General features: G+C 37.5%; 1 protein-coding gene across 4 annotated transcripts; it reads left to right on the forward strand.

Annotated features, from left to right (window-relative positions):
• The first annotated feature begins 7,723 nt into the window (after positions 1–7,723).
• TRPC3 (transient receptor potential cation channel subfamily C member 3) lies at positions 7,724–110,743 on the forward strand. Of its 4 annotated transcripts, none has more exons than XM_031941314.1 (12): positions 7,724–8,007; positions 33,248–34,019; positions 48,425–48,613; positions 64,186–64,350; positions 70,319–70,535; positions 80,668–80,901; positions 85,925–86,189; positions 92,519–92,714; positions 95,305–95,514; positions 101,018–101,101; positions 105,005–105,080; positions 109,346–110,743. In XM_031941314.1, the coding sequence occupies exons 1-12, from the start codon at positions 7,988–7,990 to the stop codon at positions 109,486–109,488; spliced, it is 2,571 nt and encodes an 856-aa protein (XP_031797174.1). In that variant the 5' UTR covers positions 7,724–7,987; the 3' UTR covers positions 109,489–110,743. The 4 variants fall into 4 exon arrangements, with proteins under 4 accessions (XP_031797174.1, XP_031797175.1, XP_012407347.2 ...); XM_012551893.3 differs by lacking the exon at positions 7,724–8,007 and adding an exon at positions 19,740–20,214; XM_031941315.1 differs by lacking the exons at positions 7,724–8,007; positions 80,668–80,901 and adding an exon at positions 19,602–20,214.
• Positions 110,744–119,494: the final 8,751 nt, after the last annotated feature.

The following is a 119,494-nucleotide window of genomic DNA, read 5'->3' on the forward strand; positions in this document are numbered from 1 at the left end:
AGGGAAGATCAGAACACAAACAGAGAACAGGCAAAATGCCTTCAGGAGAAACCTCAGTGGGGGATATGAACCAGTCTCCATCGGAAGAATTAAAAAAGGATCTTAAAAAAGAAATAGGAGAAAAATGGGGAAAAGAAATGAAAGCTATACAGGAAAGTTATGAAAGTTTGGGGAAAAAAGCCAACAGCTTGGAAAAGGAAGCACAGAAATTGATTGATTGAAGCAAACAAGAAATAAATTTGGCAAAATGGAAAAAGAAAACTCCTTAAAAATATAGGCAAATTCTTTCTAAATCCAATTTTTCTTGCGTAGCAAGAAAACAATATAAATATGTATACATATATTGTATTTAACATACACTTTAACATATTTAATATGTATGGGACTACCTGCCATCTAGGGGAGGGGGTGGAAGGAAGGAGGGGAAAAGTTGGAGCAGAAGTTTTTGCAAGGGTCAATGTTAAAAATTACCCATGCATATGTTTTGTCAATAAAAAGCTATAATAAAAAAAATTTGGCAAAAATGTAAATAAAAAAAAATCCACTGAACAAAACAAACCCAACTTTGCTATGTCATCATTCTTGCTCAACAATTAAATGAGAAGAAAACTACACAGAATAAATGATTTTGCTGTAGAAAGAAAAAAAAATGTTCCATGATTCACACACACACACACACACACACACACACACACAAGATTTAGTCCAAGAATTTGCAAGCTGGGGTACATGTAATGCCATAGAATGTAATTAGAAGCTTATCAAGGGGTACAGGGAATATTTGACAGGTAACTAATATTATCCCATTCAGATTAGTCTTTTTAATTTTATTTCTTACATGCATATGCATATTAAATTATAGAATCTATATTTTTTCAGAATGAATTAGAGGTACAAGAAGATTTACTGAAAGCCTAAGAGTATAGAGACTGAAAAGGGTTGCAAATTCCTGATCTGGTCCAAACCCTACTTTGAACAGATAGGGAAAATGGAGAAAGAAATGGCAAACCACTCCAGTATCCTTGTCAAGAAAACCATTGATGAGTGATGGATCATAAGCTCACAAAGAATCAGACGTGACTGAGTGACTGAACAACAAAAGGAAAAATGAGGGTCTGGAGGAGAGGGCATATAGGGAGCAATAGCTGAATCAGGATTCAAATGTAGTCTTGAGAAAACACCATGCTTTCTCTAATGCCCAATTCCCATATGTTCTGAATAAACATAGTCTCTAATTGGGGCAGTTGTACCTGTTTGCATATCTAAGTAAACATGTCATTTCTGATCCCCTGATCATGATATCAAGGGCTTGGAGGTGTCCATATATGGGGAGAGGGTGGGTGAGAGTCACAGGCCATGGTCTGTGGGAGTGCTGCAAGCTTGTAAGACAGAAAATATAAATACTAAAAATCCACTGATCTGGACAGCAGAACTCATGGCAGATGACTTTGCGGAACTACTTCAGCAAGATTTATCTTTTATTTTTATCACTATAGTCATTAATAATTACCCATTCTTTCCTAACCCCTGTGGTGGGTGACTCAGATTTTCTACTGCCAATTATGAAGTGATTGAATCCTTCATGGACCATAATCCTTATAGGGGTGAGAAGAAGAATGATTATATATATCTAACATCTATGTGCTCAGTAGATGTCCACTCATACAGTCAGAGCCTAAAGCACACTGCAATTTATAGATTTCTTATGTTGTTAATACTGACATCAATTGAAGACTTTTTTTCTTTTTTTTTTATTTAATAGCCTTTTATTTACAGGATATATACATGGGTAACTTTACAGCATTAACAATTGCCAAACCTCTTGTTCCAATTTTTCACCTCTTACCCCCCCCCTCCCTAGATGGCAGGATGACCAGTAGATGTTAAATATATTAAAATATAAATTAGATACACAATAAGTATACATGACCAAAACGTTATTTTGCTGTAGAAAAAGAATCAGACTCTGAAATATTGTACAATTAGCTTGTGAAGGAAATCAAAAATGCAGGTGTGCATAAATATAGGGATTGGGAATTCAATGTAATGGTTTTTAGTCATCTCCCAGAGTTCTTTTTCTGGGCATAGCTAGTTCAGTTCATTACTGCTCCATTAGAAATGATTTGGTTGATCTCGTTGCTGAGGATGGCCTGGTCCATCAGAGCTGGTCATCATATATTATTGTTGTTGAAGTATATAATGATCTCCTGGTCCTGCTCATTTCACTCAGCATCAGTTCATGTAAGTCTCTCCAGGCCTTTCTGAAATCATCCTGTTGGTCATTTCTTACAGAACAGTAATATTCCATAATTTTCATATACCACAATTTATTCAACCATTCTCCAACTGATGGACATCCATTCAGTTTCCAGTTTCTAGCCACTACAAAAAGGGCTGCCACAAACATTCGTGCACATACAGGTCCCTTTCCCTTCTTTATAATCTCTTTGGGATATAATCCCAGTAGTAACACTGCTGGATCAAAGGGTATGCACAGTTTGATAACTTTTTGAGCATAGTTCCAAACTACTCTCCAAAATGGTTGGATTCGTTCACAACTCCACCAACAATGCATCAATGTCCCAGTTTTCCCATCCCTCCAACAATCATCATTATTTTTCCTGTCATCTTAGCCAATCTGACAGGTGTGTAGTGGTATCTTAGAGTTGTCTTAATTTGCATTTCTCTGATTAATAATGACTTGGAGCATCTTTTCATATGACTAGAAATAGTTTCAATTTCTTCATCTGAGAATTGTCTGTTCATATCCTTTGACCATTTTTAATTGAAGACTTTTTACTGGAAAACCCAGAAACTTCAGACAACCTCATCTTTCTCTCCTAAATATAGAAATCAGAATAAAATGTCTTTTGCATACTTTTATTGTGTTCTATATGACCATGGTCTCTATCTGGGGTAGTACTACCTGTTCCAATGAATGACAAATTGCTTACAGAATTTCTATGGACATTTGAGGGAGTCTGTGCAACTCATTCATTCATTCTTTAAATGAACATTTATTAAGTGCTTACTGTGTATAACATGAATGCTCAGTTTCAAAATCAGGCAAGCTACATCATGTTTTAGGATTCTGTCAATATTTTCTCTAATTTATGCCCTCACTAGCTATTTTTCCTAATTTATTAGAGGATCAGTAAGTAGCACTTCAGTTTCATTTAATTTAATACTGAATAGCTTCTAAAAAGAGATATTTATTTCATACATAGCAAGAACAAACATGCTAAAAATTTCTTCAAAACTCTGGGGATCATAATCTCTTTTTTTCCTCACTTAATATTTTTTTCCAATTACATGCAAAGATAGTTTTCAACATTCATTTGGTAAGATTTTGAGTTCCAAATTTTTCCCCCCTCTTTTCCTTACCTTTCCCCTCCCCAAGACAGCAAGCAATCTGATATATGTTATGTTATATATGCATAATCACTTAAAACATATTTTCATGTTAGTCATGTGAAAGAAAGATCAGAGTGAAAGGGGGAAGGAGAAGGAAAAAAAAAGTAAAATACTATGATTCTATCCACATTCAGTCTCCACAGTTCTTTCTCTGGTTGTGAATAACATTTTCCATCCCAAGTCTATTGTAATTATCTTGGATCAGTGTAACACTGAGAAGTACTAAGTCTATAATAATTGATCATCACACAATCTTGTTACTATATACAATATTCCCTTGGTTCTACTCACATCACTCATAATCAGTTCATTTAAGTCTTTTCAGGTTTTTCTGAAATCAGTCTACTTATTATTATTATTGTTATTGTTGTTGTTGTTGTTGTTTTTGCTGAGTGACTTGCCCAGGGTCACAGAGCCAGGAAGTGTTAAGTATCTGAGACTAGATTTGAACTCAGGTCCTCCTGACTTCAGGGTTAGTGCTCTATCCATTGCACCACCTCGCTGCCCCCTTCTCATTATTTCTTAGACAACATTACAATCATATATCACAACTTATCCAGCTATTCCCCAACTTTTGGGCATGTACTCAATTTCCAATTCTCTGTCACTATAAAAAGAGCTGCTACAAACATTTTTACACATGTGGGCCTTTTTTCCTGTAATATCTCTTTGGGATATAGACCCAAATCTAGCTGGATCAAAGGGTAAGCACAGTTTTATAGCCTCTTGGGCATAGTTCCAAATTGCTCTAGAGAATGATTGGATCAGTTCACAACTTCACCAATAATTCTTTAGGAGATAAAATCTCTTGAGGGAATTAGATTCATAATTCAATTACTATATAGCATTGATCCCTACTGTATCCATGTCCAGATACTGAATGACCACTACATGAAGCCTCTCAATGGTGTGGAGTCCCAAAGGTCACTCCCTTGCTCCTCAGGGCATCCATACTTACAATAAGTAGTTAAGGATTCTGACTTCTGCATTTCTATGGCTCCCTTTCTAAACAAAGGAAGAGACTCCACTCCTGGTTTAGAATGGGAAAGAACAAAGGAAAACATTAAAGACTCATACCTATTTCTCAGGGGTCCTGTGGCCTGACTCCTGCCTACATTTCCAGTCTTTTTCACCTTACTCTTTTTTCCACAGTTTACAATCCAGTTCCATTGACTTTCTTGCTATTTCTTACATATGATATTTCATTTCTTGACTTTACTTTTGCATTGGTTGTCCCCAATGTCTGGAATACCCTCCTTCCTCTTTTCCTTTAAGATGGCTTCAATCCTACTATAGCTATTTACATGTCATCTCCCCCCATGAGAAAGAGAGCCCCCAGAGGGCAGAAACTGTGTTTTTGCTTTTATTTTTTGACTAGGACATGAGCAGGTACCACTGCTGTCCAGGGAGTAGGAAAAGACAAAGAACTGGGAAAGAAAAGTGTGAGAAAAAAAGCTTGGTCTTGATCATAGAAAAAGTGACCAAGGAAACATCAAAAGTTACCTTGTATGCTTAGTTTCCCATATATATATATATATACACACACCCCCAGACTTTATAAGAATCTTTATTGTATATTTCTTTCAGTTGTGTCCATTCTTTGTGATCCCATTTGGGGTTTCTTGGCAAAGATACTGGAGTGGTTTGCCATTTCTTTCTCTAGCTCATTTTACAGATGAGAAAACAGAGGCAAACATGGTTAAGTGATTTGCCCAGGGTCACACAACTAGTAAATGTCTGAGGCCATATTTGAACTCAGGAAAATTAGTCTTCCTTATTTCAAGTCCAGCACTCTTTCCAAATTAAGAATATCTTTAATGAGGGTATTAATTAAGAAGACGCATAACTTTTGCAAATTCCACCATGGTGCACATGAAAGATATAGAGACTATAAAAGCTCATTGATTACCCGCCACCCCCATACAAAAAAATTAATTTGGTAAAACAAAATATTATATTACATATTCTTTTATAACATGGTACCTGACTTCACATAGTAATACTGCTCAGGATTCCTTGGCAGATGTAATAATAAAAAATAACCCTTTGAAATTGTTTTCTGAAGACAAACATTTTCAACTTAAAATAGACATTTACTCACCCAAAATAATCACTTCTGTGATGGAAGAGATCCTGTGCAAAGTCTAGGTCTAGAAGGAATTCCTTTGGATATTAAGATTCTCCTTTTTTGCAGATGGCTTTATGTTGATTATATCAAGTCCCAAGATATTCCAAATTCTCCTGGGAAGAAACCTGTCACTATTCAAAATGGCTTGCCCATACACAAGAAAGGCCAAATGGATGAAAAAATCTCTCTTACCCATATTTCAACATGTGTTGGAATAGACACTCTAAGATTTGTCCAGCAATATGGATATCTGGGACAGACAGCACAGGTAGTCAGCTGGGAGATCAGAATAGAAAAAGAGGAGGAGAAAAAAATGAATTGTTTATGGTTAAGTGCACTCCCTTCAAGCTTCTCATAAAAGCAGAGTCCCATCTATTCAATACAAATATTTTTTACCAATGTTGTTGTATGGCAACAAGACTTGGGATGCTCTTCCCTCTGAAGAACTTAATTTAAGCATCAGATAGCCAGCAATGGAGTGTACATGGTAGGTGTTTGCAGGCTAGAGCACATAACCAAGAATAAAGAAAAAGAACAAGAATAAAGGATGTTATCAAAGAATCATATGATGGAAAAAAGAATATGGGCTGTTTATGTGCCAGAATAAAGAATGACAGCCAGGGTTATCTGCTGATATTCTCAAGATATTACAGGAAATTGAGGAAGGTCCTTCAAATATTGAAGAGATCCCATGTGGTAAACTTTTGGGAGAACATGGACAAGTCCAGCACAAATTGGGCAGATTTAGAGGGGATGTGTTTGGTGTCCTCGAAAGGAAATCAAAACTCAATGAGATCACCCATCAAATTTGACTATTGAGAGTTCTATAATATAGTGACTTGCTTAGAGTCACACAGCTAATATATGTCACAGATGAAATTTAAATCCAGGTTGTCCTAACTCCAATTTCATCCCTCTATGAATTTGGAATAAAGGAAACAAATATGCATTAAGCACCTAGTATGTGTCAGGCTTTACAAATATTATTTTATTTTATTATTCTCCACAACCCTGGGATATAGGTTCTATCCAGCAGCTGCTCTAGAATTTCCAAAGGAAGGGGAAAATCTTAAAATGACCTAGTGAGCACTTATTTTGACATTCTTAAATTAGTTTCTGTGGTCTTCTTCCATGGAATTTATGTAAAAGTGGGGGCAGACTTCTTTCAAAGCATGACTAATATGGAAACATCTATTAAGTAGAGAATGACTGAACAAGTTATATGATTGTAGAAAACTATTGTATAGTAAGAAATGATTAAGGGAGAAACATGCAAAGACATATATAAACTGATGCAGAGTGAAGTAAGCAGAGCCAAGTAAAAAATATACATAGAAATAATAGTATTGTAAAAATAATTAACTGAGAAAGATCTACTAACTGATCAATGCAAATAATCACCATAATTCCAAAGTACTCATAATGATAAGTACTATCTATCTCCAGAGAGAGATCTGATGGATTCAGAGTACAGATTGAAATGCATTTTTTTCCTTTTTTCTTTTTCTCCCCCACCCTACCCCAGAGCATGACTTCTATAGACATTTGTTTAATATAAGTTCAACATTATTATAGATTTTGATTTCTTGCCTTCTTAGTGGAGGAGAAAAGAATTTGGAATTGAAAGTAAAACAGAATTGAAAATAAAATAATAAAGTATTTTTAAAAGAATATTATTCCAGATGGATAGTTCCAAGAGGCTGTGGAAGAATGTTGGTGTGAATCCTCCTCAAGATCCTAGGATTTATTATATGATTAAGACTTTCTTCAGTTAGTGGCTTAAATTGGCTGCCCCAGAGTCTTTCTTTTTATTCTTTAAAACTTATTTTCATTAGACCTGAAAGATCATGAAGAAGATGTGAGATTTATTCCAAAGAGTCTGTTGTTTCTTCTTTTGAAAAATCATGCTTGATCTTTCCACTGGGAAGTAGAAATGTAAACATTTTTATTTTTTTTTAATCAAGAAAAGATACTTGCTAATGCCTTTGAGAGTTGTTTTGGGCTTCCCCTAGAGGCCACAGAAAGCTAATGTCTAAAGCTTGGATGCAATTTCTTGAAGGGAAAAAAATCTAGGTGGGGCTTGGAAGGCTGCGGGAAGGAGGGGGGAAAGGAACAAGAGCATCAATGTTAAGAAGAGAAAATGCATCATCATTTTCATTGGCTAAGCATATTTCATAAGAGCTGTAGAAAATGTTCATTCCTGAATCGTGCATTAGCAAGCTTAAGTGAATCTCTTTAAGACTCTCAGGGTGCAACAAAATGCACTGTCCTTTCTGTTTCAGGCTATTCTAAAAGACATTCGTTTGAAAGGATCTGGAAAACTATCTAAACAAACAGAATCTGGTCATTCTGGGAGTCTCTGTCTCATGCAACACAAGTATCTGCTTCTCTAATTCTTTGGACTAACTTCCTCATCAGTGCTACCAGGAAAACACAAGCCAGTGGATGCCATCTGAAATTATGAGGTATGAAGAGTAAGCTTCTGTATACTAAGAAAAATATTGTTTTGTCAAGAAATAAGCTTTATCACCTGAAGGGAATACCTGGGTTGGGTTTTTTTTTAACTTCTTTTTATTTGAATCTATCTAACTAGTCCTCACACAAATAACTTGTCTACTTGACCATTTTACTGAGTAACAGTCTGTCTTTTGCACCCTAAATATTAGCTGTTTGTACAATTTTTGTGGATGTCCTGCATGTACTTGTTGACTTTATGACAATGGAGACATCAGAAATGTGTGCCTGAATATGATTTTCACCTCTGATTCTTGAAATATGTGATGGAGAAAGGAAAGAAAAAAAAATTAGCCAGGCAGGCAGTCAGCATTTCCAATAATTAGCAGGAATACTTAAGATAAGGGCAGGGAATGGGATTCTTAAGTGCCTTACTGTAAAATCATAATGTGATTTGTAGACTCAAGATAGGAGGTGCTAGAATTATGTCCTCAGCCCACAGTGCAGAGAAATAGCTAAGCTAATGAAATCTTCAGCAGCGTTAAGATAAGTGTGTTGGTAGAACTAGGGAGTCATGACATGCTCATTCCTGCTCAAACCATAGCTATGGAATACTGTGCTCATTTATGGGTTCCACAATTTTATACTGGCCCTTCGAAGATAACCAGGGTTGCAAGGATGCTCAATCACATGAGTGGGTCGAAGCTTCAGAAAGGTAGGTTTATATGTGATATAAAGAAAAGCTTAAATTAGAGCTGTATCAAAGTTCAATGGGCTGTCCTAGAGAGAGAACAGATTTCTCTTCATTAAAAGTCTGCAAGCAAAATTTTGAGGGTCACTTGTTAAGAATGTTGGGGGAAGAAAGGTGCATTTTGTCCAGAGATAGGTTATAAGATGATTTTGAGGTCCTTCCCAATTCTGAGATTCTGTATTTCCATTTATGCCTACAATCAGGGAACACTAAGCAAGACAATAGACAGACAATTAGATCATCAGTAAAACACTTAAAATGAAAAGGCAAATAATTAATGAAGAAGAATCACAATATTATGCATTATATCTGGGCAGATCATAGTCAACTTTCAACATTATACTTTTTATTGCTTAATTTCAGGAGGGTCTCCTCTCTCCTCTCAAGTCAACCATACTGAGACCATGATATTTTCAACTATTATTTAAAACTTTTACTGTTAAATATGTTATGAGTCTTATCTTTTCATCATTACCACCACCATTTGAAAAACAGTGGATAAAGGATTGAATAAGGATCAAATTCAGGATTCAAGGGGAAAAAAAGCTTCAGGCTACCTTTCTGACATAAGCTAGTCTTGTGACCATGGACATCACTTAACCTCTGAGGGTCTTAGACAATTACAGATAAGTTACAGATTTGAATTGGAGGAAAAAGTTTCCCATACCAAGAGTTCCCACACAGATAAAATTACATGTATAGAAAAAAAAAGAAAGAAAGAAGACTTCTATCACCTAGAGTATATGCTCCTGGAGGTAGACATCATCTTTGGATACCTTTTAATGGATATTTAATATCTATTGGATGGTATTTCGTATAAACAAAATTCAGGAAAAAATGAATTTTTAAATTGAGACAGAATTGAAATTAGATCACCTTGGAATCATAGATTTCAAGTTCTAAGGAACTTTAGCAGTCAAGTACAACTGCCTCATTTTCCAGATGAAAAAATTATGACCAATATAAGTTGAATGACCTATCCAAATTCTTACAATAAGTTAGCTAGCAAAGCCAGGATTCAAATTCTTTGATTCCCATAATTCTTTCTAATATATTGTATTACCCGACTGGGCTCAATTACCTATAAGAGTTGGTGTTTGAATAAGACTATTTCCCTTGATAGGTTTTTTTTTTTCAGTTCAAGACTAGAATTATATGCAAGGACAGCCCTTTCCAATAAACAGAAAACCAGCCTATAATACTTTTGATAGGAAATGACTGATTATTTTCATTCCAGGTTATGCTGGAAAAAAGGAGACTGTCTTAAGTGATATAGCAACTCTAGATCCTACATTTCCTTGATGAAATTGCCTTGATAATACCATTCTCTCATTCATAGAAGGAAAGGATTATTGAAAATCAAAACACTAAATCATTCACAATGATACCGTTCAAAGACTTGGCATTTGTCTTCCTGCATCATTTATTTAGCTTAGGAAATTACCATGGTGTCTTAGTCTGCTAATAAAACAGCAGGATGTATCACTGGCCATCAGGCAGGGAAAGCATTTACCCCTCCCTGTGTATCTTAATATCAGCGGTGTCCTCAAAATTCTGGAAATCCATCAGTCATTGCCAGGGGGAAAGGGAGGTGGGAATGCTACTGTGAGAATCAAATGAGATAATATATGTACAGTGCTTTGGAAACCTTAAAATACTATATAACTGTGAGTGCTGCAAACACTAATAGCAAATAGCTAGTGCTGCTGCTGCTTCTGGTAATAATAATGATGAGGAAAAGGAGGAGGATGAAAATGCTGCTGCTGTTGCTGATAAAGATGAGAATAAATAATGGGAAAGACACATGTAAAAAACTATATAGGCTCAGCTCAAGAGATGCCTCCTACAAGTGACTTTTCCTGCTTCCCTCTAGTGGCTAGTGTTCTTGCCAGGTTATTTTTCATTTATTGTGTTTATTTTGTTTTTATTTACAGTGTATTACTGTCTGTGTCTTTCCCCATCCCTATCCCCTTCAGAATATTAACATCTACAAAGAAGGTTTTTGTCTCTGTGCCCCCACTACTTAATACAGTCCTGGAATAATAGGGACAAAATATACAACTTGAGTGGGACAATGGAAAGAGCATGGGACCTATATAGTCATGAAAAACCAGAGTTCAAGTTTGACTTCAGACACCTCCTAGCTGTGTGACCCTGTGCAAATCACTTGACCTCTGTCTGCCTTAACTTTCTCAACTGTAAAATGGGAATCATAACAGTACCTACCTCAAAGAGTTGATGAGAGAGTTAAATGAGATCATATTTGTTAATTGCTTAGCAAAATGTCTGGTATATAGTAGGTGCTTAATAAGTACTTGTTCCTGGAACTACAATACTTAGTACATTATAATAAAGCACAGCAAGTGCTTAATAAATGCTGCTTGTATAAATGTTTGAAACAATGAATGAAACTATTAAAACAAACAAAAAGACAAGCCCTCACTTTCTCAACAATGATAAAATAGGTAATATGACCAGAGTAATGAGAGAATGTCAAAGTTCACAACCTAAGTGATAAAATCTGTTTCTGTTTTTCTGCCACGCCTCATAGATCGTCCATGAACAAACAACTTGGGCTCTCTTAAAAAGCAGACTCCACTCATCAACATCAGCATCATCATTTTCATCCTCCTCATCCTCATTATTATCAGTAGTAGCAGCAGTAGCTATTTGCCATTAATGTCAGCAGCACTCACATGTATAGTGTTTTAAGGTTTCCAAAGCACTGTACATAAATTTAAAGCTACAAGGAACTTTTCTCCTCCTTCTGCACTTTACAAATGAAGAAACCGAGGCTTGAATAGATGAAGACTTGCCCAAAACCTTGTAATAAATGGTAGAGCTTGAGATTTAAGATTTAAGCCCAAGTCTGCCTCCATTTCTTCTTATGAAATAGGAAGGCTGTTCACTTTCTAATATCTGACAGTTTTACAGAAGACAATGTGCCTAAATATTAGAGGGAAAGGGCTTTGGGGAAAAGTTTATTATTGGGATAAAAGAGGCAGCAGAGTACAAGAGAAGGGTAAGGATTGAGAAACTGTGAATTCTGATTCTTCTACCTTTCCTGTGTGACTCCAGACAAATCAATTAACCTTTCCCAGCCTCATCTGGAAAATAAATTTGGACTAGCACCTTCAAGGTCTCTCCCAGCCCTAAGTCTATGATCTAAATAACATGTGCTTTTCTACTTCCACTCTTGCTTCCTTGAACCAAGATTCCAATGAGAGCATGAATACAGACAAAATTGAGAGGAGTGGATGAGATCAATTTGGACTATAAGAATGAGCAGTTTTCTAAAGGTTATCATATTAAAGGGAGGAGACTGGGTTTGGGGCACTGACAAAGCAAGCACTTTCAGGCAGGACTTGTATAGTTCATGAACAATATTAGAGGCTGGAGAGATGTCCTGGTCAGATTAGTAAGTCAGGAGGACCTGAGTTCAAATCCAACCTCAGATACTTTCTAGCTAATCAATCCTGGTCAAATCACGTAACCTCAATTGTCTTAAGAAAAAATTGTTTAAAAAAAAAAGAGGAAGAAGAGGAAGGAGAAGCAGCAGAAGCAAATGATCTAGTTTTAGGAATATGAGCTGCTTACCCATTTTCCCAATGTTTGAACAGTCCCTTCCAAAACACTGCTGGGGGCCTGGAAGTGGAGAGGGTAGTGTGTATAGATTATTGGGGGGAAAAAAGAAAAGATAGATTATTAGACTTGGAATCAGGAAGAACTGACTTTGAATCCAACTTCAGATACTTACTAGCTGTGTAACCCTGAGAAAATTATTTAAACTCTCTGTGCTTCAATTTCCTCATTTACAAAATGGTGATAAATATGGCAAGTACCTCCTGTGGTTGTTGTGAAGTAATGAGATAATATATGTAAAATACAATTTTCATTTAGCTATTATAAAATATTCCCATTCCTCCATACTAAGCAGCAAGAATCATGGGCTTTAAAAGAGTGAAGACCCTTAGAAATTGAATTTACTCATTCATTAGTCTTCTTAATCTCCCTTTCCTGCCTTTTCCTCACCACTTTGAGAAAGAAATAAAAACAAAATCCCTCTTACAAGCATGTATATAGTCAAGCTAAACAGAATTTCTCATTGTCTATGACTAAAAAAATTATGTTTCTACTTACACTTTCTGTGTCTATCATTTCTCTGTCAGGAAATGAGCAGCAGGTATCATCATGGGTCCTCAGCAATTGTGATTGGTCAATGTCTTATCAGAGTTCCCAAGTTTATATATGTATGTAGTATGTATATGTATATATATGTATGTATTTATATATAGTTTAAATGTACATAATGTATATCTACATACAGAATATAATACAGTACATAACATATCAAAACAAATTCCCACTTTGGTCATATCCTAAAAAATAGTTTAATTCTACATTGAGTTCTTCATCTTTCAATCAGGAGGTAGGTAGCATCATTAATTCTCTGGAATCCTGGTTGGTCATCAGAATGATAAGTTCAGTATAATGGGATCCTACCACATCCAACCTGCTCGACAATTGCTCAATTTATTGTCACTTCCTCAGATTCTAATTCTGTGCCACATAAAAAAAAAAGATATAGCATTTTTTTATATCCTTAGAATTTGTTTTGCTTAGGACCAGTCCTTTCTTTGATCTACCCTCAATTTAGTTCTCCTTCCCAACTTCTTTCTTTTCCTTTCTATCTTACTATTGAGTAAAATTATTTCTGTACCCAAGTCTCTGTAGGTATATTATTCTTTCTTTCAACCATTTAAGATGAAAATAAGGGTCAAGTGTCAGCTACCTCCACCCCCTTCTCCCTGCTTGTATAAATCTCTAATTTTGCATTCTCATTATGTGAGATAATTTCCCCCAGTTTCCTTTTCCCATCCTCTTCAATGTATTCTTCTTTCCCTTTCTATTCTCTCTCTTTTAAGAACATCAAGCTATAAAAGAATCATTCCAAAATCTAGTCTAATTGAACTTCTTCCATGAACCCTCATGATGATAGGAATCAGTAGAAACATATATCTCACATTTCATATTTGAATTTAAGCCATTTATCTATGTTAAATCCTTTATCCATGTATTTGTACTTCAAAATTTCTCCATAGGTTTGGTCTTTTCATCAGTAATGCTTGAATGTCTTCTATTTCATTAAAAATTCATTTCCCCCCAGAGCAATATATTTATTTTCCTGAGTAAGTTATTTTTTGGCTATAAGTCCATATCCTTTGCCTACTGGAATATCATATTCCAAATTCTCTGATCCTTAATAGTGTGGCTACTAAATCCTGTGTGATCTGACGGTAGCTCTTCAGTACTTGAATGCTTTCTTTCTGGCTTCTCCTAATGTTCTTGGTCTGGAAACTTGATTTTAGCTACAATATTTCTGGGAATTTTTATTTTGGGGTTTCTTTCCTACAATGAATAGTACATTCTTTCTAAATCCATTTCTTCTGTTTCTAGGAGATCTGGAAAGCTTTCTTTTAATAACTTTTGAAAGATGTCTAGGCTCCTTTTTATCATCATGCCTTTCAGATAGTTCAATGATTTTTTTAACTTCTTCTATTCAATTGGTTTTAAAATCAGTTATTTTTGTAATTATATACTTTATATTTTCTTCTATATTTCAGCCTTTTAAGATTATTTTTAATATATCTTATTGTTTAATGAAATAATTGACTTCTATTTGATCCACTCATATTTTCATGGAGTTTGTTGCTTGGGCTAGAGTGCTGACTTTGCTACTTGCTCTTTGTATGACCCTGGGCATATACCTCCATTTTCCCATATCGCCTTTTCAGAATAGAGAGACAGATAGGGAGGGCTTGGGACACTAGGGAAGGTTGGGGCAGCAGCACATTGTCCAATGTCCTGGAATAGACTATGAATCAACTCAAGAAATGGTCTCAAATGCATACTATGGCATTACCAGACCCACACTCAAGATTTGAAGATCCAGGGCGCAGTGGTCAGGAGGCCCTGAGTGGTACACAGAGAATGGAGGAAATTCAGAAGCTAGCAACACTGGTGTGGCTCAGACTTCAGATTTATTTGTGTTTTTGCCTTTTATAGCATAAATGTTGTGATTTTCTGACTTTTGACATATTATTTAGGAAATAGTTCATGTTTAAGCATATGTGATGTCGTTCTGATTGCTTTTGTATAAATGGGATGCGCACAGATGGTGAATTCAGGAGCAAAAATATCAAGTCAGAAGAAATCCCCTTCCCTCTAGACCATTACCTTTAATAGCCAGAAAGAGAATTTGAGTGGTGATTGTATATCAGGGATGTGACCAGCTCATCCATCCTGAAAATCTCCCAGAACTGCCAACACAGGTGCAGAAAGAAGTGAGTGAAATAGCCGGAAAAGAGAGAAAGGAGAAACAGGTACTAGGAAAAAGGAGAAAGAGGGAAATAGTTGGGTGTCACATAGGTAGTTACACTGAGTGAACTGGTGCTACATCTAGGCTAGAGATCTAGAATGGGAAAATATCTTAGAGGTTATATAGTCCAAACCTTTCATTTTATAGTTGAGGAAACTGAGGCCCAGGAAGGTTAAAGTCTCTACTTGTTGCTGTAGTCCCCCAGCACTGAAATGTAGAGTTAATAAAATGTTCCAGAGTTTATCCCTATGTAATATAAATTGTCACAAATCTAGCATGTACAGCAGTAGGAGGACATATATAGTCTTGGGTCCTATTAAGCCCCTTCTCCTTCACTTTGTTATATCTCTGTCCCTTTTGCTTTGGAACAAAGTCCAAAGGAAAATGGCTGTTGTTTGCTATTGAAGTCCCTTCAAAAGCAAAAAGGAAGTAGCTCAATCACTACTGTTTCCCCCTCTCAGAATTTCCTTGAATATATCATGTGTTCTAGAAAGTCTTTTGCATAGGCATACACCACCTGGTATATAATCCTCTGGCTGGGAGACAGCATAACTATTCCCAGTTCAATTCAATTCAAAAAACATTAAGTGTCTACTATGTGCCAAACACTGTGCTAAGTGCTGGGGATACAAATTAAAAAACAACAAAAATAACAACAACAACAAAAAAAACCTGACCTCAATGAACTTGCTCCCTATTGAGTGAATACAGCACACAAAACCAGGCTGGGGAGTAAGGAACTAAGAAGTACAGATGTGGGAGCAGAGTAACTGATGGAAAATGGAAGAGTGATTATCTGAAAAGTTCTGAGCCCTCTATAAAGGAAGACTGTGGGAGGAATTAATTGCTTCATCCTCCATCCTTCTAGTCAGAAGGGAGAGCCGACTGAGAGAGTTGAGAAGGTGCTAACTATTCAAAACTGAATCAATCAACATATGAGGATGAGATTTCAGGTCCCATATCCACTCTGCCACTCTCCCATATCAATGTTTTCTCATTTGAAGCTCATCATTTCATGCATATATTTTATTCCTTTCTAGGCCGTCTCCCTCCAAAACCTCTTTAGTTCTTAATCCATCCTTTGTTTCCATTTCTTTGTTCCAGTCTCAGAGAATAAAATCACTCTGATTCTTGTCACATCAATGTCTCTTCTTGTACAAGGGCTCGAACCTATCCTCTCTTTAGGTATTGACTGCAAAGATCATCTTCTCTCTCCCTAATCCTTGATCATTCTATTTCTTCTGGATTCTCCTTTGCTTTATACAAACATGCCCTTTTCCTTCCTTGACTTTGTACTCTCTTAAGCAAATAAATCTCTCTTTTCTTGGGAAGAAAATGTCTCTCTTCCCATTCACTTTTTTATGAAATTTTAAAAGTTCCATGAAGTAATTATATGCAAACTCTTATTGTTGAGTCATTTTCAGTCATGTTCAATTCTTTGTGACCCCATTTGGATTTTTCTTGGCAAAGAGATTGGAGTGGTTTGCCATTTCCTTCTTTAGCATATTTTACAGCTGAGGAAACAGAGGCAAATAGGGATATACAACTAGTAGACATCTGAGTCCAGATTTAAACCTAAAATGAGTGTTTTTGATTCCGGTCCCAGTGCTCTATGCACTATGGTGCCACCTAGCTGCCTTAGTTCAAATATTTAACACTATTTTTTTTTTTTCAGATGGTAAAACTGAGGTTAAACGACTTTCCAAGAATTCACACAGCTAGGAATCAATCATAAGATCAGGGATTTGAATTCAGGACCTCTGACTCCATTTCAGAATTATTTCCATTCCTCCAAATTTGAACAGCCAAGGTGACCTGGAATTTCAATAGCTCTGCTTGCTATCTAATAGTTCAACAAGCATCAATGAGAAACTGTAAAGCTATTCTTTATTTTCCTTATTTTGCAGCATTTTGAATGATCCCAAGCTGTTCCCGGCCAGAAAAGCTGAACTTTTTAATATCCAAAGTTCTCCAGTCATGCTCTGTCTGTGAATCTCAGAAGAATCATAATCACAGGTGACCCTAAAGGCACAGATATTAGTTGTGCTAAGGAAGAATGGAAATAATTTTGAAATGGAGTCACAGTCCTAAATTCAAATCCCTGCTCTTCCTAGTTATGTGACCCTTGGCAAATCACTCAGTGAATTACCTAAAATGCAGTTCTGACCATGTCACCCCTCCTATTCAAGAAATTTCAATGACTTCCTGTCATCTTCAGGATCAAATAAAAAGTTCCTTTGCTTGGTGTTCAAAACTCCCCTTTCAAGTCTTCTTATGCCTATCAAACTCCCTTTCCCCATGTACTCTTTTGAGGCAGATAGAGGTTAAGAGATTTGCCTAAAGTCACAGAACAAGTAAGTAAGTATCTGAGGGTGGATTTGAACTCAGACCTTCCTGACTCCAGTCCCAGCAGCACTCTATACACCATGATTTATTTTATTTTTGTTTTGTTTTATAATCAACAAAACTAAATTCAGCAAAAATGTTAATCTTTTTATGATTGTCATTTTTTATTTTGGGAAGTAAACTGTCATGGAGCTAGCAGAAGGTAGGTTTCAGAGCTAGGAAGCCAAGTTCCAATCCCACCTTTGCCACTTTTTGGCTGCAGAGAAGATGTTGGTCTGGATTAGTTTCCTGATTGGGAATTTCTTATATTATTTAAGCCACAGGTCCAATTCCCAATCCTCATGTGCAAGGTACTTTACTAAGCTCTAGGGTTACAAAGACAAAAGTGAATCAGATTCTATCCTCTGCAAGCTTACATTCTATGGGTGGGAAAGGAAGAGATGACATATACAGATAAACAAACACAAAGTAAATTTAAGGAGGGGAAGGGTATTAACAATTGCAGGGCTCAAGAAAGGCCTTGTATAGGAGTTGAGGACAGGGTTGAGATAGGGCAGAGCTTCAACCCCCACTAAGAAAAGAACCCAGTCTGATTAGATATACTGTTGAAATGAAGACCTTATTTTAGCTCTCATTAGAACATATCAGGTATTCTTGTGAAAATAGCTGTCCTTTCAATTTATAACTTGAAGGAAGCCTATTCAGAACAAAATTTCCCCTGTTGAAATCATTGGGGAGGTGGCTGTTGTGGATTTTAAAAATAGGTTATTTTAAAATTATGTTCTAGATAGCTTTCTTAGGATTCAGTTAAAGGGGTATAGACAGCAAGGAAGGTTGGATGAGACAGACACAAGAGCTGGACTTCGCTCTTGCCTCAGCTATCTGTGACCCAAATAACCTTGGACAAGTCTTTGACCTGGGCTTCTATTTCTAAATCTGTAAAAGGAGATAGATAAACTGTAGGATTTCACTAGCAGGAAATCCTGTGATTTTTATGACTTTTGTGGTCTTTTTGTGGAAAGGGGATTGGACTTGGAAACATATGTCTCCCATGGTTTTTTCATCTGTTAAAGAAGGGAGTTGGACTAGATTCTTGTAGGATTCTTCTAGTCAGTCAACAAACACAAAGTGCCAGGAACTGTACTAAGGATGAGGGATACAAAGAAAGTGTTCCTAAGAAGCTCACAATCTAAAGCAAATTAAATCCAAATGAGATGATATCTGTAAAGAATTCTGTACTACTTAAAATGCTACACTATTATTCCTATTGTTAATAAATGACACTAATTTTTCTATCGGGAAGTCAATTATCTTATTGGGATCCTTAACCTCTCAGGGCTTCAGTTTTCTCAAATGTAAAATTTGGACTAGATGATATCCAAGGTCCCGGAGTGGTTTGCCTTTTCCTATTCCAGCTCATTGTACATATTAGGAAACTGAGGCAACCAAGGTTAAGCAATTTGCCTAGGAGCACACAGCTAGTAAACTGCCCTCGGAACCTGGTCCTTAAGGACACAGTCTTAACATCTTTCATTGTCAACACTATCACTTACACGTGGCAGGCTGTGAATAACTGTTTGTTTTAAAAGGCACGATTAATTACATCCTGAGGTGTGATGCAGATTTCTGCATTACAAATCGGGATTAGGAAAAGTTGCCGCCAAATTAACAGACGTTGAATTCCCAATTATTTCAAAGAGCGGAAAAATATTTGTTGCCTGAAGTTGGAAAGTTGAGATGGTTAAGAGGAAGGCGAGATTGGAGGAAAAGAAACCCTTTTCCTTTCCGAAGTCTGAATCTTTCAATGGGAAAGATCTCCCTCTCGACTGAAAGTCAAAGGGAAGGTTGCAGGGGCTTCTCCTCCTCCCTCATTTCTCAAGGTCTGAGCAAGTTGTGTCCTTCCTTTCTCACCCCTCGAGTCTTCCCGATCTTGACCAAAAGCAGAGAGACTCTTGTCCGTCTTCCGCCAGCTCAGTCTCCCGCCAGCTCAGTCTCCCGCTCCTGCCTTCCCCGCCCCACCCCCATCCCCATCCCCGTTTATCCCTCCACTCCTCCCACCCCCCATCCCGCCCCGCCCTTACTCTCCCCCTGGGAATGATGCTGTCCTCGCCAGCGATGTGGTGCTCGAGGAGAGGCAAGGGCGAAGGAGGGAGGGCTCGCTGTGCTGCCCGAAGGGACCCCGCCGCTGCCCGCGCCGCCGCCGCCGCCGCTCTGGACGCACATCTGGCCGTCGCTGCCCAAGGCGCACATCTGGCCGCTGCTGCTCAAGGTGCACATCTGGCCGCCGCAGCTGGTTCCGGGGCTGGTTGGATGGTGCAGGCTGAGCTGCGACGTGGGCTGGCCTCTGTTCGGGCTTTCCCTCCCTACCAGCGGCTGAGCCGCGGGTCCTCACAGGCAGCGGGACAAGCGGGCCGAAGGGTGGGGACCAGGGCGGAGCGAGGCGTTAGTGGAGGGTTCGGGGGCCGCTCTCCCCAGCTCTGAGCTGAGCCCCAGCCCGAGCCGCGGCCGGCCCGCCGCTATGTCCACCAAGGGCAAAAAGTGGAAGGAACCCGCGAGCGGGAGAGTGACCTTCCCGGCTCAGGAGGACGAGGAGCAACAGCTGCAGCAGCAGCAGCGCGGCGGCCGCTGGGGCTGGAGGGGAGTCAATGGTGGGCTGGAGCCGCCGCCCCGGTCCGGCTACTGGGAGAACCCGGCCGAGTCCCTAGGCGGAGAGTTGCCTCGCTCCCCGCTGGGCAGCAGCCTGTGAGTACAATCTCCAAACGTCGGCACTCTAGGGGGAGGCTTGGATTGATGGAGGCAAAGGATTGAGGGGAATGGAGGAGGACGGGGCAGGTGGCCCCTTCGGAACTGCGAAGTTAGGATTTTGAGCCCCAGGGCCGCGGGGCTGACCCCTCAATCAAACAGCCCGAGGGAAACTCTGAGCAACTTTTCTGCTGGCCAATAGACCCGCTGATGGCGCCCCCGGATACTGCCTGCTAGGAGCAAAGACTGGAGGGACGGGCCGGTGTACCAGGATCAGAGATGGGAGACAGACGAGTAGACAGACCGACTGGCAGGCAAATAGACTGTCAGGCAGAAGGGCAAGACAAGACTCATGGACAGAGGAGGGAAGGAGAAAGAGAGGGGGGTGGGGAAAGGAGAGACAGAGAAAGAGAGACACAAAGAATCAAGAGACAGAGACAGAAACAAAGAGAGAAGTGGCATTCTGGCAGAGAAATAGACAAGCAGAAAGATCATTAGATTAGATAGGTTAAGGCACCGACAGCTAACACAAGCAAGCAGACAGCAGGGCCGACTGACCTATAGGCAGAGACAAACAGGCAGGAGAATGGCTAGGCATACAGAGAGGAGGCTATGAGGCAGAAGACACAAGATGCCCTAGACAGGCAAGCAGAGACTGAGAGACAACAGATTTAACTGAGAGTGACAGACAGGCAGACAAAGAAACAGGCGACTAGGCAGACAGGTAGTGGCAGAAAATCAGAAGGGCAGACAGACTGGTAGACTAGAAGATAAATAGGGCTGGAAGAAAGGAAAGGCAATCAGCAGGCACACGCCCATACACACACACACACACACACACACACACACACACAGAGAGAGAGAGAGAGAGAGAGAGAGAGAGAGAGAGAGAGAGAGAGAGAGAGAGAAATCAGATAGTCAAGGTCGGTCGACTAGAATAGACAGGCAGACAGGCAAGCCAGAGGACTTGTCCCTAGGACAGGCCGATAGACGGGCAAAGACAATGACAGATACAGATGGGCGACTTGAACCAGAGCCACCCGACCACCTGAAGCTCGCAGGGAGGACCCTGTTGCCTCATGGATATCTAATGCAGTAGACGTTCTTTCCCCGTCAAACCGCTACACGAGGGAGACCTGGGTCTCCCCCATTCATTGGCCGCAGCGAGCCCCGTTACTCCTCCCGATCACATAACCCGCTTATTTGGCCCCAAGCCGGGAAAGAAGGCTTCCTCATCCCAGTGTAGCGAAGCTTCACTCCGCTGGCAAGGGATCGGGGAATTGTGTCGGTCTGGCTCAACCTACACAAAAGGAGAGATGTCAGAAGTAGCTAGAATTGAAGGGTAGAGGGGTTGGAAGGCAGGGAGAGGAATTTTCCTCAATGTGAAGGTGGTGGTGGGAGCTCAGTGGTCATCTGATGTGCTTGTTCCTTCTAGTGGAGGGAAAGGTCCCAAGACACATGGCCGGAAAGAGGCAGCGACTTTGGTCAGTCTCATCTAGTCTTCCGATAGGTAGAAGTACGGCAACCTCTTAGCCTAGGGAGCATGCAAGCTGTTAGGGAAGGTAGGCGGAGGGGCTGTTTTGGGTGGCTACTTTCGGAAACTGTATGTTGCTCCCGGCAGGATTTAAAGAGTTTGCGGGAGGAACAAACAGCCGCGGGCAGGGAGAGGGAGCACAGCAGGTTTGGCTGCCCGCGAGTCTTTTCCGCAGGGAGGCACACCCCAACCCGATCTCGGGGTCCCTGGCCAGCAGAGCAATACCGTTAAGTTGGGAGACCCTTTCTCCCAAGATCCCACCTTCCTCAGCAAGTTCCTTCCTGTTGGTTTGTTTCAAAGCGTACCTGGCTCGTTGTTAAAACAAGCAAGGACGGTCCTTTTCCATATGGAGACAGCGTAGTTGATATATTGGATTTCTATTAATTGCGACTGAATCGGAGACAGGCTTTGGAGATGAGGGAGGCAACTTAGGAAAGTGAAGAGTGTTCTGGATCTGGAGTCTTAAGACCGAAAAATGTCAGACTACGAAGGAACCTTATCTTACAGTTCATCTCCAGGAGCTGTTAACTTGATTTTTTGAGAATTTTACTTCCATATAATTCATGTTTTTTGGTAATCTTATGCATTTTAGAGTAATATTCTTAGAAGGGGTTCATAGGTTTCACCAGGTTGTCAAAGGGGTCTATGGAACACACCAAGGATTATAAAAACCCTTAACTAGGTCTGAGTAATGGAAAGAGTTCTAGATTTGGGTTGCGGGATTTGGGGTCAAATTTGAATTAACTCTTGTGACCTTGGGCAAATCACTTAAGACAAAAACCTTGTCTCAATTAAAATGAGGGGGTTAAAATTGTTTTTATATGTGATTGGGGGGGGAAACAAAATGTTAAATTTTAAAGCATGTAAAAAAAAAATTGAGGGTTTGGACTACCTTTCAGCTCTAAATCCTATGAACTCAGAGAAACTTGACCAAAAGGTCACAGGTAGAGTAAAAGCAGTGCTAGGGTCACAACCTAGATACCATGCTGTCAAATTCAGAGCTCTTTCCCTCTAGCTACTCTCCAAAGAGTTGACATGCAGTCTGATCCTTACCAACTGTATGACCTTGAACATGTCCTTTCATTCAGTGTCCTCAGCTATAAAATGATTAACTGGTCCCTGCCAGCTTCTAGTGCTAACATTTTGTGATGGGAGGGAGGGAGAGAGAGATGATGTATATACTTTTCATTATATGCCCAGAATCACCCCCTCCTAAATGGCAAGATGAAAACTGTCCATCTTTCTGCCGATTTGTCATTTTTTAAAATATGGCATTTGCTCCAATAGTTGAGTTTGAGTATATCGTTCCTTTAAACACAAGATACAGCTTAAAGAGAACACCTGAAGACACTGACCTGAAGAAACAGGACACAAGGGAGATGCTTCTTATTGCTTTTTAAAGTTTTGGGTCAGTGAAATCATCCCCTGAGGCAATTTTGTTGTTTCATATAGACTAGCCTAAAGGGTAGAGAATACTAGGTGACTCAGTGGATAGATCCACTGGACCTGGAGTTGGAAGACTTGAATTCAACTCCTATCTCAGACACTAGCTGTGTGATGCTAGACAATTCACTTAACCTGTTTGTCATAAGCCACTGAAGAAGGAAACAGGCAAACCACTCCAGATTTTTGGAAAACAAACAAATAAACCTATATAGGATCACAGAAAGTCAGACAGAATTGAAATAACTGAACAGTCTAGCAGTGGTCCTCAAAGTATGGTCTAGAGAATCCTGGGGATCTCTGAAATCTTTTTAGAGGGTCTACAAATTCAAAAATAGTTTTTATTTCCAATATGGTAAATGTCTATAAATATAATCCAGATGAACAAAAACGCTTTGGAGAGATCCTCAATAATTTTTAATAGGATAAAGATACTGAAAACAAAAGTTTGAGAACCACTAGACTCTAGTGGGTAGGCAGAATATTTCTCTCATAGACCTTTATAGCTATAGTGTGTGTTTCTTAATAATAACTAAATAACCAATAATAACCAAAGTTTTGGTGCTTGAAGGGACTTTAGATAGCCAACCCCTTAATTTTATGAATTGGGAGTCATAAAGAAGGAAGATGACTTGTCCTAAGTTTCACAGAGAGTGGGTGACAGAAAGACTTGGGCTGAGTTCCTGAGAATAGGGATTATTTCATTCATTGTGTTTCTATCCCCAGTATCCAACACAGAGCTTGGTACATATATTAGAGTTTTCATCAATGTTCGTTGATTATTCTATCCAAGTCTATGTTCTTTCCAACCTAAGGAACTGTTTCTCATTTTATGACTTGCAAAGAACCTTTTGACTTACATTAGTTCTTTGTATTCTTAAAACAAACCTTTTGAGTTTGGTCCTGTAAGTAATATTAACAGCACTTTGAAGATGAGGAAAAGATTCAGAGTGGTGATTTGCCCATGGTCACACAGCTAGAAAATGACCATGGCAAAATTTGAATTTAGGTCTAGCTTCCCCAGCTTCTCACTGTACTGCACAACTTCTTGATTATATAGTTACACATAGTTTAAGAGAGGTTCTTTCTGCAGGTGAGGAAAGGTAAGTTATTGGGTGGGAGAGAGAAGAGAACCATATGGAAAAGAGTTCTTTTACTGAGAATATCAAAAATGAAATGCTTTCTTTAAGTAGATAGGTTTGCCCTTTCTCCTGCCCTGAATTTAAGCTCTAGTCAAATAGAGTAGTCAAATAAAGACCTGAGTATAGGATCATGGACACCACAACAGCAAATTCTTAGAGCAGATAGCTGATGGCTTAGGTTTTCAATAATCTCTAAGGTTTACAAAATACTGTTTTCCTAATAGTCACCTCAAGTGTGTTACTGGAAGGAACCTTATAGGCCATATAATCTAACCCCTCCATTTTACAAATAAAGAATATCAAAAAGGAGAAATGTCCCACCTCCCACTTCTCAAGATCATACGGCTACTCAGTATAAGTAGGATATGAATTCAGATCCTTTGACTTCAGAATCTGCACTATTTTTCCCATATCACAAGAGTTCTCGTTATATTGTGATGCCCATTTTACAGATGAGTATATGAGACACAGAAAGATGAAATAACTTGTCCATGGTCTCATAGGTACTATAGGAAGGGTTGAAACTGAATTCACCTCCAGAACCTCTTGACCTGAGGACACTGAAATCACAGGGGCTCATTTTAGGTACAAAGTGTCCTATTTTGAAATTTGGCCAGGATCCTGGAGAGAATATTGCACTCTTTCCAGAAACAATGCCTTGGCTGGTCAATTCACATACATGTGCCCAATATCTTTCTGTTATTTATTTGCTTAATTACTTAGAGGGTAATAAAGTTGGAAGGTGCTTTAGAGGCTATCGAGTCCAATCTCTCATTTTATAGATGAGAAAATTGAGTCTCAGAGATGCCAATTCACTTAGTCAAGACAAATGACTTGTCTCAGATTATACAATAATCTGAAAGAGGGTCTGGACCTAAATCCTCCTGATTCCAAGTCCAGTGCCCTATACAATTATCACACTGAGGCATTGAGGCAGAATCAACCCAGAGGGAAAGGTGTCTACATGAGCTTATCCATGATTATTACTTGGTCATCTATGGCTCAATTGCCAAATTGAAACCTAGCCTTCCTTTTAAGTCTTCTCCTTAGCAAACCAAACACTAATGCTTGTATAGGAAAGAATTCTGTTGAGTTTCAATTCATTATTTCTCCAACCCCTTCCCAGAAATAACTTTGCAACCCCTGAGGACAACATCCTAAGGTGTGGCAGGAAAAAAATGGTAGACAGTCTGCAATTGAGATGTCTCTCCTGGTATCCGAGTTCTAGAACTGAAAGGATGCCACAGTAGATCTATACTGTCTGTGGTCACCAGGTCTGTAGTCAGTAAAATGAGTTCAAATCCAACCTCAGACCTAACTCAGTTTCAATTGATCAATGATGGACAGAAACAGCTACATCCAAAGAAAAAAACACTGGGAAATGAATGTAAACTGTTTGCATTTTTGTTTTTCTTCCCGGGCTATTTATACCTTCTGAATCCAATTCTCCCTGTGCAACAAGAGAACTGTTTAGTTCTGCACACATATATTATATCTAGAATATACTATGACATATTCAACATATATAGGACTGCTTGCCATCTAGGGGAGGGGGTGGAGCGTGGGAGGGAAAAATCGGAACAGAAGTGAGTGCAAGGGATAATGTTGTAAAAAAATTACCCTGGCATGGGTTCTGTCAATAAAAAATTATTATAATTAAAAAAATCCAACCTCAGATACATTAACTTCTCCCAGTTCTTAGTTCAACATGGCATCTCTTAGACCACTTGCTTTTCTTGCACAAGCTTGATCTAGCAGATCAGTCCCTTGTTATAATTCACTTGAGTCACTGTCTCTTGTGGGTGTTGTCAAAAGCAGATAAGAGGGCATGTAAAATATATGCATAAATAATAGAAGGTAATTGGTTGGAAGTCCTAGCAGATAGATTGAAGAGGATTTTATAAGAGCTTACAATAGAAAGTTTATTAAAAGCAGCTAGATGGCACAGTGGATAGAGGATTGGGCCAAAAGTCAGGAACATGAGTTCAAAGCCAGCCTTAGATACTAATAGTGTAACCCTAGGCAAGTCACTTAACTATTTTCTGTCTCAATTTCCTTGACTGTAAAATGGGGACAATAATAGCACTTGCCTCTCAGGATTATTGTAAAGATAAAATGAGATGATATTTGTAAAGTGCTTTGTAAACTTTAAAGCTCTATATCATTTCTCCATTATTCTATTCTATTTTATTTTTAGTGTAAGTGAAGTAGATCATTACTGACATGATGTGATGGAAAGGAGTTTTTAGATTAAAATGTAAGATTCTTTCATTTCTGTCTTTGTATCCCCAATGTCTAGAATAGTGATTGATGTGTAGTAACAAAAATGATAACAATATCGAACATTTAGATAGCTCTTTTAAGATTTGCAAAGCACTTTATATATGTTGTCTCATTTTATCCTCATAACTCTGAGAGGAAGGGGCTATTATTCCCATTTTAAATGAGAAAATTGAGTCAGAAAGAGATTAGATGATTTGCCCAGGAAATCATTGGGTGATGATGGGTGATAAACAAATATTTGAAGTGAATATCTTTATCTTAGTGCCTGAGAATTCATCATTATATAGATTCATAGAATATTAGAGTTGAAAAGGTCTTTATTGTCTATTTCATAAGAATGAGAGCTGAGAGGAAAGAATCAAAGAGAACATCCAATTCTGCCCACTCATTTATTTGCCAGATGCAGAACTATTAACCCAGAGAAATGTCCCAGGTGACATAGTAATAAGCAGCATATTCAGGATTTGAACTCTTTTTCTTAGAGTTTGAGGCATAGATATGCTTGAGAGCTAATTACAAATTTTTAGTACAACTAATTATACTTCAAAATTCACAAGTTATACAAATCAAGGCAGATTTAATGTTTTGTTGATTATCTAGACTTAAGTGATGGAGAAAATAATAACAATAATAATACACATTAAACTGAAAAGTATGTCTTGGTAACTTTTTTTGGGGGTAGAGCTGATTGTTAAAATATTTATCAGCACACGTTGATCCAGGGCTAGTGTTCTTTCCCTTATACTGTACTGCCTGCTCTTGTCTACTCGATAACTTTCCAGGTGAGCAAACAGGCACAGAAGCTCCTTGGTTGCAAAAGTTTGTGGCAGAGTAAGTGGGGCTGTCCTGGATCATCTGATTCCCAGCATGTCCTCTCTCCTTTGACTTAAGTAGTATTCTCATCTTAAGTTTTCTGTTAATGTGCAAATATGTTTCAGAGGTGTTACCCATGAAGTCAGTGCCATTTTGGTGCGAATTTATTCATAATGCACGAGTTTTCCTCTGGGATGAAGGATCTTGGGAGAAGGGAAAAAGGAAAAAAGGGAAATGTTACAATAAAGGGAAAAGGGGGTTTCTCAAAGCAAGCCTAACTCCCTTAGCCATATCTTTTAAGTCTATGTTTTGACTGCCATAGAAAAGATTTAGCAGTAGCATCACCATTCCCTTGAAATTATCTATAGGAGTTTGTTCCCATGTTTTTTGTTCAAAACCAACTCTTTATGATCCCATTTACAGATTTCTTGGCAGAGAATGATTTGCCATTTTCTTCTCCAGCTCATTTTACAGATGAGGAAACCGAAACGAACAGGTGGTGACTTAGGCAGTGTCACACTGCTATTGTGTCTGATGCCAGATTTGAACTCAGGAAGATGAAGCTTCCTGATTCCAGACCCAGTGCTCTAGTTACTGTATCACTTAGATGCTCATTCCCATATTTATTCATTTGTTAAATCCTATGGATTGGGTAACCTCATCTTTCTTTTTTTCTATTGGACCTACTCTAGCTGAGACCTTATTGTTGGGGCTTAATTAGGTCCTTCCATCTTTATTCCCCTATTCCCTTCATAACACAACCAGTTTAATCTGACCCAGGAGCTGGATGAAGTTTCAGTTCCAGTCCTCAGGCCAGTCTGAGGTCTTCAACCAAATAATCAAGGTAGAAATCCCAAGATAAGAGGAAATCTGCGGTTCTGGCACTTTGAACCTGTAAGGCTTTTCAGCTGGCTAATAGTGACTGCTGAAATTCTAGCTAGTACAATATATTGTTCAGACAAAGCCCTAGGTCTGGAGTGTAAACCAAAAGGGCAACTTTCAGGCTTTACCCTGGAACAACCACTTTGGGAATACTGACAACTTGCAGGTCTCCAACACAGCTAGTAAGTGCCTGAGTTCAGGTCTTCTCTCCACTGAGTAAATTATCTGCCCTAATAATGATAGCCAACATTTATATAGTTTTTAGAATGTGTCACACACTATAAGAAGTGCTTTAAAATAATAATCTCATTCCCCCTATAACAAGCCTGGGACATAGAGCTATTATTATCTCCATTTTACAGATGAAGAAATTGAGACAGAGAAAGGTTAAGTTGACTTTTCCAGGGTCACACAGCTATTATTTTGAATTCAGGTGTTCCTGACCCAAGACTAAGAACTCTATCATTATGCTGCTTCTATTTTAAGGTACCTAAAAGCCATGATTTTTTTTAAAAAGAATATTTCAAGAAGTCGTAATAGAAAATTGCCCAAGTCTCTTTTAACCAGAGAGCAAATTGGAAATGCAAAGAATTTACTGGTTACCTCCTGTAAGAGAAATATCTTAATGTGAACCATCATTCCCAATAGAGTTAAGAAGTTGTGTCTTTAATATGTGTCTCTTAAGGATTTATAAAGAACCCATGTGACACAAAGAAGGTGAAGATAGATTTCTTTCTTGGGATAACTGTCTTGAATATTATTTTGTGAGAAAATTATGTGAAGAGAAGTTTATAAAGGAAATTATATGAAGATTTTTGAGAGAAGCTAAAAAGTTGTTTTCTGTCATTGCTGGAGAGAATACAAAGAAAAATAACTAATTTTGAAAAATATTAAAATGACCAAGAGACTTGTCAACTGAACAAGAACAGGCCTGTAACCTGTGAGTGGCCAGAGCCAAACAGAGCAGGCTAGAAACACGAGAATCAGGACCACAAACAGAAGTTGAATTAATTTCAGAGTAAGGAAAATGATGTTTGCAAATGAAAGTCCCACCGTTGTCTTAAGAAGGCGGGCTTAATATGCTGGACTAAAGGCCAATCTTATATGTGACAAGTAAGTTGGAGTATTACATAATCATTTTTAGATCTTGAGTTACTTTTCCCATGGGCCTGTGGAAATCATATTGTGTCAAGTCTTGGGGGTTATGCCATCAGAGAACAGAACCAGAATTCCCTAACAGGAATAGGAGTGTAGTACCCATCAGTGACAAGAAACAAGGATTGTGAATATTGGATGGATGGCCCTGAGAAATGGGGGGAGCTAAATCCCTCAGCAAACATCTGGTGTTGGTCCAACTCATTCTGAGCATACAAAAGATTATTGTTATGTCAAGTTCAAGGACACAACGTGGTTGTTGGGTCTTAGCTCTGGGAAAGAAGGCATCTCCAAAATATTTTTACAGACTTTATTCATTATCTGGAGTGAGTTGAATGATTTGGAATAGAGTTTATAGACAAGTGACTCTGACAGGGGAAGAAAGGGGAGGGGAGAAGAGAGGGATACATTTATAGTCGTCAAAATATTATAATCATATGTAGAATATGGCATAGGAAGTGTATGGAAAGAAGAGAAATTTTGAAACAGTTATTTGGGACAATGAGAGAATTAATCAGAAAGAAATTAAAGAATTATCAATGCAAAGAATAAGTAGTGAGGATCCAGTTGAGATTAGATACCATAAATTTGTAGGAAACTAGTCTAACATGCTTGAGGTCTTTGGCAGCCTGAAAAAAAGAATATAGAAGACATGTAAGTGAATGAAAGTTTGGATTTGGCAAGACATCAATGGTGATGAGAAAAGGGAGCAAGAGATCTTAACTGACCTGGATAACTATAGGGTCAAGATTATGACAGGAAAATAAGTCAGAAGAAAGGTATGGAAAGACTGTAAGTTGAGATGTAGATGAAAAGGTTTAGGAGGAATAAGGATGAAAAAGAGATGAAAGGATAGAAAGTTGTAGTCAGAGAGAGGAATTTTGCAGATCTGAATCATAGAGGTTGAAGAATTATGGGTGACTGAGAATAAGGTATGATAATTCTTGCATGTGGCTGAGATAATGTGAAGTTGTGAGAAGTGGTAAAATTGATGAAGATAAGAGTATTTGAGGACAGCAACTTAAGTGGAGAGTCTAAGCCTAGCATTCAAGAACTTGAATTAAAGGGGAAATGACCTGGGGATCAGCAGACAACTAGAATCTCTTTAGCAATGGTCTCCTCAGTTAGGTACACCAAAAAAATTGCGGGTGTGAGTAGGGTTCTACTTTCACCCCAGATTTTGAAGATGCCCCTTCTGAGAATGGGAATCATGTGGTTTGTCCTAATTATTACAACCTTTAAGTCCCTCACTTATTATCAATTCACATTTCACAGATTTAGAGCTGGAAAGGACCCAAGAGAAAAGGACATCTGATCTGCTCATTTTACAGATAAAGAAACTGAAGCCCAGAGAGATGGTGTGATCTGAATCCAGATCTCTTGACTCCAAACCAACTTATCTTGCCACTACTTCTTAAAGTTTCCCAATTCATTCACAATGCCTTCCATTTGTTCATTTAGTGGACAAATATTTATTGAAAGTGGTCACTCCCTGTGTGTGTGAAGATTCAAAATTTAAATAGGATAGAAGAGTTGGACAGTCATTTTACAGGACAATCCATATAGGTTGAAACAGAAGAGATTTTCAATTTTCATTCACACTTAAATAAAATACATGAAAACCACTCTCCTGCTTTCTCAACATTCATTTCAATCTGAAATGGTCTTAATAGCTTTGAAAGCCATTGAGGACAGTCTTATTTCTAAATTTCAATTCTTCTCCTACAGACCACACTACAGCTGTTTTTAAGACATTTTATTTTTATTTTCAGTTCCAAATTCCATCTCCTTCCACTCTTCCCCACTTATTGAGAAAACCAGAAATGATACCCAATATACTATGACTTCATGCAAAACATATTTCCACAATAGTCATGTTTCTCCCTTTTAAAAAAAGCCTCAAGAAAAATAAAGAAGGAAAAAAAAGGTTTGAATCTGCACTCTGAATCTATCAGGTCTCTATCTGATGGTGGATAGCATAATTTATCATGAGTCCTTTGGAATTAGGATGGATCATTGTATTGATCAGAATTACTAAACCTTTCATAGTTGGTTATCATTATGGTATTACTGTGTATATTGTTTTCTTGGTCTTCCTTACTTTACATTTCATCAGTGCATACAAGCCTTCCCAGGTCTTTCTGAAACCATTTCCTTCATAGTTTCTTATAGCATAAAGATCATACTGTTATATACCATAACTTGTTCAGCCCTTCTTTAATTAATGGACATCCCATCAATTTCGACACAGATACTGTGCACTGACTGGAAACAAAATAGATGCTTATTGATGGGAAGATAGCTAAACAAACTGATACATGAATCCAGTGAACAAGCATTTGTTAAGCACTTGGTGTGTTCCAGGCATTGGGGACACAAAGTCAAAAATAAAATATCTGCCTTTAAAGTGCTAATAACATTCTCCCAATGGGGGAGACAACAAATAAATAGGAGATACAAGATATAATTAGAGTAGATGAAGGCTTTCTGAGAGGGGAGGACATTGGCAACTGGAGGGGATGGGAGAGGAGAAAGGACTTCTAGAGAAGATTGGATTTGAGCAAAATCAAGAAGGAAACCAGGGACACTAGAAAGCATGAATGAAAGGGAAGAACATTATAAGTCTGGAAGCAGTCAATTCAAAGGTACAGAGATGGTGGGTGGGGTAGTATATTTGAGGGACTGCATGTAGGCCAGTGTTGTGTTGCTAGGAATGTATGCTTAATGAAGGAGAATTAAGAGTAAGGAGGTAGGAAATGTAGAAAGAGGCCATGTTATGAAGAACTTCAAATGCTAAACTGAGTTTGGATTTGATCCTGGAGGTGATAAAGATGCAATATTAGAACAAAAGACATCAATAATTTTTACAAATTTTTTAAATTAATTTTTTAAAAAAAGATTGTATCTTGAAAATCAGCGAGTAAATACTAGAAGGTAAGGTAGATCTATAATATTAAATTACATTAGACTTTTTAAAAATGCAGGTGATGGTTACAGAGAAGGAGAATGCATAGGAAGAATTTGAGATGTTGGGAATTTAGGAAAAAGTGCAATCTTTTGGGGAAAGTTTATGATTTTTCATTTCAATTTGATGATATATATTTGAAGAAATTTGGAGGAAGTATGTATCTCCATTTTCTTTCTAGAAAAAACGTAAGAGTGCAGAAAAAAATGAAAAAATTTTGCCTGACTTTAAAAAAATTGAATCACAAAGAAAATGATAGTCACCTCACTACTACACAACTTAATCTTTAAAAGGTGGAAGACACCCAGTAAAAGTGCCATTATACAAAAGTGCAAGTCACCTCTTAATAATGTAATACGATTCAACTCAGTAAACATTTATTAAGCGTCTACCACGTGCTGAGAACTGGGGATACATTTAATAAAAAGAAAAGTAATATTTAATCATATGTGTGACAGGGACCCCTTTTTCAGTCTGATTAAGTTTAAGGGTTTCTCAGAATCATGTTTTTAAAGGCAAAAAATAATAATTAAAAAAAAAAAAGCCCCATGAGATTACAGAGGAAACAACTTATATTGAAATAATTAAAAAAAAAAGAAATAATTATTTTAAAAAATGTTTTTTTAAGTTCACAGACCCCTGGTTGAGCCTTTAATTAATGGTTGGCACTGAAAAAGAGAAAGGCTGCGGGTAAACTTGGAGAGTGCCAAATGGGACTTTGAGCTTGGCTGCTGGGAAAGGGGTGTGGAGGAAGGGGAGGTGTGGAGGGGGAGTCCAGCTGTCACCTCCAGTGACTTTCTCTTTGCTGCTAATTAGGTCTGTGGAACGAAGCCCATGCATGACCAAGAGGCTGGCCATGAGGGAGAAGGGCCGGCGTCAGGCAGTGCGCGGCCCGGCGTTTATGTTTAACGCCCGCGGGCCGAGCCTCACCGCGGAAGAGGAGCGCTTCCTGGACGCCGCCGAGTACGGGAACATCCCGGTCGTGCGCAAGATGCTCGACGAGTCGGAGACCTTGAACGTGAACTGCGTGGACTACATGGGCCAGAACGCCCTTCAGCTGGCCGTGGGCAACGAGCACCTGGAGGTGACGGAGCTGCTGCTCAAGAAGGACAACCTGAGCCGCATCGGCGACGCGCTGCTGCTGGCCATCAGCAAGGGCTACGTGCGCATCGTCGAGGCTCTGCTGAGCCACCCGGGATTCGCGGCCGGCCGTCGCCTGACGCTGAGCCCGGGGGAGCAGGAGCTGCGGGACGACGACTTCTACGCGTACGACGAGGACGGTACGCGCTTCTCCCCGGACATCACTCCTGTCATCCTGGCCGCGCACTGCCAGAAGTACGAGGTGGTGCACATGCTGCTGACCAAGGGCGCGCGCATCGAGCGGCCGCACGACTACTTCTGCAAGTGCCCGGACTGCTCCGACAAGCAGAGGCGCGACTCCTTCAGCCACTCGCGCTCGCGCATTAACGCCTACCGCGGCCTGGCCAGCCCGGCCTACCTGTCCCTGGCCAGCGAGGACCCCGTGCTCACGGCGCTGGAGCTCAGTAATGAGCTCGCCAAGTTGGCCAACATCGAGAAGGAGTTCAAGGTGAGGCGGGTCCCGGCTACAGAGGCCAGCTCGCTGGAGGGTATGTGAGCGTGATTGTGCGTGCATCAAGGAGTGTGGGTGGAGGTGAATGTGTATAACTGTGAAGGTATGGGTGCGCGCGCTAGAGTGGAAATGGCGAGGCAAGGGAAGAGTCCTTGGGGCTGCACATCTTAGCTGGGTGATTCTGTTCTTAGGGGTTGTTTTTTGTTTTGTTTTGGTTTTTTTGTTTTGTTTTGTTTTTTTTTGTTTTATTTTTGTTTGTTTGTTTGTTTGTTTTTTAGTCATGGACCCCTTTGGCTATTTTGCAAAGCCTATAACCTTCCCCCCTTTTTCCAGGAGAATAGTTTTAAATGCATAAAATATAATACCTAGAACTACAAAGAAATAAAGTATGTTGAAATAACGACGGTTTTTTTTTTTTTTTTAACCCCATTCAAGTTCCTGGATCCCCTGAAATCTCTGCATAGACCAAAAAGAGGTTAAAACTGGCTTAGGCTGTGCATGCCAGTGATTATGGTTGCCTTAGGGGATTATTAAAGAGGAGGAGTGCTGGGTTCCGATTCGAGCTGGGTATTCCGCCTCAGATACTGGGCAGATCCCTTCGCCTGGGATTTCAGTTTCTTCATGGGTAAAATGGGGGCATTGAGCTCTATACCTTCAGAAGATCCTTTTCCACTTTAAATCTAAAGTGCTTCTGAGACTGTCCCTTATGATTTGGGGGTCTTCATTCAAGCTAGGCTTCACAGATGACTAACTGATGGACCAACTGCTGAATTAACAGAGACTGGGGGAGGGAGGTTTTTGCTTGATGTTTACGATATCCAGTTAGAATTTGTTATTTATGGGATCCTAGAGCCAGAGCTGGAAGGGACTTTGGAAGTCAGAAACTCATTCCTCACATTTTAGGAAGGAGGAAATTGAAGCCATAATAGACTTGTCAAAAATTCAAAGGATTCAGATCTAAATCCTCTGAAGCCAAATCAAGCGCATTGGTTGATTTTCTCTTAGACTGGTTTGATTTAGTGGACATTTGGGTAAAGTGTTGGGGAATGGTGAGGAAGCTCCCTTCCGAGATAGAGATCTTAGTACCTAGATCCCCTGCCACCCCAAACCATGATGATCTTATGCTCTGAGGGAATATTGTTGTTCAAACATGTCCAACCCTTCATAACCTCCATTTAGGATTTTCTTGGCAAAGATATTGTAGTGATTTGTCATTTGCTTTTTTTTTTTTTTTTTTTTTTCCTGAGGCAATTGAGTTTAAATGACCCGAGGTCACACAGCTAGGCAGACTTAAGTGTCTGATGTCAGATTTGAACTCAAATCCTCCTGACTTCAGGGATGGTGTTCTATCCACTTTGCCACCTAGCTGCCCCAGCCATTTGCTTTTCCAGATTTTTTTTTTTAACAGACTAAATGACTTGTCCAAGGTCATACAACTAGTTAAGTGTTTAAGACTGGATTTGAATTCAAAGAAAACTCTTCCTGACTCCAACCCCAGCACTCTATCCATTGTAGTGCCACCAAACTGCCCCTCGGAACATTTAGAGATAGTTTATTTCTTAAAAAAAAAAAAAAAAAAAAAAAAAGAGTGAAAAGTTAGTTTGGTATACTTAATCCCAATTTTTTTCCTCCTGCCTGTTTATGCATTAATTAGCTATTTCCCTTGATCTCTCCTGCCTTGCTTCTTCTCTTACACACTCCCCACACAAACCCAAGAATATTTTGATAGGCTCTTCCTTTCCTTCTTTCTTTATCTGTAAATGAGGGGATGGGGTTTAGGCTAGATGACCTTTAGCATCCCTTCTATCCCTAAACCTATAATCTTATAAGAGGATCATATATTACAATAGTTCCCAGTGCTAATGATACAGCGAAGTAGAGTATTGGGTGGAATGCTAGGTTTGGAGTCAGGAAGACCTTAGTTCAAATTCTACCTCAGACATTTACTAACTGTGTAACCCTGAGCAAGTTGCTTAAGCTCTGTCTGCCTCAGTGTCCCCATTGGTAAAATGAGGATAATAATATCATGTTCCTCACAGGGTGGTCTTGAAGACCAAATGTGATAATATTTGTAAATTTTGCAAAGTACGTGCTTTATAAGCGTCATCTGTTATTAAATCAAAGATTCTGTGGTGCTCAAGGGGGCTACCTGTCTTTCTAGACTAGCATTGGGAAGGCCACATCAGCAGCTCTGTTCTATTCTAACTCTGAAGGCTCTACTGCCTGGCAATCTTTCTTTGTTGCCAATTTCATTTGGCAGTTCAACATAGACTCCAATTGCACACGGCAAAAAAGAAAGTGTGTTGTTGAGACTCAGTGTATAATATTGATACATGTGTGAGTCGTATGTGTCCTGCTATTGCCAGCATTTAACAAATGCTCATTGAATTGAAATGACTCCCTTCAAAGATCTTTTGGAGATAGAATCCTAGTGTAGAATTTTACTTATTATGATTCGTTTATGCTCCTACTCCTGAAATGTGTAGCTAGGGATGTGACCAAAAGCAGGCAGACATTTTGGCATAACTTAAAAAAGGAATTAGCTAAGATAAATTTACTCAAGACAAGTATCACTGAAAGTCCGAATGAAAGTTGATACAATCCAGGTCATTGGCACTGGACAAAATCTCCTTCCCTCTTCCCTCCAGGGAGTGAAGTATATTAGAAAGAACCCAAGGTTGAGATTCAAAGGATGTAGGTTTGAATCATAGCTTTGACATTCACTACCTGACCTCTTGGGGCTTCAGGTTCCTCCTTTGTAAAATATACAATGGTTTCTGAGGATTCTGGGTTCCTTAGAAAAATAGAGTAACTAATAAATAAGAAGGAGTTTTGTTTTTAACCCAAAGTTAGTTTATATGGGTATTTTATGAACAAGAAGTAAAATTATTAAGGACATTTTTTTTCTTTCTCCTGTCTTTTTGTAGATTTTGAATAATTTTGCCCATTACATGTGGGACGTTTGGCAGAAATGGTCAAATCTAACGAGTCTGTTTTCAGCAATGTCCTTGTCTCCCCAAGCCTTGTTGTGAGGATACTTATGGACACTAAGATAAATATGAATCCTGGTCACAGTGGTAGGATGCCAGCAGCCTTCTTTTCTTCCTTACCAGCCCTCCAGTGGATAGAGAAAGGAACACTGGTTTGAGTCAGATAATTTTCCAAGTCTCAGGTTTGCTACTTATTATCTCTGTGTTCTTGAAAAAATCACTTTGTCTCTGAAGTTCAGAAAAGCTCATATAGTGACCAGTGTCAACTTTTGCAGAATTGTAAAACATCAAAAACTTAGCAGAGGTAGATGGAGGAAAGATGTAGAGGAAGATACAAAAGTATCTAGCCCTCTGATGGGTGGGACTCTACTTCAAGAGGAAGGAACTTTTGGAAAAAGAGGGAAGGGGAGGGAAGGAAGGAGGGAAAAATTAGAAATCAAAAAGTTGTAAAAGTAAATGTTGTAAACTAATAAATTAAAAAAAAATTAAAGAGGGAAGAACAAGAGGGCGAGAATATAAGGCCATGGGGTTGTAGATTTACAGCAGGAAAAGACATTACAATCTAGCCTTATTTTGCAGCTCAGAAAACAGGCATAGAGAGGCTGTTACACTTGCTCAAAGTCACACAGTTAGTAAATGTTTAAGGTGAACTCAGGTCTTTCCTGACTCTGAGTCTAACACTTTGTCTATTTCTCCATGATGCTACTAACTGAGATTGTAATTCTCTTTAAAGTTTACTAAGTGGGTGACTTTCTAGTTCAGTGGTTAATCTTCTTTGGAAGTATCCTTCAATCCCTGCTGCTATCATGGGACCAAGTGATTGCATCAGCATCCCAAATTTCCAGATTCTTCCTTGAGTATGAATGACTTAGTGACCTGCAGATCAGGAACCTCACTGCCTTATCCCCATCAAATTCTTCCCAATTAAATATTTGCAGTTTTTAGTAAATCGTTTTTGGATGTTATTTAGCTCATTTCCTGATATCCTTCATCCTAGAAAGTCTCTAGTGACCTGGGAAGAGTTCTTCTCCCAAGGGCTTAGACTAAAGAGCTTCAACAAAATGCATATGACTGTTTTAATGGTCTTCTAAATGCAGTTCAGGCAATCTCTTCTGTCCAGTTCTTAAGAATTCCCTAAATTTACAGTCTTTGTGGAGGGCCTAGATCTACCAAAGGCTGATGTATCTAGAGATTACAATTTCTCTCAAATACAAAATTGTGCAAAGTCAACAAAGGGCATTTTTACAAAGTTTTATTATGTTACTATCTGTCCCAATATAGTCATCTAGAAAAAACAATTATTGGAAATAAACCATTAACAAAAAGGAAATCTAATTTAATAAACATTTATTAAGTATCTCTTTTGTATTCTGTACCAGGCATTGTGCCAGACACTAGGGATATAAAAAAGATGCAAAAATCGGTTGCTGTCTTCTCAACATTCACAATATTCTGAATTCTCCAGCATTTTTTTACTCCCTTATATGGAGATCACATCCATATGAACTTTTTAAGCTGGACAAAACATAATCACAGAATGTTACAGTTGGAAAAGATGCTAAAAGTTATCTGGTTTAACCCCTTTATTTGAGATTTGTGCAGATATAAACGCTAATATGTGAAGTGTTTTGCTAAAAGTCATACAGCCAAATGGAGCCAGGATTTTGAACCCTCTGCTCTGGTATGTCATGCTGTATACTCAGTAGGATTTTTTTTCCAGGGTTGTACTTATGAATTATGGCCAGCTTATATACTGGTGCACCCTATGTGTTTAACAACTGACTCAGGGCTAGAGTGTAGGATAATCTTGAAGTTTAACCTTTATTATAAAAATTTTCTCCATAACTTATTTAAGTCTAGTCCGATGGTATCAGTTTTGTCTGGAAATGTCAAAAATGGGGTCACCATAGGCTTCATAGTGACTTAGAAAAGGATATATTAACATTATATTCTATTGTATTTTTATTTATTTTGTTATATTTTAATCTCAGCCCCATGCAGATGCATATTTGATATCTCTGGTCTAGACAACTAATAAAATAATAAATCAAACCTTGATTTATGATATTTGCCTGTTTCTAAAGTGTAAATGCTTCCACTGAAAATTTAACAGTCAGCTTGTGATTGGTTTGAGCTGACTTGAGCACACACCTCCCATGACTGTATGACCTACCATCTTATCCTACCCTCATGTCCTTCTGTCATATATCTTAGGCCAAGAGAAAAAAAGAAAACATTGGTGCTAAACCAAAAGGAATTGGAAGAGCCTTTGGAGCTTCCCACTGTCCCATTGCCTGCTGGCAATTTCTTCTTTTCTCCCTCCCCCAACCCATTCAGTCTTGCCACCCCAGAGCAGGGGATGTTGTTTAAAGTACATACCTTGAGGTTGAAAAGAATACAAGAGGAGAGAAGAGAAGAAGAAAGAGATAAATTAAGACAAGAGGGAAGAGCAAAAGAACAGAGAAAATGAAGAAAATGAAAGAAAGAAAGTGTTTATATTTAAATATATGTATTATATATGTGTACACACATATACACTCAAGAGAGAATGAAAAGGGGGAAAAGAAAAGAAAGAAAGAAATACAAGACATCCAAAAAGTCTGCCTGAGACTTTTGACATATTCCATATATTTCTTTTATACCTTTCAGCTACCCGGACATAATTTTATTTATCATCGTGTATTTTCTCTTAATATTAGTCTATCATCTAATATCTGGCATCAGCAAATGCCCTTTTTTCAGTGTTTCAGACGTAGTTGACAGTTGAAAAAGTGAATGTCACATCTTCCTAGCTCTTTGAGGATTGTTGTGTATATAAGATAGTAAATGTGAGAAGCTTATTATCTTTGAAAGGTAATAAGAGGAAATATATACAGGACTGTATGAGCAGGATGTTAACTAAATTAGGTTAGGGATGAGCTGCTTGTACAAAATATTCTTGGATGCTTCTGTCAGAAACAGAATTTTGGACCAGGTAGACCCTTGGGTTAACTCACTATGAGCCTTGTTTTTTAGGGTGCTGGTGGCAGTGATTTGGAAACAGGAGAACTATGGCCCATTGATGGTGCCACAGTGAATAAAGTGCCTGTTCTGGAGTCAGGAACTTATCTTCCTGAGTTCAAATCTGGCCTTAGACACTTATTGCTGGATGACCGTAGGCAAGTCACTTAACCCTCTATATCTTAGTTTCCTCATCTGTAAAATGACCTGGCTTCTCTCAAATCAACACCAGATCTAGCCTCTGAATAGGTTCAGAACTCACAAATATTTAAGTTTAACAAATTTCAAGCAGAAGATATTTTTGAAGAACTTCACAAAAGGTCTCTCAAATTGGGCAGGGGTGGGGAGGCAGGTCAGCAGCATAGAGTGACCTGGGGTGGAGAGATTTCTCTCCATGGGAGGGAGAGGGAGAATCTACGAGACGCTCTTAGCCAAAATACAGCAGCATTGGCTACTCTATACTGGTTCCGAAGCCAGTAGATCAGCAAACTAATTGCAAGACCTCCAACATAACTACGGAAGGCAAAAAGTGAACCCCTGAACCCCAGCATAATTTGAGACTTGACTATGCCCACCCAGCAGGGAAGGAAGCCAGTAGCATTGGCCCTAGGGCAATGTGAAGCTGCTGTTGCCTGTAGATGAAGCTTGGGGCAACCTTCCCTTTGCCCTAAGAGTAGACTTCAACCTTTAAAAATGGGCAAAGGGAGCTCTGATAGCTATTATGGAGACAGGGAAGAACCTAAAAAAAAACCCTGAGGACATTAAAGGCAAAATGTCTCCAGGTGAATTCTTAAAGAATGATATGAGTTGCTCTCCAACTCAAAAGGTTCTCTTGGAATAATTCAAAAAGGATCTTAAAAGAGATAAGAAAATGGGGAAAGGAATTGAGAGCTTTGGGAAAGGAAATACAGAAATTGTCTGAAGAAAATAACCTTTAAAAATAGATTTGGTGAAAGGGAAAGAGAAAACAACTTCTTAAAGATAGATTTAGCAAAATGGAAAAAGAAAAAAGCTCCTTGAAAAACAGAATTGATGAAATGGAAACAGAACAACTCCCTAAAAAAAAAAAAATTAGTGAAATGGGAAAAAAAATTCAATGAACAAAACAACTCATTTAAAAATTCACTTAGCCAAGTGCTAAAGGTGATAAGAGAAAAAAAAGTTAACTGAAGAAAATAATTCACTAAAAATTAGGATTTACCAAATGGAAGTGAATGACTCATGAGAGTCAATGAGACATCAAGAATCGGTTAACCCCCTCTCCCCACCAATGACAAAAAAAAAAACAGAAGAAAATATAAAAAAACTTCATTGAAAAAACAACTGCCTTAGAAAATAGGCCCAAGAGAGACAATCTAAGAATTATTGGACTACCTGAAAATGACAATGAAAAAAAGAGCCTAGACAACATCTTTCAAGAAATCATCAAGGAAAACTTCCCCAATGTCCTAGAACCAGAGGGTAAAGTAGTCATTAAAAGAATCCATCTATCACCTCCTGAAAGAGATCCCAAAATGAAAACTCCAAGGAATATTGTAGCTAAATTTCATAATTATCAGATCAAGGAGAAAATACTACAAGCAGTCAGAAAAACATAATTCAAATATTGAGGAGCCACAATCAGGATTACCCAGGATCTAGCAGCTTCCATTTTAAAGGATCTAAGGCCTGGAATATGATATTCTGGAGGGCAGAGGAATTTAGACTACAGCCAGGACTCAACTATTCAGGAAAATTAAGCATCTTTCAGGAGAAAAGATGAACATTCAATGAAATAGGGGATTTTCATTTATATTTAATGAAAAGACAAAAGCTGAACAGAAAATTTGATCTTCAAATACAGAATTCAAGAGAATCATAAAAGGGTAAAAAGGGAAGAAAAGAACTATTTTTTAAAGGTTGAAATGTTTACATCACAAATGAAAAGATATGTTTAATCCTTGAGAACTGTATCTTTGTTAGGGATATATTTACAGGGTGTAAATATAATTTTATTTTATTGTGATGATATAAAAAAGAAACTAAGGGTGGAAAAGGGGTTGTACTGGAAGAAGAGGAAAGAGGAGGTAAAATGGGGTAAATTATATCACATGAAGAGGCAAAAAAATGTCTTTTATGGTTGAGTGAAAAAGGGAAGGGATGAGTATTGTGTGAACCTTGATCTCATTGGATTTGGCTCAGAGAGAGAATATCAGATGTATTTCGTTTGAGAGAAAAACTTGTTACACAAAAAAAGAAACTTGTTTCACCCTATAGGGAAGTAGGAGGGGAAAGAGGAGCTAATAAAAGGGAGAACAAAAGTAAAAGGGGAAAGGGATAAAAAAGGGGGAGAAGCTGTTAAAGAGGACTGTGCAAGGTAGTGATCAGAAGCAAAACACTGGTGAAGAGAGAAAGGGGGGAAAAGAAAAAGAAAAGTATAACTTGGGAAAAATAATATGGTGGGAAATACAGAATTAGTAATTTTAACTGTGAATATGAATGGGATGAACTCTCCCATAAAACAGAATCAGATAGCAGACTAGATTAAAAGCCAGAATACTACAATATGTTTACAAGAAACACATTTAAAGTGTAATGATAGCTACAGAGTAAAGGTAAAAGATGGAGCAGAATCTATTTTGCTTTAATTGAAGTTAAAAAAAAAAAAAAGCCTGGGTAGAAGGAAATGGCAAACCACTATGGAATCTTTCCCAAGACCACCCCAAATGAAGTCACGAAGAGTTGGATGCAGTTGAAGAAAATGACTGAACTAGGGCTTGGATTAAAGTTGTAAAGAGATATATCTAGATTCCACATTAGAAGGAGCTTCTTTACAATTAAATTGTTTTCTCAATTTTCTTGTCTGTAAAGTAGAACAGCAGTAAGACAGAGGAGAACCCTGTGAAGAATGAAGACCTTCGTTCCCATACAGCAAAAATTTTAAAGACCCTGATATCAACACACAATTGTATAATTTTAGAACCAGAAGGGACCTTAGGGACCAACTACTTTACCTTCTATATTTTATGTATGAGGAAACTAAGGTCACAGCCAAGGATACAAACTTATAAAAATCAGGTCCCTTTATAGAGGAATTTTTGCCCAAGAAAGTTTTGTTTCTCACTTGAAAATGAGGGGGTTAATGCTAGAAATGAGCTCATTTCCAACTAGATTTTTACTCTGAGAATACAAACTTTTCTTTAACCTTGGCTCTGGACTCAGTTATTCCATTCGTTCAGGGTAGGTAATAGTAGGATCAGAACTAGAAAGCACATTTGTGTCCATCAGTCTTCTTTCTTCATACTCCATAGTCCCAAATTATAATAACAATGATAGTGTTTCATACTGATTACCAGCCTGGCTTGGATCTTAATCATTTCAGTTAAATCTCTGAGGTTTTAGAGGTGAATCTTCTTTTTCTTCTTAAGAGGCAAAAAGGATTAGAAGTGAAGATTATTCATCAAAGTAGGAGTAATGAGACATGTAGACAAGGAGTGGGCAGGTCTGGGTTTTGTACTTCCCTTGAAAAGGACAGCAGCTGACCTTGTGTGATACAGCCCAGATGGCCAAACTGAGATATAGTGAAAGACACTAAGCTGAAGATGAAGTGGAGGCAAGTTACCAAGTAAAATGGTCTGGAAAAAAGCCTAGAAAAACAAAACAAAACAAGATAACGTTAGAACTGTGGTTGAAGAAAGCAGAAGAAATTTGACATGCCATATGAACAAGCTTGCCTGAAGTTACACAGCAAGGGAGCCAGGAGTTAGTGGTACCTTCCTTTAGTTAATATTAGTAAAGATAGATAGAGATAGAGAGATTGATAGATAGAATATAGTTTGGTATATATAATGTTAGTATATATGCACCGTGTTAGTATATGTATATGTTGATGTATCTCTAGTTAGTCTTGATCCATATCTTGCCATTGGACCCAAATGGCTCTGGAGGGAAAATGAAGCAGTTGACCTTGAAGCACAGCCCTCCCTCACTTAAATCCAAATTCACCTGAAGTCATGGTCTTCTTCGAGGATGAAGGACAACAACAACAATCTATATATAATGTTAGTATACATATAGTATATGTTTATAATGTTAGTATATATATATATTAGTTTATATATGTTAGTGTATATAGTATATATACACATAAATATATATTATACTAATGCTAGCATGTACACACATATATTCATAGACACACACATGCATGTATATGCAATATACATACATGTTCACATCTGAGGCAGGTTTTGAAGCTATCACTTCCTGACTTCTAAAACTAGCCCCTGTCCTTTATACCAGGTGGCCTCTCAAAATGTTTAGAACCAACGATTTTGCCTAGAGCTTAGTTTACTAGTAGCATAGCTTTGTTTTCCAGCTAATGTGTTGTATAGTTCAGAAAAGTCCACATCCTTCCTCAGTTTTTGCAGTTCACAGAATACTTATTAAAGCCTTTCCCAATCCCCATAATTCTTGTGCCCTCCCTCTGTTAATTGGTTCCTGTCAATATGTTGTTTGTGTAGAATTAATTGCATGTTGTCTACCTCATTAATCTGTGAATTCTTCCAGATCAGAGACTGTCTCTTTTTACATCTTGCTTTATCTTCAGTGTTTAGTGTAGTGTCTGGCACACAGAGAGTGATTAATAAATCTGGATTTAAATAAAACTGGAAGAATAGATTACTACTTTGAACAGTTCATTTTATTTCTTGCCAAGTCAGGAACTGATCCTTGGGATCTCCCCTAGCTCTGAGGCTGAAGATGTCTAAAGGCTGACTGTCAACTCGTGCTTCTCTCCTACCTGGATGATGAGGAAATGGTCAGCTTCTATTCTGCCCGTTTCCATGAGTGTCCTCCAAAGGGGGCTGAAGATGAGCAAGTGGACAATATGTACTTGAAAATTCAGCAAGGAAATTGGGCTCAGGAGAAAAATAGACCTTTTCCAGGATATACTGATTAGTCCTTGAGGAGCAGTGGGGAGAGGGAGCTTTCTTAAAAGTCCTGTGAGAAACCTGAACCCACACTGTTGGTCAGTTTTGTCCCTGGCTATACTATGGGAGAGTTTTGGAGGATACCACTGATCTATTCTTTATGTGAATGCCTAATATCACAGCTCATGCATACTTTAAATTAGACTCCCTCCCCCCCTTTCTCTGATTTGGTCTATACCCTGATTCTGGAACAGCAGGGCAAATGACTCTTTGCAGGTGAAGCCTTTATATTTGCCATGACTTATCTTACTGACTCTGACTTGAGAGGTTGGTCAGTCAGTTGGACAGTTAACCAACAAGTGCCTAATATGTGCCATTGTGTTTTGCACTAGAGAGACTATTAAGGTATGTAGGATCTTTCAAAGGATCTTATTACTTGAATGTAAAGATCATAGATATTAACTTAATTGATGGGAGTAGAGAGATTCAGGCCTGTGAATTCATCAGTATGCAAGGGGAGCTCCTGGTATGGAAAGTCTTTCTAATAATGCCAGATCCCTTACTCAACACCTCCCACCAATGAAGTCATAGATTAACACAAAGAAACAAGTCGAAGAGCTATTGTATCTCCCTTCATGAATGACTGTGAAGCTCAAATGAAATAATGTTTGAAAGTGCTATTTAAACATGAAAACATTACAGAAATTTCAGACACACTTGCCTGGTTGTTGCTGCAGTGGGTAGACTGTTAGACCTGAAGTCAAGAAGATCTGAATTCAAATCTTACCTCAAAAACTTACTAAGATGGTGACCTTTCCCCCTTGCAAATCAATTAGCTTCTCAGCCTCACTTATTAAATGGAAGAAATAATAGAGAATACTCCTGGGGTAGTTGTTAGGATCAATTCAGATGAGGTATGTTAGGTGCTTTGCAAACCTTTGCAAAGTGAATTAAATGAGTGCAAGCTGTTATTATTATTTTGGGAAAGCCGAAACTATGGGGTCCTAGGGATTGAGAGGGGACCTGTTTTTTAAGAAAGGTCCTTGGACATTTTTAGGGGAGGGTAGAGCCTCAGCTCAGAGAAGGAACAGAGGGCAGTGAGCTCCACTCGGTGATGATGTTCTGTGCTCCAGAAATATGCAAATGAAATTAAAGATTGATTTCACAGAATATTTTTAGCAAAGTGTGAGTTTCAGTGTCCTGGAAAATGTTCTCACAGGTATTGATTTTCTGCAGCCCTTGAGGATTCAATTACATGTCATCAGCCTAGTTCTCTCTTTCCAGCTCTATGGGTACAGACATGTCCTTCAGAGCTCAAAGGAACCTTCCTTATGAAGGTGGAGACAGCTGAGAGTCTGCACAGGCTTGGGTCAGGCAAAACTTCTTTATGGTTTTCAGTGACCTGGAATTAGAGGTAAAGGGGTGATAGAGGCTATAAGGCAGCATTATATGGTCAGGAAATCTGGGTCCTGCTCTCACTTAAGGCATAAGTTGGTGAGTATGACCTTGAGCAAGCCATTTCCTTTCTTTTCTTTACTCCTTTCCTTTTTTCCTTTCTCTCCCTCTCCTCTTCCTTTTCCTTTTAAAAGTTTTACTACTGCCATTTGTGTTGTGATTGTTCAGTCATTTCCAACTTTCTACGGCCCCATTTGGAGTTTTCTTGGCAGTCGTTTGAAGGGTTTGCCATTTCCTTCTTCAGTTCATTTTATAGATGAGGAAATTGAGGCAAACAAGGGTAAATGACTTGCCCAGGAGCTTGTAGATGTCTGAAGCCAGATTTGTGCCAGCAAGATGAGTCTTTCTGATTCCTAGCCTGGTGTTGCATCCACTTCACCAACTAAGTGCTCTGGCTTGTGTTTTATACCACTATTGTTATCTCCTAATTATATGCTGCTATACCCATAGCACCCACATGATCACATATAAACGTCTCCATTTGGCATTCAGATTCTGGCCCCTTCCTACCTGTCCAGTATCCTGACCATTCTTCTCTATCCACACAATCCTGTGATTCAGTAATTCTGTTCTATTTGTTATACCTCAAACATTACAGTCTCTCTCTCTCTCTCAACTCTGTCCCTTTGTAGCTGCACTGCCAATTCCTGGGCTCTCTCTTCTTACTTCAGTATCTTAACCTTCTTGATTTCTTTTGAGACTTTGCTCATATCCCCCCTTTTTCAAGAGCATTTTTTTGCTTCCCTAACCCCTGAGCTGCTACTGCCTTCCCATCTGAAGTAACGTAGCCTTCCACCTACTTTGTAGAGATCTTGTATGTGCCTTATTATATATATATGTTGTCTTTTCCATCAGGATAGGAGTTTCTTAATTTCAGGGCTACTTTCTACTCTTTTTATATTCCCCCTTCTTAGCGCAGTACCTGATACAAGAACACTTAGTAAATGTTTGTTGACTGACTGATGGAACAAAAATAAAGAGGTAAGCATAGTCAAACATCAGAGTGAGCACATATAACTTTTATGCAATATTCTACTTAATTATAGTATAGCAAGGACATGATCAAGGAAATATACTTTATGAGATTACAAGGCATGAGCCTTTGTAAGAGAAGGGCACTTCCAATGGAAATTGGAGATGGGCTATGACTTCTTACTGGGAGATAGAGTGAATTTCTCATTGGTCCCTTAGTCAATATTTTTTTTTTTTGGCCTTGGGTCTCTTTGGTACTTTTGGTACTTTTAGATCTACAAAAAGATCAGAGAGGAAATTTCTCTTCCTTCATTTTCTCCTCCTCACCCAAACAATAGTAGTTTTCCAGAAGTTTCATGAATCAGTTGTAGGCTCACGTAGGTAAGTAAACCCTACTAGTTAGTGCTAACTGCTTCTTCTGTGAGTTATCATTGCTGCTGAGGGTGAGGCAGGAAATGACGAGTTCAGTGATTTTTAGAAAAAGATGGACTTACACAAAGTAATGAAGAGCTAAGTGAGCAGAACCAAGAAAACATTGTATATAGTAAAAACAATATTTTTTAAAAACAACTTTGAGCAACTAAGTCACTCTGACAAATATAAATAGCCAACTTACCAAGGCCCTATAAAGATATCTGCATCTAGAGAAAGACCTCCCCCCCCCATCTCTCTCTCTCTGTTTCTCTCTGTCTCTCTCTCTCTCTGTCTTTCTCTGTCTCTCTCTCACACACACAAACACACACACACACATACATATTTGTCTCTAATCGTAGTCATCTCTATGGAGATGGTGGGAAGGGGGAAAGAAAGTCACAAAACTATTGTATATTTTAAAAGAATAGCAAGCTGTACATAATAGATCTGCAACTTTAGGGAGAGAGAGACAGAGACAGACACAGAGAGAGATTGAAAGAGAGAGAGAAAGAGAGAGAGAGAGAGATTCCAGTGTCATCCATGGGCTCTCCCTTTTTTAATGCATGTAGTTACTCACTTTAGGCTTTTAAGTATGTTCCTAAGGCATCAATTTAAACCTAAGATCAGCTTCAATACTAATCTCTAGATATCTTCTTCTCAGAATGATTATCGGAAGCTCTCCATGCAATGCAAAGACTTCGTGGTGGGTGTACTAGACCTTTGCCGAGACTCTGAAGAGGTTGAGGCCATCCTCAATGGAGATGTGGATTCGATGGAGGCAGTAGTTGGGCAGCGCCATAGAGCATCCCTGAGTCGTGTAAAGCTCGCCATCAAGTATGAAGTAAAAAAGGTGAGTAGGAAGAATTATGTTGGTAGCCAGCATCATGTTGAAGCAACATCTAGTGCTCATGCTGTGAGTACCAATGGACTTAAGATGAAATTTAATTGGGAGCAATTAGTGAAAGAGGGAATAGTTTCCTTTCTATTTAAAGGCTGGAGTAGAGAGCATCTTGAAGTCAAGAAATCCTACAATATGTTCAGTTGTTGCTGAACAGACGAATACAAGCTCAGAATACTCTATCGCAAGTTGGGCACAAATAATTTGTCAGCCCAGAAGAGGATGTTTGTAGGACTATATAATCTGTTAAAAAATTATTGTGATATTTCATTACGATAGAAGACTATGAGGATTTGGGAATGATGAGCATGGAAAACAGAAAATTGAATGTTGGGGGTATAGGACGTGATAGTTTCATTCAAGTACTTTTATTTGTAAAGGGAATTAGACTCACTGTGTTTGGTCCCAAGACTCAAAACAGTACTTGATAGATATTGCAAAGGGGCAAAATTAGACTCCAACTCACGCGGGCTTCTTGAGTCAGAACTGTTCAAAGTAAATTGGGGTACCTCAGGAAGTGATGAGCTCTGCATTACTAAAGGCTTTTTGGAAGGCTACTTATCAAGAATGTCGAAGATCTCTTCCAGGCCTAATATTCTGTTGTTCTGTGAACTCAACCCTCAAAATTCTTCAAATAACTAAATGTTTTTCTATGCTATGGCTCCTGGATCAGGGGATTAGGATGAAAATCAGAAGGAAATTCAGATTCTATCAGAAACAGTTCAAGGATATGTCCTGGGGATTGTGCCCTTAGATTAACATATATTAAAGGCCTAATGTATGCCAAGAACTCAATCACGTGCTTAATTAATACAATATTATTTGGTCCTCACAACATCTCTGAGAAACAGGTGCTGTTATGATACTGATTTTCCAGTTTAGGAAACCGAGGCAGGTAGATGTTAAGTTACTTGCCCAAAGTCACATCAAAGTCTGAGACTAGATTTGAATTTAGGTCTTCCTGAAGCTATTCACTGTGTCTCCTAGTAGCTTGTTAGGAAGCATTTTTTTCCATCAAATTTGATTCTGCCTCCCTGCCATATCCATATATTGTTCCTAATTTTGCCCTCTTGGATTACATATCACAAGTCTTTTTATTTTTCTACATATCAGTCCTTCAAGTATTTAAAGACAGTTTTTGTGACCCCATGGGTCTTCTTCAGGCTAAACATTCTGTGATCTTTCAACCCATCTTTCCATGGTGCTTTCTCAGGATCTTTATCATCCTCATCATAGTTGCCCTCCTTTGGATGCTCTTATCAATGTCCTTCCTAAAATGTGGTGCATATAATAAAACACAGTGCTCTAGAAATGGGGTATCTCCGATGGGACTGTGGACCATGGGATGATGCACATCCTTGTTCTGGATGCTATAATATCTCACAATGATGTCTAGGAAGACACTCACTTTGGGACTCTCACACAACTGACTTATCTTTAACTTGTTCTTCACTGAAATCCTGAAATCTTTATCTGGTCAATTGTTGCTCAGTCTGCCTGGTTTTGGATCCCATAATTCTGTGAAGGCATCTAACTTGTGGTATAGACCCTCCATGGAAAATGAACTGCATGAGATGAGGAGATTGCAGTCTATACCAGTGGACAGAATACCTAACCTAGTGAACTCATGAATCCATAGAAAATTTTTATATTTCAGTCAACATGAATAGTGACTTTGAACTGTTAAGGGAAGCAACATGGAGAATGGAAAGATCATTAGATTAGGATCCAGAAGATGTGGGTTCTATTCTCAGGTTTGTCATTTTTTTTTTTTTGGCAGCGAGGCTTAGTGGGTCAAAAACTGGCCTCGGAATAAGGAAGCACCGGTTTCAAGTCTCACTTTGGGGCAAATCATTTTACACTTCTCTCTCTAAGATTATAGAAGTTGCTAAGAAAGACTTAGCTACTCTGCTCAATACAATGATCTAAAACAGTTTCTAAGGACTCATGATGAAAAATGCTTCCGCTTCCAGAAAGAGGACTGAAGAACTCTGATTGAAGTATGATTTTTTCACTTTATTTTCTTGTTTTTTTTGCAAGCAACATGGATAATAAGGAATTTTTTATGATTTCACAGCATAATTGCACAATTTTTCATGATTTCACATGTATACTTAATATCATAGTGCTTGCCTTCTCAGTGAATAGAGGAGGTGAGAGAGAGAATGTGGAACTCAAAATTTTTTTTAAAATAATTTTTAAAAGATATTTAACTTGCAAAGTAGAGGCAGACCTGCATTAGTAAGGGGAGGTTCCTCATGTAGAAGTTTCCTATACTGTACCAATGAAATCACAGGTCATCTCCCTTTTCTCCTCCCATCATTCATTCTCTGGCAGTGCACACAGAATATAGTTATCTTGTCCATATCATGACTTTCCCCATTACAGTTTCAATATACTGTGAGTCAGCATAAGAAATTTAAAGGGAAATTTAGGAGTTGTTTTGAGGAAGCAACAGATGACACACAAAGGTCAGCAAACAATACAGAAAACGTTTAGAAACTCAGAAATGTATAAAATATGTTGAGTATTATATAATAGCAACATATTTTGTCTTTTAATATTATAATAATTTGGACTTCTTCTCAGGCACAAAGAAAGGGCCAAAAATTTTATGTAGAGTTTTCAGATCTCAGGGGAACCATACCTTTAACCCCTGTGATGTGGAAGAGATTAATGTATGCTGAAAGGAAAGCCTATTCTATCCTTACCCTCACCAGTCCTCTACTTCCCTCTCCATATGACAAAGAGGTTGGACTTATATCTGTAAGACTTCTTCCTACTTTTATCACCCAGTGTTGATTTTTCATTCTCTGGAAAATCTTCTGTCAAACTATGATTTGAGTTCTATTGGTGCCATTTTAAAATACCATACTCTAGAATAAGCATTATCCTCTTTTTCTTTACTCTACTTTCCCTCATCAACTTGCTGATTATAACTTAGGGCAGAGGCAATGACTAATTTAATGAAAATTGGTGTGTGTAAAGACTTGTATTTTCTCTTCATTATGTTTGAGAGCTCTCCATCCCTTACCTAATTACATTTGTGAAACTATATCATTATGTTGCTGAACTATGACTTACACACTGAAGCACCCATATGTTTTTTAAGGAAATAGAGTTAGGCTGTAATAGATTAAGACCATACTCTCAGTGGGAGGGCCATAAAGAAACCTCATGTCCAGCTGTTCTTTCTTCAGACATAGTTTCTAAATATGGTTTGCTTTCTTTTTTTAATTTTGTTTTTTATTATAGTTTTTTATATACAAAGCATATGCATGGGTAATTTTTCAATATTGACCCTTGCAAAACCTTCTGTTCCAACTTTTCCCCTCTTTCCCCCCACCCCCCTCCCCTAGATGGCAGGTAGTTCCATACATGTTAAATATGTCAGAGTATATGTTAAATACAATATATGTATACATATTTATACAGTTATCTTGTTGCACAGGAAAGATCGGGTTTAGAAGAAGGTAAAAAATAACCTGAGAAGAAAAAACAAAAATGCAAGCAAACAGTAACAGAAAGAATGGAAATGTTATGTTGTGGTCCATACTCATTTTCCAGTGTTCTTTCTTCGGGTGTAGCTGGTTCTGTTCATTACAGATCAATTGGAACTGATTTGGATCCTCTCATTGTTGAAGAGAGCCACGGCCATCAGAATTGATCATCATGTAGTATTGTTGTTGAAGTATATAATGATCTTCTGGTTCTGCTCATTTCATTTAGCATCAGTTCATGTAAGTCTCTCCAGGTCTCTCTGAAATCATCCTGCTGGTCATTTCTTACAGAACAATAATATTCTATAACATTCATATACCACAATTTATTCAGCCATTCTCCAATTTGTGGACATCCCTTCAATTTCCAGTTTCTGGCCACTACAAAGAGAGCTCCCACAAATGTTTTTGCACATACAGGTCCCTTTCCCTTCTTTAATATCTCTGTGGAATATAAGCCCAGTAGAAATACTGCTGGATCAAAGGGTATGCACAGTTTGATAACCTTTTGGGCATAATTCCAGATTGCTCTCCAGAATGGTTGGATCTGTTCACCACTCCACCAACAATGCACCAGTGTCCCAGTTTTCTCACATCTCCTCCAATATTCGTCATTATTTTTCCTGTCATCTTAGTCAATCTGACAGGTGTATAGCGGTATCTCAGAGTTGTCTTTACTTGCATTTCTTTGATCAACAATGATTTGGAACACCTTTTCATATGACTAGAAATAGTTTTAATTTCTTCATCCAAAAATTGTCTGTTCATATCCTTTGACTATTTATCAATTGGAGAATGGCTTGATTTCTAATAAATTAGAGTCAATTCTCTGTATATTTGGAGATGAGGCCTTTAACAGAACTTCTGGCTGTAAAAATATTTTCCCAGTTTATTGCTTCCCTTCTAATCCTGTCTGCATTAGTTTTATATGTACAAAAGCTTTTTAACTTAATATAATCAAAATTTTCTATTTTGTGATCAATAATGATCTCTAGTTCTTCTTTGATCACAAATTCCTTCCTCCTCCACAGATCTGAGAGGTAAACGATCCTGTGGTCTCATTTATTTATAATCTCATTCTTTATGCCTAGATCATGAACCCATTTTGATCTTATCTTGGTATATGGCGTTATGTATGGGTCAATGCCTAATTTCTGCTATACTAATTTCCAATTTTCCAGCAATTTTTGTCAAATAATGAATTCTTATCCCAAAGTCTGGGATCTTTGGGTTTGCCAAACACTAGATTGCTATAGTTATTGACTATTTTGTCCTGTAAACCTAACCTATTCCACTGATCAACTAGTCTATTTCTTAGCCAATACCAAATGGTTTTGGGGTCTGCTGCTTTATAATATAATTTTAGATCAGGTACAGCTAGGCCATCTTCATTTGATTTATTTTTTCATTAGTTATCTTGAAAGTCTTGACCTTTTGTTCTTCCAGATGAATTTTGTTGTTATTTTTTCTAGGTCAGTAAAATAGTTTCTTGGGAGTCTGATTGGTATAGCACTAAATAAATAGATTAGTTTAGGAGCGAATTATATTCACTCAATCTATTCAGGAGGACTTAATAGTTTTCTAATTGGTTGGATCAGACTTAATTTGTGTGGAAAGTGTTTTGTAGTTTTGCTCATATAGTTCCTGACTTTCCCTTGGCAAATAGATTTCCAGATATACTATCGACAGATATTTTAAATGGAATTTCTCTTTATATCTCTTGCTGTATGTTTTGCTTTCTTAAAATAAACAAACAAGGGGCAGCTAGTTGGTGTAATGGATAGAGTACCAGAGCCCTAGGTCAGGAGGATCTGAGTTCCAAACTAGTCTCAGACACTTAACACTTCCTGGCTGTGTGTTCCTGAACAAGTCACTTAACCCCAATTGCCTCAGCAAAAACAAAAAAGCCAAACAAGCTTATCCCTTTTATATTTGTAAGAGGCCTCCTCTCTTCCCCAAATTAAAATCCTGATCTAACAATTTGCCCTAGAGAAGGCAAGGTACTATAATAAACAAGTGACATGTGTTGGGATAATGTTGCATTGTGGGTAGTTTGTAGAAGAGAAGACCTTATGGGTAACCGAGCTAGCAATAGAGAATACTTTGATTCAGATCCTACTTCAGACATTTACCTTCAGCAAATCACTTAACTTTGGTTTCCTGCTTTTTTTGTTATTAAGAGGAAAATAATTTATATATAAAGTGCTTTGCATATTTTACAGCACTTCATAAATGCTAGCTATTATCTGGTAAAATATTGTAGTCTCACAAGTTTTGTTTTGTGTTGTTTTGTTTTGGCCTGAGCCTTTGATTTCTGTGGTGTGGAAATTCCTTCTGTTGATAAAGATCATCAGTCTGTTCATAATGTATATATAATCTTAGAGATTTGCCAAGAACATGAGAAAATTCAATGACTAACTAGTATGTGACAAAAAGAGTAGTTAATCCCAGATCTTCCTTATTTCCATCCAGACCTCATTCTATTGGGCCATACAATTTCACAAATATATTTTATTTTATTATTATTTTTAATAATAGCCTTTTTATTTTCAAAATACATGCAAAGATAGTTTTCAACATTTACGGTTGCAAAATCTTGCATTCCAAAATTTTCTCCCTACTTTCCCCCACAGCCACCCTTTGACAACAAATAATCTGATATATGTTAAACATATGCAGTTTTTCTATACATATTTTCACATTTATCATGCCGCACAAGAAAAATAAGAAGAAAAAAAATGAGAAAGAAAAAAAAAACCAAGCAAACCACAAAAAAGGTGAACATCCATAGACCTCCTTCTGGATGCAAATGGTTCTCTCCATCACAAGTCTATTGGAATTGGCCTGGATAATCTCATTGTTGAAAAGAGTCACATTCATCAAATCTTGCTTATTTGATCATATAATCTTGCTATTGCTGTGTACAGTGTTCTCTTGGTTCTATTCATTTCACTTAGCATCAGTTCATGTAAATCTCTCCAGGACCTTTTGAAATCATCCCTATGATCATTTCTTATAGAGCAATAATATTCCATAATATTCATATATCATAACATTCAATCATTCCCCAACTGAGGAGCATCTACTCAATTTCCATTTCCTTGCCACTACAAAAAAAAGACTGCTACAAACATTTTTGTACATGTGGGTCCTTTTCCCCTCTTTACAATTTCCTTGGGATATAAACCCAGTAATAGCAGTGCTAGATCAAAGGGTATGCACAGTTTGATAGTCCTTTGGGCACAGTTCCAAATTGCTCTCCAGAATAGCTGGATCAGTTCACAACTCCACCAACAACATATTATAGCCCCAGTTTTCTCACATCCCCCTCCAACATTTATCATTATTTTTTCCTGTCATCATAGCCAATCTGAGAGGTGGTACCTCAGAGTTGTCTTAATTTGCATTTCTCTTATCAATAGTGATTTAGAGTATTTTTTCATTTGACTAGAAATGGTTTCAATTTCTTTGAAAATTGTCTATTCATATCCCTTTACCATTTATCAATTGGAGAATGGCTTGTATTCTTATGAATTTGAGTCAATTCTTTATATATTTTAGAAATTAGGCCTTTATCAGTCCTTTGGATATAAATCTTCCTTTCTAATCTTGGTTGCATTGATTTTGTTTGTACAAAACCTTTTAAATTTAATATAATTAAAATTATCCATCACAAATGGAATTTGTGTAAAATTAAATTTCATTTTTTAAAAAGCTAACAAGCATTTGTGTTATTTCCCTCTTCTTTCCCTTTTCAGAAAAAAGAAAAGAAAAAGGCAACAAAATTATTCAACAAGCATTTATTAAGCCTGGAGTTAAGATATAAAAAAAGTTAGACAGTTTCTGTCATTAGGAAGCTTATGTTCTAAAGGGAAACGTTGACACAAAAAGAGGAGTTAAAAAACATAGGAAGTGGGGGGGGGTATGATATAAAAATCCAGGAATTCAGAAACTTAGCCAGTAAGGAAATGAAATATGACTTGAGGTTCACCCTCAAAAGAGAGACCTGTAAACAGCTGCTGAATGGGAGAAGGGAAATGATCTGACAGAAGAATGCTCTAAGGTGAGAAGGATCCAAGTGCTGAGGAGAGTTCCAGGGTTAGAACACAGCTAAGTCATGGTGTCTACATTCAGAGAATCAGACCCAGCTAAGAAGAGAACAAATAGCATCATGAAACAAAACAGAGTCCCATAGAAATTTTATCCAAAAACGTGTCTTCTGTATCTTGTGTCCATCTCCAGGAGGCAACATACTTTACATTGGTCCTCTGATTATTACATTATTTAGAGTTCTTAAGTTTTAAGATAATTTTTACAGTGTTGTAAAACATTGTAAAATACATCGTTCTTTTGGTTCTGCTCACTTCTCTCTGCATTAGATCATTCATAGAAGTCTCCCCAAATTTCTCTGAAACCATTCCCTTCACTATTTCTTACAGCTCAATATCATTCTATCACATTCACAAACCATTTGTTCACTTATTCCCCACCCTATAGGTGTCAGTTTCCACAACTATATTTTTTTTTTATAAAGAGCTAGTTTAATCCAAATTGTTAAACATCTCCTGCAATTGGGAAAATATGCTATACTTTTGAATGACTCCCATGCTTCTTCATGACATGTACTTTTGTGACTCAGTTTCCTCACTTGTGCTTGACTAGATGTCTCTAAGTCTTTGAACTTTTTAATGCCCATAGCAATGATGCTATATGGCCTCATGTGCTTATGAGACACAGAGTGGGAATTGGCACCAGAGGACCTGGTTTTAAATTCTAGCTCTTCTCTTTGCTACCTATGTGATCATATTAACTCATCTCCTGTATTTATTAAATGCTTATTGTGTCCCAGGTGATGTGCTAAACACTTTATAAATATCATTTGATCCTCACAGCAACTCTGGGAGATATTCCTTTTACATTTGAGGAAACTGAGGTAAACAAACTTTAACTGACTTGCCCAGGGGCACAGAACTAATGTCTTGGGCTGGATTTGAATTTAGGTCTTCCTGACTTCAGACCCAGACAAGAGAGAGAAAAAGAGAAAGGAGAGGGTTTCTGTATTGGATAATTCTATACTTTCTCTTTCTGTCTCTGGCTACCTCTGCTTCTGTTTGTCATTATCCTTTCTCTCTTTTTCTTGGGGCAATGCCTCAGTACCTGACTTTGTGTTAAGTTGTAATCTTTTTATAATCCTGTAATCTTCTGTTATTCAATTTCAGATCTCTGTTTGACTTTATGGGGCCCCTGGATTGGTCAGCTGAGAGAGAGAGAGAGAGAGAGAGAGAGAGAGAGAGATTATATATATATATATATATATATATATATATATATATATAAACATAGAGCATATGGGAATATATGTAGGTGTGTGTGTGTGTGTGTATGTGTGTGTGCCAGAAAGGGAATGAAATGTGACTGGTCTGTGCCCATCCTCAAAACAGAGACTTGTAAGGAACTCCTTGATGGCGTATAGATAGATATTTACATAGATACATGCATACATACATACAACACAGACACATAGACATACTATATATGTGTGTGTCTATCTTTATCTATCATCTATCCATATCTCACTCTCAGATTCCTCTGAAATGAGAATACTTTCAAGTGTCAAACCGTTTGGACTCATATTCCCAGCATCTAATACCAAATTGGAGGAGAAAAGATTCAGAGGTATTCAAGAATGTGGAGGCTGTTGTGTGGAAGAAGGATTCAGCCTCTGCTTTGTTCCATATGGCAAAACTGAAAATTGACTACAGATTTCAGATTCAGATATACGCCTGAAGTAGGGACACACTTGGAAGCAATTGGAATCACCTTTGGAAGAAGATGGGGCCCTCTTCATTGATTGAAAAGCTTTAAAAAAAAGATTAAATAGATACTGATTAGGCAGGTTATAGTGAGAATCCTTGTTCAAATGTGGCTACCAAGGTCTTTTCCAATTGTGAAACTAATTTTATGGCTCTGTAAATTTAAATGGAATCTATGAAAATGGATTATTATTTAATACTTTACAAAGTGTTGTTGTTTAGTTGGACCATAGCATGGCAAGCCCTTCTGTTCTCCACTATTCCTCTAATTCTGTCCAAATTCATATTACACTTGTTTCATGACACTATTTATCCATCTCATCCTCTTCTGTTCCCCTTTTCTTTGGCCTTAAATCTTTCCCAGCATCAGGGTCTTTCCCATTGAGTCCAGTTTTCTCATTTGACCAAAGTATTTAAGCTTCATCTTTAGTATATGATCCCTCAGTGAATAGTCTAAGTTAATTTAAGTATGGACTGATTTGATCTCCTTGATGTTCAAGGGACTCTCAAATCTTCCCCAGCTCCACAATTTAAAAGTGTCATTTCTGTGGTCCTCAGCTTTCTTTTTAGTCCAATTCTCACAACCATTTGTGTTATGGGAAAATCATTGCTTTGACTATATGGACCTTTGTTGGCAAGGTGATGTTTCTGCTTTTCAATATGCTGTTCAGATTTGTCATAGCTTTTCTTCCAAGGAACAAGCATATTTTAATTTCATGGCTTCAGTCTCCATCTGCAATGATCTTGAGCCCAAGAATATTAAATCTGCTACCGCTTCCATTTTTTCTCCCTACATTTGCCAGGAAGTAATGGGAACCAATTGTTAAGATTAAAATTTTTTGATGTTAGACTTCAAGCCAACTTTTACACTTTCCTCTTTCATGCTTACCAAAGGGCTTCTTAATTCTTCTTCAATTTCTAACATCACAGTGGTACCATCTATAAATCTGAAATTGTTATTTCTCTCAGAAACCTTAATTCTGACTTTTGATTCAGTCTGCCTGATATTTCACATTTTTATAAAGTACTTTCCTTATAATCAGTTTGTGAAGTAAGTTGTGGTTTTTTTAATACCTTACTTTAGAGAAATTGAGTCTCTCTGTGTGACTTTGGAAAAAAAAATAAGCTTCTCTGAGACTCAATTTCTCCAAAGTCACATAAGTAGTTTGAGTCAGGACTTGAATCCATTCTTCTAATTACCAACCCATTTCTGTTTATATTGCACTTGGGGACATAGATCTGTTGGTCATATACACCAAAGTGCTCCTGTAGTTAAAGTGCCAACCTTAAGAGTTCAAGGATACAAAAAAGTTCAAGCCTCATTTTACAAATGAGGAAACAGACTGAACAGGTGAATCATCTTGGAACTAGTCACACAGCTGTCAAGCATCAAAGCTGCATCCTGAACTAAGGTCTTCTAAATAGAGTCCAGGTGCTTATATCCTGCTGCTTCTCTCTGTTAAACACAGAGATTAGTTTGAGTAGTGACTCCAGCTGGTGCATCCTAGAGCTGAAGTCTTTGAAACTGTCTAGAGAACCACTCAACAAAAAGAAAGGAAGCAAAAAAAAAAAAAAAATGATTTCCCTTTTGAGACTTTTAAATCTACAAGTTGGCTTTTGATATTAATTTCATAAGTAGGATTAAATAACTCAATCAACATTTATTAATGCTTCCCCTCTGTTAAGAACTGTACTGAGCATGGGAGTGTAGAAACAGAAGTCAATCACTGCTCTCCAGAAATTTAAATGCTAATGGTGGAGACAATATGCATACATATATGTGTGTCTATGTATTATATATATATATATATATATATATATATATATATATATATATATATATATATATATACATGCACACATATACATACAAGTAAACATATAGGTATATTTTTCTGTATGTATAAATCCCAAACCTTAGCAGGTTTTTGTCTCTGTCTTTATCTCTGTCTCTCTCTGTTTCTGTCTCTCCTTTTTCCTCCATATGTAGATATAGATAAGATTGATATAGACAGCCAGATATAGATATCGGTATCTATATCTATGAATCACATGTAATTTTCCTTCAGCCTGCTACTTGACTCCTTAAAATATTCATTCTCATGATCCCAAATTCTAGGATAATTCAAGAGTACTAAAAATACCTCCTTGGAAATAAAAAAAAATCTGTAGACTGTTTCAATATTTCCTTATTAATTATTAAAATTATACATCTTATTAATTAATCAACTAGCTTGGCATTCTCTTCCATAGTTTTTAAAATATTATTTATTTAATAGATAATAAACATTATTTCTTTAGTAAACTGGAGAACTTTCTTTTCCTTTAAGTGATTATTTATCTGTCTATATCAAAACACATCATTGCTTAGGTAAATACATATTAAAGTAATTGGCTATACAATTTATTAACAAGATAATCAATGATAACACAAGGACAAAAAAATAATAAAACAAGAACAACTGCAATGTATAGGGGAAAAAAATCACAGCCAAAGTCACCTTTGGCTGCAGGACAATTTTTGACTTCTCATTTATATAACCTAGTCCTACCATCCACTTGTCTCATGATACCAAGTCTCTTCTCAATAATTCTGTACATCCATTTTGTGAGATAAAAGTAAAAACAAATTTCTAAAGAAATATGTCTTCTTCATCCTTTCTTTACTATAGCTTACTCAATCTTTTTCCAGTGGAGACAGAAAAAAATTCCTTCATACTTCTTTATTCCTCCTAACATTTTCATCATAATGTTTTTTCACCATATTAAAATTAAGCAGTTCCTCCAAGAAATTTTTCCTCATCCTCTCTCTGATGTCTTTGTCTCTGTTCCCCTTCTTCTCTTTTTTCCTCCTTTTCTCTCTCTGCCTCTCTCCCTCCCTCTCTCATTCTTCCCCTCTTCCTTTTCTTCTCTCCTCTCTTTCCTTCTCTCCCTCTCCCTCATCCCCACTCTCTCCCCCTCTCTCTTTCCCTCTTTCTCTCATCCCTCCTCCATCTCTTTCTCTCTGTCTGTCTGTATCTCTTTTATGCTTTTATTTAAACCTCATCATTAATTGTCTTTTCTCAGTTCCTCTACATAATCATACCTCACAATTCTATTATTCTCTAAACATCCTTGACTGCTAAAAAATAGTGGTCAGAGATTATTCTGCTGGAACCAGAAAAGGAGATTCATAAAGGTGATGCTTGATCTGAGTGTTAAAGGAAAACAGGAACTCCCATGTGACAGAGTTGGGGATAGGGAAGTAAAGTATTCTGGGTATAAAGAATGACCAGTTCCAAGTTACTGAGATAGGGAATGTAGCACTGTTTTTGAAGGATAGCAAGTATTTGAGGATGTCTGGACTATAGAATATGGAAAGGAATAATTACTTTTGGGAGGAGGATTGTGAAGGTAGGTTGGGAATTTTATGTGCCAAGCAGAGATTTTCTTTTTAATCCTGAAGATAACAGAGAGCCATTGTTGTTTACTGAGGAAGGGGTGATATGGTTATATCTGAGTTTTTGGAAGACCACTGGTGTGAGGGTGGGGGATGGATTGAGAGGAAGGAAAAGATTTGAGGTGGGAGACTAAGTGAGAAGGGAAAGGGAAGCAAGGAAATATAAGAGGAGGGGAGGAAAGGGCCAAGGAAAGGAAAGACAAGGAAAATGAAGGAAGGTCATTAGATTTGATCATCAAGAGTTCATTGACAGCTTCAAAGGAGATAATTTAAATTGAATGGTTAGGGTGGAAGATATGTAGCTAGTTTAGAAGAGGAAAGGAACCAACAAGTATAGATGGCTTTGATACATTAAAATAATTTTTCTTCAAACCTGCTTCTCATCAACATTGGCATGTTTTCATTAGCTTTTGGGTTCTTTGAGAAAACAGGGACTAGTTTTTGCCTTTGTATCCCTAGCACTTAGCACAGTGTCTGGCATCCAGTAGGCACTTAATAGATGCTATGATCGACTGACTTACTACTGTTTTGAATTAAAAGCAGAAAACCTCATTACCTTAAGAAAGTCCTCAAAGACAACACTGACCTCTTACAGTAGGTGATATTGAAAGAAGAGAAACCAGTATAAGGTTAAAACAAAGACGCCCTCAAACCATCCCCTTGGAAACACATTTGGTAGCAATGGGAAGGGAACCTGAATAGTACCTTTATGAAGGACAGATGGATATCTTAGAATCTAGCCAGAAGGAAGAGGCTGCCAGGTTCCTTGGATTAAGGTGAACCTGGAACCTCTGTTCTATGGCGTTGGTCATCCTTTTCTCACCTATAACAAATCTTAAATTGTGGGTCATAATCCTTTATGGGGTTATGTAACTGATTGTGGAAGGGTCATGAAATTATGATTTATTATTAGTAAGTGTTTGATTTGTATGCCTATTTTATATATTTACATACCCAGTATTATGTAAAAATTTCTCAAATAAAAAGGGTTACTAGTGAGAAAAGAATAAGAATTTCTGATCTACAAAATTAAACTTTGGGTTAGAGAATGATTTTAAAAATAACATATGTAAGTTTTTTAAGGTTTGCTAAATATTTTACAAATATCATCTCAATTGATTTTCATAATAATCTTAGGAAGTTGGTATTTTTTTTCTTTTTTTTTCTTTTTTTCTTAATTCTTATTTTACATGCAAGGAAACTGAGGCAGACAAACTAAATGACTTGCCCAGGGTCACACAGTTATGAAACCTCTGAGGCTACATTTGAATTCAGGTGTTCCTGACTCCAAGTCTGTCCACTGTACTATCTATCTGTCTTTGATGTCTCTTCGGTCTAAAAGAGGAAATAGCCAGTTTCCAGTTATTCTTTTCGTGATATTCATTTCAGATCCTCACTAACTATAAGCCTTAAATCATATGTGTGCACAGGGTACAGCATAGCATAGTGAGTGGAACAAATGTAGATCTTAGAAGCAGGACGACTCAGGTTCAATCCCTATCTCTGACTCTTTTTAGCTGTGTAACCATGGATGAATCATTTAACTTTTCTGAATCTCTGTCTTCTCATTTGAAAAATAGTGATAAGACCAATATTACATATCTTATAGAGTTGTTATAAGACTCAAATGAGATAATACATGTAAAGCTTTTTATAAACCTTAAAGCTCATTATAAACCTTAAAGCATTAAGCAAATTTTAGAAAGAGTGCTTTAAAAATAAGTTATTATTATTATGTTTTTAGTTTTATTGAATGTAAGTATCTTTCTAGTACCGTAAAGGTTACATGTGAAAATATACCCATTAGCAGGTATGCTTATCTATTTGCAAATGGTCAACTAATTTGGGAAATTAATTACGGTAGTCAACACCATTAATTCTGTCTTGATTAAAGCAGAATTAATACTTAGCCAAGTCAGAGTTAGTTTTTCTGCCTATTAAAAAATTTTATTTTTTTCCATTCAAAATTATAGCTTCTAATTATAACCCTAAATCCTAGGGCTGGGTGGGATTTTATGGATCAAATTCACACTCCTTATTTTACAGAAGAGGAAAGAGAGATATTAAGTGGCTTGCCTGGAGTCACAGAGTATGTGAGGTCCCTTGAGAAGAGTATTCATGTAACAGAATTGGGTCCAAATTCTGCCTCTGACACTTGCTACCTGTGTGACTTTGGGTAAGCCAGTTAATCTTTCTCTGGACCTTAGTTTGCTCATCTGCAAAGACGTGAGCACATACTAGATGGCCTCTTAAAGTCCCTTCCAGATCTGTCTATGATTATAAGCCTAAGATTTTTCCAAAACAAATATTTTTAAAAATCAATAAATTTAAATACAGCTGAGTCTTATATTCCTTCTATCACTGATTCTCCATTAATGGTTAGCTACTTATAGTCATATGGGATTGGGGGAAAGGAATGCACAATTTCTTTTGTTGTTAAAAAGAGAAAAAATGTAGGTTCAGCTGCATTCTATTCCATAGGTTGGCTAGCCAAGGGCCAGAATACATATCTAAGGACTCGATTTCCAGTGAAACTGGCTGCTGGATAATGATTTTTTTTCAGTCATATACACTCACAAAACTGTGTGCTAAGGCTTAGAGGGGGTCCAGATCTGTAGTGGTGGAGGGCATGTTCATACCAATGGCATCATGGATGCCTGAAGCATTAAAACATTAAATCCTTTGTTCATATAAGTGAAATTAGCAACTCTAATGAAAAGTTTTAGCTTTGACTGTGCTCTGTAACATATCTTTACTTCTGTTTATCTGCAGTTTGTGGCTCATCCCAACTGTCAGCAGCAGCTTTTGACTATCTGGTACGAGAACCTCTCAGGATTACGGGAACAGGCCATCGCTATCAAGTGTTTGGTGGTATTGGTTGTGGCCTTGGGACTGCCATTCCTGGCCATTGGCTACTGGATTGCCCCATGTAGCAGGGTACTGACTTTCCTACTTTAATGTGTTGTGATGTTGGTTCAAGGTATCCCTTAGGGAGTTGGTCTGTGTGCATGAGAGAATTAAGCAGGCTCCCTTTAATTGTTATCCTCTCTGTATTGTGACCACTTAATAAATGTTCGTTCTCTCTCTCTCTCTCTCTCTCTCTCTCTCTCTCTTTCTCTCCCTCTCTCTCTCTCTTTCTTTTCTGTCTCTCTCTTTTGTTCTCTCTTTTTCTTTTCTGTCTCTCTCTTCTCTCTCTCTCTCTCTCTCTCTCTCTCTCTCTCTCTCTCTCTCTCTCTCTCTCTTTCTCTCTCTGTTTTTCTCTGTCTCTCCCCTCCAAAACCAATACAGATAATGCAAAACAAATTTCTGCATTAGCCATTTTGGAAGGAAGAAATGGGAGAGAAAAATGTTTTAATCAGCACTCTGAGTCAATCAATTCTCTTATCTTAGGGTCTTTCATCTTGACTACTTTGAAATTTTGATGGATCATTGTATTGATCAGAGTTACTAAGTCTCACAAGTTTTGCAATCTTTACAATGTTGCTGTTACTTTGTACTTTGTTTTCTTGGTTGTATTCGCTTTACTTTGTATCAGTTCATATAAGATCCCAAATTTAATAATTTCTTACAGTACAATAATATTCCATCACTTTCATATGCCTAACTTGTTCAGACATTCCCAAACTGATGGATATCCCCCATTCACTGTCCAGATGACTCTGCAACATCTATAATTCCTCCTCATACTGAGAATAAATAATGATGTCTATATTCCAGTATACCATTTTTAATTAAAGTCATTTTATCCTCCCATGCAATAGTTCACAGAACAATAAATATATAAGAATAATAATATTAAGGATGGTATTAATTTGTTCCCAGATCATCTCTACTCAAATTTCATTTTAAAAAAATACAGTGGCCCAAAAGTTTTAGTTCTATTTTAATCTTTAAAGGCTTATCAAAGCTTAATAGCTAATTTGATCTTTAGTAGGTTAAAATTGCCCCAAGAATTTTCAGTACTTTGTATGAGAAAAAAATAATAAAATGCTGATAATAATAATAAAAATAATGATAATGATAACAGCACTTTTTTTCCTGGTGGTGTTGTGAGCCTAAAAGGAGATATCTGTAAAATGCTTTGCAAACCTATACATAAATTGCTACAGAAATGTTAGCTATTATTGTTAATAGAGGAGTAATAAATTGAGGCTTACAGGAAGAAATCAAAAGTAGCTAAGACCAGGATAAGATACCCATGACCCCTACTATTCCAGAATTGTCCACAGATACCATGTTGAACCTACAGAAGATGACCTTCAATTCCATTACTTTTATGTAATCACAGAAGACTGTCATTTTATTCTTCTGGGATTTGGGCCACAGAACATTAAATAAAAAAAATTAAATATAAATATAAATAGTAGCAGCATAGCTATCTGTTCAGTGCAAAGAAGTGTCACTTTTACAAACAAATATTACTAAATGTTCTTAGCTTCTTCAGGAAAAAAAAATACAACTTCCTCTCTTTTTCTTTCTTCTCTTCACACTCTTTCAAGTCATTCTTTAAAGTTTAGGGAAAGGTTTGACAGTGAAGTGTTAGGCCAGCTGTTCAAGATGAGACCCCTTAAAATATACCCATTAATGTTGCTTTAACTTCGGTCTAAGAGCAGGAGAAGAAAGAATGTCATAGATCAAGCATTTGGAAAATTTATCCAAGGTGGGGAATACTCAAATACTGTAGGTGTCTGAAAAGCCTAAGGAGGCTATGCTGAGCATACAAGCAAGTTCTGCAAGAGGGTAATAAGTGGTGACTGTCAGACAGGGGTCAGGACCTGGCCTGATTTTTACTTCTTTTTCAAAATCCAAAAACTCTGATTTCATTAAAATCAGTGGATATTTCAGGCCAAATAGGTCAATGGTATTCCCAGATGAAAGTGACTTCTCCTAACAGATATCCTTTCTTAAGCCTTCATTTCCCTTTGGTAAAACCTAAGCCCCTTTTCTGCTCTTAGGAAAGCACAACTCTGAGAATATTCCTGTGTTCTTCTTTAATTTCATCTTGCTTTGCAATTGCCCCTGTAATTTATTTCAAAGACTGGGCTATTTTTAGGTTGCATGGCATTTCCATTTTTGACCCAAACCTCAAACATATTAAGCTCTTTTTCATCTAGTTTAATTCATTGAAACTAAACAAAGATTTGTTAAGCCAGTCTGGGGATGCAAAGATGACCCAATCGTAACATCTGTGTAAGAATTCTCCATCTCCTGGGAAAATAACATAGATACATAAAAGCATAATGCAAGATAGGGGGATGAAACAACAGACTTTAATGAAAGATCTTCAGGAAAGTTTGAGGGAGAGAAGAGGAGTCTGGGTAGGTGCATGGAACAGGGAACTTCTGAACTGAGTCCAAGAGGATAAAGCTTTCAACAGGCAACATGGGGTAGTGGATAGAACTGTGAACTTGAAGTTGGGAAGAATTTAAATCCAATATTAGCAGCTTACTACCTGTGTGACCCTGCAAGTTACTCTAATTCTCCTGGCCTCAATTTCCTTATCTGTAAAATGAGACAGTTGAACCTGGTAGCTTGTAATTCTTCTTTCTAATTCTAATTTTATGATCCTAGGTGGGAATGATGATGATCATGCTAATGGTGAGGGTGATGATGATGATGATTACAGTGATGATGATGACAACTAACATTTATATGTAGCTTTAAAGTGGGCAAAACATTTTATAAATATTATCTCATTTAATCCTCACAACAAACTTGAGAGGTAGGTGTTATGAGGAGACCAGCAAATGGGGAAGGTGATATTTCCAGGATCACACAGCTAGGGTCTGCAATTGAATTTGAACTCAGCTCTTCCTGACTCCTAGACCTGGAGTCTAGGGCTCTATCCATTGCATCAATTCACTGCTTATATAAGCCTCAATAATTATTAAGGTTAGAGAATAAAATTCTTTTCCTTTCTTTTTTTTTTCCAAAAAGGATGAGAAGAGGATTGGGGGGGGGGGGGGGGGGGGAGGATAGAGGGTAGTCTCAGAAAGTAAAATGTGGAATTTACTTGAAAAAAACCCAGCAAGTGTTCCTACCTCTTGGGAGAAAAAAAATTCCTCAGGTCACGGGAACATTAGTGGTGACTTCTTCAGCATCTCATCATATTTTTTGAAAATAAAATCATAGCACATGGTACTTTTAGGATACATCATGACATGGTTTTGAGGTGTGAAACTTTCATATAATTATAAGTTTAAGTACCAAAGTAGTTTCATGGAAGAGCATAATATGTAGAATACATGGTTTTTAGTCAAGAAGACCAAGGGACATTCTGGTAAAGGTTTAACAACTAGATCCCCAGGTGGGGAAAAATATGCCTGTAACTCACTTTAAATTTGATATGCTTTATGGACATTTTTAGGGCTTCAGTTCACCCTGAATAGATCTCAGTTCAAATCCATCTCAGGTATTCAATTTAGCTGTGTCATCCTGGCAAGTCAGTGTTTCTGTGCCTCAGTTTCCTCATCTGTAAAATGAGGGATTAGATCTTGCTGGCTTCTAAGACCTCTTGAAGGTCTAAATCAATGATCCTGTTTCCATTTTCTGAGATTTGACTCTCCATTAGAATAAACTGGCCTGTTCTGCAAATCACATCATACCTTTGCCTTTTTTATTGAGATAATTCAATTTAGTGAATCTTTATTAAACACCTATAGTGCCTACAATACTGTGCCACAGATGTAAAATTTTTAAAAATCCTTCCCTTAAAGAACTTGGAGAGAAAGGAAGGAATGCAACAGAAGCACAAGTAAGCAAATATAAAATAATTTCAAGGAGAGAGTCTGATAACAAAGTTGGGAGCAAAAGGACTAGATAAAGAGGCTGTTTGTTTTTTTTTAAATCCTGATTCTAAGATAGCTTTATTTTCTTAGTGTTTCACTTCTCATAGAAGCTTTTTGAGAATGGCTTATGTACATACTGAGGGTATCCTGGCAGAGTGCTAGGCACAGGTACATAGAAGTGATTAATACATGCTTGTTTCCTTGCTAGAGTTAAGCTAGAGATCAGCAGCTAGGTATCATAATAGATAGTATACTAGCTTCATGGATTCAAATCTTGCCTCAGATACATATTAGTTGTATGACCCTAAATAAGTTCCTTCACCTCTCTGACTCAGTTTCCTTACCTGTAAAAAAGGAATCATAATAGCATCTATACCACAGGGTTATTATGGACAAATGAAGTAATAATTGCAAGGCATTTTGCATACTCAAAAGTAGCAATGTAAATGTTAGCTATTATGACTAATTATAATATCTTGTGAGAGGAGAACAGAGCAGCTTCTGCCACAATTGTCTGGTATTTTCTTAACCATTGAGCCAGTGATTGAATTTTATGCACATATATATATATATATATATATATATATATATATTCATTATAATTTAATTTGGAAGTTTTAGTAGCCATAGCTGAATCTTAGTTTCCTAAGTTCTAAAAAGTCCGAACTGAATGTGGTAGAACTGAATTAGAAATTATTTTTAGTCTGCTGGGGGGAGTTCTTCAATCCCTTTGTAATGTAGACTTGCTCATTATTTGAACAGTCAGTTGACAAGCATTGATTAAGCACTTACTGTGTGTGTTGGGGGTTGGGGGAGCAGTGTACTAAAAACTAGGATAACTGACATTGGTAACCAACCAGGAAAAGATCATATCCTAAAAATAGGAGTAAGAAGTAGTACTACTTCTCCTAGACTTTTAAGAAATTGGTTATTCCACACTCTTTCCTGAAATGCATTTGCAGGTATTTCATAGAATCAGGGTTTTGAACTAGAAGAGTCCCTAACACATCCATGAGCATAGGCAAGTAATTGAACCCCCTAAGCCTCAGTCTTCTTATCTATAAAATGGACATAATGCAACTTGTAGCTATTTAGCTGTTTGACCCTAGGCAAGTCATTTTATTCTTAGCCTCATTTTACTCATCTATAAATAGGATTAATAATAGCACCTACTTTATCTTATGGGTTGTAGTATAACTCAAAGGAGCTAAACTCTTTGAAAACTTTAAAATGCTATAAAAGGATAGCTATGACTATTGGGATCTTATAGACTCAGGAATGGAAGGGTCTTGATACTCTAGTCTCATTTTATAGGGAGGAACAGATTCAGGGAGTGAAAAGAACTTGCCCAATGTTATATCAATAGTCAGTAACTGAGATGAGATTTGATTTTCCATTCTCTGACTCCAGATCATCATCTTCCTTCCTGTTGTTGTCTCGTTGTTTTGCTGTTGTTGTCATCATTGTTATTAACTTCATCCTTTCGTGTCCTTTCATACAGATGGACTCAAGGTTTTAAAAAGGGCAATGAGTTTTTAAAGGCCAAACAGAGCCATCCTAGGATTGTGCCCTGATCCAATAGCTGTTTGAGTCCTATGTGACCCTGGGCAGATCTCCCTTTTCTGTTAGAGGTCATTGAGGATACCACAGTACAAAGGGTGGTGAACTTGGAGAGAGGAAAACCTGAGTTTAAATCAGATACTTATTAGCTGTGTAATCATGGCCAAGTCCCTTAACCTCTTTCTGCCTCAGTTTCCCCAACTATAAAAGAGGAATAATAATAGTAGCAACCTTCTAGGGTTGTAGTGAGAATCAAATAAGATAATATTCATAAACCCAGTAAGCTTCTGAAGGATAATTTGAAGGCAGGTCTTTGGAACTCCCAGTCCAGCACTCTATCCACTATGTCACACTGTTTATCTATTATTTATTCACCTCTATTTAATGCAACAAGCAAAAACACCTACTTTTTTTCTAGGAGATTGAACTAGAACTGTGAATATAAAGAAAAGCAAGCATATATTTCCCAACTTCCTCTTGCCTATAGTGTGTCTCTTGTAAGTAGCCAAGTTTTCTCAAGTGACATTTTTTTTTTATTTCTGTCTTGCATATGGTAGCTTGGAAAAATCCTCCGAAGCCCATTCATGAAATTTGTGGCCCATGCTGCTTCCTTCATTATTTTCCTGTGCCTGCTGGTATTTAATGCCTCGGACAGATTTGAGGGCATTACAACGCTCCCAAACATCACGGTCATCGACTACCCAAAGCAAATCTTCAGGGTGAAAACAACCCAGTTCACCTGGACTGAGATGTTAATCATGGTCTGGGTTCTTGGTAAGTGAATGATTCTCCATTCATCAAGTTTTTCTGACTTAGGAAGTTATGAGGGAAGGACAAAGTATCTACTTCATTTGCTATGGATTTCTACTGAAAATCATTGTCCCCATCATTATAAACTGGTTCAAACTACATAAAAGCAATGATGCCGGTGATTCTTGGAGAGGGGAGAAAATCGTTGGATCATAGATTTAGAAGCCATTGGAGCTGATCCCCTTATTTTGCAGATAGGGAAATCAAGGCAACAAGAGGTTAAGATTTACACAGTAAGCATCTGTGGAGGAACCAGTCTATTTTCCCCTCAGCTATCAGAGTGATTTTAATAATGTGATTTTAATAACCATTTGAACATCCACTGGCTCCCTATGACCTGCAGGATTGAATGTACAATTCTTTGTTTAATATCTCTCATAACCTGACTCCTTCCTATTTTTCTGCCCTTTCATACGTACCATGTTTCCGCTACAGTGGTCTACTTGCAATTCCTCAAACACTTCACTCCATCTCCCATTATATCACACTGCCTACCACTTATAATGTGACCTCTTTCAATATGACAAGCTTTTAAAAACTCCCATTATGTGCAGAGGCCTGAGCTAAGACTATGAAAACAAAGATAAGCAAGCATACAATTCCTAGCTCCAGCCTCTGCACTGACTGTACCCTCTGTTTGGAATGTTGTGTCTCTTCACCTGCATCAATCAGTTACCCAAGCTCCTTTTAAGACAGTTCAAAGGCCCCTTCTCCAGGAAGCCATTCTCGTTCTGCATAGACTTTCTAGGTGTCTAGTTATGGATGTCTCCTTCATTAGAAAGTAAGCTCCTTGAGAGCAGGGACACACCTGTTTTGTAACCCAATGCTTAGTAAAGTGCCCAGCACATAGTAAATGCTTAATAAATGCTTGTTGACTAATGATCCCCAAGCTGGTCATTTCCACTCCCCTTTATATGTTAAGGACTGTCTCTCCATCCAAAGGGAAAATGAGTCCAAAATCATCCATTTGTTTCTGAAGCCTGAATCCTGTTTTGTAAAGGACTGACTATGAATATACTGAATAATTATAATTGTTAGTTTCTAAGGGTCAGGTAAATTTTGATCTCATGGCACTGTGAGCTCTTCATCTAGTCTGCTTTGTAGATGTATTGTTTATTAAGAAGGTTTCCTGTATATACATATTTTGCTGAGACAATTGGGGTTAAGTGCCCAGGAAGTGTTAAGTGTCTGAGATCAGATTTGAACTCAGGTCCTCCTGACTTCATGGCTGGTACTCTATCCACTGGGCCACCTAGCTGCTCTCAAACTTATGTAATTTTAGATGAAAAGGTAGCATGGCAGTAATGGGAGACTGCCCAGTTACTGGTGAGGCAAGGCAGTGGACATAGGAGCACTGATATCAGGCGGGGTATATTCTGAGTTGTTTAAAAGGAATGAAGAATGAGGGACTCTAAGTCAGACAGCAAACAGGTGGCTTGTGGGGGGGCAATGCCTGGTCTCTGGCTCACTTGATCTGTAGCATATGGACATCCCAGGTACCAGTCAAACCAATTTTCATGGTGTTAAGAGAAAATGTATTATATCTTTTCTTTTTAGCAAATAGAAATTGAAATAAGATAGTGGATCATTAGAAGTCAAATTTACATCTCTCACTTTTTCCTTCCCACTCCCTACCCTCACCCCTTGTTCTCCTCACTACCTACTTTTGGCGCTTTCCCAATTTGTATAGCAGTGTCAATTCCACTGTCTTCATCCTAAATCAACTATTAAACAGTTTTTACTTTGATCCATTCAATTAAAAAAAATCCAATCCCATAATTTTTAGCTTACTGCAGGATTGAACCTGAATATCAATATAAGATTAGACCTTTGTCCCAAGGTTTAGCAGCCAAATGGCATTCTCTTCTTACAATTTATTAGGTGCATCTTAAACAGCATATAGCATAGGATTTGAATAAAGACCATCTAGTCTGTTGTTATTCAATCTTTTCAGTCATGCCTGATTCTCTGTGACTCCATTTGAGGCTTTCTTGGCAGAAATCCTGGCATGGTTTGCCATTACTTTCCCTATGTCATTTTATAGTTAGGAAATTGAGGCAAACAGGGTTATATGATTTACCCAGAGTCACCCAGTTAGTGTCTAAAGCCGGATTGGAACTCAGGAAAATGAGTCTGCCTGACTCCAGACTAGGAGTTTTATCCACTGTGCCACCCAATTGTCTCCATCTAGTCTAACTTCCTCATTTTATGCAGGAAGAAACAGATCCAGAAATTATTTGTCTAAGGTCACAGAGGTAATAAGTGACAGCCAAGATTATCTGATTTTAAACCTAAGGGTTCTTTTCTCTATGCCCCTTGATTTTGCTCAAACTTTGTACTTTTCTTTTTGGGTTATCCAGATCTTAAAACATTTTAGCACAAAACTAAATCTAGAGATTCCCAGACTTTTTCAGTTTGTGGTGCCCTTAGTATCTAAGTAAACTCTTCACAGCACCATTAGGCCCCCTTAAAATATCATGTATACGCTCTGGGAAACTGAGGCCATAGATATGAAAGGCAGCCAGGAAGAGCTGAGTTCATTTCCTTCTAATATATATGGGCTGTTTTACACTGGACAAAATCCTGTAAATTCTTAGTGCTTTAGACATTTCTCTGAGGCTCTAGGTTGGAGAGAAAGTGCTTCCATGAATTGGTAGAGGGAGCTTCTTTAGAGTAATTTCCAGCTTCAATGAAATAACTAATGACATCAGAGGAATTATACTATATCTTTTCTTAGCAAATAGAAATTGAAATAAGATAGTGGATCATTAGATGTCAAGAAACTTTTACATCTCTCACTTTCCCCTCCCCACCCCCTACCCTCAACCCTTGTTCTCCCAGTTAGCTGCTGCTATTCCCCAGGGCCCTTGATAAGTATTCTATCTGATGAATGGAAATTCTCCTTTATCTTAAAAGGCTTGAGGTCCTGAACACAAATATGCATAGAAAGCCAGGTTGGCCTTTTACTTGGTTAACACAGCTGTTTATTTCTAGGCTTGCTAAACTGGAGGAAGTTAGAAGCAGAGATCCATGGGTGCATGGGTAGGCTAGATATTGGGAAAAGATCTGAGAATTGTAGGGGTACATTCACAGAACAAGCATCCTCACACTAGAAATCCCCTTCAAAGTTAAAAGTTATGGTTGGTTAAAAGTATGGCCAGGGCAGCAAGGCCATGGAGTGAATTGTGAAGATGACAAAGATTAGCCTTAATAGTAGACCAGGCTCCCATTTAAAGGGAACATGGCAGAACTTTTGTGAGTTCTCAATTATAAGCATTTAAAAAGCCCTTCATTACCACAGGGGAAACCCAAGGGGTTCCTGAAGACTAAAAAATACAACTAATGGATCTAGAATTAGAAATGAGAGAGCATCCAGTTCAATTCCCTCATTTTACAGATGAAGAAACTGAGGCACCAAGCAGTGAAGTAACTTCTCCAAGTTCACCCAGATGGTAAGTGGTAGAACTGGGGTTTCAACATGCACTTTCTGATTCCATATTTGATGTACTGTTAGACTATTTAGTTCCTCCTTCCCCCAATGTGGACAGTAAAATGACTTCAATCTGGCTTAGCCAACTTTACGTGGGTTAATTGAAGGCAGAGTTGTTGATCTAAAGAGACCCGGATCAATCAGTAAACATTTGGCAACATTCTACAGAGCATAGACACATGCATGTTGATGGAGTAGAGATAGAAACATGGCATTCAACACTTTCATTAAACTCAATGCCCTCCAGTTCAGCAAATATTTACTGGGTGCCTGCTGTGAGTCAGACACTGTGTAAGATACAAAACAGAAATGTAGAAATGTCTACCCTCAAGGAGCTTACCCTCTCTTGAGTGGTTAGTAAGGCGAATAAAACACATACTCAAGTACTCACAAGATAATTCAAAGAGGGAAGCCATATTTTTAAAAAACCAGGAAGTCAGTAAAGGTTTCAGATAGGAAGTAGTAGCAGAACTGAGCCTTGACAAGGAGAGGGAGAGAGAGAGAGAGAGAGAGAGAGAGAGAGAGAGAGAGAGAGAGAGAGAGAAAGGAGAAGAGAAGGGGAGAGAGAGAGAGAGGAAGGAGAAGAGGAGGGAAGAGAGAGAGAGAGAGGAAGGAGAAGAGGAGGGGAGAGAGAGAGAGAAAGAGAGAGAGGCAGAGAGAAAAGGGGGAGAGAGAGAGAGGGAGAGAGAAGAAGAAAGAGAGAGAGAGAGAGAGAGAGAGAGAGAGAGAGAGAGAGAGAGAGAGAGAGAAGGGGGAGAGAAAGGGAGAGAAAAGGAGAGCGAGAAAGAGAGAGGGGGGAAAAGAGAGAGAGGGGGAGAGAGAGAGAGAAGGGGGTAGAGATAAGGGAAAGAGAAAGGAAGGAGAGAGACAGAAATAGTACAGGAAGAGGGGACAGTTTGTGGAAGTAAGGAAATGGAAAGTGGAGAGGACTGTGACATAAAAGGTTAGAAAGGTGACATGGATGCACATGATGAAGGCCCTTAAATTTCACATTAAAACTTGATGTATTATTTGAGAGAAAATAGGGATTCACTGAGGTTTTTGAGCAGGGAAGTGACACAGTCAGACTGCTGCTTTAGAAACATCACATTGGTAGGGTGTGTGTGTGTGTGTGTGTGTGTGTGTGTGTGTGTGAAGGATGGATTAGGCAGAGGGGGGAGGCAAGAAGGTAGGATCATTCAGTAAGGTGTAACAAGTAGGATGGATGAAAAGTTATAATGGCCTAGACAAGGGTGTGGCTATGTGAGAAGAGAGAAAGGCACAGATATAACCTTTTGGGAAGGTCCAATCAACTGACTGGACATAAAGAACTAGGGAACAAAGAAGACTTGATGACTCCAAGGTTACAAATCTGGATGAGTAGAAAAACATCTTTTTTTCTCAAACCAAATAGGAGTTTGAAAGAGAGGTAGGTTTAGTGAGTGGTCCATTTTGAAACTTTTATTTGATGAAATATCCAGATGGAGATGCCCACCAGGCATATAGCAATGCAGGGCAGGAGTCCTGGAGGGAGATCTTCAATCGGTATAGATCTGGCAATCATTTCTGTGCTAACCTTAGGGAGAGCAGTTTCAGCAGGGTAGTAGGATTGAAAACCAGATTTTAAAAGGTTGGGATATAAGGAGTTGGGATGAAGAGAATATAGAATACGTCTCTAGGATGGTTACAGTGAAAGGGAGAAGCAATAGATCACCAGGGGTCCTCAAACTATGGCCTACTGGCCAGATGTGACAGCTAAGAATGTTTATCCCCCTCACCCAGGGCTGTGAAGTTTCTTTATTTAAAGTTCCACAAAACAAAGTTTTTGTTTTTACTATAGTCCGGCCCTCCAACAGTCTGAGGGACAGTGAACTGGCCCCCTATTTAAAAAGCGGACCCCTGCAATAGACAATAGCTTGAATGGATGACAGGCAGTTTAAGTGAAAGGTTTAGTTGCTTTAAGTTTTACTGTATGAATATATGCTCAAAGGATATGAACAATTTGCTCCAATTGTGTCTCATAAATCCACAATATAACAACGGTGTATTTGGGTGCTAGCTTCCCACAACCCCTCTGTAACTGACTTTAAATTAAAGGTAATACCAGGTTTTGTTAACATTAGCTTTTCTGCCTATCTCAGAGAGTATACTGTTAACTGTGCCTTTAAGGAACATGTTAAACTCGGAAAGTTACAGGTTAGTCTATTTTGGAAGACTCTCTGAGGAGACTAAGAGTTTAATTTTTATTCTGGAAAGTTACTTATGACACTGTCCAAGGTTTAGAGAGGAAGGACTAAGAGAACTTTCCTAAGAGACTAAATTTGACTAGGGTAGAAAAAAAATATAATCCTGAAAAACATTGGTTGATATCTTGAGAGAGCTAGTGAGACTATGTTTCCTAGAAGTGAAGAGGTAAGCTGCAGCAGGATTAGAAGTGACTTTGGCTAGGATCCTTCTTTTAAGTGATACAATACAATAAATATTTATGTCTTTGTTTCATTTTCTGTTATATTGTTAAGAAATCATATAATCATAAAGTAACTTTGTCATTTATTTAAGCTTTAAGATTAGGGGATTGTGCATATCTAGGGTGGCCCAAAAGTCTTAGTGTGCAAGCTTATGGAAGCTTATGGAAAAAGAGATTTTTCCAGTTTATTTAATGTGATATTTTTAAGCCAACGGAAGGAGCTCAGAGCTAAGTGATTAATTAGTGAGAGAAATGTAAGGTACAGTCAAATAGAAGGGGATGGAGATGTGTGATTTGGTGTGATTATGAATACAACTGATGCTCGCATAGGCTATAATATCAGGATCATTCTTAAACATTCTCCACCATCCTTTATCATCTCTGCTCATTTACTAGGTGTGGAATAAAACCCCAATGATGTTTTAATTTGCCTTCTTCTTGCTATTAATGATTTGGAACATGTTTTCACATGGTTGTTGATCATATACATTTCTTCAAAAATTAGATTCTTTGACATAAGTAAAATGTGTATTTGTAGAATTTTTTGTTTGTTTGTTTTTAGGATGAAAGGATACTTGTAGGTAACAGGGAAGAGGCATGTGGGTTGAGACTGAAGATGAAAGAAAGGCAGGAAATTATCAAAAAAAAAAAAAAAAGAAGAAGAAGAAGAAGAACCAGCTCCTGGAGGAAATGGGAGGAGGTGACATCACTGGAAATGATGGGTTGTCCTTGGCAAGGAGAAAAGCCATCTGACCCTCAGAAACTGGAACAAATGAGGAATGGATTATTGTAAACTTTCAGACAGTCCTACATAGCTTCTAATCATGAGGAATGAGGTGGCTCTATTAGGCCAAGCCATAGAGACCTGAAAATAGCAACCAGCACCCGCAGTTGCAAGCCAAAATAGGCCATACTCATTTCTATTGTGACTCATTGGTCTGCTTATCCATCCTACAGGGATAAGTGCCATTATATGTCATCTTCAGAAATTGAGGATAATATATTGAAGCTGCATAGACTAATGGAAATAGGGCTGGTTTTTAAGTCAGGAGACTCACATGTTAACTCCAGTAATGAATAGCTTTGTGACTATAGGAAATACATGTCACGTCCTAGAGCCTCAGTTTATTCATCTGTAAAATGAGGTTAATGCACTAATTTTGTAACAGGGTTGTGGAGAAGTGATTTATAAATCTTAAAACACTAAGTAATGTGTGTCACATTTAAAACGTTTGAGGGACATGATTTCTGAGTAATTTAATCATTTTATTAATAAAACTAGCATGCTTATTAATAAAACGAGGTTAGTGGCACTCTTGAATGTCAATGACCCCTTATGGTAGTGGGTTCATAGTTTTTATGCCTTTGGAAGAACAAATGTTCTTGAAAGTGGCAATCAACTCTGATCAGTAAACAATGAGAGAATGAATATTATAATGAGAGGTGGGCTGTTAATATTAGGATCACCCAAATCTTGGGCAGAGAAACTTATCAGTTTCCATATCACCTGTCTGATAAAGGAGAATCCATATTTTCCCAGACCTGTCTCAGTAAACATAATGAACAGCAATCTTCACTTTAGCCTGAATTTAGAATTTCTTTTACTGTCTGATTAGGTCTTAGTCATGGTAAATCTTTGTGCAAAATTGCCTACATTGGCTGAATTCTGAATGAAGTAGAAAAGGGGAAAAACCTTGGTCCTGATTCAATAATTAGTTATCAATATCAGAGAGAAATAATTTCATGTGAGTTATTAATGTGTACAGGTGAGATGATGAATCTCTTTTCTCTCAACCTATTATTAAATCTGAAATTAGGGGAATGATGGGGGGCTGAATATTTTCATGAGGAAGAATGTTTGCCATCAGTGAGATGATTCAGTCCAATTCCAATAGACTTGTGGTGGAGAGAGCCATCTGCACCCAGAGAGAGGACTATGGGGACTGAATGGAGATCACAACATAGTATTTTCACCTTTTTGGTTGTGGTTTGCTTGCTTTTTAAAATTTCTCATTTTTCCCCTTTTTGTTCTGATTTTTCTTGTGCAACATGATAGACATAGAAATATGTATAAAAGAATTGCACCTATTTAACATATATTGATTACTTGCTGCTAGGGAAGGAGGATGGGGGAAAGGAAGGGAGAAAAACTTGGAACACAAGGTTTTACAAGGGTGAATGATGAAAACTATCTTTATATATGTTTTGAAAATTAAAAACTATTATTTAAAAAAAGAGAATGTTTGCCATCCTTAGTCATCAGATAGTCAGTAAAGAGTTATTCAGCATCTACTATATCAGGCATTGTGCTAAGGTCTGGAGATACAAAATAAGACACAAAAAAAGAATCTCTGTCCTTAGGGATCTTACAATCTAATGGGGGAGACAACAAACAAACACATATGTGTGAAGATGTTATGCAAAGTATAAATAGGAAATAATTGACATAGGGAAGGCACTAGAATTAAGAGAGGTTAGGAAAGCCTTCTTATAGAAGAAGGGATTTTAGTTGGGATACAGAGGAAGCTGGTGAAACCAGAAAGCAGAGGTGATCAAGGAGAGTATATCAAGAATGGGGGACAGCCAAAGTGCCCAGAGTGAGAGATAGAATGTCTTTAATGTGGGACATTATGCCATTGGATTGAGTCCCTGTTGGGGAGTCAAGTATAAAAAGAAGGGCTTTGGATGCCAAAAGAGGATTTTGTATTTGATCCTGGAAGCGACTGGTGTTTATTGAGTAAGTAAGGGCAGGGGTGATGTGATCAAATCTTGCACTTTAAAAAAATCACTTTGGTGGCTGAATGGAGAATTAATTGGAGTCAGGAGAAACTTGAGGGAGGCAGCCCTATCATAGCTTATTGCACTAGCCTAGGCATTTACAAAGGTAGTAAATATTGTAACATGGTTGTGACAGGGTTAAAGAGAAGGAGGCATAGATGCAAAGAAACAGTTTGGATATGTGGATAAAGAGTCAAGGATGATACCTAAGCTGAGAATCTGAAGAATTAACCGTATGGAATTACCCTCAAATATAATCAAGAAGGTGGGAGCAGGGGGAGCAGCTTGGTAGTACATTGGATAGAGCACTAGGCCTGAAGTCAGAAAGACTCATCTTCATGAGTTCAAATCTAGCCTCAGATAGTTCCTAGTTGTGTGACCGTGAGCAAGTCACTTAATCCTGTTTGCCTCAGTTTCTTCATCTGTTAAATGAATTGGAGAAGGAAATGGCAAACTACTTTAGTATCTTCTCTAAGAAAACTCCAAATGGGATCACAAAGAGTTAGACTGAAGATCGAAGAGTTATGACTGAACAACAAATTTAATTTATTGGCTCTCTACCCTTATCCCTTTTTTTTTTTTTTTTTGAGGTAGTATGGCATGATAAATAAAACAGTAGATAGGAGAAAAAGAGTTGAATTCAAATCCTGCTTAAGGTAAGAAGTGAGAAAAATATTCAGATTCTGCCTCTAACTGGAAGTCAGGTAGAATTAGCTTTAGATGCTATCTCCCACATCTGCTAACTCTATGTGTGTATGCAAGCTCATTGAATAACCGACTCTCTGAGTCTCACAGTTCTCTCATTTGTAAAAAGGGGACAATAATGTTTCAGGTTCGGATGGGGTTTGGACTCCACTCAAGGGCATTGGGAACTCCTCCCATAGATGAACATTTGCAATTTACTGTCTTAGAGAGATGCCAAGGGACACTAAGGGGTCAAATGACTTGCTCAAGGGCATTGGGAGCTCCTCCCATAGATGAACATTTGCAATTTACTGTCTTAGAGAGATGCCAGGGGACACTAAGGGGTCAAATGACTTGCTCGGGGTCTTGCTGCTAGTAAGTGTCTGAGATTAGGTTTGAATTTAGGTCCTCTTGACTCCAGGACTGGTGCTCTATCCACTGAGCCACTTAGCTACCCCCGGGGTGGATGATTTTCTTTCAGTTTCTATTCCTTCCATTTATCTTTCTCTGGTATTTTAATATGACTAACTATTTGATTTTCAATTCCTTGAAGATAAAGACTTGGCTTCTTGGACCTCTGAGTAACTGAGCCAAATTTTCAAGATAAGCTTTCCGTCTGTAGGAATAGCCATTAGCAACGGGGACAAAGATGGCTTGATGGGAACCCTGCTTTCTCTCTTCTCTGGTCAATCCAACAGGGATGATGTGGTCGGAATGTAAGGAGCTCTGGCTCGAGGGGCCGAGGGAATACATTTTACAGCTGTGGAATGTGCTCGATTTTGGGATGCTTTCCATCTTCATCGCAGCCTTCACAGCCCGATTTCTAGCCTTTCTTCAGGCCACCAAAGCACAGCAGTATGTGGACAGTTATATTGAAGAAAGTGATCTCAGTGAAGTCACTCTGCCTCCAGAGATACAGTATTTCACTTATGGTAAGTTGTTCATTGAACAGAACCCCTAGAAGTTTTAAAATAAGAGAAAGTAAGGAAATATACTTCCTCGGAATCAGCAAGATCTGAGCACGTCCTGCCTCCGATACAATCTGGCAAATCAGTGTCCTCAGGTAACTTGAAGACTGTAACTTAGAAAGGAGTTGCTGACTGGAATCAGTGAAGGACTGTTCCATAAGGGAAGTTCTTTAGAGTATTAAAATCACACATCCAGACTATTCTCTACAAATAAACAAAAAAATAAAGAAAACATCAAGAAAATATATAGAATCATAGGTCTAAAGTTGGAAAGGACCTGTTTTGTCTTATCTCAAGGGACTACCTTGGGGTTCTCATTTTATCAGTGAGGAAACTGAGGCCTATGGAGATTTAGTGACTTGTCTAAAATTACCAGATAAGCACCAGAATCAGGACTTGGCCTCCTACCATTGTCTCCAGAGTCAGGAGACTGTGCCCTGTAGCTCTGAGCCTCTCTATTTCTTACGTGTATGTGGGTAGACTGTATGCATGTCAAGAAAGATCAAACTGACAGTATCTCTCAGCAAAATAATGAATTGCGTTCTGTCATCAGAGTCACAGAGTATGGCTGAAGCTCAGTTCCATTTTGAAGGACAAACTTGGGTTTACTCTGTTTGTTAAGATATTGTATGGTGATACTTAGCTACCAAAAAAAGTAGACCATTATTTCCCCTCCAAATCTAATGAGTCCTCACTCCATCCTTGGCTCATGTCCCTTCTCTTAGAACTAGGAACTGGCCTTGCATGATCACCAGTAAATCTGTGGGCTCCCCCTTCCCACTCTCATCCCAACTCTCTCTCCAAATCTTCTGTTCCTTCTACTCCCTTCCTTCTCCTCACCTCTTCTTATGGTCAATACCCCTTCTTTCTTCCTTCTGCCCAAAATGTCCAAATTGGATTTCTTCAGTTGTTTCATATAATTTAGTATTTAGTGATTTGGCCTCATACTGCCTCTCCTTATCTCCTAGCTTTAGAGCTGGGAAATCCCTTAGATCCCATCTAATTCATATATTATCTTACTTAGGATTTACAATGACCTCCAGTCACCTGGAGGTGACTCTCAAAAAGCGTCAGACCCAACTAAAAAACAACAAAACTGGGGATGATAGCACTTACCTCTGAAGGTTGTTGTGATGATCAGTCATGATTACATATGTCATGTGCATGGGATGTACCAATTTGAACTGAAATCATAGTTTAATTTAGCTTGACTTCTGAGGGAAGAATGAGAAGTAATACTTGGAGGTTTCTGAAAATTTGACTTCAGTTTGCTGTTAGAAAAAATCTCCTTTCTGTGATCTGGGTTTTCTTTCACAACATGGCTAATATGGAAATATATTTTGCATGACTGTACAAGTAGAGCCTATTTCAAATTGCCTGCCTTCTCAGGAAAGGGGAAAGCAGAAGGAAAAAGGAAGGGACAGAATTTGGATCTCAGATTTTTAAAAGTGAGTGTTAAAAATTGTTTTTACATATAATTGGAAAAAATACATAAAAAAAAGGAACCGAGAATTTAAAAAAGAAAAAGAAACGAAAAGCTCCTTTCCATTTTGTTCCAGACCTATGAGAGGCAGTACACCATTAATTAACTACATTAATTAATACTAACTTAGTGATCATGGGCAAGTCACTTATCTTCTCAGTTCCTGGAGAAGTTATCTAAAAATATGTTATAGATGAATTGCTTCCAGGTGGTGTAGTAAATAGAAAATTGAACCTGGGAGTCAGAAAGAGCTTCAAATCCTGTCTCAGACATGTACTGGATTTGTAAACAGGAGCAAGTCACTTAATCTCTTCCTGTGTCAGTTTCCTTATCCGTAAAATGGAGATAACAATAACTTATCTCTCAGTGTTGTATGAGGATAAAACAAAATAATATTTGAAAAGTGCTTTGCAAACCTTCAAGAACTATATAAATGCGTTATCAGATTCCCTACTAGGAATTATAACGATCTTTAACAATCCACTATTCAGAAAGTAGAGTGGGCTGCCATATTTCCCCACACAGGAGGGGATTTCCCCGACAAAGTCTTAGTGACTGCATCTTGTAATAGAAACTCTGGGTCAGGTATGTGTTGAGCTAGTTGATTTCTCAGGCTAGCCAACTCTGAGATTTTGTGATTCTGTGAGATGAGCTTTTATGAACTTAGCTAAGCCAGCCCCTGAGTACAGACCATTCATCACCTGGCTGCACTTTGCCACAGTGTCAGAAAAATGTGGATAGGCTAAGTCAGTTTTGAAACCATATATGTTTATCAACTTGCATTCCATAGAGTTCTCATCCACTGCTCACTCAAGCTGCTCTATGATTCCTCCTAATATAGCCATGAGAATTAGTTAGCTTCATCAAAACAGTCTTTTGTGATAGTGGTTTGGTTGGTAATTTTTCTACAAATCTAGACTTATTTTTATTTAGTATTCTTCCCCTTTCTCCTCTAATTCCTGACATCTTTTTGTTCTTTATGAGCTCTTTGTAATATTACCTTTTTTGGGGGGATCCAGATGTCCAGAATGGTTAGGCCAATTCAGACTTTCACCAACATTATATCAGTATGCTTGTTTTTCTGCAGCCCCTCCAACACCAACTGTTTCCATCTTTTGTTCTCTTTGCCAGCTTGCTAGGTGAAAACCTTAGGGAAAAAACCAACCTCAGGAAATCTTAGAGTTGTTTTCATTTATGTTTCTCTTTGTTTATAATTCTTCAGCTACTACTCATGTTTCTAAGATAAGAGTTTTTAGTATTGTTGTTCACAAGCCCCTACTGGTATGCTTCCTATTAACAATCAGCCAAAAGACTTTAGCAAAAGCATCCACTAAAGTGGTATAATAAGAACAGTGGTATGAAATATTCCTTTATGTCCCCCAACCATGAGGCATACTCCCTAACAAATATACCCAGAGCCATGGGAAGAAACTTGGGGGCAGAGTGACATTGAGGCACATATTTGTATATCTATGTGACAAAATATCTATGTGTTTTATGACCTGAAAATTCTTTCTCGAGTTCAGAATTGACATTCTTCTCTGGTACAAGGGGTTTCGTTCCTTGAAATTGCCTCTCTCCTCCAGTGACTACTTTTCTACATCAATTTGTCCCTAGTGTCCATTCTGCTCCTGGCTGGATGTGGTACTTCCTAGGGCCTACTTTCTCTGATTCTAGCTAGTTATTCTCTTTGTTAGTGGTCCAGGTTCTCTGATGTCATGGACTCTGAAAATACTCATGACAGTGGGTTAGAAGAAAAAGAGAAAAAGTCCTTCTTCCCCCAAATTTCAGTTCCCTTTCAGGGACTTGGATGGAAGCAGAATCCTCAAATCTTGAACTGGAAGTTCTCCTCCACTGGATTAATTTACTATTTGACAAGTAGAGTTGGGATTTGATGAGCATATGTGCATGCATATTTCTGTGTGTAACCCTGGGAGAATGACAGTCCATGATAAGATGTTTTCTTTGTGGTGAATCTGCTTTTATGCAGTGACTAAAGCTCTACGAAGCCCTTCAGATTAGTCAAAGTTGTAGTTATGATAGGGTTTTAGGAATGTTACTTAATGTTGAGTTTAAATTGTTTATTGATTGATTGGAAATTTTGTGATTATGTTGAAGTGGGACTCAATCTTCCATCCCCTCACAGAAACAGAGAGAAAGATATAAAGGAAGGAAAATAGGTGCTTCAAGGCATGGAGTCAGAGAGAGTTGAGATATATGCATATTAGACTAGTTGTTTTGACTATGGATAGCACAGTGCAGTATTGTGGCTAGTGCTTGGACTTGGAGTCAGGAAGGCAGATTCACATTCTTTTCCAGTTATCCTCCAATGAGTAAATCATTTAATATATCTGAGCCTCAGAGATCTGTAAAATGAAAATAATAATTGGAATGATTTTGAAGATCAAATAAGATCATGGAGAAAAGGGGCTTTGTGAAGCTTATCTATATTGATGTAAACCATTATTATTATTATCATACTACAGAGTTAAATATTCATTCCTTTTGACTTTAAGATAGCTTTATGAAAAGAACCTGGAATTTTATATCTTGGGGAATGTGCAGATGTATAGGCTATAAATGAAGATCACTGAGACTCATTATGTGTGCCACATATAAAAACTCATGCCCTTCATTTATAATCATGCATTTGCTAGTCAATGACCCTATACAGTCTCTAGCAGTTGTTATTCTTGGGTAGAGAGGGACATTTCTTATAGATGATTGTTCTCAGAGAACTTGATTCCCTGAAAACTATTATATAGAAATTTCATAACAACTCTGCTCTGTGATGGTAAAATACAATAAAGAAATTAGAATTTTATGATGATGGTTTCTTCAGCTATAAACAGGGGAGAATAATAGTGATGACCTCGTAGGGATTGTTGTGAAACTCAAATCAGTAAGCATTTAATAAGCACATTCCATGTGCCAGTCAAGTCACTAAATACTAGGGATACAAAGACAAAAGCAAACACTTGATGTCTGCCCTCAGGGAACTTACCTACCAATGGGAGACATTCACCACACATATATAAATCAGTATTTAGATCTGAAAAGAGATGGAAGGTCACCTTAGGCTCAAAGTAGCCTAAGTGTATAAAAATACATTAAAAACTTCAGATTGATACAGAAATGTCAGCCAGTCTTATTTACCTAATGGGGTAGGAAATTTAGTCCATTTCAATTGTTTTGACATCATGTTACCCCAGCCTATATCTGAGGGAATTTCCCCCTGTTTCTCTTCCCCTTAAGTATTTTATTTTGTCTTCTCCCAGTTGGAAAAGACAGCACATATCTTTGTGATAGTTCCATCCCCTTACTGAAAAGAACATTTAATTCAAATCTGAGTGAAAAGGAAGAATAGGAATAAGGGAGTGATTGGGCCAACAACAGCATGGAGCTGACACAGAGATAAATACTGCCTGCCACAATAGCTGCTGGCGAGCATATACAATGATAAATGGAAAACTCTCTTTTATAACTTCTTTTTCCCTTTTCCAGCTAGAGATAAATGGCTCCCCTCTGATCCTCAGATCATATCAGAAGGCCTCTATGCAATAGCTGTTGTGCTCAGCTTCTCCCGGATTGCCTACATCCTGCCAGCCAATGAAAGCTTCGGCCCCTTGCAGATTTCTCTCGGCAGGACTGTGAAGGACATCTTCAAGTTCATGGTCCTCTTCATTATGGTGTTCCTGGCATTTATGATTGGGATGTTCATATTGTATTCCTACTACCTGGGGGCCAAAGTCAACCCTGCTTTTACCACGTAAGATTTCGTTTTCAATTTTATTTTTGATTTATGGAAGAAAACAAATGTTTCTGTAATAAAGCATAATAAAAAAAGGTGATTGCACATAAAACTGCAAATAGATTGCATAAAGATTTCATTAAAAAATCAAATAAATAATACTGACAGCTACAGACAGAGCATAGGAGAAATCTGATAAAGATGTTAATAGCAGTGGTAATTGAATACAAACTCAAATAGAAATAAACCTTTGAGAAATAAACCTATATATGTCTCTAGAAACCACAAATTCACATTATCTATATGGTATGGCATTTTTATTTATTTTGCTAATCATTTCTCAATTACATTTTTAATCTGATTCAGCACACTCAATTTTACTGCTGCAAATTTCATGTCTATGCTAACTGATTTCTGAATAAGAGAGAGTACACAGGAACTAGCACCATCCAAAGGAAATCATACTAGCTTTTTGTACTGCCATGTCACACCGTTGGCTATTAAACTTATGGTTCACTAGAACCCCAAGATCTTTTTCAGACAAATTACTATGACTCCCCCATTAAGTATTTATAAGCTGATTTTTTTTCAAACCCAAATGTAGGACTCTAAATTTATTATGATTAAATTCCATAAGTTCAGAATTTTTCTAAATGCAAAAGACTCATGATTTCCCTGTCCCTTCCCAAATGAGTCATAAAGCATATAAAATAATCTCTAAAGTAAATTTTCTCATTTGATTTGACCCTGTGTTTTAGCCTGCCCAAATAATAATGGAACCAGCTTCATTTTTCAGATTCTTGAACATCAGAGAAATGCGCTCTTAGTTATATACAGGGCTGTTCCTCAGCCAGCAAAGCTCTGTTTCAGAGGATTGGTCTTTGGGACGGGCATCAGCCTTGTGATATACAACACTTTGTTGAAAGAGAATTTGGCTTAAGGACTTGTTGGCTTTTTGAAAAAATAATTCCAAGTCAAAGCTGGCAATGATTTTGCTCATTTTTTCCATTGTAGTTTAGTTGTTTTTCAGTCATATCTAACCTTTTGTGACGCCATTTAGGGTGGTTTTTTTTTTTTTTTTTTTTTTGTTTGTTTTTAGTAGACATACTGGAATGGTTTGTCATTTCCTTCTCTGGCTCATTTTTACAGATAAAGAAATTAAGACAAACAGGGTTAAGTGACTTGTCCAGGGTCACATAGGTAGTTTCTTGGCTTCAGATTTGAACTCAGGTTTTTCTCACTCCAGACCTGAGATTCTAACTACTGTGCTATCCAGCTGCCTTTTTCCATATTGAACCCCCCAAAACAATTGTCTGGACATACATTCTAGACATTAAGAGGAGAACAGTGCTGGGAACTGTGTGAAACATAGGTTCTGTCTCTGATGTAGTCATTCTATCATAAGATCATGAATTTTGAACTAGAAATTACCTTAGAAATCATCTAATCCAACCTCTTACCTTACAGAGGAGGAAACTGAGGCCCTTGGAGGCAAAGAGACAAGATCACCTAAGTCATGGCAGCAGCCCCATGACTCAAGCCCAGGGATCTGTCTTCTAGGCCAGTACTCTTTTTACTCTGACATGCTTTGGACTATGTGACTTTGGACAGGTCATTTAATGTCTGAGGGTCCCAAGTTTTCTCATCTATGAGACAAGAGAGTGCACAAATTGTCACCTTGAAAAAGTCTCAAAGCCTTAATTTCTTGTTATAAAATTGTCAATCACCAACAAGCAAATATTAAGCACCTGCTGTGTGCCCCTACCATATGAGTTCTGGGAATACAGAAACAAACTAAACTAACCCTTGCCCTCAAGATTTACATTCTATTGAGGGACATTCTATCTCAACAACCTGATAATCTAGCTTTTGCGTAATGATTTAACTTTTGCAAAGTGCTTGACATCTCATTTGATTTTCACAATAATAAGGAGATAGGTGCTATTATAATCCATATTTTAACAGTTGAGGAAACTGAGGCTAAGTGGCGAAATGACTTGTCCAGGTCATAGAGCTACTGGTTGAGGTAGAATTTGAACTCAGCTTTTCCTGCCTCAAGAACAACACTCTATCTACTATGCCACCGAGAAGCCTCATGTACACATATAAGTACATATAAAACAAAGTAAATCCAACTGTGGGGTTGAGGGAGGGTTGTTTGTTTTGTTGTTGTTGCTTTTTTAGTTAAAAAAGTTAAAAAGTCACTGAATGTTGTGGTAGCAGCTGCTCCTGGAGCTCTCAGTCCACAGATAGTAAGAGGGTTGAACTGGTCAGGAGGAGATTAGAGGGGTCTTTTTGCTAGCACTGAAGCAGGACTTTGTTGCTTTGCCCACATTTGGATTCAAGTCACAGTCCTGGGGGGCAGTCCCAAAGCAAGGAGGAGCACCAGCACCCCAGAGCTTATAGCCACTGTGGACTGGACCCTCCTCACACTTCTAAGGCAGAAAAGAGTGCTTGTGTCACACACAGATAAAAGCACATACCAGGAAAGTAGTAAACATATCTCCCCTTAGAGCATGACACCTTGGGAGACCTAAAAACATACAGGTCTTCAGAAGTATCTCTGAAAACAGTTGCACAAAACCCCTGAAGCTTGGGACAGTGCGCCCTCTACCCTGGAAGCAGAACTTTATTTTGACAAAGAGTTTCAAAGTCAAGATAAGCTGGGGAAATGAGGAAACAATAGAAAAAAAGTTCTGATCACAAGATGTTACTATGGTGACAAGGAAAATCAAAACATACATTCAGAAGAAGATCCAACATTCAAATTCAAAACTCCAACATCCAAAACCTCCAAGAAAAATGTGAATTGGTCTCAGGCTGTGGAAGAGTTCAAAAAGGCTTTTGAAAATCAAATAAGATGGAGAAAAAATTTGGAAGAGAAATGAGAGTGATCCCAGAAAAAAAAAAAAAAAAAAAAAAAAAAAAACTTGGTAAAGAAGACACAAAAGAATTTTAAAGAAATTAACACCTTAAAAAACAGGCTAGACCAAATGGTAAAAGAGGTATGAAAAGTCAATGAGGGGAATGTCTTAAAAAGCAGGATCAGCCAAATGGAAAAAAAGGTAAAAAAAAATACACTGAAGAAAAAATTCCTTAAAAAGTAGAATTAGCCAAATGGAATTGAGGTACAAAAACTCACTGAAGAAAATAATTCTTTAAAAATTGGAACTGAACAAATGGAAACTGATGACTTTATGAAAAATCAGAAAACAATAAAACAAACCTAAAAGAATGAAAAAATAAAAAATGTGAATCTCATTGGAAAAACACTAGGCAGTTAGATGGCCCAGTAGATAGAGCACTGGCCCTGAAGTCAAGAGGAACTAAATTCAAAGCCAGCCTCAGACACTTAACACTTACTAGCTATGTAACCCTGGGCAAGAAACTTAACCCCAATTGCCTTGCTAAAAAAGGAAGGAAGGAAGAAAAGAAGGAAGGAAGGAAGGAGAGAGGAAGGAAGGGAAGGAGGGAGAGAGGAAGAAAGGAGGGAGAGAGGAAGAAAGGAGGGAGAGAAGGAGGGAAGGAAGGAGGAAGGGAGGGAAGAAGGAAGGAAGAGAAAAAAAAAGGGAAAGAAAGGAGGGAAGGAAGGAAGGAAGGAAAAAAAAATAATTGACCTGGAAAACAGATCTAGGAGTGATAATTTAAAAATTATTGGACTACCTGAAAATCATGATCAAAAAAAGAACCTAAACATCATCTTTCAAGAAATTATCAAGGAAAACTGCATTGACATTATAGAACCAGAGGATAAAATAGAAATTAAAAGAATTCACTGATCACTTCCTGAAAGAAATCTCAAAATGGAAATTCCCAGGGAGATTATAGCCAAAATCCAAAGCTTTCAGGTCAAGGAGAAGATATTGCAAGCATCCAAAAAGAAATAATTCAAGTGACAGGGAGCCATAGTCAAGATAACACAAAATTTAGCAGCTTCTGTATTAAAAGGTTTGGAGAAGTCTGAATGTGATATTTTAGAGAGCAAAAGAGCTAGTGTTACAACCATGAATCACCTACCCAGCAAAACTTATTATAATCTTTAGACCAGTGCTAAATGGAAAATGTGACTTTTAGATACAAGATTCAAGAGAAGCACAAAAAGGTAAACAGCAAAGAGAAATTATAAGGCACTTAATAAGGTTAAACTGTTTACATTCCTAACTGGGAAGGTGATATTTATAACTCATAAGTACTTCTTTATTAAGACAGTTAGAAGGAATCATATATACAGACATACATATATGTAGAGGACACAGGTATGAATTGAATATGATGGGAGATATCTTAAAAAATAAACTTGAGGGGTAAGAGAGGAATAAACTGGGAGAAAGAGAAAGGAAGAGGCAAAATGAGGTAAATTATTTCACCTAAAAGAGGCAAGAACAAGTTTTTACATTGAAGGGGAAGAGGTAGGATGTGAAGGGAAATGAATTACTCTCAGCAGAGTTGTCTTTATGTTATTCCCTCATTAACATTTAGATGGATATAGAAATCTTTAGGAGGGGAAAGAGATAAGAGAGGGGGGAGGGCAAAGAAGGCATATTGGTGGAAATGGTAGTCAGAAGCAAAACACTTAATGAGAGACAGGGTAAAAGGAAAGACAATAGAATAAATGGAGGGGAAATATAAGTTTCTCTGATAAAGGTTTCATTTCTCAAACATATAGAGACCATTTCCCAATTGATGTGATCAAAAGATATGAACAGTTTTCATATGAACTAGCCATATCTATCCATAGCCATATGAAAAAAATGCTCTAACACTGTTGATTGGAGAAATGAAAATTAAAATAATTCTGAAGTACTTCTTCATACCTATTAGACTGGCTAATAGGACAGAAAAGGAAAATGACATGTTGGAGGTGAAGTGGAGAAAATGAGACATTAATGCACTATTGGTGAATATGTGAACTGATTCAAGCATTCTGTAGAGCAATTTGGAACTATGCCCAAAAGGCTATAAAACCATGCATACCCTTTGACTTAGCAATACTATTTCTAGATCTGTACTCCAAAAGAGATGAAAAAACCCAAAAGTAAAAGACCTGTATGTACAAAAATATTTATAGCAGTTCTTTTCTAGTGGTAAAAAATTGGAAGTTGAGAGGATGACCATCAATTGGAGAATGAGTGAACAAATTGTGCTATGTAAATATGATAGAATACTATTGTGTTTTAAGAAATAATGAGCAGGGTGCTTTCAGAAAAAAACTTGAAAAGATTTACATGAACTGATGCAAAGTGAAATGTACTGTGTATAAAGTAACAGCAACATTATCAGATGATCAACTGTGAATGACTTAGTTATTGTTAGCAATACGATGTTCCAAGACAACTCTGAAGGACTTATGATGAAACATGCTGTCCATCTCCTGAGAAAAAAACTGAACTTTTATAGTGAATAATTTCCTTTAAAGTAGTTCTGTGAATTTTGAATAATAAAGTTTTCATTAAATATGATGGCACATCCTGTCCTTATGCATTGTATATATCTGCTTGATACTTTTTCTGACTATGGAGTAGCAGAGGAGACATTCTCTTACTCCACTGCCTTGGTCAACTCACCTATCTCCACTGGATTTTTTCTTGTGGGGTTACATCAAAACTGTCATTTATGCATTAAAATTTTATTCTTTGGATAATCTAAAGGCTAGGATTACAACTGCAGCTCTTTCAGGCTCTGAGCTGCTGCTGATAAAAGTTTTTACAAAGATCAAAAAACAATATTTAGTTATATGGAATTTATGGTAGTTATGTGGAATTTAATAAGAAAAAATATTTCAAAATTTTAAATAATTAAATTCTTTTATAACTTTCTAACATTTATACATAGGTACATTTATTCATATATAATGGTAGCTAGGTGATAGAATAGATACAATGCTGACTCTGGAGTCAAGAATAACTAAGTTCAAATCCAGCCTCAGACATCTATTAGGTACGTGACTGGATAAGTCATTTTACCTCTGCCTCAGTTTTTTAACTCTAAAGTGGGGATAATAGTAATATCTCCCTCTCAAGGTTGTCATGAAGATCAAATGTGATAATATTTGTAAAGCACAGTGCCTAGCATATAGTAGGCATTATATAAATGCTAGCTATTATAATTATTGAAGTTATTAAAACTTTAAAATTCACCAAGGTTGTATAATCTCATTTTTTTCTCATAGCAATTGTAGCACCTATCCTAGGAGAGAGGTGGTTTTATTATTTCCATTTACAGATGAGGAGGGTAGGAGAAACAGGCTAAATGAAAAGTTCAGAACTTGTGGAATTGAGCTTTCCAGTTTTTCCACTGTCTAATCAAGAATAGTTTATTGATCACTGTGATCCTTCTTCTTTTAACAGTGTGGAAGAAAGCTTCAAGACTTTGTTTTGGTCCATATTTGGATTGTCTGAAGTGACATCCGTGGTGCTCAAGTATGACCACAAATTCATTGAAAATATCGGTTATGTTCTCTATGGAATATACAACGTCACTATGGTTGTAGTCCTTTTGAACATGCTGATTGCAATGATTAATAGCTCTTACCAGGAAATTGAGGTAAGTCTTGAGGGCAGTCCCTCCATCTTTTTTCAGGACATTCTAATAATATGATAATTGTGAGGACTGAGGGTTCCTTAGACAGACCCCTTATTTTACAAATGAGGAATCTAAGGTCCAGAGAGGTGAAAAAAATTCACACTCCCTTACCCTCCATCCTCCTCTCCACCTCTACCCAAGTGAAACAGGAAGTTAAATGGCAGTGCTGATTTTTTAAAGTAATTCCCCAGCAGATCAATTTTATACAAATCTCTAGCCCACTGAAAAGCATATATTAGGAGAGTGAACTATTGTTTACTTGCAGTGTCTGTCCCAGACTGAATGAATGAAAAGCATTTAATAAATACTTAATGTGCTAATCATGGAGGATACAAGTACAAAAGCAAGATAATCTCTTCCCTCAAGAAGCTTGTATTTTTATAGGGGAAGAGAACACATATAAAGGAGTGGAGGCCAGGGAATTAATGCTTTGGCTTGAAAAGTCCCAGGGGTAGTAAGTTAAGTCTAATGGGAATCAATGGACATTCAATTTCTAGAAGCAATAATAGTATTAATATGATTACTGTTCCCAAAGCAATAGGCAAAAAACCAAAAACAACCAAAACAAAACAAAATATGAGGAAGGCAATACTACTCATGAGACAATGATATGGCTGGAAACATGGAACTTCTGGATATATATGTATTGTCATGGCATAATGGGCTTGCCATACAACTGTTTTTTAAAAACTGGAAAATGCATACTTTTCAACTACTTAATTTTTCCTGTATGCATTATTAGACTCATTTCTTTTGAATAGTCTTGAATTAGTCTTGACTGTAATGTCCTGATTTAGCTTTCTGGAGGTCTTTGGACTATTATAATTACATCATCATAGGTGTCAATCTTGTAGAATAGATGACAGTCTTGTAGAACTATCTTAAGTACTAAGTACATGTACTGAACTAGAGAACTATTAAGCACCATGCTAAACTAGATAACCATTGTCTTATCAATTCCACTGATTTAACACCTTGTAAGAATCCTTGTTTCAAGTACAGAGTTCTGGCCCATTACACTTGACCTTATTGTAATGTTTTGAGTCATGATGCATTCAGCACAATATCATCCACAAACAAAAACAATTGGGGTACTCATGATTTATGGGGAATCCCTCTCCCATGTGAACCTTGTATAGGGCATTCTCCATGCTATGGCCACCAACTTGGACTACCATGTATCTTTCCATTTTATATCTTACCTGCAAGTGATGGATTGGGGCTTTGCAGTGGATAGAGAGCCAACTTTGGGGATAGAAAGGCCTGTATTCAAATCCTGCCTCAGAAAATACTGACCATACCATCCTGGGCAGACCACTTAACTTAATCCCTAAGTGCTATAGATAACTCTCTTAAAATTATAAATTGCAGAGAAGATACTGCCCTGAATTAATGGAGGGAGTTTTCTCACCTGAGAATTCTCATTCTGAAATTCCAGCTGCAATCCTTATCTTGATACTATTATTATTCTACTCTATTGATAAATAGAGGATTACTAAACAAATATCTCTAGGGTTCCTTTTCCCTTGAATTTTGTATTACCTAACATGTAAATGAAAAATTCCTTGTTGAGGGATGACTTTTGATGATTTTGTTCTACTTAGTCCAATGCATTTTCTTTGGGTAAAAGTCAGAAAATAAGCACAGAGGGAGCTTATATTCTCTGTATTTTTTAATCCATTGTGTCTGTTGTAGAAAAAAGCCTCTCTGCTGCTGTCCCATATTTTTACCAAGGATGTCCTCAAAAACATGTCTTATAAATTCTCATAAAAATTTAATAGAGGCAAAATAATAAATGGGGGTCAATAGTTATTTAGTAAATGTTATCTCATTTGCCTTTTGGGATTATAATATAAAGAAAAACTAATAAAAGATTAATAAAATAATAAATCACCTACATATTTGTATGTACTTGTATCTATCTTTTGGGAAAATCCTACTGGGTAATATTGTTCTAGACCAGGGTTTTATAGTATTTGTTGTGTTATGAACCACTTTGGCAGTCTGGAAAAGCTGCTGGAGTACTTCTTAGGATACAGTTTTTAAGTTTATAAAATAAAATACTTAGGAATTGTAAATGGAACCAATTATATGTAATTGCAATTAGAAAGAAAGAGAGGAAGGGAGAAGGAAGAAAGGAAAAGAAAAAAAATTTGAAGGACTCTCTCCATTCAGGTTAGAAGTATAGTGAAAGTACATTGGTTGAATCTCACACTGAACAACTAGGAGGCTTTGATCTACTCTATTTGGTCCTCTTTAGGAAGATTACTAACTAGTTTTCTCTCCCTTCTTCCCCATATTGGTTTCCAGCATAGTACAAATACCCAGTTTCTAAATGGCTTATGCCCATTGCAGCTCAGAACTACAGAATCCAAGCAGTCCATTAACTTCAGCCCTTCCAATATGTAGGAATTAAAAGTGCCCAGTGACAACCAATTACATTGCAATACAGTTATAAAATAAGTTCATGAACCTCATGGTTAAGAACTTCTGCTCTAAAGTATTTAGTTTAAAACATCAGCTGGTTCTTTTTTCCCCCTATGTGATGCAGGATGACAGTGATGTTGAATGGAAGTTCGCTCGCTCAAAACTTTGGTTATCGTACTTTGATGATGGAAAAACATTACCCCCACCCTTCAGTCTGGTACCCAGTCCCAAATCCTTTATTTATCTCATCATGCGGATTGTTAATTTTTCCAAGTGCAGGAGGAGAAGACTGCAGAAGGATATAGAAATGGGAATGGGTAACTCCAAATCCAGGGTAGGTACTGAAGACTTCTCCAGGCCTCAAATAAATGTGTTGTCTCCCCATCATTGTCCTTTGTTATTTGTAGACTATTTTCTCCTTGTGAAGTTGAAAGGTGTTGGAATTCTTCATGGACTCTGATAGAATAAACTATATTTTAGTATCATTCTAGGGCTTTTAGAGAAAACTTACATGCTTTTAGTTAAAACTTCACCTAGTCCATTGGAGGCAAAAAAAAAAGTAGATAATATACATTTTGCTTTTTTTCATATTTCATGTTTCTACATTCAAAGTTTCAAGCTAAATTCTTTAGGTATGACTTAAACCTTTTTTTTACTTATTTTATCTGGAGTAGAAACAACTGACCATTTCCCATGTTTTTATTCTTGAGAAGCTTTAGCTCCTCCCTCCCCCAAACCCACAATCTCTTTTCAAGGCTAAATAATCTGAACTTCTTTAGTAATAGACATAGAAATGAATGCAAATATAATGGAAGAATTGAAACCAGGCTCATAGTTTTCTAGCATCTAGTTTCAGTTACTATTTAGAGGTTCTGAATTAGCCCAATGAAGCACTGGGGATCAAAATGGAATGGGTAAGACTGATGAAACTGCCATGTTGCATAGTGAAAACTTATTATTTAATAAAAAAAAAATTGGTAGAGAAGTATAATTAACTTAATAGGTTCAGAATGGATTTTAGAATCTTAAAAAAGGAAATGTATACACACACACACACCCCATATGGGCTTTTTTTTTTAATTATATTGTGAGAGATTATTTTTCTCTTGTATTTAATGACCAATTATTATATTAAAGCCAATGTTTTTCCCCTTTTCTACTTCCTCATCGAGAAATCAACCAGTGTGGGAAATCTTGGGCAAAGACTTACCCAGGCTAAGATCTAATCAAAGACAGCAAAAGAAGTTCCAAGTTTATGTGAATGAATGGATTCCTGCTCATTGTGTTTACTCAGATCTGGGAAAATATAAATTCTCCCTTTTGTCAGACAGGTGATATGGAAGTTGATAAGACTCTTTAGTGTGAGATCCAAGTTACTTGTCCCAAGACTTCATTTGAATTGCCCACATTTGTAATTCTTTATAATATTCACTTTCTTATTGTTAACCAATCAGAGTTCATTGCTACTCTCAGGTTACTGACTCTTTCAAAGGCATATAAGCATTGGGAGGGCTCCATGAGGGGTCTTTGGCATTCAAAAGTGTCATTGACCTCTTTTATTATTAAAATACTAACATTATTAATAAAATTTTATCTATCTATTATATCTATCAAATTTTTAAAATAGAGAAAAAGGAAATTAAAAGAAGGAATGAGATCACTAATTGGAATGCATAGGCCATGATAACTGATAGCTGCAGTTCATATCTGTCTGAATTTGACAAGAAAAAATGATTAGAAGGGAGTTCCTACATAAAATAAATAAGGCAATAATAAGAGGACATTTGCCCTTGGGAAATTCAAATCAACTGACCCAGATGAGCTATATCATGCAAAGGGAAACTAGGACAAGGTACCACAGAACCAGGGAAGGGCACATGTTGTCCTGATTTTCAAAAAAGAAAAGAGCACAAAGTTTGCAGACTTTAAGCCAATGAACTTGATTTTGATTTCTAGGAAAATTATTGAACATAATCATTAGAAAGAGAATTATTGAATCTCTAGAAAGGTTAGCAGTGATTCTAGATCACTGTTCCTTTCCAGATCAGGTCAAGCTAGACTAATCTTACTTCCCTTTTTTTTTTTTTAAACAAAGTAACTGCATTGGCTGATCAGAGGAATGCCAAAATATAGTTTAGATTTTAGCAGAGCATTTTTAGGGCACTGAAATAATACTATTTTTAGAGCAAAGATAGATGTAGAATAAAAGGTAATATGGTTAGATAGATTTGATAATAGTTGAAGGGCTAAACTCAAAAAGTCATCATTAGTGGCTCAGTTAGCTTGGCAGGAAGCCTCCAATGGAATGCCCCAGGGATCTATGCTCGACTCTGGGAAGTTAAAAAAAAATTTTTTTTTACAGTGACTGAAATAAAGGGATTCATAGTATACTTATCAGCTTTGCAGAAGATACAAAACTGGGAAAGGTAGCTAACAAACTGAAAAACAATCAAGAGCCATAAAAATCCAAAAGATCTAAATTACTGAGCCGAATCTAGGGGTTGCTCATAAATGTTTAACTATCAGCTCACCTAAAAACATGACATACTTTTAAATTAAAGCTGTAGTATTAATATTTCCTCCATCATTTTCCGAAGTTTAGACAAACAAAATTATAAATTATGCCCTGATTTGTGTCATTTGCCTATTTTTAAGATATAAATGCTCACACTGAAAATTTAACAGTTAGTCACTTTAAACACAAATCAAAATGAAATTCATTGGGGATAAATATAAAATCTTCAGTGTGAAAGTCTTCAAAAATATTCAACTATAAAATTAAAAAAAATCAAAACCGCAAATACAGGCTAACACAAGGACAATTACTAGCAGGTTTTAAGAAAAAGATGAGTTTTAGTTTAGTTTACCAAATGTTTAACAATTAGCTTTCTGAAATAAAGTAAGTATGACACACAACTTTAATTTTCATCATTTACATTAAATCTAGAGAATCAACAAAAGAGCCCCAATTTTTAATAGTATTGTAGTATTTTGCCTAATCCCAAAGTGAAACTCTTATACTCAAAATCTAACAATCACTCTTGTAGGTTCAAGCTGGTTTCAAAACATCCCTGCTTATGTTACAGTATCTGCAAAAAGATTTTGTATTTTGTGGCCCTTAGGTACCAGATGGCAAAGCTGGACTCCTGAAGGGATCACAAGCTAATTGTCACCCTGGTTACCATTGGAATGAGGCAGAGGTTGTCATAAGGTCATGGAATCATAGATTTAGAGAATATAGAGACCGTCCATTCCAACCTCATACCCATTTTAGATCTGTTGCTGGAAGGGACTTCAGAAACCATCTCAGTCCTACCCTTTCCTCTTTAGAGATAAAAAGGCTGAGACCCAGGGAAGTTAATGAATGACATGCCCCAAGCCCAAATCCAGGTCCGCTGATTCCAAATCCCAAAGTCTTTCTATGGTTCCATACTGTCTTCTTCTAAAGAAATATTATCTGGGATTTACTCCATTTAAAAATAAGACTTGCCATAATGCAGAAATCCAGAGCTATTGGGGGCTGAACCTGACTTCCTTTTTAACAGCTGGATTGAATCAATTAATTTTTTGAAATTTTCAGCTTTAGAACCAGGAAGACTTGGTTTCAAGTCCTGTCTCTGACACGTATAGCTCTGGCTGAGTTCTCTGAATGCTCTTGACAATTTTCTTAAGATTATAGTTACAAAGAAGGTGATCTGCCTTGGTATGGGGAATTTCCTCATCCAGAGTCCAGTCCCAATCCCCTATCCCTTCCTAATGAGAAAACTGACAGACCCTAAAAAGAGGTAGCATTTGCTTACTGCAGCCCGAATCTCTAATCCAGATGGTGTTTGGATAACTCAAATCCCAGCAGCAAGCAAGCATCCCAGCCCAGAAGGTGCACCACTGGGCTCTATTTTAAGGTGCACAGCTGGTACCCACGCCATTGCTCTCTTAGAGGAGAATAACTTGTCTCAGGCAGGGCTCCTACAAATAGAAGAGAAGTTGAGCCCTCTCAACCCCCTTCTCAGGGACTTCCCAGCCAAAATAAACCAAGTTGAAAACTTGCCATTCACATTTTCTAGCTTTTTAACAGTGAGTTGTGTTCTCCTCCTTTTCTAATCCTCTTCACAGATGCTGATTCTTTCCCTATCATTCCAAAATTCTTGAAGGGGGGAGGGAGAATTTTGTTTTGTGACCTTAAAAGATCTCTTTTGCACAACTGTGGAGGTAACCTTGGCCCATAGACTGACCCTAACCTCTTGTGGAAAGCAACAAAATACCTCCTTATATAGTGATCTGGCCATACAGCATGGGGAAGAATTGTCTGAAGGACCCATGATTTCACTGGCATAAGGATGAGGAAACTGTAAGAATATTGCGTGCCATCTTCTCTGCAACTTGGAAAGTTAGCTAGAGCATTGGGGTCTTAAATGACTTGCCAAGAGTCACAAAGCCAGGAAGTACCAGAAATGACATTCATTAGGCTCCAAAACTGCCTGGCTATCCATTACTCCATCCTGATGTCCTTTGGAAAACAGTGAAAAGCTAATAAGCTTTGAGGATTCTCTCATAGCAATTCCAGTTTCTCCCACCCTGGCACCCAACCACCTCTCAAGTGCCCACCCATTACCCCTCCTCTGATGATCTTATTGTCATCTGATGGTTAAATGAATTGTGTTACATTTTGATGTCTGATGCTAAGGTGGGAGCTTTGAATGCCTTATGGTATAATTCTCTCTTATTCAAAAAGGAATCTTTCAGATCCAAACAAATGAAGCTGTAATGGTAGAAAGTCAGTAGTAACGTTGATATTTTGGAATGGAAGGCCCTTCCTGGTACACCTTCCCACTCCAGTAAAGGTGGGCCCCCATCTCCTTTGCATACATGGAAAGGAAGGTTAGCCTTGTTCTTGTGTGTATCACTTATTCATTAATGGAGTGCTTGATTGTGATTGTCCCCACCCACTCAAAATTTCAATATTGAACACTTTTAGCCTACTTCTTAAAGTTCTAATTAAATATCTGGGAAAGTGTTTTACATCAGCCTATCTGTGAAAGGGGCTTCTATTGGTGGGAAATTCATTTTAGGTCATTACAACATGCCTTGATTAAATGCCTATTATGTGCAAGGGCCTGGATTAGATACTGGGGATACAAAACCAAAACCAAAAGATATCTTGCCCTCGAGGATGTTATATTCTAATGAAAAAAAAAAGTTCTTTATTTCATAAATAGAAGTACTTCAGTAAAGTAAACAACAGACCCATTCTTAGGTAGTACTCACCCAAGGAAGCACTTGAACAATTTTCCGGAGTATACAGAGGGGCATAAAGAAGAAGAAAAAAGTTTTTTTTTAATATGGACAATATGTTTAATAAGTTTTATATATTTAAGTCACTCAATATTTTAAAGAACAGGGATATTGAGTTTATAATAATAGTAATAATTAGCATTTATGTAGCACTTTCTATGTGCCAGGCATTTTGCTAAATGTTTTACAAATATTATTTCATTTATCTCATAATTTTTTATTATTCTCATTTTACAGTTGAGGAAACTCAGGCAAAAAGAGGTTAAGTGAGTTGTCCAGGATTATACAGGGAGTAAGTATCTAAGACTGGGTTTTTTACTTAGGTTGTCCTGTCTCCAGGCTTAAAGTCTATCCACTGTACCACTTAGCGGTCTCAAAATACTTCTGCAAAATACCTTCAATTATTTCTAAAACACATTTAAGAAGAATGCTACCCCCAAACTTGAAACTCCAGAAATACCAGGGAGAAAATAAAAAAGTAGATGGTAGTTTTGATTTCCAATGAATGTATTCTCATTTACTAGGTTAATTGTATTTTTTCCTAGTTAAACCTCTTCACTCAGTCTAACTCCAGAGTTTTTGAATCACACAGTTTTAACAGCATTCTCAATCAGCCAACACGCTATCAGGTAAGCGCTGGGCATGTATATACATGTATGTGTACATCTGTAATTGTGTGTGTTTGTGAGTGGAAATCCATTCTTCATTTGTGCTGTGAATTTTAGAATTGGAAAGGACCTTAGAGACCCCCGTTCAATATGAAGATGCAAAAGAATGATTCCCAAACATTCAAAGTCAAAAATGGTTATGGTTTAGGATGAATGGTTCATGTTGGGCTACAGAAAAACAGTACAAATTTGATGATGGCTAACCATGTTAATCTCATGGACAAGATACAAATAAGTTTGACACCTGGTCTGGATTTATAAATGTTTTGCTTTTGGGCAACTCTTTACCCCCCAAATTACTGTCCATTCTTTGAGAATTTGTCTTCCTTAGTATCACCTTGAAGGAAGAAATAGGGAGAGGGTGAAGAGAGAGGGGGAAAACTATTTATTAAGCAACTATTTTGTGCCAGATACTGTGCTAATTATTTTACAATTATTATCTCATTTGATCTTCACAATAACCTACCTGAGAGGTAGATACTATTATTATTTGAAATTTTCAGATAAAGAAATCAAGGCAGACAGCAGTGATGTGACTTGTCTAGGGTCACACAGCTAGAAAGTGTCTGAGATTGGATTTAAAGTCTTTCTGATGCCAATCCAGTATCCTGTCTACTGTACCACCTTGCTGCCTTGAAATGATATTGTATATTTTGCATTTTATATTGGGTGAGACATATGGAAGCTGCTTTCACACTTAAGGAAGGATATGTGGGGGCACCCAAAGTAGAGCATGGTTTTTTCCCCTCAAGTTGATCATTATAGTTTCCAAATCTTTAGGCTGTTTCTGGTGGTGATCCAGCCCCAGGATGAGGAGGAAGGGTATGGGGAAATAAGGATGAGTAACTGGTTTCAATGGTTGTAAAGTACAGTGCTTGAATGGGGGATGGAGGACTTCTTTTCACACTGTCTGCTGGTGAAGCTAACTTTGATGTTTAAATATTCCGCTATAAACTGAAATAAGGAATATATTATTGCCAAAGGCAAACATCTGAAGACTGGCTCAACATTAGCCATGTGCTTTGGAAGCTGCCCAGGTGCCAAGTGTCATGAAGCTGGCCCAATACTGACTAATAAGCTCCCCATGCTCTGCTCCTTGTACCTTGCATCCTCTCTCTCTTTGATATCTTTGCAAAACTCCCTCTCTTCATTCTCCTCTCATTCTCTCATTTCTCTCCAAGCTCCCAGGGCCCTTGGACCAGGCATTGTTCCTAACGCCTTCCTTCTCTTCCTGGGCTGATCACCTGCAGACACCAGCACCTAGGTTCTGCTCTTTCCTTCCTGCCTCAAGCGCCAGCTCATGACTTTAAGCAACAGGGATGTACTAGCCTATTGGAATCCAAATAGACATTCCACCAAAGCCATTAAAAAGCATTTTATAGGACTTTTAAGACTTGCAGAGTATATACATACATACATACATACATATATTTGGTCCATACAACAACGCTGTCAAATAGATACTATTATTATCCCTATTTTGTAGATGTGGTAAGGCTAAGAGGATAAGTAATGTGTCCAAGGTCATACAGCTAGGAAGAATCTGAGACCGGATTTGTTTAGATCTCCAATTCCTATATCATCCAGTGACATCAGCAATATGTTGATTTTTGTTTTTGTTTTTTACAGAAGGAAGGAGAGAAAGAGAGAGAGAGAGACAGAGACAGAGAGACAGAGACAGAAATACTGAAAGAGAAAGAAAGAAAGAAAAAGAGAGGAAAGAGAGGGGGGGAAGGAGAGAGGGAAATGAGAGAGGACAGAACAGAGTAAAAAGAGAGGAAGAAAGCAAAATGCTCTTAAAATGATCTGGGTTAAATGGATCTCATATCAAGTTTTCTGCATACTTTTATTACTTTTTGATGCTTTATAATCTTCAAATATCTACTTTCAGAAGATTTTTAAAAAAGCTTATTAATTATATAAGTTAAATTTCTAGTAAGTATTTTTATCTCTGTCAATAGTGCTTTTAAATGTGAGTTAAATCTATTGTAATGATATCATATCTTCATTCTTTCTAATAGTTTAGAGTTCATTTTGACCTCTGCTTTGAGAAATTAATCTGATGATCATAGCTGATTAAAAATGACTAGTTATATAAATACAATTTTATTTCTGGCATTTTTGGATGTTCATATCTAGTACTTTCTAAATTTCCTTGAAATGTGTGTGTGTGTGTGTGTGTGTGTGTGTGTGTGTGTGTGAAGTAGAGAGGAGAAGAGGAAAAGGAGAGTGGAGGAAAAGAAGAGAAATGAAGAAAAAAGGGATAGAAAGAGAAGAAAAGAGGGAAAAGATAGACAGCCAAGAGAGGAGGGAAAGAGGAAACAAAAGAGAGAAGAAATGGAGGGAAATAGGAGAGAAGCGGAAGAGATATAGAAAAGAGAAGAAAGAAAAAAGGGGGGGAGTAAGAGAAAGGATGGAAGAAAGAGTGGAGAGAGAGAGGATGGCAAAAGAAAGAAACCAAGTACTTATTAATTACCTACTATGTACCAGCTAAGCAATTTACAAATATTACCTCATTTGAGCTTCCCACCAACCCTAGGAGATAGGTGCTATTGTTATCCCCATTTCACAGTTTAGGAGAGATATAGACAGGGTCGGGCACACAGCTAGCAAGTTCTTAGAGCTCAGTTTTTACTCAGATTTTTCTGACTTTAGGCCTGATGCTAAAAAGAGGAAATAAAGAAAGGGGAGAAAAGGGAAGAAAAAAGAAGAAAAAGGTAGAAGAGAGATGAGAAGGGGAAGGAGAGGGAAAGGGAAAGGAAAGAAAGCTAAACAGACAGACAAAAAGATTCCTCACAATATTCTTTAACGTGAAATATTATGAATTGTGAACTCCCGGAAAATTGACTTTTAAATGTCCATTCTGAACTAGGCCTTTTGCTTCTTCCATACCCCCTAACAGATGGAGATCCAAAGTAATATACCTGAAGATATTGGGGCCTGATACTCTGTTCTGTTTATGCAGATTATTCCCATCTAACCCCCTCCTTAGACTGAGTCCTCTGTGACTTGCTACTAATATACTATTGGGGAGGGGATGGGTGCTTTAAATGTCATGGTGGAAACAAAAAAGTTGTGAGGGAGAAATTTCAACTGTCCAATGATGAGACCTCAGACACCAAAATTCACTGGAGGAAAGATAACAGTTTTATTTAGTGGTAACTAGTTTCTGACCATTTTGTTCACCACCCTGGGAGGTAGTATAACAGCCTGGGTAATGCAAATGTCATTATCCCTATTTTCTAGATGAAGAACTGATGTCCAGTGATATTTGAGGATCTGCCCACAGTTCCCTGGTGGAGCTCAAGTCTCATTTATAATTCATTAATTCTCTTAATTAGGCAGTCAAGGGGCATGCTTCAATCTCATGATGGGTCAGAATCTCATAGTGCCTAGAGATGTCATAGGCCACTTCAAAGAGGAGTCTATGGCGCTGGGGGTCCTGGGAAATAATTCATTACTTATTTGGCAAGACAAAGTCAAAATTCAAAATCGAGCATTTGATGGATTGTCTAGCTAATTGGCAGCAGAAACAGTATTCGAAGTTGGACTTAGACTCTTATGCGAATCATCTTCCTTATTTTATTAAAGAGGCAAAGGCTCTGAGCAGGTAAGGAGTTTTTCCAGGATCAAATAGGAAGAAAGGAGCAGAATCCAGAACCCTTATTCCATATTCCCTTTCCTCCCTAAAGCTGTCCAGGTCCCAGTGGCTGCCTGGGTCCTTCTATTACAACAGAGTCAATTCAAGGCATTTTTTCTCTCAAGGCATGTTTTACTTGCAGGTGCATAGGACTCTTGGGAGAGTAAGTTGTGGACTTTTTCCATATATATAAACAGGGGTATAATTATGTCTTCTTTCTGCAGCAAATAATGAAAAGGCTCATAAAGCGTTATGTTCTGAAAGCCCAGGTAGACAAGGAGAATGATGAAGTCAATGAAGGTGAGTGGCCCTCAGAGGAGAAGGTTGTTTTACTAAGGGTTTCACCAAACATGGAAGACAGCATCTCTTAGTGGGGGAGGGGGGGGCTAGAGAGAGAGAGAGAGAGAAAGGGAGGAAGAGGAGAAGAGTGAGAGAAAGAGAGAGAGGAAGAAGGAAGAAAGGGAGAGAGAGAGAAAAAGAGAGAGGAGGAGAGAAAAAGAGGAAGAAAGCATGAAGAAGGAAGGAAAAAGAAGAGAGAAGGAGAGAGAAAGGGAGAGGTAGAGAAGGAGGGAGGGAGAGAGGGAGAGAGGAAAAAAGAGAGAAGGTAGAAGGAAAAGAGACAGAGAAGGACGGGGGAAGGAAGCCCTTTGGGTATCTTAAAATATTACAGAAATTCGATTTATGATTATTTGGGTTAAGTCTTTCTTATAATTCAAGGACAGCTAAGCAAGCTGTGGCATGTTTTTCAAGTGTCTGAGCAGAGCCATAAATAGAGCTTTTTGTGCCTGGGGAAAAGAGAGCAAGGATGAAGGGTCGAGAAGAGGGGAGGTCAGGGGAGGGAATGTGAACAGACAGTGAGTGAAAGGAAACTTTCTGTCTGGTGTCCTGGAATAAAGTCCTAGATATGACTTAAGGCATAAATGGTACACTAGACTTGGGGCTAGGAAGATCTGAGTTCAAATACCTCAGAAACTTACTGGCTCTTTCACTCTAGGAAAATCAATTCCCCTTTCTAATTTTCTCACTAGATGGTAATGACCTTTCAAGTCCCTTCCAGCTTTCAGTCTAGGATTTTAGAGATCCCATGATGGCTCTGTGACTAAGAACCACCTAATTCCCATTTGGTGAAAGCAAAGGATTCCTGGGCAGGAACACCAACAGGATATTTCTTATCTGTCTTTATAAGTCTTTTCCTACCCTGATGGACCATTATTCCTCCCAACATTGGCTAGGCAGAAGGCTAGTTATGCCATGTTCTGGTTAATAATCACATGGAAACATGTACAATTGTCCACTTAGAAAGTAATGATGGAGCTCAGACAGACCCCATGTCTGGTAGCCCAGTGATAAGTCCTTTCATATAAAGCTAGGTTAAGAATGCATGCAATCTTCTTTTTCTTTTCTTTTTATATTTTTATTTTTCAAACTACATGCATAGATAGTTTTCAACATTCACCCTTGCAAAAACTTGTGTTGCAAATTTTTTTCTCTCCCTCTTCTCCCCACCCCATTCCCTAGATGGCAAGTAATCCAATATTTGTTAAACATGTACAATTCTTCTATCAAAGTGATTTCTTTAAAGCATAGGTCCAGCCACCTCATTTCCTTATCAGGAAACTTCAGTGATTTCCTATGGGTTCCAGGGTCAAATTCAAAATGGCCTATTTGATATTCAAAGCCAAGCCCTTCACAGCCCAATCCCCTCCTACCTTATTCCCCAATATGTACTCTTTTCTTAAATTTTATTTTTAAAATAATAGCTTTGTATTTGCAAAATACAAAAACGTTCATCTTTGCAAAACCTTGTGCTCCAAATTTTTCTCCTTCCCTTCTCTCCACTTCCTCTCTTAGATGTCAAGTAATCTAATATATATTAAATATATACGTGCTATCTTCTAAAAGTTGCCATCTGGGTGACGCTGGGCAGGTCACTTGATTTGTGGATGCCTCAGTTTCCTTTTGACAAGCTTGGGACTGTGTTGTAAGACTTGTTCCTGTAAGATTTAACTCTGTCCCTCCAAGTCTTATAACACTTGGCTCTTCTCAGCTTCTCCTTTGGGGCTGTGAAGGCCATGAAGGGTTCAAATGCTACTTGGGCTCACTGCCAGCTATCAGAGACGGCGCTGCTCTAATCTTCCCTGGCAAGTGGAGAAAGAACAAGTATTTTCTGTAAAAATATGAGTCAGAAAGTGTTTTGGAATCTATTATTAATACAGGATTTTTTTTTATTTGACTTATTCCAATTGACTAAATCTTCGTTTGTTTATTAAGAGCTATCATTAGGGTTTTCTTTTGGAAGCCATTTTCTTTAACAATAATAATCATATCTGACATATGGCAGTTTGAGGTTTGTGAAGTGCTTTACATTGATTAACTCATTAAGTTCTCACAACAACCTTGTATGGCAGGTATTGGAGGCTTTGTGATCCCATTTACAGATGAGGAAAATAAGTCTAACAGGTTAAGTAACTTGCGTAGAGTCACACAGCTTGTAAGGGTTAAAGCTGGGATCTGTATCCAAATCTTTTTTGACTCCAAATCTAGTAAGCTGCCCTCTAGAACAAGGCTTCTTAACCATATTTCTGTCCTGGACCCTGTAGCAATCTGACAAAACCAATAAATATCTTCTCAGTATAATGTTTTAAATGTGTAAAACAGAAAACAGAGGATTACAAATAAAACCAAAGATTACTTGAAAATAAAAATGTAATTTTTTCTTATCCAAGTTCATGGATTCCTGAAGTCTATCCAGATCTACCCTTTAGGAGTTTAAGAACCTAAGAGTAATGCTCCCTTTTTTAGGGGTCACATTTAGTCACATTTGGGGCTTGGTCCTTTTCTTCATTGCCTTATTTGCTGTGGTCACTAACTATTTAAGAACTTTCTTATTATTGAGCTGCTTTCTACACCAGGAGATGGAATGGTGGAACCAAGATTGCGGCACATCCCAGCACTCATAGTCATCACAGTTGGCACTTAATGATGGAGCACTTAATAGTCACTCAACATTAGATATGAGTCATCACTTGTTGAGCCTCCCAACATCCCAAATAGTATTATTTTCAGTCTCAGGATCCTGAGAAGAAACTTGCCCCAAATCACATAGCTAATATGTAATAGAAGAGATAAATGTGGAAATTAGAACCATATTCTTCAATATTAGTAGAAACAAAGGGAATCATTTCATAAACTCATTTAAATATTGGTTAATGACTCCAAAGTCAAAAATTTCTCACCAAGAGTCTGGTGCTAAATTCCTTCATTTGTAGATGAAGGAAGCATGCTATATTTTAAAAGATTAGAAAGTCATGGTAAATTGTATTAAAATAATGTATTTTTCAGATTATTCTGTAACTTTATAGATTATTCTATAACTAAAAAAGCAAGATGATTTAGGAGTATCTTGCCAAGAAAATCACTTAATTTAAGGCCCATATCTGCCTTGTTGAAAAGTCTATTTTTATAAGGGAGATCTGAGTGATAGTAACTTACATTAGAAGTGTCAAACTTAGCCACGAAACTCCCCAACCAGATTAAAATGTAATTGGAAGATGTTTAACAAAATAAAATTTAAAATACAACACAGCATAGAAAATGTTTATTTGTGGTTTTGCTAAGAAAACCTCATTTGGGGTCACAGAGTCAATTTTACTGACCTATAACAATAAAGTCAATTTGCCCAGCAAGGATTGCTTCTCTTTGAGTTTGACACCTCTGCTTTACATCATAATTTGAGAATGAGCCATATTTTGGGCAATGAGCCAGCCATTTATGGCAGCCATCATGGTGCTAAGTGTCATTGGTGGGAGGCCCCTTAATAGACAAGGCAGCCCACTGCTGTGCTAAGGAACCTGCAGATGATTGCCTGTTCTATTGCTTTTAACAGCCTGTGCCTCATGGCCCCTGGGTCACCATCATATTTCTTGTTATTTCTCTGGTACAGATATTACGGGTTAGTCAACTTGTCTGCTTGCCATTCCCTCGATGGGCTTGTAAATATCAATCCTTTTTTCTGGAGTGACTTCTTCCTCTTTTCCCATCTCCTGCTCTGAAACTTGTTCAAAATGGTCCAATTCCAGGAAGGCATTTGATAAATCCATATTGAATCCAACTAGGTTCATAGGCTTTTAGCTTTAGCACTGTGAGTGAGTCTATTGGAAACTGAAGCCCAGGGAGTTAAACTTACTTACTCAAGATCATATAACTATGAGGTGACAGAGTTGTAGTTTGAGTACAGGTTGCTAATTCCAAATCCAAAAATTTTTCAATTACTCATAGTGATTATTTACGCAAGCTGAAAAACCCTTGGGTACAAAATGCAATCAGAATGGATTTACTATACCTGCCTCTTAACTAAAAAGACCAATGGTATTACACCTTCTTACACACAATCATGGATATGGGAGGCATTCTTGCTTTGTATCAGAAAAAAGGGTGTTGGAAAAAACAGCTTCTAAGGTTCCTCAGACTTCTTTGCACTCAACAGATTTTACATATTCTTTTCCAACTCAATGAACAAGAAACCAAAAATGATTTTTTACAATCTTTTCTCATAAATGCTACAGGTGAACTGAAAGAAATAAAACAAGACATTTCAAGTCTGCGCTATGAACTTTTGGAAGACAAGTCCCAAGCAACTGAAGAGTTAGCAGTTCTGATCCATAAACTCACAGAGAAACTAAATCCCAGCATGCTGAGATGTGAATGACTCAAGAGCCTGGGAATCTGTTGTTGACTATAGCACAAACACAGGCAATAATATTTCTAACAGATATTTGGTGGGGGGAAGACTATGTCAATTTTTCATATAAATTGCCTTTATTATGTAAATCTTTCCTTGAAAGCTAAGACTTTGAGACCTGACTAGTTCAATCCATCAACAAAATAATTTTATTTTAATTGTCTGTGCTGTTTTTACCTTTTTAAAAAAAATAAGAGAATTTTACAAAAAAAGTCTAGTTATAGAGGGCTAATCAGAGATCATCTGGATGAAGGTAGAGGGAGGTAAGCCGAGGTTTGACATTTAGGTTGGATCTCCCTTAAGAAGATGTAGACTTGTCTATTGTGTGATGTTGTAGAAAGAATATTTAGATATATTTTGAATCACAGGACCTCGGGTTGAATACTGTTTCATCCATTTACTATAGTTGTGACTTTAGGCCATTCACTTTCCCTCTCTCAGTTTCTTCATCTGTAAAATGGGGGAGTCAGAAGAGATGACCTCCAAGATCCTTTCCAGTTGAAAAAAACCTGTGGTGATCAGTTAGATCATGATGATTTTATTGAGAAGACTGAAGACATCTCCAGGGCTTAAGTACTTGCAAGTTATTGAGGTCCTTTGATTAAGAGTGATTAAATTTTTTGGGTACAATTAGATTGATTCAGGCTATGAATTTGAGCTACCTCTCTGTATTAGTAGGCACAAAAGGACCACTTAGTCTGAGTGTAGGTCTTCAGAGGGATCCAGAGATAGTTAAATCAGAAAGGTCAGAGCAGATTAATAATTCTGAGTAGGAGTGGGAGTGCAGGGTCACAACTTCAAAGACTCCCCAGGAACCAATCCTCCTTCCTCACAATCACAGGGATGGCATCTATAGAGTAGCATCCAACCTCAGAAGACCTCCTCTGTCCTATCATGGAGGTGTTAATGGACATTTTCACAATCATATGGAAATCCAAAATCTTGAACCAAGGCTCATCTCCTTATAAATTTATCAAGTTGATCAGCTTCTCCTAATCAACTCTCTATAATACGTTAAACTATCATGGATCGATCATTTTCTTTTATTTACAACTGACCCTTTATCATTTACACTAATTGATTGGCCAGAAAAAGAAATTGCCCAAACCACATCTTCCCTTGCAGCAAGTAGTCCAAAAAGATTTCTTTGGAGAACTGTTGAAAAATATAAACATCTGTGTGTGTGTCTGAACACACACACATATGCACACACATTTGAATATACAACTATATGAATATATGTATATGTTTGAATATACATATATATTCAAATAGGGCTCAGGGAGAATTGCTGAGACTTTTTTTTGTTCTGAAATTATTAATGTTGCCTTTGAGCCATGAGCTTTGAGTCAAGAGCTTGATAACAAGAAGATGTATTGTACTGTCCAAAGCAATGAACACTATTTTGTGCTTTATTTATATATCTGCATATCCATGATGTATATTGTGTCCTTTCAGTTTAAGAGTCTCTTTTATGTTTCTCATGTTAATTTGAATTTAGTCCCAAGTGCATTTTCACAGGGCAGAGACTTTAAATTCTCTGCCAGGTTGAAACCTTCTTGCAGGTTTCTCATTGTTGCCTCTCATGTTTAGCAGCTCAATGTAATAGTCACAATTAGTGAACTTTTGAGTTTTTATGTTTTTTTTTAATGCAAAGAATTCATGCACTAAAATGAAGAGTAACAAAAGAAAAGTCCCAAGAGCTGTATAGACATAGCTAGATTCTTGTCTGGGAAGTTTTGGGAATGCTACATAAGTGTGACTACATGTTTGTGTGGCCAGCAGATGTCCCCAAGGAGAGCAGATTGGTTAAGGAAAACTTTCTCCCTTATAACAGAAGGGGACAAGTCTTAATCTCCCAGACTACTCTTGCTTCTGCTTATAAGTCTTGTGTATAGAGATTACTTTTCCAATGGCAGATCTCTCTTTCCCCCTCCTCATCTCTGAAAACTTATTGGGGAAGAAAGTTAAAAATTGCCCAATCTGCTTTTAATCAGAGTTTCCAGGGAGAAAGAGATAAACTCCCAGTTTTAGCTCAGGGCAATAACTAACAGGTTCTCATAGTTGTCCTTTCCCCCCTATTATTTTTAGGAAATTATTAATGAAAAGTATTAATAAAAACAAAAATTCAGATCCTTTTGGTTAGAGTTACAGGTTAGTTGTCAGATAACCTGTAAAAATATTTTTATTTAAACAGTTACTTAGTCCTCCTAATCTTCATACCTAAATAAAAACAGAAGCATTTTTAAATTGTGTCTTGATCTAAAGGAAACCAGAGTTGAAGTGCTAATAAATAAGGAATAGCTTAACAAAAGTTAAAAAAAAAAAGATTTTAGGATTTAAATCTCCAGTCTTTCAGATAGAAAAGGAAGGGGGGAAGCAAAAAACGAATTCACTAAAAATTTGGGTTTCCTCAGAAAAGCTCAATCTCATTCTCCCTAGAAGGAGCCTTATGAAATATCCAGATCTGTAAGCAAGAGATTCCAGAAACTTAGTGCTTGTAAATCCTCATGCCAAACATCCTCCATTGCTGCTGCTACTGCAACCACCTGCTCTTTGTCTCCAGTATAAGTAATTGAGACTTTATGGACCAACCCAACCCTGTCCTTCTAAGAGCCCTTCCAATCCAAAATTGTGTAATTCATCCTGTCTCTCTTCAAGTGAGCAGGGATATATGTCTCTGAAACACTCAATTATATCCCCTAAGAGACCCTCTAAATGATCTCTTATACTTGCCTGATGATCATTGGCAATTCTATCTCTAGGGGACATCTGTGTCCATCACTGCCAACTCCTACTGAGAAATGTTTTCATCTTACCAAATCATTCTAGTCCATCTTTTTCTGGTTTTGGTTCTATTTCTGCGATTTAATCTCTGTAGAGAACTCTTTATTGTGTCAAAGACAAATTTTCAGCCCAGGTCTTTTTAACTTCAAAGCTGGTTCTCTATCTGCTATGTCACACTGCCTCTTCAACTACAATATAAAAACCAGCACATTTGTATTTGAAGTCTATTGGAATGGATTTGAATACTCCTACAATGCTTCAAACTCAAATATAGGAAGGCCATCATAAAAGATGGAGATTATATTTCTATTTGCCACAAAAGAAAAGAAATAGGAACAATATGTAAAGATAAAAGGGTTGCAGAGAGGTAGATTTGGGTCCTATATCAGGAATGACTTTCTAGCATTCTGGGCTGCCCCAGCATGGAGTGTGCTGTCTCATAAAGCAATAGATTTTTCCTTTTGTTATTTGAGATCTTCAAAATTCTATAAAGAATTGAGTTTCAAGCCAATAAGGCATTGTAGCACAAGGATTTGTACTTACCAAATGTATCAGCAAAAAGCAGGGAAAGACTCAAAGGGACTTCTGCCAGCTAGTTTAAATCACTTAGAGATTTATATCCTGAATCATGAGTCTGTCCTGTTCCCCCCCCTCCCCTTAAGCCCCACCCTTACCCCAAGCTGTTCCCATAGTACTTCCTTAGGAATGTAAATTGTAATTATTTTTTTCTTAGTACACTCAGATGAAAAAGCCCTGCTTGAGTGGTAGAGCTAAGTACAGTTCCCTCAATTCAGTGGCATCTGGAGATGCTCATAATTTTCCAAGTGATATATTTTACAATTTCTACCTTGAGAACTTTGTTTCTGTTGCTATTAGGGGGAAAGAATCCCTTTATGCTATATCAATAGCAGATTCATTCTAAATAGCTTTCCAAATTTCACATGTATTTTACAGTTAAATATTTGATGTGAAGCCTCCGATGTTAATAAAAGACTGAATATTTTTCTAGTGTTATGTGTTAATATGCCCTTATATTGACTGTGACAAAACTATGAATTTTCGGTACTATTTAAATCCAGAAATCTCTTATTCTGCAGTCGAGACAGATCCTTGCAGCAAAAAAAGAAATGCCTTTAGCAACCTACATTAGATTGATTATAAGATAATTAAGAACAGGGGCAGTCTTTTGCCTCTTTTTTTTTTTTTTTTTTAATATTCCTTCTGTTTAGCACCGTGCCTGGCATATTAGGTGCTTAATAAATGTTTATTGGGCAGCTAGATGGTGCAGTGGATAGAGCACCAGACCTAGAATCAGGAAGACCTCAATTAAAATCTGACCTAAGACTCTTACAAGCTGTGTAACTCTGGGCAAGTCACTTAACCCTGTTTGCCTCAGTTTACTCATCTGTAAAATGAGCTGGAGAAGGAAATAGCAAAACACTCCAGTATTTCTGCCAAATACCCCAAATGGGGTTACAGAAAGTGGAACATAACATGACTTAATAACAACAAATATTAAGGATCTGAATATAATTTCCCGGTGGCCTAAGGGTAAAATTATCCAGGGACCAACAAGTCACCTCTTTTTTCCTTCTGGCCAGTCTATCAGCATAAGCAGTACAAAATAGTGAAGCTATGCCCCACTGAACCAATGTTCTATCTTTAGTGAATATCTTCTCCCTGCTATGAATAAATTAATCTCCCTTTAGTGATTTCCAAATGATCTACAACTGTTTCACTACCTAAGCTCAAATCTGAGCTACTGGACTCTCCTGAATCAGAGGTTGGTTTATTAAACAGTATTAAAAGTGAAAAAGGAGAATCCACAACAAAGGAAGAGAAAGGAGATTATTAGAACCTATTTTCTTCAATCATGTACTTAAAAAAATCTTTTAATACTGCAACATTTACAAAAATATAAAATACTTTGATTGATAGAATAAGAAATCTATTGTTTAAATAACTTAATCTCAGAAATAGAAATTTAAAAAGCCATAAATGCATTCTCCTCCCCCCCAAACCCTCCCAAAACAGATGGATTTAAAAGTAAATTCTATTAAACATTTAAAGAAAAATACAAATCATTTTTAAAAAATAGAAAAAGATTAGGTCATACAAAATTCCTTCATGGATAGTCTTTATATTTAAACTAGGGAGAGGCAAAACAAAGATAGAAAACTAGATTGATATCCATAATGAAAATTGATGCAAAAAATTGGTAAAGAGGCTTTAGGAATATATTTAAAATAATATAAGCTATGACCAAACTGTATTTATACCAGGGTGTTTCAAAATTGGGAAAACTGCCAGTTTATCAGTAGGTTTACATGTTATAGCACAACCATGAGACATTACAGATTGATACAGAATCTAGATTTAAAAGATCACATAAAAATTTTAGAGAAATAGGGAAAGAGATATCTTTTACTACTATGTATAAAAGAATAGCTTTTGAGCAAGTAAGAGGGATAGAGAGACAAAAAATGGACCATTTTTTATTGAATAAATTTGAAAAGCTTCTGTATGCACAAACCATTATGATCAAAATTAAAAGGAACAATAAAAAAGGTTGAAATCTTTGTCATTTGTTTTTCTGATTTTTTTCACATTAAAATTTGTTTTAGTGATATGAAAATTCTGTGACAAATTTTTAATCAAGCTGTTTCCATTTAAAAATTACTGATTTAAAAAAAATAACTTAAAACTGCCATGAGACAAATGTCCAGGAAAAACATTCCTTTCTTCTTGAAGGTTTTACGATGCATTGTAATAATTAACCACTCTTTTACTATTAAATGCCAAAGATCAGTTGAGACAAAGGGTTCTGAAACATTAATTAAGATTGAATGGCATCTGTTATACAAAATATCCTTTTAGCCATTGAGACTTTGGGGCAGGTTTAGTGACCTGCTCAGTTCTAGTGGCCCTCTTTTCAACTGTGTTGATGATACCAATTGTAACCATCTGCCTCAAATGATCAGGAGGATCATCAGGGAAGCTCTGTACACATAGGTTTGTTTAGAACTGTGCCAACAATGGTAGCACCAGCATATTTCAGGAATATAGGGACTTTTTCCCAGCTTCTTACCATAGCAACAATCAATCTTCTCTTTTAGTTCAGTAAACAATGTGAGTCATGTGATAATCTGGAACAGAGACATATCCAGCACTGATTTGGCCTTAATAGGATAATGACCTGGGTAATGAAGCCAGCAGTGGCTCATTTTTGCTATCACCAATAACATTACTACAATGGATATCCTTGACAGACACATTTTTTAAAAAATAAATAGTATTTTATTTTTTCCAATTATATGTAAACATAATTTTAAATGTTCATTTTAAATTTTGAGCTCCAAATTTTTCTTCTTCCCTTCCTTCCTTTCCCTTCCCCTCCCTAAGACAGCAAGCAATCTGATATAGATTATACATGTACAATCATGTTAAACACATTTCCACATTAGTCATGTTGTGAAAGAAGAAACAAAACAAAGGAGAGAACCATAAAAACAAACAAAAAAACTGAAAACAGTATGCTTCAATATGCATTCAGACTCTATAGTTCTTTCTCTGGATGTGGATAGCATTTCCCATCAATAGTCTTTTAGAATTGTCTTGGATAGTTGTACTACTAAGCAGAGCTAAGTCTATCATAGTTGATCACTGGATAACATTGCTGTTACTTTATACAATATTTTCCTAGTTCTGCTTTATTTCACTCAGCATTGGTTCGTGTAAGTCCAGGTTTTTTCTCAAATTCATATGCTCATCATTTTTTATAACATGATAGTATTTCATTATATTTATATACCACAACTTGTTTAGCCATTCCTCAATTGATAGTCATTCCCTCAATTTCCAATTCTTTACTACCAGAAAGAGCTGCTATAAATATTTTTGTACATATATGTCTTTTCCCCTTTTTTATCATCTCTTTGGAATACAGACTTAGTAGTGGTATTGCTGGAGTGAAGGATAGGTACAGTTTGATTACCCTTTTAGCATAGTTCCAAATTCCTCTCCAGAATGTTTGGATCAGTTTACAACTCCACCAACAATACACCACTGACAGACACATTCTACATTATCTTCAGCTAGAGCTTCACTCAAAACTTCATGGTTTACTTCACTTATAACACTTACCTGAATATGGGTCACAATCATACTTGGTTTTAGAATACAGTTTTCACAAAGCCAAATAACAACAATATTGCCAATCTTGTGGAGGAATAGACACTTGTCATTTGGATGAGCTGGGGGCAGGTTTCAACCCAAAGGTTCAAGAAGAGTAGTTCTTTTAGCACTAATAAACTTTTGGGGGGCTTTTCATAACCTTGAACCAAGACATATTAAAGAATGAATCCAGTATGTTATCACCATTTCATTCCAAAATTGGCACAAAAGTTATTGTGTTTGGGTTGTAACCATAGTGGTGGTGGTAGAAATTAACAATGTTTTTTCACAGTGCCTGTGCTCTAGTGGTAAACTCCTAATTTCTATCTCACAGATATCAGGCAGGCAAAGGTGATTTAAAAAAAAAAAGGAAAAATGGCAGTTTGTTGAAGCAGTAATGGGACAAGCATGCTAAAGCATTATTGGTAGAGAAATGTGATTTTGTCCAACTATTCTGGAAAGCAATTTGGAATTGTACACAAATCACTAAAGTGAGCATTTACTTGGAGCAAGTGATGCTACTACTATGTAGTAAAGATTTTTAAAAAAGATTTTTTTAAAAAGGAAAGAATAAACAGATGATAAATAGATAGTTGGGGTGATGGGGAGACAGACAGACAGAGAGAGAAAGAGAGAGAGACAGAGAGAGAGAAAGAGAGAGAGAGACAGAGACAGAAAGACAGAGACAAAGACAGAGAGAGAGACAGAGACAGAGACAGAGAGAGACAGAGACAGAGAGACAGAGAGACAGACAGAGAGACAGAGACAGAGACAGACAGACAGACAGACAGAGACAGAGAGAGAGAGATGTCCATTACTTGGGAAAAGGCTGAACAAATTATTATATAGAAATGTATTAGCTATTACTATGTGAAAAGAAATAACAAAGGGGATGGATTTAGAGAAACTTGGAAAGACACGTATGAATTGATGCAGAGTGAAGTGAGCAGAAAAGGTAGAACATATATATATGACTTCAATATTGTAAAGAAAAACAACTTTGAAAGACTTAAGAACTCATGACCAACTATGATTCTATAGGATCAGTGTAGAAACCTGTTATCTACTTCCTGACAGGGGAAAATTGTGGGATGAGACATCTACAGCTTTGGAAATGGCCTCTATGTAGATTTGTTTTGTTTTGTGATATTTATTACAAGAGAATTTGTTTATTTTAATTTGGGGAAGTGAAAGGGAGTAAAGAGGCTAGTGATGATGTTACTATAAAAAAGAAAAGAAAAAATTTATTGAAGCATTTTAAGAAACAAGATAATATAAGAAAGTTTGTAGTTTCATATATAATCCTCTTTTCTGTTCTTTCTATATGGAAAAGCTTATGTTTGTCAAGTGCAGAATAACAATTTTTTTTAAAGAATAAAGGATTTTATTGTTTAATTGTGTTCAATTCTTCATGATCCCATTTGAGGGCTCTGTGTGTGTGTGTGTGTGTGTGTGTGTGTGTGTGTGAGAGAGAGAGAGAGAGAGAGAGAGAGACTTTGCTGTACAATAAAGGAGCTGGAACTGAGCAATAGAATGTGACCCAGATAGCGACCTTACTGATGAGGGAAGAAAAGTCCAAAGATATCAGCAACAGGGATCTGAAAAAGATTATTTGAATTTGAGATGGGAAAAGGTCATTTTTGAGTGATGGTGATAGGAAGGCATATCAGAAGGCCATATAAAATGAGACCATTGGTCTGGATAATTTTTCCAGTTCCTTCTCTTTTGAATCTATGATCCTAAGCTATTATGATAAACAGAACCTGATTTCTTTATCTCTAACACAGGGAATAACTTAGATGAGAAGAAATTTGATAATCTGTATCCTAAGGAAAACAAAAAGAAGAAATAATGAACTCATGGAGAGTTAAAGGGAGAAAAGAAGAGAAGGTTTGGAAAAGCCACTGTGTTTTGGGATAGTGAATTAAAGAATTATAAAAAGATTTGGAAAGCTAGGCGGTGCAATGGATAGAATGCAGGGCCCGGAGTCAGGAAGACTCACCTGGAGTTCAAATCTGAATTTAAGACACTTATTAGCTGGGTGACCCTCAGTTTCCTCATCTGTCAGATGAACTAGAGAAGGAAAATAGCAACAGTATCTTTACCAAGAAAACCCCAAATAGATTCATGAAGAATGGAAAATGACTGAAACAACTAAACAACAACAACAAAAGGATTACTTTGCAGCAGTGAGGGCCCAGGGGAGGTTATATAAAATAAATGTGTAATAAACACACAGTACAATTTCATGAGTTTTTTCAATTTCATTCACCGCATATGTATTGGAGTGTTCCAGTGCTGAAGCTTGGAGTGACAAGATTGGCAACATGATAAAGAGGAAGGGAATTCAAGAGAAAAGGACGTGGAAGAGTTGAATTAGTTCACTGAGACGGGGAAGGGTGAATGTGTAGGGATGATGGTCTGAAAAAGAATTGAAGGTTTGAGAGATTGGAAGTCTCAGTGTAGATGAAGAAGAGAGGCACAAGGACTGAGTGTGTGTGTGTATGTGTGTGTGTGTGTGTGCCCTAGTATGAGGGCAGGAGTTGAGGAGGAAAGACTATGATCTAGGCACTGAATTCACGGAGCGAAGAAGCTGAAGTGTCCTGGGGATCGATCAGTAGACAAAAGCGACCAGGATTTTGATTAGATCCTCTATTACCCTACTTGGGGATTTCTCTGACTTTTCTATCAGGCTGTTGGGGTAAGAAGCTCCTCAGTCTTAGAATTCACCTCATCACTATCTTCTTTCCCTCTGATTGGGACCATGAACTGCAAACCTCCATGTAAGGAAAGCATTCAGCTCCCACACTTCCCCCTCGGCGGCCCTAGTTCGGGACCGTTCTGACCGACTTCTCCACCACGTTGGCTACCTTCCCCATCCCTCCTCCCCCCTTTTCAGCTCCCTTTGTATGTTGTCTTCCCCCTTAAGACGGTAAACTCTTCGAAGCCGGGACTTTTTTTTCCCCCCACATCTGTGCCTGGCACTTAGGAGGTGCTTAATGTTTGATCGGTA

The sequence above is a fragment of the Sarcophilus harrisii genome, chromosome 6 (assembly GCF_902635505.1).
Source record: "Sarcophilus harrisii chromosome 6, mSarHar1.11, whole genome shotgun sequence".
NCBI lineage: Eukaryota > Metazoa > Chordata > Mammalia > Dasyuromorphia > Dasyuridae > Sarcophilus > Sarcophilus harrisii.

Excerpts from the sequence above, each read along its gene's own strand:
- TRPC3 (XM_012551893.3), top strand. The coding sequence starts at position 19,991 with ATGTCCACCAAGGGCAAAAAGTGGAAGGAACCCGCGAGCGGGAGAGTG. Across the intron at positions 86,190-92,518 it reads GTCAACCCTGCTTTTACCAC|TGTGGAAGAAAGCTTCAAGA; the intron begins GTAAGATTTCGT and ends TTCTTTTAACAG. Across the intron at positions 92,715-95,304 it reads GCTCTTACCAGGAAATTGAG|GATGACAGTGATGTTGAATG; the intron begins GTAAGTCTTGAG and ends TATGTGATGCAG.